Raw genomic sequence first — 122,968 nt, forward strand, 5'->3', positions numbered from 1 at the left:
CCGTGCCTTTAATCATAAATAAGATGTTGTAGAACAGTTTGGTTACGTTTTTTTTCTCCAGTTTTTGAAACTAGCATTTATGGAAAATTTTAAATGTTCCGAAAACTTGAAAAGAATGGTATAGAGTTTTTAACTGTTGCATATTTCTTTTCTATAGGTATTATTTTTATTAATTTTATCCCACCTTGAATTGGCGTAATTTCCTGTCGTTGACCTAGTTTCATTCCGCCTGGAAAAAATCTGACTATAGAAGCATTGTGTCTACCCTCACAGGGATTTCTGTTGTAAAATTTGGTATTTATTTCCGTAATCTTTAGGTAAAACTGCCCAATCAGTAACTTGATTTTTGGCCTGGCTATTATTATTTTTAAATTAAAGGTGTATGAAGTTCTTTTTCATGGAAATTTTTAGAGTTTTTAAATTTTTAAGTTAGCTGCTACATGTGATTGTAGGAAAAAACATGAAGATTTGTTAAATGTTTTACGCCTTCGACTTTTGAACTGGAACTTGAAAATTTTGAATGTTTTTTTAAATATCAAAATTTAAGTTTACTAAAGGGAATGTTTTTTGTTCCTAACACTAGCAAGCGCTGCAAAGTTTTGTACTTTCTATTATATAAGCATACAACAGACCAAAAAACTAGAGCTGCACAATGATCCCGTTAATTAAACGATTAATGTGATCAATACAAATACACAATTAACTTAGTTGAGCCAACTAATCTTCAAATAAAATGCAACTGAGGTGATGATCATGATGTGATTCCTTTTTAATGTTTAATATATTGTGAAGTAATTTGACGGCCTTTACTCAGGCCAAATCTAAATTGTAATAAATGTTGCATAAATTGTAAAAGAACTTAGTATGGTTTTTTGTTTGTTTTATACCGAAGCAATTTCCATTAGTTATGGAGCTGCGACTACTCTGCTCTTTTAATTAGACCACTCATTACATATACATATATAGTTCCTCAAACTGTATAATGGAACCGGGTAAGAATCAGTATAAGAATAAATGATTAGTAGACTCGATTACACTTTGGCTTAATTACGGCCAAACTAACAAAGTATTAGTGATAAGACACATATTAAAGACAGCCACAATATGCAATATATATAAAAGTAACTATATGCAAGTAAAACTCATAATAAAGACAGACGAAACATGCAATATATATGATAGTAATTATATGCGAGTATATAAAATATAAGAATTAAATTCGTAGCCCGGCGGCGCCACAATATAACTTAACATAGCAGGTTACTACCATTTAATTTACTAATACATAAATATTATGACAAGCAACATTTTCTAACCAATTAAATACAACCACAATTATTTTGCACTCAATTTAACTAGGAAAAAATAAAGTGAGTCATTAACATAAAACTTATTTATACCACACAAAGATCCAAGCACAGTGTCGATCTAGTTCTAAGCGGCCATGTCGTTAGTTGTTTGTACATGTTTTTAGGTATTAGCAAAGAAAGTGATTTTAGTATTAATTAATATTTTACAGCCCATTTTTTGTGTATATTTAAAAAGATTTTAAGGTAACTTATACATGTAGGCCTATTCTTATTTTTCAAAATTTGCAATGATACTTCAGCTTTAGAATTATAGTAATATAAGATTGAGACTTAATTAGAACATGAAAGCAGAAAGATGTCTTCAGTACTAGGTAGCGCATTCACATATATGTTGTTGGAAGCATACCAAGGAAGTGAAGAGCAATATATGCCAGAAAGAATTTGCCTACCACCACAACACATCATCATCAAGATACCATTTAACTAATTTTCATCTTAATGCTCAAGAATCATCACCAGATGTCGCAGAAAATAACTACTACTACTGTATGTAGGGAGAGGGCATCTCTTCATTCGGATGAGGTGAATAAACTGTACTGCCTCAACTTTTGGCTGACTTAATTATAGACTTTCATAGACTATTTTCATACTCATAATAATTATTACATTGTAACCTATGTACATTGTACATAACATGTAATCCTGTTGACAATAATTGTCTCAAATATAATTCATTTATATATAGCTGTATAATTTGTTTGCGAATATGCAGGGTTTTGCTAGATTAATTCAAAGGTTAATCAAAGATAAACAGGTTCAGACCAGTTACTAATCGCGATTAAATTTTATAATCGTTGTGCAGCTCTACAACAAACTAACAAACATTGATATTTACTGTGTATCTACATGTATATATATATATAGATATATAAATTAGGTTCAAGTTATTTTGTGGGTATTGTCTTTGTATATAATAGCTTTCAATGAAACAATCTGTTATAAAAAATTGCTTGTGTTTTTTATCGCCATCCAGACTCAAAAATGACTTTTGGTTGCCATCCCAATAGGAAATTATTGAAGCTAAACTAACACGAGTCTAAAGATATTGGACTAAAATTTTTCCAATATGGGGCTTGAGCCCATAACATTCAGCTTATTACAATGACACTCTAACCAACTGAGCTAATCAGTAAACAAAGCCAAACCATAAGCATAACTGTGCCAAAGAGGAATAAAAGTTGCTTAGTTACAGATATATCTTTGTTTTGTTTAGTTAGTTTTTGTAATTTCTAGAAATAACTAAAATAAGAAAACATAAATAAATTAGCAATTCAAGTAGTATTTTTTGCATACAATACTGAGTATGACTGATTGTAGACATTTTGTCATAGCTTTAACAAGAAGATTTGATGTTTTCCTGAACTAGTTTAACTTACTGACTTTCCCAGAAAACCGCTATATTTGCAAAACTTAAATGTAGTTATTGTTAAATTATAATGTATCACATCACATTATGAACAAACAAATATGATTTATACTTGTATGAAATAGTAAGCCTTAGATTACAACTTTTAAATTTTGTTTACCAAATTTTGCTATCCATCATGAAAATTATCAATATGATTTTTTTAAACTGTTGCTTGTAAAATCTAGATCACTAGAGCCATTTTATGTCTCTCATTTTCTTCATCAATCTTGCTGTTACTCTGACATCTATGCAAAAAGCTTATAGAATATGAGAACTTATACATAACATATTAAATTTTTAGCTACAAGTTATTTTGTTTACCATAATAAAACTGTTCAATCTCCATCGTCTGTCTAAAGCCATTTTTATATATGCATAATAATATTAATATGCGTCACATTTTTTATAATGCCATGGGAGGTATACAGGTAAAATATGCAGGAACACCTGTTCTATAAAGTAGATTGATTGCACAGTTCATTGTGCACCTAGATAAAAATGGAATCACCCTGTTCAATTCTTGTACGGTGCAATATTTTGTTCCAATGCTAAGAGCGAGGATTTGGATTTACTGACGGACACAGCCCATATTATAGGAAATGTTGCAGCAGATATTATAGCACAGATTTCTTTGAAGCATGCTTGGTGTGGTCCTGAAAGTATAAAGTCCGCTCAAAGGCTTCATATATTAGTTTCAGAAAAGTTAGTTGCATTTCATCAGCTGGTGTGTTATTTTTTGATAACATTTTGCGCTCCTGGTAAATGACTAAGTTTGTAAGCATTGCTATTGCTGAAACTGTAAGTGTTGGGTATCAAGGCTATTGAGGGTGTATTTACTTTTGATACAGTTTTGTTCAACTACTTTATAAGATCTTTTAACTTGAATCAGTTTAGAAAACATGATCGCAATAAAAAAACTTCATAAAGGTCTATTGTTTATGTAAAGTTTATCCTTAAAAAAAGAGCTTTCTAAAAATTTGAGTTTATAAACTTAGATTGATATGATAAGGAAGTTACATGAATAAATTGACTACAATATTTTGAGTATGTTGCATTAGTTTTACATTCAAATAGTTATAGATCTTTCATGAGCAGTCGTACTATTTTTTTGGCTGTAAATTTACAAATGCAAAACATCAACTCTGATAAAACTAAAATGAGAGGTAGAAAACTTGTGGAATTTAATATAAGTTATTTCCTTGTAAACAAATTTTATTTACATTTAGCCACAACTATTAAAACTAATGGTTTCCTTTTGTGGTGAGTAGCTGAACAACAAATAAATCTGTAGCAATATTTTTCTGTTATTTGTCACTGCAAAAATAGCAAAATATATAATTTATGATCCAATAAAATCAACGATCTCATATCTTATTGGGTAAATGCAAATATGACAAGGAAGAGGTATGAGGAAATAAAGCTACTAAAATCCACTGATCGGAATCAAAAGACCTAGTCATAAATAGCTGTATGAGTTGTACTAAAGGTTCCTGCTATTGCGGGTCACGAGTGTTCACTATCCGAGATGATGACTCATATGAAAAGAGCTATCACCTTCATGCAGTTACAACTCAGTAATAATCATACACTCAATCATTTTGTGTCAAACAACAAAAAACAGCAATTCAAGAGAGTTAGCATAACATAACAAAACTTAGTTTTGGTATATGTCTAGACACAAAAGGCCATCTATGATGAGTTCGGCATATGAGCCTAACAGCTTTGTTGTTTGTACAATTTCTAATTTTATTTAGAAATGCTTGTCAACAACGTATTGTCCTTGATGTTTTCAACATATGAAAGTTGCAGTTTTAAAAATCTAGCTAAAATTTGATACACTCACCTCTTTGTCAAACTGTAGTGATTGGGGGCCAATAAAATACTGAAAAAATACATTAGAATGCTCACAGATAGCAATACATTTTATTATTCAAGAAAAATATTCCTACTCAAGGTTTATCATACCTGCTTCATGTAAATAGAAATAGTTTATTATACATAATGGTGCTATGTTGTGATTACAAGAAAATTAAAAGCAAACTTTAGTTAAAACATCTAGCAATTTCTTTGTAAAAACAATTTGGCTTCGCATAAAAGTTACAATTAATTATGATTTCATGCTTATTTTGCTTTAATACCACTAGCCGTTAGTATTATATCTACTTTCTAATTTCTATCAGGCTGTATTTAGCAACACTGTTACAACTTCCACTGAAATACAGGCGTGACTCCACAGGCACGAAATGTAGAAAAATACTCACAAATTCGTAGCAAATGCTTTCCTTATTGCCTTGAGATTGATCTGACGAATTGACAAACATATTCCAGAGATATGCCAACTTTGCCGCTTTTGAGCTTTTTTCCTCTTTAGCTAGCATCAAAACTCAATGCCAAAAAAGCAAGCCCTTGTGGACAATAAACGGGACGACAAATTCAGCAAAGAGGGTAAAAGTTTGATCAAATCCGCTGAATCTGTGAGCCAATATCTAACTCCAAAATGGTGAGTATGTAACCAGTAAGCTAGAATGCTCATATTACATGTAGATGAAAAAGAGCAGATTTGAACAATTTGCAAAAAATGCTTGTTATTCATATAATAGCGATTGGTATAAACATTGTTAACATCCACACGGTTTTTATAGTTATGCTTTGCTTTCTTTGGAGTTGCTAGATTAGAACTATGGAGTTATTTTTTCTATTCATGTAGCGTTTTGACCAGCAAGCAGGCAATAAACAAAAAATCAAAAGCTTGTTTATTTGCTGTTCCACCAAGCTCAAACATTCTTTTTTTATTTGTACTGTTTAAAAAAAGTTTTTTATGAAGCTTTGAATTTGGGCTGTTGAAACTATATAGCACAGAAACAAAGATTTGGATAAAAAACAAATTCTGAACGAGAAACTTGTGTAAAATTTTTAATACAGCAAAACTTTATAAATCGCGCTTTGAATTCAATATAATTTGCCAGAGACTTTGGTGTAAAACTTTGAATAATTTGAATGCGGTTAATAGTAACTGTTTGTGTATGCAAGATACCAAAATGCCATATTATACATAATAAAATGTATTGCAGTTCACCAAACATAAACATTGTCTCTGAACTGTTTATATTTGAAGCTGCATAACTGGCTAACATCAGTTATCGTTAAAAAAGCCCGAAGTACTGTCGCTACACCAAAGATATTGCGATAAAAATTAGTTACATATATGGTGACTATTTAGCTAATGTCTTCCTAAATAATTTTTGCTGTTTTTGCTAAAAACTCTAAGAATATGAATGATTTGTGTAAAACATTAATTCTCACACATTAGGCCTACTTGGTTTATAGATTCTAAACTAAAACCAATTGTAAATATGTCTTAAGTCTGGTCTGGCATTCGCTGATGTTCCCCTGCAAGTCTACCCGTGCATATTGTTTACTTCAGAGTTACACACAAGGTTTCTTTTAAAATGATTTATCGTAACAGCAAGTTGATGTTGTATATACGTATCATATTGTAGCAAATTGATGCTGTTCACTAACCAGAGCCCAAGCGACTCACTCAACTGCTATAAAATCGTAACCTCATTTTCGCTGCAGCGATTAATTTCATGCTTTTGAGGGATGAAAGTCTATGATTCCAATACATATATAATGGGCACACAAGGATAAGCTGACATGTGCTAATTTTGAGCATTTCTCAGTGCAAGACTTCTAATGTGATAAGACTCAGTTTAAACTATCTGACCACGTAATACGATTTTAAACGCCAATTTTGAGTACAGGAAAGCTATTAATGGTTAGCCCTATAGAGTTCTACGCAGAGCTAATTATCACAAGCGTAGCTACTCCTACTTAAAATGTACTGTCTAAAATTTTAACTTCCAAATTACATAGTTGAGTACTGCAACAATGAGCATAGGCAATATTAGCATTGTTAAGTCAAGTCTCACATCTGATTGCATCACAGATCACTGGATTGCTCATGATTGTTCAATAATTTCCAAAGACTGTGTATTACCAAGTTGTTTCATTGGAATTCCAAAATCATCCAAGGGTGTAAAGAATTACACAAACAACGGAATATGGCGCTATTTATATATCAATAGTAGAGATACATTAACTATTGCTGATTGGTGCTGGGTAAAAGCTTGTTGGCTTACCACAGCATTCTGCTTATGATATCAAAATATAATTGGTTCCTGAATTTGGTATATTAGCTAGAAGGCAAGTAAAAAGTGTTCATTTGGGGTGCACAGCTTTAGAGAAAATACTAACCTTTAGCAACAAAAATAAGAACAAAATTCGTCTCAGAATATATTTTGATTTACCGAAGTGAAGAACTATGGAGAAGTTTGACGAGGCTAGCAAACCTGCCAGTTTGAAAGATAAAAAGACAAACATTTGTAAATTATCTAATGTATGTTGGTCAGTTTTAGTGTTCTGCATTGTTTGCAGCAGTTTTATAGCCTTTGGAATATACATGCTGCAGAGTATGAAATCTACAAAACAGGAAGTGGAATCTTTACAACAAGAAGTTGATAGATTGAAACGTGAATCAACTTATTCCAACCAACAAAAGGTGAGGCAAACATTTTAGTATTTTAATATTGTGAAAGGTTTTTGCAACCTAACTATGAATCACATAATGAAAAAGCTTTAAAAGAAAAACTGCTTATAAAACATTCCAGCTAAACTTTACAGAAATCATGAAAGTTATTATAATAATTATCTTCATGATTGTTTGATTATCACTTATACTATTATGTAAAAGTTTGCCATAGAATTTTTCACTGATGTCCTGAAATTTTAATGCACAAAAATCGTAAACCACAGAACTGTATTCTATTGAGGTTTAGACCATTGAGATATAGACTATCAAAGTACATACTATATATGCTTATATTGATAATTTTTTTGCAGCTTCCAGTAGCAGTATCCAGAGTGAAAAGACAGTTTGGCTCAAGGTCAGTGAGGTTGGTATTAAACTAAAAACTGATATGTAATTGAGGTGAACTACTAGTAGTTTTATCATCTATTACACTGATATAGTCAGTTGAGCTCTTCTCCAACAATCATCCTTTGAGATATCTTTTCAAAGTTTTGAGTTACAATTCAAAATAATGCATACATTCTTTAATGTCGGAAGGCTCTCTGCTGCCATTGATGACTCCAGTTGAGGTTTAATGAATACCAACCAGTCTATCCACTAGGAAGTATGTAAATTTGTTGTAGATACTTAAAATATATAAAGCAAAATAATGGTCAAATAGCATTTTTATTATTTATAATTTTATCAAAGAAAAGAACTGTGAATAAACACATTTGTCAAAATTTCCTTGTTTCAGAGAAAGCCCTCCAAGTGAATCTTCAAGAACAGGACGTAGGGGACAACCAAGAGCCTCAGTTCGAGCAGCAGGGCCAAGACCAACAGGCGTATCCGGACAGCAGCGAGGAACTTCCACGCGTGGTCCTCCAGGACTTCAAGGACCAAAAGGACAGCCAGGACGAGATGGCATGGACGGTACTCCAGGGCAGCCTGGACGAGATGGCATGGATGGTCGTGCAGGACCACCTGGGGAAGATGGCATGATTGGTCCACCTGGACAACGCGGTGCCCCTGGACTAATTGGCGCTCCAGGTCCATCTGGACAAGATGGGGCTCCAGGAAGGCCAGGGTTTGATGGTACACCAGGACTACCAGGACGACCAGGTGACTCTAGTTCTTCAGGTAAGTTATTAATCTTCCTGCCAGCTAGTAAAAACCTACGTTGTAACTATGCCTTTATCACTTTTTTCTGATTTTTAATCGGTTCTTGTACCTATGGTAACAAGCCTTGACAAAGTGAACTACAACTCAACTTTGAACGTAGGTTCCCATGAAACAAAACTTTTCACTTGTGTTTTTGAAAGAAAGCAGTAGTTGCAATGAATATTAAATTAAAAAAATGATATATGTTTGACTGCATAAGAATAAAAAATGATTTGGGAGTTGTTGACCTAATTTATAAAACTTCTATAAAACAATAAAAATACAAAGCAGACCCCTGTCATAAACAAAGCCAATAAATTGCAATACTTTTGGAGCACCTATGTAAACTGATTTAGCTATTGTAAATACTTACTTTAAAGCCAAAGGAACAGTTTATTTACTGACAGTAACATGGACATCACACAGATTTCACCTTGTTTATGTATAAAGCGCAAGCTAATAGTACTAACTATTAGTGTTCAGATAGTTATAGTTGTTAGGTAAAGTTTTAATATACAGTAATGTTAAAGTATCTAGGAGGGTAAAACAAGCTTTAAGAGATTCAACTATTTGAAACCTAAAAACTTGATCTGATACAAACAAGCTGTAATTAACTTTACATAAGTTAAAACTTTGATTTAATAGTTTTGTAAGAAAATGCAATAAATCCGCGCTAATTGTGTTTACTGAAATACATGTAAGTTAATTTTTCAGGGAACTTTAAAACAATATGCAAGTACGATGGTTTTTAAATTAGGGGTAGGACAATCAATGCTTTTTGTACAAGAATATATCTGTGATTGTAAATACTTATCAGATTATAGAAATCAATGAAATTGTGAAATGTGGATTTATGGTTGTGTATTCTCAGTTTTTATTCTTTTTTTATAAAGACGGCTTGTTGCGGGTCAGTGATAAAATGCTTTCAGTATGATGAATTGAAGAAGAACTTGTAGTTCAAAGTTTTTTTGTATCCTAGACTGAACGGTCAGAAAAAAAACAATATTAATTTTTAAAAAGTTTTTGTTTATTTTTTTTTAAGAAACTTTAATCTGTATAACAATAAAGCTAAAAATTAATGTATATAAAATTATAGGTATAGTTTCAAATTTGCTTGATTATAGAATTAAAATTTGTTTAATTATAGCCAAATAGTATGCAGGCTTTTGCTAAAGTTGAACGTTTTAAAAATCTTGCACCAACTTTGACAAAGTTGTTTCAAGCGGCTGTTTAAATCATATTGCATCTGCTGCAGGCAGCACTTTCATAAAATGGGGAAGTCATCAATGCCCACAAGTTGCAGACCGACTCTATCGAGGTAAGATGTTTCACTACACAAGCGGTATTGTTCACTTATGTTATATTTGTACAGAAATAGATGCTGAACAGATTTGCTTCAAAAAAGTTGCACAACAGACCTGAAACAAATATAAAACAGGTTTTAGAACGTTTTCTGTTTCATGATTTAGTTAAATCACATCTTAATTAGTAAATAATGAATAATTACCAAATATTAAATTCCTTAAAATGCTTTAAATATGTAATGTTAGATAATTTCTGGCTGTAGCCTTATTTCTCTGATAACAATACTATTGACAGTGAAAGAGGACAATGTGTTTACAAACTGAGTGTTTTGCATCATCTATGCATTATCGACAATTGATAAGCTAACTTTCTGTAGCCAAATTAAAAAGTGGAAAAACCTGTTTGCTAGTCATAAAATTCAATCAAGCAGTATTAATCCAATTCTTTTTGGTATGCATCAAAAACATTTGTTATGGTTATTAATTATAATTAAAAGTTATACATATATGCAACATGCATATAAGTAAGACACTAGCATAAATACATACATAAATGTATATACATGTATATACATACATGAATACATACATAAGTACATACATACCTGCATACATACCTACTTATATACATACAGATATGCATATTTTAATACGTACATGTATTGACAAATTGTATATATGTACATATGTAAATATATACTTAGGTATACATAACTGCATATACATACATTGACACATACTTAAAGTTTTTGATACAAGCATACATAGTAAAATACATAGATACAGACATGTATACACACATGTGTACATGTACATATGTACATACATGCTTACATACATGCTTACATACATATATACATACATACATACGTAAATACATACATACATAAGTCCATATGTACGTACATACATACTTATGTATTACGTACATACGTACATACATGCATACATACATACGTACATATGTACATACATACGTATGCACATACGTACAAATGTACAAACATACATATGTATGTATGTATGTACATACATCTGTACATACATACATACATGCGTACATGCATACATACATACATACATGCATACATATGTACATGCATACGTACATACATGCATACGTACATACATACATTCATACATACATACATACATGCATGCGTACATACACACTATCGTACATGCATGCATGCGTACATACATACATACATACATGCATGCATGCACATGTACGTATGTACATATGTACATATGTACATACGTACATATGTACATATGTACATACATAGTCCATACGCACATACATACGTATTACGTACTTACGTACATGCGTACTTAAGTACATACGTACTTACATACATGTGTAATTACGTACATATGTATGTACTTACATATGTACATACGTACATATGTACCTACATACATATGTACATTATACATACATGTGTGGACGCATTCATACATCGAAAAATGTGTGAATATATACATACATACATAAATACTTACTTAAAAACATACTTACCTACATCCATATATACAGTCTTACATGTATATACATACATATGTACGTATATACAAAATTGATCATCAACAAGCTGAAATATAATTTCTTTACTCTAGTGGTACATGTAGTTGTTAGGTTTTTAAATTGAAATGAATTGAATCATCTGAATTTGTATAAATCCTCCACATTAATCTGTTCAGGAAAAAGAGAAAATGTAATTTAAAACTAAGCTACATTACATTGAAATAGTACTTTATTTGGTATTGGGTTGTTTTGTTTTATAAAGAAAGTGTAAAAAACAAGCTGAATCTTCTAACTAAACATTAAATAAGGCATGATATGTCCATAAACTCATAATTTTGTAAGCTGCATGGTGCAGAAAAGTTCTCTATCAGTTTTGAAAATATACTTTTGGCATTTTTTTGTCAAGTATTTATTCCTCTGTTTGCTATTTACTTAATTTTCATCTAACATAATTATGATGAAATGCTTAAATCAAAAATACTACTTAATAACAAGTTCATGCAACCACGTAGTATTACAGTATAAGTTTGAATATCCTAGCAGTTCTTTGACTTTTGTCAATAATGGCTGCAAGGAAGTTTTGTATTAGACATATTGAGATGACCATCAACTTCTTTTACTAAAAAATTCACTAAGTGGGACAACTTTAAAGTCTAATGATAGACAGTTTATAATATATATTATACAAGCTACGCATATCATATTATTTTAAACTCCAGTGGTAACTTTTCAACAGGATACGCCGCTGCAGCTAATCCAGGCAGTGGGAGAGGTGGATCCACAGAGTTGGAGTGTCTCAATATTGCTCCATCTTGGCAAGCAGATTCACCGACAGACATCAGCACACAGACCAAGATTTTTGCGGCCAAGTTTGATTTGGGTGAGTTTGTCTTTTTGGGCGCAAACTGCTTTGTTACTTTTATTTAGTAACAGCCATGAATACCACTAATCATTTATCGATCTAATAAAATGCAATGACCAAATATTCAGGCGCATATAAACAAATTTAGACATTTGATTACATCTATGGTTATACTAAAAACCTAGTTTAGCTCTTAGTTTTGTATCTTATGGATAATTTTAAAAATCCTTTTCTTTTTCAGTATGTAATTTTCCTTAGTGCACTTTCAAGATTTGTGTGTACATTGATTGCATTTACTTCAACAACCTAAATAATCACAAGCATGACCGAGCTTAAATAATACGATTACATTAAGTCTAAGATGCTTTACCATTGTTACAGAAATAAACACACAACTAGAAAGTTCCTCTATAAACCATGTTTTAGAAGCATATATTGTGGCTTGCCAAATGTAGAAATCAATATCTATCGATTGCTATGTAAAATACTTTACTGATTAACAGAGGATAAATTTTCTTATAGCTAGAGACGAAACAAATAAAAAATACTTCAATTCTTGTAATTTGTTGGCTCTATTTCAAGCATAGGGATTGAGGAAACAGTTAATAAGCTGGCGGTAACAAAACAGGAAGAGAAGCTATGAATTCAGGCTAGATAGTTTATTGATTTTTGCAGCAAATAGATGCGTATTATATAATAGATATCAAGAAATAACTCAATCGATTGTTTATTTTACCAGGTCCATTTTCTGAAATCATTCCTCGATTTGCTGACAATTCCATCATAGCCTGCGCAGTCTGCTTCACTACTAAAGCTCCAACGGTCAGTATAATGAGTTCAGTCTATGATGTAGTCAAAAATCATTTACTTTATGAATTTCCGTGATATTGTAGTAACGGTACCTCTTATATCGGCAAAACGCACTTACAACGCGCATTCAACGCATGCGCAGAGCGCATACATGGCACTTGCAATGCACATACATTGTGGATACAATGCCGACACAAGTGATTAACAACGCAATAACAACAAACTATCTGTGTTTATAGTCTGTTTTAAAACTGGTCAAAAACATTACAGCTCTTTTGTTTATGGCAACCCTGAGCTTTTTAGTGCGTTTTTTTTGTGGTGATGCTAGTGTATGCGCGTTGTACTGCAATGTTTTTGCGTTGCTAGTGCCTTGAATGTGCATTTCTAGTACCGTGTATGTGCATTGCTAGTGCCTTGAATGTGCATTTCTAGTGCCGTGTATGCACGTTTTACTGACCTAAGATGCACCGTTATCGATATATTTTATGCTTAACCAAGAAAAATGAACAAGTTGATGTAGTTTAGTTTCTATCAAAAACCAACATAACTGTTAGTTTATTAACTAATTTGTATCGCACTAAAAAGAGTTTCACTGTGAAATGTCTCAATGATTCATTAAATAAACTGGAACACCGGTTTCTATGCTATACTAATTATCAAACCATGCAATTGTGTTTTAATTATTTTGCGTCATCAAAGCAGTTTTTCTAATTCAACAATAATGCTAGCTACAATATTAAATAAAACTGCTTAGCTGTTTTGTCAAAACTAATCAATAAAACGCAGTCACTGTTACTTTAGCAGCCCACTCATTGACTGGTTTAAAGCTTTTATGCTGCTCTGGTTGGTTTTGTACATAATTCTGGAACTTATCAAAAATGCCTTCAGACTTTTTGCAAATTTTGCAGTAAAGTGATATTACAAGTAGTTTCACCATCCAAATATCTTAAAAACTTTTTAGGCTGCTGTTTCTGCTATAAGTCATTGAGAAAGATTATGGCGCTAGACCTAATTTGATACAGCCGCCTAACTAATAGTTAATCATGTTCCTATCAATTTAAAAAATACTGTATTTTCTCTCCAAAAGTGTTTTATGTATTGTTAAGCTTCTGATAGGTTATTTTTGCAAACTTTGCAACCATCTGTGAGGCGGATTAAAAATATTTAGGTGAATTTTTGACCCGTAAACATAGCGTTTAACGTATTTTTATTTAATCGCCATTTCATCATTATAGCTGCATATCAAACTTTTACATTAAGTTGAATAATAAAAGGATAACTTTTCAAATGCCAACAATTTTTAAGGCTATTTTGTAAAATCATTGCAAATGAGAAAAAGGAGGCTATTGTAGGCACTTCAGTATTGACTATGAGCAGTCAAACTGGCATAAGAAACTTATTTTTTTATTTCACAGAGCTCGCAATAATAATTCGTTAATTGTATTTTGTTTTACTCTGTTCAGAGAGGAAAATATTGTTATCCTCTATATAGAGGCACATGCTGTATTGCTGTGAATCTGTTTGGCACCAAAACAAGATAGGACACTAAAAGGTTGACTTATAGCTCCAGTTAGCTCATGTTACTCAAATTGCCTCCGGCACAAACGTCATTGCGGCTAACTTTAGTGAGAATTTGTAGAATTTACAGTAGTGTTGTTGAAGTAGTGCAATCTGTTGAAGTTCTGATAAAGTTTTTCTGGCATTTTGGAAAATAATTTTATAGCTTTGATTCAGACGTAGATTCTATAAAGAAATAACCACTTGAGTTTCAAACCCACAATTCAATTACTGGTAGTTGACAGTTAATAGTTAGCCTAATAGGTAACAGTTGCTTGACTACTATTAAGGATCAAGAAGAAAAACATAAATAAGTTAAAAGTTTCATCAAACTTTGTCAGACCGAATATTATTAAATTATCCCACGACCAAACACAAGCGAAGCGATTGTTTGGGAGATTTATGATAAATGCATATGTGCGCACAACTCCCAAAACTTACTCATCAAAGGCCGTCGCAAACCCTTGTACTGAAATCTCATCAACGAATATAACCATTTTTCAATGGAGTCGTTTGAGTGCAATAACGATAAAAAACACATATAATCCTATTTAAGTATGTTACCAAGTATTTATTATTTGTAGAAAATTTCCTAAACTTTACCCATCTGATTGGATTATACATAAATAGACAGATAAATTTGGCCCAAAATCGTTATTAAAGCTTGACAGGCCTTACTTTAATCAAAATTCGGACCGGCAAACGAAACGCCGAGCAACAGAGAATAGAACCATTAAGTCTGGAAAATTTCACAAAAAATTGTGCACATTTCACCAGTCTATAGCATTGTCCAATTGCCAAAGGTTTCTGTAATTAGCGTAGATGGACTGAAAAGTAATCGTTTCTTTTTTGCCGATTTCAAAGTAATTGACATTTTCGACACTTAGAAGTATTTTGGTATTCACACTCATGTCCAAAGCAGTTAAAGTAAAGGAAATGACGATGATATTTTTCTAATGATTCTTTTGAAATTATTACAATAATTAATTATAGGAATAATTATTTGAATTTATAAGATTTAATTATATGAATAATTATTTGATTTTATGAGATTTAATTATAAAAATAAGCATTCAAATTTACAAGATTGAAGTATATAGTGACCGATGTTGGACAATATGTTACTGTTATTATATTTTCTAAATAGTTTTGTTATATAGATGTTTTTAAATCTATATAAATATCCCAACTTCTTGATATTGTTAGCTATGACATTTTGAAATGTAAACATAATTGTTCATTGGTTTTCTATTACTACTGTATTACTATATATTAATAATATTGGTTATTATAACAATATCAGTGCATTTTACTTCTAATATTGCATTTCTCCTATTGCGGGGAGAGATATAATCATATAATCTTTTCCTTTCATTGTTGCTGTTTGTTGTACATAATAACACCCAGTACATTACAGCTACCATTGCAGTTATCCTATTGCACTGCAGTGCCATTTGACTGCTAATATTGCATTTCTCAACCATCAGTCTTCTTTCTTTTTTCCAATAAAACTTTAGTAGTGGGCTGTATGACAGGGGAATTTCTAGTCAAAAACATTAATTATATATGAAGCAGGGGGAAATAGTTTTTGCTTAGATACAAAAACTAATTCATTTTTTATTTAGAAAGCATTCAGCTATGTAGCTATTTTAAAATGTCTTTTTACATGTTAATTATGAAAAAACTTACATCATAGCTTTCACGGGATATGTGTTTTTGACATTTAGCCTGTGTCGTGCAAATAGCTTGTGAGTTTAGTTACATCAGCAAAATAAAAGCAAGTGTTAGGTCTAAAACCATGCATTACGTAACAAGTAGATATTTCTTAAAAGTGTTATGTTCAAACTAGTAAAAATTGCTGTAATTGGCAGACGGTAAGTTTGAGAACTCAGCGTATACCAATACTATATAAGATGACAGCCACAACTATAGCATTTACAAAAACAACCTTATTGTCTTTCTGTCTTCACTTTCAACTATTATTTTATAAAAATCAATGTAAATTGTAGAGCATCATTCGACTGCTTACTGCAGTTTATACATTAATCTTTAAAATAGCTACTAGCGAAGTTTTCAGTGAGTACATCAGTAATTTATGTGAAGTAAATATAACTACATGTATATTTGTTATTTCAGATAACACTGCCAGGTACAGTTAGCTGCTTGGATGGATGGCATAAAGAGTATGACGGGTACCTCATGGCATCTTCACGTAAGTTTGTATCATATAATAACATTTTTAATAACCATTCGTTGCTGGAATCGTTGCTATAACAGGAAACTGGTTCACCAATTTGTTTAACAAAAAGGAATTGAACTCCAATATTCAGGGTTGCAGCTAAGCACGCCAACCACTGCACCATCCCACCACCTTGTCATATTTCGAAATAACTACGGACACACTTTTTGAACGAGATCATCACTCACGGAGGACAGTACTGCCAGCATACTAATGTTAAGTTATAACAGGCAATACATTATAAACATGTTAGTAGTAAACACTTACCAACCAAAATGCGCAATCAAATGAGATAAAAAGTAAAGTTGATCTACATCAGCACAAAATAACTGTCAGGAGCAGTATAAGTTATGACTGGTATAGGTTTAGAAATGCAGCAGCTGTATTAGTGCTTCATTCAGCTAAAGCTCTATAATCTCAACAACAAACTTCTATAATAAAAGAGATTTAATATAAACTCTGAAACAAAAATGTTAAAATGTCCTGCCATCCTAACTCTGCACCTTCAAGATGACACTTTAAACTAATTTTATAACCCAAAGAGTATTTTCAAGTTTATGCAAATAACTTGCGTTTACGTTGCACTACATTTCAGCAAAATGTGCAGAGCTATTTTTTAGCTTTTAGGTTATAAAAACAATTAAAAAATGGCTTGACTTATTTAGAAGATTTTATAAGCTGTGATCAGTTATAGGGACAGGAATTCGTTTCAAGAATAGACAACATCGTCAATTGTAAAATCAAACTATTGTTGTATAATAATATTATGGCAGTATATTGCATATTTTATACAAATTTTTTCAGTGATGAAATAATTAAAAAAAAGTTTATACTTTAAACTTTGTATTAGCTGTAGCTAGCCATCTAATTTAACAATGATTTCTCTGTAACATAACATACATGTATATATTTGCTTATTTGGAGGTAAATGCATTTATAGTGATTTGGTAATCGCCAGACTCCAACAAACTATTGAACTGTTTACAGCAAGAAAGGCTAGGACATTTAAAATTGTGTGTGGAGAATTTATTTTACTATTTTACTAACACCGTTTCAACAACACCACCATATCATGGAGTCTAAAATTACATAGCGTGCTATTACAAATCCCTCTATTTGTAACTAATGCAATAATGCAGGTAAATTTCTTAAAACAATGTTTAGAGCCTGAAAAAATGCAAACAATTGCATGCTTTTAGAAACATAATAAAATGTTAAAAAAACATACTCGGTATTTACATTTTGCCTTCTTCACTATTAAATAGTAATTATCAAACTAACTATTAAAACGAATAGCACTATAAACTGAAACAATAAATTAAATACACTTTCAACAACCTGTTGCTTATTGTCAAGCTGATCACCAAAAGCTACCTGAGCCCACGAATTGAATGGCTCAAGTCAGCAAGAACTTGAAGTTTGTCAGCACACCAGAATTTCGTGCCCCAATGGTCAACAAAAATTGGCCTTCTTAGCCAAGCCGATCACAATCAAACATACACCCACATAATATACATGGATGAGACAGGAATCGCAGAAGCAGTAATTCCGGAAGGCAACCCACAGACAGCTCTGTAGTGAACAACTGCCTAGCTCGTTGCATCATTGCTTTGTTCCAAGCAAATAAGAACACTAGCACAGATGTCTGCAAATTGCAAACCTTTGAAAAATTTACCTCGATATTGCTGAGATCCTTGATTGAAGTGTTATGTTAGATATTTGATTATTTACAGCATTCCAGAACGAAGTTTTCTTCTCTTCAAGAAACTACTGCATAGACAAAAATCCAGACTATTATACTGGTCACAACGATGCCAATGGTCTGAAGTTGACATTTGTACAAGCCGGATCTTGCTTTGGAGGACTTCAGCCTTGTAACCAATACACTGAAAACCACTTGTTGGCGTGCGCTGTCTGCTCAAAACTTCAAAACTAAATGCTTAAAAACACATGGCTTGAGTTTTTGCTAGGCATTTTTGCAAAAATATTTGCATTTACCAAAGAATTTAAAGTATATAGCAATTGTATCTCATCTTCAAAGTTTGATTACCCTATCTATGAAGTATCGGCAATTTATTAGTTTGTTATTGTTAAGCCATTTGGTCAAGAACTCACTCGATATTATCAAGATGGCAATATTGTTCTAATTGTTATTTGGGATAATAACTTTTTTAGCAAGCCTGTGTAAAATCTATCAAACTGAAATACATCTACAAACTGCAAAATGATTTTCACATTTCCAACGATGCAAACATTGATTACCAACTATGTTAGGACAAAAGTAAGTGGCTAAAATGACGGACAGAGGCTGCCAAGTATCGATTGTTTCCATTCAAATGCTCTTCAGATGAAATATACCTATTACATCACCTAAAAAACAGAAAGACCAAATAGTTGCTAGTCATTGAATGCAGCCCACCACATATTTGTACAAAAGAGCAGAGATAGCCTTTGCATTAGTAATTGTTTAATTAGATACATGTAATTAGTATAGGACTAGGTGTGATAGGTAAGATTATGTACAAGGTGAACTTCTAGATAGAAATGTGTAAGCTGCCTATTTAATGTGATTCCCTTCTTCTCGAGCTGTTTTGCCTAGTACATGTAAAAGGAATCCTGAAATACTAGTATGCTTTTTAGGCGTTCCATAAATAACAAATAAATTTCTGCTCAGTCATTTATGGCAACATAAATTATCTCTGTTACTCACATAAGCATTTATAGATATATGTTTTCTGATTAGAGAGCTGAACATGCCAGCATTGCAATCTTCACTGCAAGCCTTATCATAGATGAAGTAAACAGATCAAACTGATAGTACCATAGCTGACAGATCAATGAGTTGTTTAGGTATTGTCCTATTTAGACTTATTTAAATGTTTCCAGTCATAATTAGAGTTATGCCTTTAAACAATTTATTGATAAACTGGACACTGGTCAATAATACTTATTGAAATATAAACCTCAATGCAATTTTGTTGGGCGTTATCTTCTATTTGAACTCTGATAAACTTGTTAGTTTAAAACGCCTGCTAATTAGTAGGTAGCCAGAGGTCCATGTTCAGTTAAAAAGGTTTGATAGCTGAAATCAATTTTTCTGTTTTGTTACCAGGAACTTTTTGTCAAGTATGCCAATTTATGGTCAGATATATAGTAAATACATGTATTTCATTTAAACGACAATGCAGTAGCTGTGCAATGTTGGTATAGGTTTGTTGTGATGTGGGGTACAGCATTGAACTATACCATGTTGTTGATAGACTACATGTAAGTTATAAACTAAATACATGTAGCTATGTCACTAGCTTGGTAGTAATTAAAATAGTTTCACTGGTAAATATGGAATGATTACGTTCGTTCTGGTATTGCAAGTTTAATTTAGCTCAAATAGTAGACACTCGTGGTGAGACAATAAGTATAATAGGTCAAAAGTTCATCAAGTCTTCCAAGGAGGACTTCCAGCGAGGTAGGCTTCTAAATGTATTAGCCTATCTCGCAGCATGATCTTGTGATAAATACATTTACTACTAAATGATTAATCAAAGTCTATATGATTATCGGTGTTTGAGGACACACATCGCAACTTAATAACCACTGACAGGTGCTAAACAAAATGGATTAGTTTTTTTTATGTCGATGTTTGGTTCCTCCCACTCAAGTCTGTTCGTGAGTTGCAATAAACAAGTCTTTCGACACATCAGTGATGAATCAGCACCGTGCAAGAGCTTTCAGCTTCAGTATTTATAGACATGAAGTCTATTACATTACTCAATAAGCACATGTTTCACTTTAAGGTTCAACGATGGAATAATATGAAAGGCTCTAGCAAAGTCTGGTAGCCATCTACCATGACACAAACTGCCATGGAATTTATCATTTTGACGAGTTTTCAGCCAAAGTTTATTGCTACTATATTATATTAAAAAGTATAACAGAAAAGGTTTCACCGCTGTAGAAGAAGATGTGAAAATGAGAACTAAAGTGTAAACTATTGCACAACTTTGGTGGTAGGTTTGGATAACTTCATAACTAAATTCTACTTTTTTGCTGATACAAAGTTACCATCATCAAAGTTTTCTCACAATATGGCCAAAATATGTTTAGCCATGATCACAGAACCATTGTTTCCAAACACATGCCTTTAAAACATGTTGAGCCTCTGCTTGCAATAAGCTCAGCATAATTCATACATTAGGTTTATAGGATTGACTCTCTTTTCTTTATTTCTCTTTCCTCTTTCGTTTTTTCCTCTCTCTCCTCATCTTTTATTCTCTATTTCTCCCGCTCTCATCTCTGTCCACCACCAATATTTTTTACTTATATCTTTGTTATAACCTTTTGTTTTATATCTTTTTATGTTTATATGTTTAAATGAATAGATAAATAAATATAGAAAGTATAACATAAGTAATATTAGGATGTATATAAAGACATATGTTTTTATATACAGATCTTTATAATATTTATGCTATTTTTCCTAGACTTATTTCTAGAATCACTGCTGTAAACATAAAAATGTTTAAAGAAAAAAACAATATATGTATATATGTACATATATTATTATATATTGTCTGTATTGTATATAATACATTTATAATAAAGATATGTACAAGTTTACACCATCTTGTACGTATGTATAAATATATCTGTTTACATATTAATATGTCTAAATGATATGTATTTCCAAATACATAAAAATAGTATTTGTACATGTATTTATGTATATATGTAGAATTATAAGTGTATATATATATACATATGATCAAATATGGTTTTTTCTCAATACAAGCAAAACCTCAATTGAATGTTAGTTTCACAGCTGTTAGTTTTTCTTGATTTCAAATTAAATATGCATGGAACTACCTAATTAAAGATTTTTCAAAGTGATAAGGCTACTGTCTGCCCTCAAGATTACTACTCTCCTTTTTAGCAAATTAACAAATTTCGGAATTTTATAGTCCTTGGAAAGATAGCCAATGACTGCTAGCAGGTATGTGCTAACAAAAAGTCATAAAAGAACAATTCTTTTTTCCTCTCATTCAACCAAAATGGTTATTAATGTCTACTTAAGCTCGGGCATCTTCTAAAGACTTTTGAATTGTTTTAGTAGCCTCAAAAATTCAATGTAAATTTGAATGATTGTGCCAAGCTAATTAAGGAGTTCTCATCCAGACATACAAGCACAACTCAGGAAACCAATATAAAGAACGAGGAGAGAAACCGGGCTACTATAATAGACATGCAGTACAGTCCTATGATTACAACATATCTAGCAAGAAACTTAAACAAGAGGAGAAATGTGTGTATAGTCTCTTAAAGAGGAGATTGGAAAGTGTTGGCACATAAAAGCAACGGTAATTCTATTAGTCATTGAAGCATTCAGAGTAATAGCACCTGCACATCAAATGTGGCTTGCTCAAATACAGGCAATATTCCACACAACTCTGTTACAGAAAATTGCAGTTATGAGAATGGTTAAGATCTAGAGGAAAGTTATCAAACTCCCAGGACTGTGGTAGTAGCCTCAAACTTGAATAGACCTTACTATGTACATGTATTTTGCTTAGTGGGGTTGAAGGAAAAAATATCTAATGACTTTTTTTAGCACACACCTGCAAGCAGTTACTGGTTATTTTTCTAAAAACTACAATTTTTCTGGCAATTAGTGATTTATTGGAAACGAACGCATGGTGATCTCGATAGATCAGCCAACTGTGGTCATAAATTCTTAGATGGTTAATCAGTTAGTATTGCAAATAAACATTTAATTTGAATTCCGAAGAAATTGGCAAACTAGCAAAAATTGGCAATCAAGGTTGTGCTTGTATTGAGAAAAACATCATTTTTAATCATCTAATGGACACAAATTGCTACTTTCACTTGCAAGCTATAAATAGATGCAACAATAGAATATGTAAAAGAATTGACCAAGCAAGTCTCTTTACTTCCCTAAAATCAAACAACTTGATTACAAGGCAACTGAGTAGATGTTTTGCAGCATATTTATAATAATACTTTCAAATACACAATAAATATAAGTAACTGTACAGTGTGAGACTACTGGGTTATCTGCTCTTGACCACTTTTGCAGCATTTTACATAGCTCCAGTCTTTATCTTGGCTCAGCCCCTTTGTTGTTAAACTGAATCGTTAATTGGACCTTGGCTAAGTAGAACATTACCAAGGGTTGTGTTTTCTACCAAGTCGAAGCTCAACCTAGTCTTGGCTTTAGTCACCGTAGCCATCTGCTGTTTGTGTAAATGTATAAAGTACAGCTTTTTTATACAATTACAGATGGACTTACATAAAGTTTTGGTGGTTTTCATCAGAAAGTATTGGTATTTTTATAATTTGTGATTGTATTAATTTTGGAGTTGATTTTATCGGCGGTATATTTAAAGATTGAAATTTAAAAATTTAACCGTTGTTAAGCACCAATTTGTCATCTATTGCTACAAAAAAACTGACAAAATTGAGACGAATAACGCTGTATCTTGAATGCAATGGCCAATATCAACTATCACAAAGATAACAACTAGTCATTTCGCATATGTTTTCCTTTTGAACATTTTAAACGCCATCAAGTTTTGTCAAATTTAATCTGGAACATCCAGGCAGTCAGATCATCTCAAAAATCTAAAAAAACTCGCAAATTATTAAAAGATATCACAATTTTTTAAGAAAATTTGCAAACACTGTGTCTAAGTTCATCCTTGAGTGAGGACTATTACTGTTGTGTTTAAATGTTTGGTGACTCTTAGACTAGTGATAAAGATATTATTATAGCAATTATTTTTGAAATTCATATAAAAATAGGAATTCAAAACAAAGTGACTATATTTGGATAACGCAAACATTGTGCAAACTGTTGCACCTTCAGCAGTTTTGATGCAAACTTTAGTCAAACCTTCGGCCAGGTTTAAATAAATATTTCATTATGACTCCTCATCTTCTAGCCTGCCAAATTGACATCAGTTATATAACCTGTTGTTTAACTGGTAAAATGTGCCAGTTTTAGCTTCAATAACTTTAGGCTCAATAGCCAGAACCAATTTTTAAGCAATTCTCCTTCTTATAGTTTATCTGGCTTGGTATGTTTAAAATAGCTTTTATCCAAAAAGTTGAAATAATTTATCTCTAAGCCGACCACAACAATATTATGTGCTGACAAAGGTTTGGTGATTTTCAAAAGAATAACTGTGTTATCAAGGTCTCCACTATTGGATGTGCGTACAATTTATGGATATCAAAAGAGGTTTACATTGGTAAGTTGATAGTCAGTAAAGATAGTGAAAAAGAACACATGGTGTAGATTGTAGCGTAGGTATAGCGTAGGTTGTAGAAAGGCAATTTCTAAGAAAAAGGGCTCAAGTATTTTGAAGTTGCTTCTGAACAGTAGCTGCACATAATATTATAAGCGAGCTAATTTTAAATGTACATAACTTTAAACGAGCCAAGAAATAATCTTAGTTATTTTTTAGTACTCCAAACATTGTTCATGGAGCTTTAGTATGTGAAAGAACAATATGGTTGCCACTTTTTTAAAATTGAACCATTTTATAATGCTGTGTAAGTTACATGTATAATGATACAATACTTAATGATTAATTTGACTATGGCAAAAAAAAACATGTTTAAATAGTTCCGCGTGGTGACTCTTACTCATCTTTCAAGAGACTTATTTCTACTGAAAGCAGAGAAGCTTTCTATTTAAAGCGATCATTTGATGAGCACCTCAAAAATATATATATGGTATAAAACAAAAATATACACTTTTAATGAAATTGAGTTTATTGAGTTTATTATCACAGTAAAGTAAGCAGAATTAACAATTGTCAAATGTTCATAAGTTTTTAATATCAAATTGGGCTAACTGAAAACAGCTACTTTGTGACTACTGGCTGGTATTGAGCTAGAGCATTAGCTGTGACAAACTCTGTAATCAAAAGAGTTTGAAGTCATTAGTCTACTCATTGCATTTACTGCAATTATAGATTTTACTTTGTGCAAGAAACAATTTTGAATATTACAATATGACTACATCAAAACATGTATGTTGTTATAGGTATTTTAAAGACACACTGAATGTATTACAGAATATATTTATCATAGAAACTGACAGTAACAAACTTTATAGTTAAATAAATGCAGCTGCAAACCACTTCAAGTTAAGAACACACAACTTTTATTTGACCAGATTTTTTGTAGGTGGTTTCATGATAAAGACAAACCATTTTCTTATCACTTCAAATTTGTTTAACTGGTACTAGAATTATTGATTAGAACCTCATTTTAGTCTAAATAACTACAGCTGTAGATGTATCGCAAAAATGCCAACATCTTCCTTTGATGTGAGGTGTTACTTTTGGATATCTTCGTTGAAAGCCTGGGAAAGCCATTAATGATTAAGCAAAAATTTACATTATTTTATTACAAAAATGCTCTATTAAATTGACTAATGCTGTTGTACGTTGCAAAACGTCTCCATCAACTGTTTTTGTACTTCTTATTGGTCTTATATTTATTATTAATGATATAAGTTGTCCATCATACTCAGCTAAGTTGTGTTTCTTACACATTTTCTACTGACCTATTTACAAACCTCAGTTTCTAACTAGCAGCTTTCGGGAAAAAAGCCGTCAGATACTATTGTGTGCACACTATCTTAAAGGACGCTTGCACTAAAAGCTAGACGTTGCCCTCGATTAGACGATTAATTTCAATTGTACTAAAGTGAGTTGTCTGCTCTTTCTGGTGTTATGGAAAAATAAATAAAAAAATTCATAAATTCATGAAGATCGAGTTATAGTGTACAACTTTTCAATTCATATGCATGATGTTCGCTACCTAAAGTTTACCTAAAGTTTACCTAATATTGCTAAATAGACAATTACCAAGAACTTAGCAAGCATTTTATGAACAGTTCATGAACTTTTCTATCAATATCTGCTACTACAATATTTGAAATAAAATAACAATGGGATTCATTATTTGTTATCTTTCCACACAGCAATACTGCCCTGATCTGGCAAAACCCAATAATTGACATTTTTTTCAAAATTGACTTTTCTCTTGATTTGACCTGTTTTCTGGTTGAAAATTCATGTCACAAAATTTTATATGTCAAATCCTACCAGAAGTGTGATTTTCTGGCATGGCATAACCCAATAATTCAATATCACCAATGGTATTCATCTGGCAAAACCCAACAATTAGGCTTGTTTGGTTATGATTGGATGACAGCATGCTGCCCATTGTAATTGTTGGGCTCTACCACAGTATAAAGCAAAATTCTAGCTTCAAACAGGGATTTCAAACATGTAGTTTATTTTGCCGATAACTGTTCAGCACAGGATAAGAATTGGTTTCTGCTGACAACACTTGTTGATATAGTGAACTCGTCAGATATCAGTGCGGAGACAGTGACATTAAAATTCCTAGAAGCAGGACATACGTTTATGTCTGCTGACAGCATTCACGCGGATGTGGAGAAACGCAAGACAAAGATGGGGCAGATACTAGATTTTGAGGATTTAAAATCGTGCATCGCTGCCAAAAGGGTAAACGTGATTCCGATGGGCTGTCAGGACTTCGTATCGGTCAAAAACCTTAAATCAACCACCAAAGTGCAAAAAGCTGGGATTTCGCTAGCAGATATTTGAGTTCTCCCATTCCGCCGTGGTAGCAGAGCAGTCTTTTACAAACTTTATGATAGTGATACTGAGTTCACCGAAGTTGACTTTCTTTTGAAAAAAGCTACACTGCCTTTCGACAGACCCAGCCGCAAGGCAGACTGCAGAATCCCTGCCTCCAAAAAGGACAGCATCATCAAAAACCTGCTGCCAATGATGCCAAAAAGTCGCCGCCAATTCTGGCTGAACATCAGAATTCACGATGAGGCAGTGTGCCTGGCTTGCAACCAGGAGACAGACCTTGAGTAATGAGTTCAATTCGTGCTTTGGTTTTGAGTAATTCACTTTTTATTTTAATAATATCTTGATATCCATCCGAAATTATTCAGTATTAATATCTTTGGCCGAAGGGTTGTTTGTGTTGTTTTTCACTTTCTTAATTTCAAAACGAAAGGTATCAACCAGTTTAATGTCCAACATATTTTATCATTTCCATTCATGCTAATAAAATATACACAATCCCACAAATTCCATCAGGTTGATTCACTATATATCAAATTTTGACTAATAAGTCACATTTCATGGGATTAGCAAGTTTAATCCCTTCAATTAGCAAAATGGGGAATCGATTCATTGAATTGTTTGGTTATTCCTGCCTTTCAGGATGCTAACCACAAACAAGATAGTCATGCAAAACATAACAACTTCAATTGTTGGGTTTTGCCAGATCACTCTCACATGAAGCTAGTAGCATCAATGTTCTGTCAAAACCAAATAACTGACCCAAAATTCATTTTACTGAGCAAAAACAACTGTGATTTTTCAGTGGAGGTGAACAATGATATTTTCAAATATTTGTACCAAATATGAAGTGTTACGTGCAATATTTCCAGGTTGGCACCAATTTAAACTTCAAAAGGCTGTACTGAAAACTTTTTGTTTAGGCAATTATTGGGTTTTGCCAGATCAGGGCAGAATAGTGCAGCAACTTCTGAGTGCGACAGTTTCTAAGGGCTACACTTGTCGGACAAGTAGGTCCTACTTTCCATAACCTGCTAAAGCGGGATGCAGGGTTTGCGACACCTTATGTCAAAGTCTAACAAGACTTATGACCTATGCTCAAGGACAGGTGTGACGCTGTTGGGCACTACATGTCAGCTAGCTAAAGTTCTATTTTTTTAAAGCCAGAAGTGATTCAAAAATTTGCAGACTAGGCACTGTCGACAGTACCGATATTAAAAATGATGATAATAGCATATAAGCATACAAAATGCCTACAGAAAAAGAACATTAGGCATCAGTAGTGCAACAATTACCGACCAATCCTGGTTACTCAAGCTGATGAATAATAATTCATAAATATATCCATGTGTTTTTCGCAGAAAGCTTCTGAAGTACTTTTATAAAATGGTGTTTTAATAAACTCATTATTTACACTTTGGATTAGGAAAATGTACATTGATACAAAGAGAAACATTGAAAGCATTAATCGTTATTGAGGTAACCAAGTAGTTATTATTACTATTTTGTACACACTTCTACTGATCATGTTTTATTATAGGTTTGTCTGGTCAAAAAACACCAAAGTGGCTGTCAAAAAACAGTGGCGCTCAAATGGAGGTTTTACGTTATATGTAGAAGGCTTCTGGAGTAGTTTTTTGCGTGGTGTTTTAATAGAGTCAAAATTTACTCCTTGCATTTAAAGTAGTAATTTTCATATTTTTGCAAAATTCTTGAATAACACACCAATCCGTTAGATTCCAGAAGCCCGTTTACTTAAAGGTTTGACCAAACATGTCAAACTCTTGGCTGAAATCACAAAATATACAAAAATACTTGGAAATACCAAAATATCCAGTCATAGAATTATCAAAACCTTGTATGTCCATCATTTTCGCCAATAAAACATGTCTAATTGGCTGAACAAATTTTTAGCGAGCACAGTTTTGCAGCTTTTGCAATTGGTCGAGTTCAAAACACTTACCGACTTGCAAGAATAATGTCAACGCAGACCGATTAGTAAATAGAATGTGACTGATTAAAAAGGGGTGCCATTTCTAGTGCAATTTATTCAGTTGCGTCGTATTTACTATGTTGAACTGTGTTGTTATTTTTTGTGCATTTTTAAAAGTGTATTGGACTCTACCAATTCTGAAAGCTTCTAAAACCGTCGACCAATTGAAAATGTTTTGTCAAAGGTTTCGATTTGCTCACACCGCTTTGGTAACTTGGTAACGTTTGGTAGCACAATTTTGTGTTTCCAATTCTTTTGTATATTTTAAGTTTTGAGCCAACTTTAGTGTGACCAGAAATAACACCTAAAAATTTTTTATAAATCTGCAAAAAATAATTAGGTACCTTTGAATTTGGGTAGATAAGGGTATTGTTTACAAGTTTATAGAGATAAAAGCTGACTCATAGATCACAATCAACTACTTGCGTGGCAAAAACTTATTACCTCAATAAAAATTTGTCAATGAGTTGCTGAACTTTTGGAGGCTGGTTTTATTGAGGTTTTAGCACTTTAAATCACACATACATAAAGACGCTCCTATTATTTAGCATTACACCTATTTTTGACAGCAACCAAAGCTGGATAATTTTTGAGCACTTTTGAAACAAAGACGATCAGAAAACCTTTGCTTGAACATTAGTTTTAAAGGTAATAAAATCAAAAACACTGCCTTCAAGGCCATGATAAAATAACTTTCAAAATTGACTACTAGCCCAAATAACAGATAATGCGTCTGTTATTAAGAATTGTTGGCTTAATGCCCATCTGATTTACTATGCATTGATTTCATCATTTAGAACATAGATGTTATGTGAACTTAAGTTTCACTTCATGGTTACGTAAAGGCAAATAAGAATTTATTTCAATCAAAAACAAACTTGTTTATTTTTAGGATAAGATTTCAATATCATCATATTTATTTTAACCTCTGCCAAAGGTAGCTGCATACCTACTACCACTACTAAACCACAATTTTCCTTTGCAATATCACATCTGGCGGTACATACGCAATAAGGTACTTCAACAAACACACTCCTACTTTTCTACTTAGAACTTGCAGTCAATGACTAAAATACCTTACTTTAAAGGTTGAGCTGCAACAAAATTTAGATTATGGTTACTTGGTATCAAAAGGATTACTCTATTTTACTCTGCTGTGCTGTTGATTCAAAATATGTAGAATTTTGATTACAAGCTCCTACAATCTCGAAAACGAACAGTTAATCGCAGCCATCACGAAATAGGCTGTAGATTGGAATCCCTCTCAAAACGGCTCAAATAAAATGGAGTTGAACGCGATGTGCTTCTGTTTACACTTTCATGCAACATCATTTGTCAAAATATTTTCAAAAATATACTTGAAGCATTCAATAAACTATGTCTATTGCCTTACGCATATTTTCCTTTATAATCGTAATGCTGTCACTTTGAGCACTAGTATCTCAAAACCTACCGTAAAAATGTGTTTAATTTTTTAACCTTAGTTGGAAGGAGTGCATAATATCCTCTAATAAACATGAGAAGCCTGTTGGTCACCTGTGATAGTCGAAAAATGCTGCAGAAGTTGTTCGCACCGTTTGGCAAGAATTATGGGTCACAGGATCAGATTACGACTAGATGATTAGACCAAACTGAAACAAAACTGTAAAGTAGCGAGCGTCGATATTTGATTGGGGCTTTTCGGTAAGACTCAAAGTGTTTGTTATAATACTAGCGCTACGAGAGGTGTTATATTGGCCTTTTATTTCATGTGATAACATCACACTTAAAAGCAATAACCACATCGAGTTGAATATGTCATCAAAATAAGGGGTTCCTACCTACAGTAATTTTTTTAACTGTTTGTTTTGATCTGTTAGGAGCTTTTAATCACAGTTCTACGTATTTTGAACCTACAACACAGCAGAGTAAGACATGATGAACCTTTTAATACCAAATAACTGTAATATAAATCTTGTTGGAAGTCAACTTTTAAAAAATTTATATGATAAGGTTGAGTCGAAACTTAATCAAATCTTCATTTAGTTAATTTCATAAAATATTTCATAAAATTATTATTTGAAAATATTTGTCTACTTACTAAACTCTAAATTTTGTCGTTGTTAGAGTATAAATAAATTTACTCAAAAATTTTGGCAAAGACCATGCAGTCCATGCAAAGCTATTGTGGAAGTTTCCTGCTCATAGTTTATTAAAAATAACAAGTAAACTTGCTAGGTATTGCAAAGCAATCAGCAGCCTTTCATTAATAAGATTACAACTAAAATTTTTAAGCTATTTTATTGCAAGCTGCAATTAATACTGCAGACATATTTCTTTGTCAACCATTTATTTTTTTTAACGGATCGGTATTTAGAAAAACCTTAAACATTTTGAAAAAAACCGCTTTTATATTTGGCAGAATTGGCTTGTTAATTACAAGAGTAACACTAAAAATGTACAGCAATGCTGCTTGCTGCCCCTTTTAATTGCTTCTATGTGCCTTATAATTGTTTGAGGCTGCCATGCAATTCACTATTACAAGTGCATATGAGCTAAATATATGGTTTAAATGCAACCAATTGTTAACGTTATAAAAGTTCTTTATAACGACATTAAATATTTTAAGGCATCATTAGATGTGCCATATGAGCAAGGCAGAATGAAGTAAAATGCAATGACCCAGAGGGGACTTGAACCCACAATATTCTGATTTAAAATCAGACACTTTATCCATTAGACCACTAGACCATTTACAAATTATGTGATTTGATTGTTGTAAGATCAATTGTTTTTATTCTGTTGATGTAAACGGTAATTATTCTAAGTAGCGGACTGTTTTCCAATGGCTGATAATGCTTAAAATGCTGATATATTTACCTTCTGATCAACTGCATAGCTGACAGCATGATGTGTCTTCTAATACTCTAATACAAATTAAATTAGTAAATTAGTACATTATTAGGTTTCCATGATTCAATTAGATTAAAAGTTTTTTCTGCTCTGAATCATAGATGCTGTGAAATCCAAACATATTTGACATCATTTCACTTTGCTAAATTTGTGTGAAAGCTTTTGCATGCAGGCTACTATTCAACGTCACAGAATCGCTTACTGTGGGTAAATTCAAAATGATAACATTTAGTTAAACCATAACTTCCATGTACAACTTTTGTCGTTGTGTGTAAGTAAATCAGACATGCTGATTTCGATTTTGTACCCAAAACAGAGATTGGCTCAGTAACTTTCAGAGTAATAAAGGCTTTTTACAGCGTTTTAATACCGGTGTCTAAAACAATATGATTGGCACAACAAGTCCCCCCCCCCCCCCCCCCCTATAAATATGTGACGTATGCTAGCTTTTTAGGAATGGAAATTGGGAATGTTTATTCGATTTAGAACAATAGATATGGGTGTTCTAAAACCCACTATTACCTAAATTCAGCCTTCAAATTAATCTCAGTCTTTTCTGAAAAGTAGATAAGCTATTTAAGCTATCCGGTTATCATTAGATGATTGTACTATGTACACTCATCTAATGATAGCTGGAACAACTTCCGTTTGTATGACACTTCTTTACCACTTCTGTTGGACAATCCACCAGCAAGATTTTTCTTTCTGGTGGATTTTCTTAATTCGTCTGAAAGTATGCTGCCATTTTCGTAGCTTTATTTTGTTTAAAGGTTACCAGTGCATTGTTCGGATCACAGGCCATACTGTGTTGATTAAACAAGTGTACATGAATATGTAAACATTCTCCCACAGTTTTCTTTCTTTGAATTAAAAGTTTGAGTAGTCCTCCACCCGTCTCTGATGCTCCAATAAAACAACTTTCATAGGAAACTATTTTATCATGGTCCATAGTTTTTGGAAATCAATAGGCGTATAGTTATTTCCTCAATGCAGAGAAACAGGTGTAGGGTTCACACTTCCGCAAATATATTTATATAGACATTTTACGGTTTTTAACAGGTGTGCAAGCCGCACAATTTTGATGTGAGCTTCATATGCTTACTCTAACCATGTTGTATAAGAAACCATACAGCAAGTATCAGCATGAGCTGTGATTTTCCCAACTGGTGTTACAGTATTAGTCGTGAACCCACTCTGCGCAGGACTTTTATGGGAAAATTTAAGTAAGCATCATTAAGACTGAGGTCTGTAAATTTGAGTCTTTGGGATCGTTCTTGCTGCATTTGCCTTCAAACATTTATAGCAAAATTAGATTATCTCTGTTACACTAAGTGCTGTCTGCCATGTGTTTTGTAAAAAGTAGTATAGATGAGTTTTCAGGTTTAGGAACCCCGACAAAAACAAAACTTATCAGTTCCATGTCAACTTTTATACTGTTTTTCAGGATAAACAAAATAACAATGTAGTAACCTTTTTTGTTATCTATAGTTAACATGTGCGATGGGTTTTCTTAAAACTACATATTTTAAATTAAGTAGTAGTTGTTGCTGTTTTAATTTAAACATTTCTACAATAATACTTGGCCAAGCTGTGGCTGACTGTTAGAAAGTTAATTTGTAAATGTGGGATTTGTGGGGGTTGTGACAGATTTTTACATTTAATAGGTTTGTGCATAAATATTCCAATTTACGGAGAAGTGCTCATGTAGTGTAGTGATCAGTGTGTTTGTCCAAAAAACAGGATACTTGGGCTCAATCCACAGGTATGGCGGTTTTTTTTACAGTCAGTTTTTTAATGACTGTGTGATAATTTAACAGTTTAAATTTGCTGTTATACTTTTTTTTTTCATTCTTTTAAATTGTCTTCTTTGTTTTTCTTAATTTTTTAGCGGGAGTTAAGCCAGACAGAGGGATGAACAAACAGACAAAATATACTAAATATCAAAAACCAATCTAGAAGAGTAATTCAGAAGCTTTTACAAATATTAAAGGCTTGTAAACTATCACCAGTCAGCTTTTTTGCAATGACTCGGTGGTAATTGTGACAATTCTGCCATTTTATGTTTTTTGTAAGTAATATCATTATCTTGTTTATATTCGTTACTCTCCAATATCTTATCAAACATAGGTTGATGATATTCTATCACTGTCAACTGTTCCCCACTGTTTCATTTTGAAACATCAGCTGCTAAAAGTTTACTGGAGAACCGGAATTACAATGTTTATTTCTATTATAAAGGTTAATTGTAAACGTTTTTTAACAGCTAAGTAGTTATTTCAAATACACCTTTATTTAAAATTGTTACGTTGGGTTAACTAATTCTAACTAAGATTATATTATTGTTTGAAATTTATTAAAAAACAATCTTGTTTGTTTTGTATCGTTTTTGTTAATTCCATTCAAACTAGCTAATTTTTTTACAAAATCCAATAATTGCTGCATACGTCACATATTTTTATAGTTCGTAAAGTACCTGTCAATGTGTTATAATTAATTGTATGATTCTCCCCAAAAGTGCTTTAAATTTAAAAAATCGTTGTGCTTTGGCTAGTTTGCATTTCTGTACTTCGACTTTTTAGCAAGAAATATATTCTCCACATATAGTTCAGATATTCGTTTAATTTTGAAGTTCATTAAATCATTGCTGTCAAACCACCCGTAAACAACCCAAGTTTCCCCCGTATCCTTTATTCTTTTGGAATTTTATGCAATATTTTTTCAATTACATTTTAAAGACTGAGTTTTTTTCAGAAAATTAGTTTGCAAAAATATAGGCAAAGTTGGCCTTTTTCAAGTTTTTCGTGGGACAATTCTTTGATCAAATAGCAGTTACTAGTAACATAGCAAAGAAGGTTATTTAAAATTTTACGCAAGTCATAAAATAGCAGAGAAGAGCAGAGCAGCGCGGAGCAGAGCAGAGCAAAATAGCAACTTACCCATTTTTATGTTATTGTAAATTCAAACGTTTAACTTGAATGTGTTGAATCATTTTATCTTATCATTGCACTCATGTATATTAGTGGGTGATATGTTTCTCTTGAAAAAGATAAATTCTACAAAGTCTTTAATCTACATGTATTTATAACCTACTTCATATTTTAATACTCTTCCATGGTCGGTCTATTGTTATCTGCCAAAATATTATCGCTTCATCCAGTCATTCAGCCATTGAGCAACACTTCCCTTGTGTGAAGCCTAATGCTTAAAGCATACCAGCTGTTTCCTGAAAGCATAAGCAGTTACTAAAATAGATTTTTGCCTATTTATTTGCGTTTTGAGGTAGTCCTCAGTTTAATATTAGTGACGCAAGAACTCGAGCAAGACAAGATTTATATGAGAGGCAGACGTGTGCCGGTGAAGTTTGTTGACAAGTTTTTTACATGCATTGTACATGTCCACCATTTTCGTCAACAAAACATGTTCAATTGGCTGAACAATTTGATGTCATATTAATGATAACATTTTTGTTGTTGTTTATTATTGCTTTTACCACCTATGATCTCTAGTTGTTTTCATTTTTATCAATGAGTAAACAACTTATACTGCTGTTATACTGACATTGTACATGTATGTTCAAAATGATTGGTACTCTCATTGACCCGCCATCACCGACCAGGCTTGATTGCTAACTTCCACGCCATTTGATGCTAACTTCAGTAACAAAGCACATTGTTTGCAGCTATGATATTATGCTTGAATTCGTTGATAAACTGCAAATAAACTTACATGTATTTTAGGCACAAAGCCCTTTCGTAAACTGGAGCAACTTTACATCAAAACATTTACTTTAAGTTTTTCTTTGTTGCATTATGTCTTTCTAAATAATTTTACTTTGAAAAAGGAAAAACGAACAAACATATGTCACTTTCATTGCTAAACTTACACGGGAGCATCACTGACTCTTTTTGTCTCAAGATAGTTATCTCTAAAATTAAAAATACTTGCAGCCGTTTTAATCAATTAAGTATGTTTCATTTCAATAATTAGTTAAATAATTTGAAGAAAGTTTTTGGAAAACTAATTATTCAAGAAGTCGATCTCAAATGATATTTATTCGCAAACGATGTTGTTTGGTTCAAATTTGCAACTAATCCACATATAATTATGTTTTACATGCTATTTTTATAATCAGATTTAATTAAATGGATTGTGTCACAATACTAGATTTAAAGAGTGAACTTATTCAATAATAGTTATGCAAAGCTATCTTACTTAAAAACTGATATTGTGATTTTATGATCTGATGAATGCGATTAACTGTTCGTCTTTGAGCTTGTAAACTCTTGTAATCACATTTCTACATATTTTGCGCCTACAACACAGCAGAGTATGACACGGTGAACATTTTTATACCAATAAATGTAATGAGACTTTTGTTGCAAGTCAACCTTTACGCTTATCTTTAAAAAAACAGTTTTCTGACAGGCTTAGCCTAGCTTTAGAATTTTTAACTGTAGGTTAATAAAAAGGAAACAACACAAATAAATTGACTACAAATATTAAGTATGTTGCAATAGTTATGCATTCGAATAGCTGTGAAATACTGAAGTTCTCATGCTTTTTTCTAAAATGATCTGACTGAATTTTAAAACATTTTATGTGGTAAAAAAATAAAACTGTCAGCAGCAATAATTGCAAATGACAGAACATATAGGTGATGAGCTAAGTTTTTTATATTTACAACAACAACCTTTGGAATTTGTATAAATTGCTTTCAGTTAATTGTGATAGTTAGATTTTTCATGTTTTAGCTATTACATCCATTGTTTTAGCTATTACTAAAAAGTACAAAACTTTAAGTTACATGAAATTTGAATCAGAGCTGAAGAAACTTGTGAAATTTGATATAAATTATTTCTTTGTCAAGATATTCCTTTTATATTTAGTCGCAAGTATTAAAATCAACGATTTCCTTATGTGGTGGGTGGTTCAGCAATCAAGAAACACTGAAAAGTTTTTTTTTGATTAGTCACTACAAAAGTTGCAAAAAGACATAATTGATGATCCAATAAAATTGATGAACTCATCTCTTATTGGGCAAATTTAAATATGACAAGGAAGAGATATGGGGAAATGGAGCTATTAAAATCAACTAATCAGAATCGAAAGACCTGGCCATAAATAACTAAATAGCTACGTGTAGGTAAGTCGGGTCTGTATTGAAAGTTTTTGCTATTTCTGGTCAAAGGTTTTTACTATCCGAAAATGATGACTCATCTGAAGAGAGCCTTGCCTTAATGCAGTTTCAGTTCAGTAATAGTCATAGCCTTAATGATTTGGCCTCACAAGCGAGATGGATTTGACAAAAACCGCAAGTCAAGCGAGTTGTGTTACTCACAAATTTTATTGAGTGTTTGGTGCCTGCTGGATGGAAGTAAAAAGTAAAACTTGCAGACATCACAAAAGTTTTCCCATTTAAATTTTTTTCACATTTTAGTCATTTTTATTTTGAAAATGTGCCGCGAAACAAGGTTGGAGAGAACCACTATAACGTCTGGCGTAAAGTGTCCAACCATTTTAACCAAACTCCATGCTTATCTACAACATCCTAATTTATATTAAAAAACTTATTGCAAAGTAACTTCATATGGGCACAATCTAAATCTGCACCATTTGTAAAATGACAACATAGTAATTGTAGTCTGTCCAAATTGGAGGTGTATAACTTACTAAAAACCTACTTTTTTATGGCTAGACACAAAAGGACATATATGATGAGTTCAGTCTTTTTAGTGTAACGGCTTTGCTGTTTCTACAGTTGTGAGCTTTCGTTTCAAATGCTTGTTCTTATATTATTGCTTTTGATGTTTCAAACCTATGAAGGTTGAAGTTTTGACAGACTAGTTTGGTTTCGATACACTCAAGCATTTTCAATACTAAAGCGATTAGTGACTACAAAGAAACAGACGAGACGCATTAGTCCTTAATATTTAGAATGCTTGCAAGTAGCAAGATATGTTATTATTCATATAAACTATTTGTGCCCTATATTTATCATGCCGTTTTATGTAAATTTAGATAATCCATTATACAGTACTATGTTGTAATAATTAAAAATTTCATTAGTTAAATTTTAGTTTAAATATCTTGCATTGTTTGGAAAAAACTATTTGACTTCATATAAAAGTTATAATTGTAATTTCATGGTTGTTGTGACTTAATATCACTGGCCATTAGCATTAGGCCTACTTTCAAAGTTGAAACAAAATGTGTTTAACAACACACTAGTACAACTTTCACTGAATTACAGGTGTCTCATAACAGGCAAAAAAGGCAGAAAAAAACTACTCACTAATCCATAGCCAAGGCTTTCCTAATTGTGGTAAGCTGGGTCTGACGATTTGACAAACATTTTCAAAAGAGGTTCCAAGTTTACCGCTTTCGACGTTTTCTCCTCTTTGGCTAGCTTCAAAACTCAATAGCAAGGGAGCAAGCTGTTGCAAACTATGGAAGGGAAAACATAACAACACCAACAAGAAGTACAAAGTTTGATCATACCCGCTGAATTAGTAAATCAAGATCCAAATTCAAAACACTTTATTACTTAACCAGTAAGCTCTAATCCTAATATTAGATCTTCATGAGCAAATTTGGTCTGTTGACAGAAGATTGTTTATTATTCATATGATAGCGATTGGTATAAATATAGTAAACAATTGCAGGGTTCTTATGGTTACGCTTTATTTTCATCGAAATTGTTAGACAAGACCTATGAAGTTATTTTGCCCCTCATGTAGCATGTTGACTCTCAGGCAGGCAATAATTAAAAAAACCCAAAGCTTGTTTACTTGTTGGACGATCAAACTCAAAAATTTCTTCTAAAAAGTATTCACACTGTTTAAAAAGAAATTTTGTATTAAATGTGAGCTGTCAAAACGATAGCACTGAAACTACAAGAGTTGGCTTAAAACAGTTAATCGTAAATAGTAAACTTGTGTAAATTTTCCCATACAGGAAAATTTTATGAATCTCGCTTTGAGTTTAATAAAGTGTGTCAAAGACGTAAGTAGGGAGGGAACTTCACGTATTTTAAAAGGGGTCAACAGTCACTGCTTGTGTAAGCAATATACCAAAAGGAAGTATTATACATTAGAATATGTATACTACATCAACTAACCAGAAAAGATTATTATTAAATTGTTTAAGTTTGGTTCTGTAAAATTGGCTAACATCATGTAGTTAAAATACGCAGAAAAGTCACAATACCAAATTATTTTAATAAACATAGAGTTAAATTTATAATTTTTTTTGCTAGTTTATTTCCAAATAGTTTTCTTTTGCTTTGTTAGATGTACTAGGCATATTAATGTTTGTGTAAAACATTATTTCTAACACATTTCTTGTTCTAAAGATTATAAAATGTGACCAATTGTCAACATGTTTTAATGATGATTTGGCTTTTACTAATTTACACCTGGATATCCACGTCTGCAAATTGCTTACTTTAGGGTTACAGTCTATGGAACATAAAATTGAAGCTCTACATACGATATAATCTATGTTTGAAAATTATAATGTTCAGTAACCAGAACTTGAAAGATTTGCACTTCTACTAAATTGTAGCATCATTTTGCTGTAACAGTTGCTTTAGGGAGTTTGGGTGATAAAGGTTTATGGCTCAAATACATATATTATTGGCAAGAAAAGATAAGCTGAAAGATGCTAGTTTTGAGCATTTTCTCGTGCAAGATTGCAAGTGTGGTACAAATCAATTTGAAATTGCAAATAACATGATACCATTTTCAAGTGTCAACGGTCATAGTCAAGCTAAGTCAATGCATCAAAATTTAAAAATCATTCAAGGGTGTAATAAAAACACAAACAGAAAAAAGTAAAGGTATTTATATATCAATATGAGAGTTACATTGCCTATTGCTGATTGGTGCAGAGTAAAAGCTGGTTAGCTTATCACAGCATTCTGCTTGTGGTATCAAAATGTAATTGGCTCTTGACCTTGGTATATTAGCTGGAAGGCAATTAAGAAAAGTTCATTTTAAGTGCAACAGTTTTAGAGAAAGCAATTACCTTTATCAACAAAAATAAGAACAAAATTCATTCCAGGATATACTTTTGTCTTACCAGCGTGAAGAAGTATGGAGAAGTTTGATGAGGATAGCAAACCTGTTAGTTGGAGAGCTGAGAAGTCAAACATTTGTAAAATACCTGGAGTTTTTTGGTCAGTTTTAATGTTCTGCATTGTTTGCAGCAGTTTTATAGTTTTTGGAATTTACGTTCTACAGAGAATGCAATCTACAACACAAGAAATGAAATCTTTACAACAAGAATTTGAAAGATTGAAACTCGAGTCAGATTATTTCAACCGCCAAAAGGTAAGAAAAATCTATTGGTATTTCTAATGTTAAGTAAGCTTTGTGTCAGCTAGTAGAGAATCACAGCTTAGAAAAACTTTAAAAACTATACTGCTTTTATAAACATTCTTTTGAAACTTCAAAGCTATCACTTCATGATGGTTTGATTACCACTCAGGCTATTTACATGTGAAAGTATAGTATGAAATTATTTTCTATTGTTCAGAAATGTTAGTTTGCATAGACCATAGAAACATATTCCATAGAGGTATAGACCATAGAGGTATAGACTATAAAAGTACAGGCCTTAGATGCTCACAATGGTATTTATCTTACAGCCTCAAGCAGCAGAATCCAGAGTTAAAAGGCAGTCAGGTTCCAGGTGAGTAGAATTTGCATAAAACTAAGATCTGATCTGCAAGTGAGTTGCACTTAGCCTTGTCAACTATCATGTTGATATATTCAGTCAATTGTTTTTCCACCAATCAAGGTTTCAAATAATTTGTTGATGCTATGTTTCGAGCCAAAATAATGCAAGAATTTTTTGATGCTGGAAGGTTTCCTACTGCCTGTGATGAGTTTAGTTGTGCTTACTAAAAACCATCCAATCGGTCGGCTGGGAGATCTTCAAGATTCGCTTTAAAAATTTAATACAGACAAACCATAAAAATGATTAACTAGCATTTATGTTGTTTAAAAACACATGAAAAAAAGCTATTGTAAACAAAAGCAATAATAAAAACCTGTTGTTTTCAGAGGTCTTACCAATGATTTTTTAAGAATGAGAAGAGGGAGACAACCTTGGAATCCAGGTCAATCAAGAAACTCCGGACTAACAGGCATACCGGGACAGCAACGAGAACATTCTCTGTGTAGTTGTCCAGGACCTCAAGGACCGCCAGGACTGCCAGGACAAGATGGTAACAACGGTATCCCGGGGCAACCCGGACGAGATGGCATGGATGGCGCTCCAGGATCATCTGGGGAAGATGGCATGATTGGTCCACCAGGACAGCCTTGTGTTTCTGGACAGCCTGAGTGTGACGTTGCACCAGGAGCGCGACTAGCACCAGATGACTCTATTTCTTCAGGTAAGTTATAAATCCCTCAATCAGCTACTAAAAACCTACTTTGTAACCATGCATTTATCACGTTTTTATTGGTTGTTTTAATTGGTTCTTGCACCGATAGGAACATATTTGACAAGGTAAACTACAACTCGACTTTCAAAGTAGGTTTGTTGGAGACAAAATTTTCATTTGTGTTTTACGGGCAAAAGCCAATTGCAAAGAACATTAAACAAAATTATGATATACTTCATTTCAAATTAGAGTGAAAAATGTTTTTGCAGTTGATCTAGTTTATGGAAATTCAATCAGGCAATGAAAATGCTAAATAGACTTCTGTCATAAGCAAAAACAACTATTTGTTACACTTTTGAAGCGCCCATTGAAACTGAGTTAGCCATCATACATGCTTACCTTTCAACCCAATGAAATGTTTACGTAGAGGAAACTGGACATCACACAGATTTCACATGGTTCATGAGAAGCACAAGATAATAGTACTTTGTATTATTGCTCAGATAACTGTAGTTGTTAACTGAAATCTGCATATTGAGGTGAAATATCCAGAAAGGTAAAAAACCTCACAGAGATTAAACTTTTAGAAATGTAAATTTTGATTAAAAACAAGCAAGCTGTAATATAAGTTTAAAACTTTGATTTAATGGTTTTGTAAAAAAAACAATTGATGCATGTTAATTGTATTTACTCAATTAAATTACATTTTTTTAGAGGACTATAAGTCGATACGCGGGTATGGTGGTTTCAAAATTAGGGCTTAGACAATCAGCGTTTTTTGTATAAGAACAAATCAAAAGTTTTAAACCCTTACTAGATTGTAAGAATAAATAAAATTGTGAAATGTGGGTTGTATGCCGTGTATTTTCTATTATCATTCGTTATTTCTAAAGACACCTTGTTGCAGGTAAGTGAAAGAAAATGCTCTCAATGTAATGTAAAAATGCTTCTAGATCAAAATCTTATTATTTTCCTCAATAAACAGTAAGAAAAACCATATTACTTTTTAAAAAATCATTATGTTCCGTTTGTTTTTAAAAGGAAACTTTAAACTCAACAAAAGCAGTTTTTCAATTAATTAAAAAATAGTTTACTTGTGGAAAATTATGTGTAAAGTTTCAAATTTTGTCGTACATTGTTTGATTATAGCTAAATAATAAACACATGCTTTGTTCAAGTCGGCACGATTGAGATTATTGTATGAAACTCAGAAAAAAGTAGTTTCAAGCAATTATTTGTATTATATTGAACTTGCAGCAAGCAGCACCTTTGTAAGATGGGGAAGTCATGAATGCCCACAAGTTGCAGAAAGACTTTATCAAGGTAAGATATTTTACTAAACAAGAAATAAGCTTCACATATGTTATACTTATATGTATATATAACATATGTTAAACAGGTTTTGCAAAAAATGCAAAACAAATCTAAAACAGACGGAAAAGAGGTTGCAGAAATTTTTTTTTCGAGTCTTTATTAAATGAAATGGTAGTAAACGATAAATAAACAATTACAAAATACTAAATTTATTCGTTGCTTTAAATAATATTGCTATATATTTCCTTGTTGTAGTGTGATTTCTCTGTATACAACACTGCTAAAAGTGAGAAAGGTTTAGGTGTTTACAGGTATGGTGTTCTTGCATAATCTATGCATTATCCATAATCAATAAAACAGCTTTCTGTTGCCATAGAATTGGAGAATAAACAACGATATGTTTCTGTTTGTCATAAAATACCAATAAACCATCTTAATCCAACTTTATAGGCAGAGAACAAAAATGGTTTATAATGGTTACTAAAGCAAACAAAAAGTCATAAAAGTACACAGAAATACACCCATATGTGCATGCTTGCATAAGTGCGCACTTAAGTAGATACATACAAGTATGCATACCCAAATAATGTATTAAATATATACAGAAATACAAGATCATATTATTAGTTAAGTATGTACATACATACGTACATAAATACATATGTACATAAATACATACGTACACACATACGCGCATACACACACGCATGCATACACACATATGTACGTACATTCATACATATGTACATACATACATATATATGTACGAGCGTGCGTGCGTGCATACATACATACCTACATACATACATACATACATCCATACATACATGAATACATTCATACATGCATACACTCATACATACATACATGCATGCATGCATGCATACATACATACATACATACATTCATACATACATACATACATACATACATACATACATACATACATACATACATACATACATACATACATACATACATACATACATACATACATACATACATACATACATACATACATACATACATACATACATACAAACATACATGCATACATACATCCATACATACATGAATACATTCATACATGCATACACTCATACATACATACATACATGCATGCATGCATGCATGCATGCATACATACATACATACATACATACATACATACATACATACATACATACATACATACATACATACATACATACATACATACATACATACATACATACATACATACATACATACATACATACATACAAACATACATACATACATACATACATACATACATACATACATACATACATACATACATACATACATACATACATACATACATACATACATACATACATACATACATACATACATGCATACATACGTACATACATACATACGTACATACATACATACATACGTACATACATACATACGTACATACATACATACGTACATACATACATACGTACATAAATACATACGTACATACATACATACGTACATACATACATACGTACATACATACGTACGTACATACATACGTACGTACATACATACGTACATACATACGTACATACATACATCCGTACATACATCCGTACATACATACATACATACATACGTACATAAATACATACGTACATACATACATACATATGTACATATGTATGTACATATGTATGTACATACATATGTACATATGTACGTACATACGTACATACGTACATACGTACATACGTACATACATATGTATGTACATACATACATATGTACATACATACGTTTTTACGTTCATTTGTATGTACATATATTTGTACATACATACGTACATACATATGTACATACATACGTACATACATACGTACATGCATATGTACATACATACGTACATACATATGTACATGCATACATACATACATACATGAATAAATGTGTGAATATATACATACATATATGCCCAAAAACATGTATGCAAATACATATTTGAAAACATACATACCTTCATTCATATATACATTCCTATACACATACATATATACGTACGTGCAATATTGTTCATCAACAAATTAAAAAGTAGTTTTTCTACTTTAGTAGGAGTTGCAATGTTCGTAAGTTGAAATGAGTTCTTTTAATTTATATAACTCTTTCTCATTTATATGTTCATAAAAGAGAAAAAATTCAATGTGAAACTAAGCTTTATCAAATTAAAATAATAATTAATTTGGTATAGGGTTGTATCATTTTTGAAAGAGAGTTGTTCAACACAAACTAACAAAACCAATTAACTAAACATTAAATAAATGATAATATTTATGTAAATCCATAATTAGGTAAGCCGCACGTTGCGAAATAGATGTGCACTAATACTGAGAAAATAATCCTTTGGATTTTTGTCTCAAACCTCCTTTTCCTTTTAGCTATTTACTTGATTTTCAAACGCAACATATGATGAACATATGGACATATGCAACATATAATGAAATGTTTCAACCTAATATAATACTTTATATAATCTTGATGCAAAAATGGAGAAAACCAATGCAAACTTTATTCTACTTGTAGTTCTTCGACTCTTGTCTTTCATGGTTGTGAGGAAGTTTTGAATTCGACATTTTGAGGAGACCATAAATTTCTTTTACTGAAATATGCATTAAGTACAGCATCTTTAAAGCTTGATGGGAGGTAGTTTATGATATATATTATAAGCTGTACATGTATGTTTGTATTACTTCAAACTCAAATTGTGGGTTTTCAACAGGATACGCGGCTGCAGCTAATCCAGGGAGTGGGAGAGGTGGATCCACAGAGTTGGAGTGTCTCAATCTTTCTCCATCTTGGCAGGCAAACTCAGTGACAGACATCAACACACTGACCAAACTTTTTGCGGCAAAATTTGCCTTGGGTGAGTTTTCTTTTCACAGACACAAACTGTTTTATGTGTGTTGTTTAGTAGCAACCATGAAAACCATTAAAACGTATTGACAAAATGAGTTACAATAATTGAATATTTAAACACATATGCATAAATTTAGTCAGCTGATTATATCTCTGGTTATACTAAAAAACTACTTAATTAAGCTCTTTGTTCTGTATTTCTTGGTTTTGTGAACTTGTTTGTGTGTTCATTCATTGCATTCAGTTAAACAACCTAAATAATCACAAACATGATCGAGCTTTTATAATATTACACTGTAGCTAGAATATACTACTTTCGTTACAAAAATAGATCTACAACTGAAAAGTTTTTCTATAAAACCATGTTAAAAGCAAGTTTATTGTTTGCGAAGTTTGAAAGTTTATATATATATGTATATATAAAAAGATTGCTGTGAAAACCACTTTACTAAGTATCAAAAGGTAAAATCTCCTATAGCGAGAGCTGAGACAACTACAATATGATTTCAAGTCTTGTAGATTGTTGAGTTTATTTTAAGTATATGGCTCGCAAAAACATTATTTAATTCGCAGGTGGTAACAGAACAGAATGAAAACTGACGTAGCCAGGTTGAATAGTTCATTGATTATTGCCGCTAATAAAATGTCTATTCTTATAGATTTGTCTCAATAACACCATCGTTTGTTTATTTTACCAGGTGATTTTCCTGGAATCTTTGATGAAGCTGCTGACAACTCTATCATAGCCTGTGCAGTATGCATCACTAGTAAAGCTCCAACGGTTAGTATAATGAGTTAGACCTATGATTTAGTCAGGCTACATCACTAACATGCATCGCTGTTGTCTCCAAAAAGTTTTGAGTAGACTCACAAAAAAACAATAAATCACAGTCACTTCTATTTTAGCAGCCCAATCATTTGCTGGTTTAGAGCTGTTTTTCTGCTCTAAATGGTTCTCTAACTAATATTGGCAATTATCAATAATGCCCAGACTTTTAGCATTTCTAATGATGATATAAGACATAGTTTTACTATCCAAATATTTGAAAAACCTATTTAGGCTATATTGTCTACTTTGGGTTATTGAGAAAGATTATGGTGCTATACCTAGTTCGATACAATCACTAAGCCAATAGCTATTTACTTTTCTATAGTTTGTAAAAGAAACTTTGTGTGTTTTCTCAAAAAATCAGTTTACATACTGTTAGGCTTTTGATAGCTTACTTTTTCAAACTCTACAACCATTTGTGTAGCTGGTTGAAAAATCAGATACAATTTTGTCCCGCAACCATAGCATTAAAAGTACTGTTTATCTACATGGCATATCATTATTATAGCTGTGTATCAAGCTTCTACCATACGTTACATGTAAATAGTAAAAGGCTAACTTCTCAAAAACCATATTCAAACAATTTTCTTAAGGTTGTTTTGTGAAATCGTTACATATGAGATACAAGCCAGTACCGTACAAACTTCAGTATTGAATATGAGCAGTCAAGTTGGCCAAAGAAAGCAATTTTTTTTTATTTTACAGAGCCAACTAAAATAATATTTCAATTGTAATTTGTTTTATTCTATTATGAAAAGATAATACGGTTATCCGCGATGAGAGGTGAATGGCGTATTGCTGTGAACCTACGTATTTGGCACCAAAACAGATAAAGGACCAAATGTTGATTCATAACTGGAACTTGCTTGAATCAGTGAAATAACTGACCTTTTGATTGCATCATAAATTTTCTGAAATCTGAAACGCTAAACACTGGGCCACTAAACATTTGCCTGTTGTAGCGTCAATATTTACTAAGTTATTTTTAAAAATTATTTATAGGTTAGAACTTCAAATACCCTCTGCACAATTGTCATTGTGACTGAATTTACTAGGAAGTTGTATAATGTACTGTAGTGTTGTTGAAGTAGTTTGTTCTGTTGAAATGATGATACAATTTTTCAAGTGTTATTTTAGAACATTTATATGACTAAAATTCAGAAGTGGATCCTAAAAGGAAATAATCAATAGATATTCACTCAATTACCGGAAGTTCTTAAATAATAGTTGCTTGGTTAATTCTAATGGTTATGAAAAAACAACAGCAGTTGCAAATTTTATCAAACTTTTTCAAACACAGCATGAAAACAATAATATTAATAGTTAGATATGAGTTGTGAGAAGAAATATTTTTTGACTAGATACAATAGTTAATGTTTCGTTATTTTAAAAAGGGTCAGCAATATCGTTATTTTAAAATTTCTTTGCACATAACAATTATGGAAAAAAGCTAATTTTAGAGGTTTCGTCAGATATAACTTTACCTTGACATCTAGCTGCGTATTTTTACTAGCTGATGAGATTAGTTACATCAGCTGAGTGAATACTGATTTTAGAACCAAGCATTGCATAACATAGCAGGTACTTTGCAAAAGTTGTATAATCAAACCGGTACATATCGCTGAAGTTGGTAGACTGTAAGTTGCAAAACTAAGTGTATGCAAAAACAAAGGTAGACACATTTATGAGCTTTCCAAAAAATTTTTTTTTATGTCTGTCTTTACTTCAAATAATTAATTTAATTATAATTTTCCATGTAAAATGAGAAGCACCAATCCTCAGTGTACTGCAGTTTATACATTGAACTTTTAAGTAACAGCTTTAAATTTTAGTCTAATTGTACTGTTAATTCATTGAATAAACAAAATTATATTTGTTCTCCCATTGTACAAGCAATTTATTGGATAAACACCATTATAATTGTTCACTAATCGTACCAGTGATTTATTGAATAAACATCATTGTATTATTTCATCAGATAACACTACCAGGAACAGTTGACTGCTTAACTGGATGGCATAAAGAATATGATGGGTACCTCATGGCATCTTCACGTAAGTTTTTACCGCATCGTAATGATTTTAAAGAGCATTTTGTAGGACTTCAACTTACATTAATAAATTGGGAAAAAAGAAACGTCTACATAACATATTCACATTAGTAATTCATTTTGCTTGTGCTACTATTAAAACTTTACAAAAGAAGCTTTGCAATCAGATGAGATAAAATATTAATTTAATCTAAATTAGCACATAAAAGTGATCAAAGGTGGTATAAGTTATAACTACTATAAATTTTAAAATGCTGCAGCTGTATTAGTGCTCAGTTTAGCTAAAGACATACAATTTCAACTACAAAAAATTTTGGTGAAAAAGACATGATGTAAGGTTTGAAGTGAAAGTATTGTAAACTTTGACAACGACATTACAACAACGTTTTATAACAGTAAGAGTTTCTTTCAGCTTCTGAAAATAAATCACATTTACTCTTCACTATATTTTTAGCAAAAATATGCAGTGTTAGTAGTTTAGCTTTTCAGTTTACAAAATCAAATATAAAGTCGCCTGATTTCCTTGACATATTTTATAAATTTATTGAAAAAGGTATTCATTTTATAAATAGACAGCACCAAAATTTGTAAAATGGCAGCCCAGAAACAAATCTGCTGCAAATGATCGCAAAGCTCATTGCATTATTCCTATGTTTTAAGCAAGAGACAGAAAATAAGTGCAGTTGTTTTCAAATCAAAAACAATTGAAAAACTTTACCTTACTAATGCTGAAATCCTTGATTTTAGAGTTATGTCGGCTCTGTGATTATTTACAGCATTCCCGAATGAAGTTTTCTTCTCTTCAAGAAACTACTGCGTAGATAAAAATCCGGATTATTTTACTGGTCACAATGATGCCAATGGAATGAAGTTGACGTTTGTACAAGCCGGATCCTGCTTTGGAGGACTTGTGCCTTGTAACCAATACACTGAAAACCACTTGTTGGCTTGCGCTGTCTGCTCAAAGCTCAAAGATTGAATGCTTAAAAGCACATGGAGTTAAGTTTTTGCTAAACATTTATGCAAAAACTAATTATGTTTAAGATGACTGCATTGTTCTACTCGAGATTACATTTTATTTACATGTAGGAACTGTATGTAAGATCTTTGAAGTGTAAATATATCTATATATACAAACTGCCAAAATGAATTTACCTTTCCAACAATATCAAAATTGATTACTCCCCATGTTGTGATAAAAGTAAGTAGTTTACAATTTAGGTAGAGGCTGCCAATTATCATATGTTTTTATTCAATTACTTGTCAGATAACTTATGCTTATTACATCACCAAAAAAACTGAAAAACAGAATGATTACCAACCGCAGAACGCAGTCCACTACACTTTTTTTGCGCTATAGAGCAGAGGTAGCCTTTGTATTAGTAATTGTCTAATTATGAATCCAGTACCTTAAGAGGTATAATAGGTATGATTACGTACAGCGTGAACTTCTAGCTTGAAGAGTGTATTCTGTCTTGGTTAAGAGGTTCACTTCTTGAGCCATTGCGCTTAATATATGTTAGAGCAATCTCAAATAACAATTATGTTTTCTACGCATTCCATAAAAAGAAAATAAATTTCTGCTCAGTCATTTATGGCATCATAAATTATATCTGTTCCTCTAATGAGAATTTATTAATATATGTTTCCTGGTTAAAGAGTTGAACTTTACCAAAATTGAATGAAGCACGACAAGCTTTACCACAAAAGAGGTTAACAGGTGAAACTGATAGTGACATACATGTTGTTGAAACTTTATTAATTTATTTAATTATTGTTCCAGTTCACTCATTCAGATGTTTGTAGTAATAACTAAAGTTATGCTTTTTGATAGAAGAAGTTTTGACAAAAGAAGAACAAAGTTTAAACTATTGCACAATGTTTGGATAACTTGATAGCTAAATTTTACATTCCTGCTGATACAAAAATACCAAATTTGGTTAGTTTAGATCTTGGATTATTTTGGCAGAACAGATCACCTCTAAGATCAAAAGCCCTTGCAACTGATAAAAAAATACAAATATTTTCCGATAAAATCGCGTTTTGTGTTTAAGTGTTTTGTGACTTTGGTTGTAAAAGAATTATCATAGCTAATTGTTTGAACACAGAAAGAAGAAATTGAAAGTTTTGCCATAATACATGTACATGATTATACTTTGATTACATCAACATAGTGCAAACTGCTGCACTTTTAGCAGGTTTAATGCAAACTTTCAGTAATCTTTCAGTCAGGCTGAAAAAGATATTTCATCATGACTAGTCGTCTACTAGTCCGAACTGCTATCAATTTAATATGTGGTGTAACTGGTAAAAGGTTCCAGTTTTAGCTTTACTGACTTCAGACCCAATACCCTGCACCTAATTTTGTAAAAATATTATCTCTCTATTATTTTTTATAGTTTATCTGGCGTAGTTGGTTTTGAAAAGCTTTAATCAAAACATTGAAATATTTCGTCTTTAGGACAACCAAAACAAGTTAATGCACCGTCAGATGTTTTTGATTTCAAAAAGAATATCTGTGTTACCAAAGTCTCCATCCTTTGTGAACCTGCTGATGTGTGCAACTGCTGATGGAAGTACAATTTATGGATATCAGAAAAAGGTTCAGATTAGGTTTTGATTTCACAATGGAATATATGAGTACCAATAATTGTTCAATATTCACCAATGACTATGTAATGCTAAGAAAATGCATAAAAATTTTAAAAATCATTTAAAGGTGTGAAAAATTACACAAACAGACAAAATAACATTATTTATATATAAACATGAGCGTTACATTGCATGTTGCTGATTGGTGCAGAGTAAAAGCCTGTTGGCTTACAAGAGCATTATGTTTATGGTATCAAAATGTTGTGGAATGTGATCCACTGAGACCTGAGCTAAGGGCTGAGCTAAGCCAAGCCGGGCTGTGCTCAGTCAGGCAGAATAATGAGGTCAGAGTTTAGCCAAGCCAACCCAGAGCCGTGCCGAGTCCAGACCGAGCCGAGCCGTGCCGGGTCCAGCCAAGTAGAACGGAGGCGGAGCTTACTAGCTATATAAGCTCGAACATTTGTGTAGAAGAGCAGAGCTGTTCAAGGCCTGTTCGTTGTCTGTTACTTGATCATTCTTGTACAACTTATGAACTAAGCAGAAATATATGTATAAACTCAAGCACCGAGTCTTGTACTAGTGGAGGAAAAGTGAAGGTCGCACAAAACCTTTACAAAAGTATAATTGGCTCTTGAATTTGGTATATTAGCTGGAAGGCAATTCAGAAGAGTTCATTTTAAGTGTAACAGTTTTAGAGAAAGTAATAACCTTTATCAACAGAGATAAAAACAAAACTTGTTTCAGAATATATTTTGTCTTACCAGCGTGAAGAAGTATGGCAAAGTTTGACGAGGGTAGCAACCCATGTACATACATTTATATAGTTACATAAGTTCATACATACTTGTGTACTTACATCCATACATGCATATATACATGTACATAAATTATTACATACTTGAATGCATGTTATATAGATAAATATACCGTAAGACCTCTAATTGAATGCAACCTCTATTTGAACGCCACCTCCAATTGACCGCCACCCGTAAAGAAGCGTTTAAAAATAGATCACCACTCTCCAATTGAACGCCACCTTCATTTGACCTCCACCTTGACATTACTTGATCTTTACGAGCCTATAATCTTAATTGATTAGCAAAAAAGTGTTGACAAAATTGTACTAATATTGAATCGTTTATACCAATATCAGTTAATTCTTCCATTGTCCAATTCCAAAGCTTTTCTTTTTTTTCCGTTAAAACTTTGAAAGCAACGCCGCACCAATAATCAATAACGGTATCAGGCTAGTAGTAGCTCTCTGTTTCTATTTCGAAATAGCCTACGTTTATATAAAAAAACGGCTTAAATTTACGATGGTAGATGAACTTTCACAGCAACACTGTAAAAATAATTACTGTCTTAGGCTAATAGTGGTTCCTTGTTTAACTGTTCAACTGTTCTTGATACCTCGAAGTAACATTATAAAAAGTACCAAAAACATTTTTAAGTTTACGATGGTAGAAGGAACTTTGAAATCAACACCATAGAAATAACTACTACTGTTTAACGCGGTCCTAATACATGTACTTTAAAGGACATGCATATAAAAACCAGCTCCATAGTTTTGGACTAAAGGTTACATTTATTGAGAGTAAAACTTCTATGCATTGCTGAAATGCAGCTCGTGAAAGTTTGCTCTCCCAAAAAATTGTTTGGACACTAATATTGACTAGTCCAGCAATGCAGAAAAAAAGTTACGGCAAGAAAACATTGGGGAAGGTATTGGACAACTATAAGATGTTTGTTTCATTGAAAGCAACAATTAGCACTCAGCTATCCGAGCAAACGATGGAATATTTCTGTTTTAAAAACGCTAATTTTTGTTCCTGTATGAAATTCAAGTATGGTTCGTTTAGGTCACTTGTTCATAAGTATATATTTGTATCATTTGATAGATTATTGCTGTATAACTTAAAACATGCAATTTTACAGCATTTTATTTGATAACGCGCTTGCAGCTATCTTAACGCAGCTTACAATGGATCGAAGCTCATAACTCCACTTCTATTGCACATAAAAAGCTAGTTTTGGCTGCAAACTGTAGAAAACATATTAGTGAGTGCAATGAGCTTTTATTCAACAATGTTTAACAGAACTTAAGAAAAAATAAAAGTGTCTTCACACTTAGACTGAAATAAATTCTGAAAATGCCAACAATTTGCTAAGAAGGACACAGGCTATAATATCATCACAGGTAAATTGCAAGCAATGGATATCATCTGGTAGAGATATTTCTCAGTTTTTGATGCACATTTATTAAAGAGATTTTTGACAAGTTAAAGGTAAGTGAGCAGATTAATTGCATTCGAAATGTTTAATATGTGTCTATTTGAACATCGCCTCCAATTGACGGCAACTATAGAAGAAATGTTGAAAAATATTGCGCCATGGCGTTCAATTAGAGGTTTAAGGGTATACTTACATGTATACCAACATACTTGTATACATACATATATACATATACACATACATATATACCTACCCATGTAAATACATAATACTTACATACACACTTACATATATGCATACAACCATACACCAACAAATACTTAGTTACATACAAACATCGCTACATACATAAATACATACTTAAACACAAGAATATCTACATATATACATGCATGCATACCCACGTACAAACTTACAATGATGTTCATCAACAAATTGAAAGGTAAGCTCTCTACTCTTAGACTATTACTGAATGTTATGTCCATAAATTAAAAAGAATTATCTAAATTTGTATACATCTTCATTATTTCTCTGTTCAAGAAAGTAAAAAAGAATGAATTTAGGCTTTACTGAAGTGACTTGGTACCTCATTTTGTGTTGGTTTGTAACATTTTACGATTTTCTGTATTAACCATTATAAATACAAACATACCTATATAAATATACACAGACAGATACAAGTATAGTACATAAATAGTACATACATACATACATACACACATACATACATACCTACACACATATGCCATATGTACATGCATATGTACATACATACATACACACATATCTACACGCATACATAAATGTATACATACATACATACTTCGTACATATCTGAATACACACTTTATACACATGCGCATATGTCATTCGTACGCACGTATGCACATACGCATGTATGTATGTAAATACGTATGTGCGTACATACGTATGTACATATACATACATACATATGTAGGTACATACATATGTACATACATATGTACATACGTATGTACATACATATGTATGTAATACATACTACATAATTTATTTACAAACATACATGCATGGATTATGTATGTGTCTACATACAAATGAATGTATGTACATATGTATGTATGTATGTGTGTACATGTACGTACATACATCTGTATGTACATATATATGTATGAATATATGTACATACATACATACGTACATACAAACATACATACATACGTACATACTTTTGTACACACGCTTGCATGTATGCGTCTATGCACATACGCACATATGCATGTACGCACGTATGCATGCCTGTACATCTGTATGTATGTACATACGTATGTATTTATGTTCTTACATATGTATGTATGTACATATGTATGTACATACGTATGTGTGTACATATGTACATTCATACTTACGTGCCTACGCATGTACACACATGTGCATGTACACTCTTATGTATGAATGTACATATGTATCATTGTATGTACACATGCATGTAACTACACATGTTTACACATTTGTACATATGTACGTACATACACATGTACACACATTTGTACATATGTACGTACATACATACGTACATATATACATTCATATGCATGCATATACATATGTACATACATGTACATACATTTACATGCATGTATAAACCTATATACATACGTCAGTACAAGCCTGAATATATACATACATAAATACGTAATTAAACACATGCATACCGTGATCCCTATATATATACCTATATAGATAAGTATGTACGTACATACTACATTGCTCATTAGAAAACGAAAAATATTTTCTCTCCTGCTGTAGGGGTTGTTATGTCTGTAACTTGAAATGAATCATCTGAAGTCATATAAATCATTTTAATAATCTGTTCAAAAAAGAAAAAAAGTGAAACTAAGCTTCATTACACTGAAATAGTACTTCATTAAGTACTGGTTTGTTTTGCTTTATACAGAAAGTTGCAGTACACATGCTAAATCAAGTAGCTAAACATGAAATTAAGTACGATATTTTCATATATTCATACTGTGGTAAGCTGTGTGGTGAGCAATAGTTGTGTATTAGTATTGAAAAAATATTTTGGCATTTTAGTGTCAAATGTTTTTCCCTGTTTTCTTTTTATGTAATTTTCATATAATCTATGATGAATTGCTTAAATAAAAAATACTGCTTACTAAAAAGCACACAAACAAAGAGCTGTGTGCAAAAACAAAGAATTACAATATACGCTTTAATTCATTAGCAGCTATTTGGCTTGTGTTAATACCGGCTGCAAGAAAGTTCTGGATTAGGTATCTTGAGATGACCATGAAATTTTTTTAATAAAGTACGCACTAATTGTCACAAGGTTAAAGTTTAATGAGAAACAGTTTCTAATATATTATATAGGGAGCACAGACCATATTTGTTTAAACTCAAATGGTTACCTTTCTACAGGATTTGCAGCTGCAGCAAATCCAGGAAGTGGGAACGGCGGATCAACAAACTTGGAGTGTCTCAATCTTTTTCCAGAATGGCAGGCAAATTCAGTGACAAACATCAACACACCAACAAAGATTTTTGCCGCAAAGTTTGATTTGAGTAAGTTTTTACTTTCAGGATCAAACTGCTCGTGGCTGTTATTTAGTAACCGCCATGAATACCACCAATAATTCACTGATAGAATGATCTACAATAATTGAATATTTGGGCACAAAAACAAACATTTGCTAACCTCACTATCTTTCTGCTTAGAATAGAAACCACCTGCCTGTAGCCTTTGTATCTTTATGGTTATTTAAAATGTATTTATTCTTTCTCTAAAAGTATTTTTAGTATACTTTTATGTTTTAAGTGTGTTTATTTGTACCCCCTAATAATTTACTGATGGAATGAATAGCTATAAATACCAGTATTTAGACACATGTAAATAAATTTAGTTGTTTAATTACATCTCTGGTGATACTGAAAACCTAGTTCAGCTCTCAGTTTTGTATCTTAAGAGTAATTTTAAATGTCTCAAAGTTCTCTCGTAATGTAGTTTTTTTGTACAACGTCAGGTTTTTTGTGAGTTCATTCAGCACATTTACTTTAAGAACCCAAATAATCACAAGCATAATATCACAATAATATCATTACATTAAATCGTCAATGTTTTACTTGTTACCAACATAAACAAAAAGCTGAAAATATATTTTATAAACCATGTCTTCGAAGCATATAATACGGTTTGCTAAATATAGAAGTCAATATAAACTGATTGTTATGTAAAATACTTTACTGATTATTTGAGGATGAATTTTCTTATGGCTAAAAGTTAGAAAAATAAAGATAACACTTAACTTATTTTAATTTGTTAAAATCTCTTTCCAGCATAGGGATTGTGGAAACATTATTTAGTTAGCTGGTGGTAACAGAACAGGAAAGAAAACAATGATATCAGGTTGCATAGTTTAAGAAGCGTATTATTATAAATTTTTCAAAATAACACCATCAGTTTGTTTATTTTACCAGGTGAATTTTCTAGAATATTTGATGAAGCTGCTGATAACTCCATCATAGCCTGTGCAGTATGCATCACTAGTAAAGCTCCAACGGTCAGTGTAGGAGTTCAGATTATGATGTAGTCAGATACCGTTTACTTCTTGAGTTTTGGTTATATTTTTATACAAACACACAAAAAATAGAAAAATTTGATGTAGTTTTATTTCCATCCACCGCCCAAAGTTCCATCCAGTTTCACCATTCAAATGTTTTTTTTATAAATCAAAATAATTTTATGGCTGTGATTCAGAGATAGATGCTACAAGGGAATAACCACTTGAGACTCAAACTCAAAATTCAATTACTGGTATTCAATAGGTAGTAGTCAATTATATGGCTAATATTTAATAGCTGCTTGACTGCATTTGAGAACTATAAAAACATCAGTTACAAGATTCATCAAATTTCATCAGACACAAAAATATTAAATTATAAATAGCAATAATTTATATGAAGAATGGGCAAAATAATTTTTCTGTAAATACAATAATTAACTTTTTGTTTGTTCTTTAAAAAGCGGTCAGCTATGTGGTCAGGCTTTTTTGAAGTGCCTTTTTACATTAAGTATAAATTAATTCATAATTATTTAATAATATTAATAATGAAAAAAACTTACACCAGAGGTTTTATAGGATATGTGGTTTTGACATCTAGCCTGAGTGTAAATAGCTAGCGAATTTAGTTACATCGGCAAAATGAAAGCCCTACATACTCGTATGTTGACAGCCATGTGATGTGTTTATTACTTCAATTTTTGTTCTATTTTCCTATTGATGAAATAAACAAACAAACATAACAAAATTACCACATTTCAAAAATGTTATATTCAAACTGGTACATATTTCTGGAATTGGTAGGCGGTAAGTTTGAGAACTCAGCGTATACCCGACCTATATGATAGTAGCCATAACTATAATATTTGCAAAAAAAACTTATTGTTTTTGTCTTAATTTCAAATTTTTTTATAAACCTCAATGTAAAATGTTGAACAGCGATTGGCTGATTACTGCCATTTATACATTGTTCCTGGAAATAGCTACTAGTAAACTTTCAGTAACTGTATGAGTCATTTCTTGAGTAATATAATTATATTTTTTTATCAGATGATGCTGCCAGGAAAAGTTGACTGCCTAAATGGATGGCATAAAGAGTATGATGGGTAGCTCATGGCATCTTCGCGTAAGTTTTTATAATAAATGTATAATAAGTTTGTTTAATAATCACTTATGAAATGTTACTCTAACATGATGGTTCTTTACCTTTTATGCCCCATTCCCCTTTTCCAAACCTAAAGACAGAAATTCCCTTCTCCCAAATCCTTCAAATAATGCACTGCAACTAGATAGTGAACTTTATTTACATATATAACTTATATACATATATATATATATATATATATATATATATATATATATATATATATATATATATATATATATATATATATATATATATATATATATATATATATATACATGTATACATGCATTTATTACAGTCATATTTACATGGAATATTAAAAATGAATGCACATTGAAACTCAATATATCTATCCTTGTAAGACAGTCAGCAGACTAGTGCGATTTCTGTGTTTGTTTGGAGCTGACCAGAATTTTGATATTATGAGTTGTTGTAGATAGAGCACACCGTAGGTCAGCTTCTACTTCCAGACGATTTCTAGATTTGCTCTTTATGGTTAGCATTGCTAGAAATTCTGACTCGCAAAGATATGTGGAAGCAAATGGTATGAGCATCTTGAAAGCGGCCAGGCTTATGTTGGGATACAATCTTTGGGCCTGAACCCAAAAGTGCTCTATTGAAAGCTCCTTGAAGTCATCTTTTAATGCAAAGTTGTTTGTCAGCTCCAAAAACTCCTCCTGAAGCTGTTCCAGAATCTTGTGGACATTGCGTCTGAAAGGGTATCGGGTCAGGCTCATCAATTGCTCATTCCTAGGATCTAACTTTGGAAAATATCTCTCAAACTCTGCTATCAAGCTGTTCAAGTGATGCTTTATGTCAGTTAGCAAAGAAGCGGAAGGAGCTTTCTTGTCAACTATTGAATGCAGAACTGAAAATTAAACTCTTACATTCCCTGTAGCCAGTCTGTCCACCCAGAGTTTGAGCTTGTCCTTGAATGCATCGATACTATCAGCTACATTCAACACATTTCTGTCTCTACCTTGCATCTTTGTGTTAACTTCATTGATTGAAACAAATATGTCAACCAGGTAAGCAAGACACTGATGGAAGCCTTCCACCTGCATTGAAGCCAGTAGTTTGGGTTTGTTATGAGTTTTCAAGAACTCATTGACCTCTGCTCATAGATTGAAGAAACGCAGAAGCATGTTACCCTTTGATAACCACAAAACTTTGGTGTAGAACAACAGTGATGAGTGCACAGCATCCATATCTCGCATAAATTGTGGAAGAGACGTGTTTGTAAGGCAGAGCCTTTGATAAAGTTTACTACTTTAATCACTGAAGAAAGGTGTTCCTGAAATCCTTTGGAAAAAGCTTTTGCTGCTATCGCTTGTCTGCGAATGAAGCAACGGGTACTCACCACTAAAGGATTTTTGTCTTTTACCAACTGTGCAAATCCAGCACGACAGCCAAGCATGGCTGGAGCACCATCAGTGCAAACTCCAATTAGTTTACCTCAGTCCAGATGTTCTTTGCTGAAAAAGTCGGAAACCAGGTTCATAACATCAGCAGCTGTGGTGGTCTCTGTTAGAGGACTGCAGAGCAGAAATTCTTCCTTAATTGTCTCTCTGTGTACATAGCGTGCAAACACTATCAGCTGCAAAATGCTAGCAACATCATTAGATTCATAAAGTTTAATGGCGAACATGGGAGATGATTTGATCTTTTCAATTACTTGCCTCCTTGTGTCTGCAGACATATCATCGATCATCGATTTCCCTGTGCTGTCTGAGAGGGATAAGTCAGCTATATTTTGAGCGGCTGGGTCTTCAAGAATAATATTAGTACACTCCAGCAGACAAGGTTTAACTAATGTTTCACCAATGGTGTGTGGCTTCTTATCTCTGGCGATATGGTAAAACAAAGCATAGGATGCCTCGGTAATGGCCTGTGCTTGGATATGAAAGCTGCCAGTAGAATCCAGTTTTGCCTGCTTGAGTTCTCTCTCTTTAGCTTCAAAGAACGGCTTTGATTTATCCATGTGTTCTGCATGTTTATTTCTTAAGTCTTGCTTAAGTTGATGTGGTTTCATGGAGTCGTTAGCGAGCACTTTCAAGCACAAAACGCATTGTGGTACTTCGATGCCGCTTTTGATCATACAAGTGAATCCATAGTTATGGTAAGAATCATCATATGTTCGTCTTTTTGTCTTTGACACTTCTAACACCTACAATACGGGATATGTGATCAAAATATTTGAATACGTTCAATATCTACATGAGCAAAACATCATACATATGTTAGCCTACAGAGCAAATTGTCAAAAGTTATACGTTTGTGCAAACCAAATCGGTAACTGAACCATTAATATTGCAGGCATGTGTATGCATGTAATGTAGCAATCCTTACCTTTTCCATAGTTTTAGATCTTGGCTTTGTTGAAACTACCGAAATTCATTCACTCCTCGCTGCCCTTAATATAAGAAAAACTAGTGCCACGGAAATTTTCTTTGGCAGACTGCCAAATTCCCCCCTAAAATCCCAAAATTCCTCCCTGGGGGAATTCCCCCTGGTTAAGAACCACTGCTCTAACGAGAAATAGGTTTATCTATTTCCCTGTCTGAAAAAATGTTTAGACAGTTTGCAAAAATGTACCACAAAAGAAATTTAACTCTAATATTCAGCTTGGTAGCCAAGCACACTAACCACCGCACCATTCCACCACCTTGCCGTATTTCAGAATAACTACGGACATACTTTTTACATGGGATGATTTCTCATGGAGCATGGTACTGCTTGCCATGCTGCCTGCATACTGATATTCCTTTATAACAGACCATACGTTATAAACATGTTAGCAGAAAACACTTGCCCACAAAAATGCTCAACCAGATGAGATAAAAAGTTAATTTGATCTACATCAGCATGGAAAAGCTGTCAGAAGCAGTATAGGTTATGATTGGTATAGGTTTAGAAATGCAGCAACTGTAGTAGTGATCAATTCAGCTAAAGCCCTATAATATCAACTATGAACCTTTATGAGAAAAAATATTTAGTGTAAAGTCTAACGAAAAATTATTAAAAAAACTGCCAACCTCAAGATGACATTTCAAACTAATTTTATAATCTGAAAAGTATCTTTAAATTTATATGAATACCTTGCATTTACTTTGCACTATATTTCAACAAACTATGTGATGCTAATTTTTTTGCTTTTTAGGTTGAAAAGCCAATTAAACATTTGCTTGACTTACTCAAAAGATTTTTCAAACTGTGATCAGTTATTAGAAAATGCATTAGTTTCAAGAATAGACAGCATTGTCAATTGTAAAATCAAACTATTGTTGTATAATAATATTATGTCAGTTTATGACAGAAAACTATTTTTTGAATAAATAGCTAAAATGAAAATTATTAACTTTTACGTTTTGTATTAGGTGTAGCTACCCATTTAGTTTAACATATAGTTTTCTGTAAAGTCACATACATGTATGTGTGCTCATTTGGAAATACATGTACATACATTTATAGTAATTTGGTAGTCGCCAGACTCTAACAAACTATAATTGATCTCTTCAAAGCAAAGAAGACTAGGTCATTCACAAATGAGTATGGTGTTTTACTTTACTAATTTACTAACACCATGTTACTAGTTCACCGACACCACTACCACACCATGAAGTGTAAAATTGCATGTCGCGCCATTACAAATCACTCTGAATAATTCATTAATGCATGTAAAACTGTTCAAACAGAGTTCAATGTAAAAAAAATTCGAACAAATGCATGCATTTAGAAACGTAATACAATTTTAATGAACATAGTCAGTATTTACCTTTTGCCTCCTTTACTATGAAATCTATATTACCAAACTTACTAGCAATATGAATTGCACTATAAACTGAAACTCTAAATTAAATATACTTTCAAAAAACAACCCATTGCTTATTAGCAAGCTGACTACCAAAAAATGGCTGAGACTTCCAGGCAAATGGTTTAAGGCGGCAAGAACTTGAAATTTTTCAGCACACCAGACTTTCAGCCAAGCCAAGTCAGCCAAGCCAATCACAATCAAACATGCACCCAGGATGTGACAGCAATCAAACATGCACCCAGGATGTGACAGCATTCAAACATGCACCCAGGATGTGACAGCAATCAAACATGCACCCAGGATGTGACAGCAATCAAACATGCACCCAGGATGTGACAGCAATCAAACATGCACCCAGGATGTGACAGCAATCAAACATGCACCCAGGATGTGACAGCAATCAAACATGCACCCAGGATGTGACAGCAATCAAACATGCACCCAGGATGTGACAGCAATCAAACATGCACCCAGGATGTGACAGCAATCAAACATGCACCCAGGATGTGACAGCAATCAAACATGCACCCAGGATGTGACAGCAATCAAACATGCACCCAGGATGTGACAGCAATCAAACATGCACCCAGGATGTGACAGCAATCAAACATGCACCCAGGATGTGACAGCAATCGCAGAAGCAATAAGCAAGGCTGACAGCTCGCAGAAATCTCTGCAGTGAAAAATTGCATAGCTTATTGCATCATATCTTCATTCCAAGCTAAAACATAAGTCTAGTGCTTTTGTTGCAAGCTGCAAACTTTTGAAACACTTTACCTCGCTATTGCTGAGATCCTTGATTGAAACGTTACGTTAGATATTTGATTATTTACAGCATTCCGGAATGAAGTTTTCTTCTCTTCAAAAAACTACTGCGTAGATAAAAATCCAAGCTATTCTACTGGTCACAATGATGCCAATGGACTGAAGTTAACATTTGTACAAGCTGGATCTTGCTTTGGAGGACTTCAGCCTTGTGATCAATACACTGAAAACCACTTGTTGGCTTGCGCCGTCTGCTCAAAACTCGAAGATTAAATGCTTAACGACACGTGGCCTAAGTTTCTGCTAGAATTTTCTGCAAAAGCTATGCGTTTACCAAAAAATCTAAAAATATATAAAATTTGTATCTCATCCTCAAAGTTGGATTATATTTATTCATTAAGTATCAACAATTTATTAGTTTTTTATTGTGAAACCATTTGATGAACAACTCACTAAATATTCTGAAGATGGCAGCATTGCTCTAATAGTTATTTGATAATATACATTTTTAGCAAACCATGTAAGATCTACAAAATAAATATATACCTATGCGTTCATATTGCAAAATGAATTTCTCTTTTCCAGCGATGTAAACATTGCCTACCATCTATGTTATGACAAAATTAAGTGGCTTAAAGAATAGACAGATGCTGCCAATTATCGATTATTTCCATCCAAAAGCTTGTCAGATAAAATATATCTATTACATGACCTACATAATATACTTATTACCACAACTAAAAAATGAAAAAACAGAATAGTTACTAGCCACTGAATGCAGTCTACCAGACATTTTGTGCTGAAGAGCAGGAGTAGCCTTTGCATTACTAATTATCTATTTAGGTAGTCAGTATAGGAAAAGGTTTGATAGCTAGAATTATGTACAAGCTGAAATTTTAGTTTGAAATTTGTATTCTGCCTATTTTATGTGATTCCCTTGTACTTGAGCTGTTGTGCCTGGTACACGTTAGACTAATTCTGAAATCATATTATTCATTTTAAACGATCCATATATAGAAAATAGATTTCTGCTCAGTCATTCGTGACAACATAAATTATCTTGGTTGCTCACGTAAGCATTTCTAAATATATGTTTTCTGATTAGAGAACATAACATGCCAGTATTGTAAGAATCAATAGAAGCCTTATCATAAATGAGATGAGCAGATAAAACTGATAGTAATGGAGCTGACAGATCAATGATTTATTTAAGTTTTGATCCATTTAGACTTATTCAAATCTTTTCAGCAATAACTAGAGTTTTGCTTTTAAACACTTTATTGATAAACCTGGCACTGATAAAAAATACCTATTGAAATATAAAGCTCAAAGCAAATCTTGAACAATATTTTGGATTGGAACTCCAAAAAAATCGATAATTCTAACTGCCTACAAACCAGTAAGTAGCCAAATGTCACTTTTTAGTTAGAAATTTTTCATTACTACGATCCATTTTGCTGTTTTGTCACGTAGGACTTTTTGTCAAGTATGCTCATTGTTTGCTGGACATATAGCAAATGTTTCATCTAATTGGCTAAGCAGTAGCTATGCAATATTGGCATGGGTCAGTTTTGATGTGGGCACAATAAATTGAACAACATTGAACCCTTTTGTGTTGTTGATAGACTAAAACATAAACTACATTGCTACGTTAGTAGCTCGGTTCTAATTAAAATAGTTTTTCTGATAAACTTGGAATGATAATGGTGATTCTGGTATTGCAAGTTTAACTTAGCCTGAGTAGGAGATCCTCATGACAATGCAATAGGTAGAATAGAGGGCAAAAGTTCATCAGCTGTAAGTGTATAAACCTACATTGTGACATGATCCTGAGATAAACACACCTAATACTAAAATGAGTAGTTAATGTCTGTATGATTATTAGCATTGGAGGAAACCCATTGCAACATAAAAACCACAGGTGCCAAACAAAATGTTTTGATTTTTCTGTCAGTTTTTTGTTTCTCCCTTTTAAGTTGGTTTGTAAGTCTCCAGACACAAGTCATTAAATACTTTAGCGTTGAACCAGTAGTATGCAAGAGCATTAATTTACACTATTTATAGACATGACGTCTGTCACATCACTCAATAAGCGCATGGTTCAAGGTTCAATAATAGCTTAATCTGGGAGGTTCTAGTGAAGACTGGTCGCCATCTACCATGACACAACCTAGTGTATAAGATTATCAGCCCGGCGGAAACACATTGCAACATAACAACCACAGGTGCTAAACAAAATTGATGGGTTTCCTATGTCAATGATTTGTTCCTCTCGCTTAAGTTGGTTTGTGGGTCGCCAGAAACATGTCTGTCAGTACTTCAGTGTTGAATCACTATTGTGCATGAGCCTTCAGCTACACTCTCATTAGACACGATGTCTGTTACATTACTCAATAAGCACATGGTTCAAGGTTCAATAATGGCTTAATCTGGGAGGGTCTTGTGAAGTCTGGTCGCCATCTACAGTGACTCAAACTGCCATGGAATGTATTGTGTTAACAAAGTTTCCTCCAAAACTGATTGCTACTCAATTATATCGGAAAATATAATGAAAAGGTGCTTATTGCTACAAAAGAAGTTGAGACCAATGAAGAATAGCGGTTAAACTATAATTTGCACAGCTTCTCTGGTACGCTTGGATAACTTAATAACTAAACTCTACAGCTGATGCAACATTGCCATCATCAAAGTTACTTGACCCACTGATATATAGACGGTCCACAAGGATTGGCGACGGCTATCGTATGGGAGGGGTTTAATGATGAAGCACTGTTGGGATTGTCCTAATCTGGGTTTTGGGGCTAACACAGTTTTCGAGAGGCGGTCTCATTGCCTTGTTAGGTTTGGAAAACACGACTCGCTGTTATTGTGTAATTAGCTCATTCAGTCAGTAGACCCCTGCGGTTCACAATAACAAACCTTGAATTTCTATAGTGTAAGGGTAGTGTCTGAGCAAAAAGATAGATCCATAGAAAATAAAACATTTCAAATTACCTATTTTTAACAATTTTGATATTGGTAGGGGTTGTAATATATGCTTAAAGTTAAATATAATTTACCCAAAATCAGCCAAACAACATCATTTTTTTCCTAGTTATTGATTAATATTTTGTCACCCCTAATATAAAATAACAAAGTTTTTTATCATTGTCACATTGTTTGACTTGGCCAATAAGATGGGACAGCAGGCAAAGCTGTGCAGTGTTGTTTTCCTACTCAGAATATAAATATAAAACCTAAGTTGGGCTATTTCACAATGGCGACTATTAATATTGTGAATGGCAACTGACTGATCATGACGGTGACAATATTGGGCAACTATGTTTATTTCACAACAAAATGAAACAAACAAATCAGTAAAATAACTACCATTGTTCATAATATTTGTAAATTTACAAAGGGCTTTATTCAGCATATTTCTTTGTTCTGGTGCTATGTACGAGTTTATCACAACGGAGCTCGATCATTAAACACCGACTATATGATAGCCGTTGTCTATCCGGGGGGGGGGGGGTTTATATCATTGCTTGACCAAAGGGCTAAAATAATTATGTTTAGCCAAAATCACAGAGCAATTGTTTCTGAAAAAATTCATTTTAAACATGCCAAGCTTCTGCTTGCAGTAAGCTAAGCATACATCATACTTGATGTTTGTGGGATTCGTTCTGTTTTCTATATCTCTTTTTTCTCCTTCTTTTTTCTTCTCTCTCCTCGTCTTCCTTTCTCTTTTACTCCCGCTATTAACTCTGCCCACTCATAATCTACAATTGTATCATTGTTGCATTATTTTGTTTTATATTTCCCTATATTTAAGTTTACATGAATTAATATGGAAATAAATATAAAAAATAAAACATAGGTAACCCTTTGGCAGGGGAAATGACCAAAATGTCGTTTACCGGTTGCGTGGGGAAACGACATGTATGTCGGTTTCGGTAGACGTTTATAAAGCTGTCGCCTAGTAACGTTAAACAAAGGATATGAGCACTAGCAAGTATTAAATATTATCAACAAGATATCGGTTGATGATTTCCAACATAAAAAGATTATCTGAGAGTCGTTTCTTTGTGCTAAAAGCTAAACAAATCGCGCCTCCTTGGAAAAAAATAAAAGTTGGAAAACCAGTCAACATCGGCTTGACTTTCAAAACGGTAAAATAAAATATTATTTGATCCTGCTATCGTTATAGTGATTTTTGTCTGATTAGAATAAAAAGAATTCAAATGGTAGAAGTGATGTAAACGTTTTGTACTTTTAATACACTTGGAATATACAGAGAAAACGATCATTATGGTGGCTCGCGCGGCAAGGTTATAGCGTTTGACTCTACCAAGAAAAATGCTTCCATCCATTTCATACAGGGACAACTGCACATTGTTGCATTTTTTTGAGTAGTACATATGTGAATAAATGTTTATGTACAAAAAATTTTGTTCATAGAAATAAATTTAAGATTTGAGCTATGCATGTTCATAAAATATCTTTTTATTGAATTTTCGACAATAAGTTACACAAGTTTCGGTTGTTTTTGGGGGCTTATACCCGGTCAAAAAGGTAATAAAATATTGTATATGAAGACATATATATTTTTATATACATCCTCATAACGTTTATGTTGTATTCCCTACTTTTATATCTAAAATTAGTCTTGTAAACATAAAAATATAGATAAATATATATACCTATATATAAATACATGTGCGTATATATTTATATATAAATAATATATATTTCTGAATACATGAAAATTATACATGTATGAGTACATATATTCAAGTATATACTGTATGTATGATTATGAATGTATATACAAATGATCCAAAATGGCACTTTCTCAATACAACTGAGACCTCAATTGGTTGTGAACTTTGCAGCTGCTGGTTTTTCTTGATTTCAAATTAAATATGCATTGAACTGCTTCTAGATAATTTGCATTAATTTGCATAAGTTGCATTTAATAAATTTATCAAAGTGACACGGCTACTTTTTCTTTCAAGATTACCACATGCTTTTCTAGCAAATCATTAAATTTAAAAAGTTTTAAGTTATTGGAAAAATAGCAAATAACTACTTGCAGGGATGTGCTAGCCAAAAATGGTATAATAACCATTATTGTCTCATCTCAGTTAACCAAATTGTTATTAATGTCCACTTAGGCCCAGTCTTCTATCGGAGTCTTTCGAGTTATAGTAGTGGCTTCACGGCGTTATGGTAAATGACAATGATTGTGTCAAGCTCATCAGGGACTTTTACATCCAAACAGACCAGCACAACTTGGCAAACCGAAATGAAAGCAAGGAGAGATAGAGGGCTACTATAATACATATAGCAGTACAATTTATTACAACATAGCCAGCAAAAGATAGAAAAAAGGGAGAAACACGTGTACAGCCTACTTGAAAAAGAGAATGAAAAATACTGGCATATAAAAGCAACGATAATTCTAGTAGTCAATAGAGCATCTAGTGTAATAACACTTGCGCGTCAAATATTGATGGGTTGCCATAATACAGGTAATATTCAACAGAAGTCTGTTACAGAAAATTGCAATAGTGGGAATGGCTAAGATCTTGAAGCGGGTTATCAAACTCTCAGGTCTGTGGCAGCAGCCCTAAGTGTTAATAAACCTTCTCATGTTCATGTATTCCGGTTATCAGAGTTAAAGAAAAAAAATTATGAATTTTCTTTAGCGCGCACCCGCAAACAGTTACTGATTATTTTTCCAAGAACTACAATTTTCTGGTACTTAGTGACTTTCTAGAAAAAAAACTATGTAGTAATCTTGATAGCAGCCAATTGTGATCTTATTTTTTTTAGAAAGCTAATCTGTTAGTATCACAAATCAATATTTTTTGTCAATCCTAAAAAAATTGGCAAACTAGCAAAATTTAGCAATCAAGGTTTTGCTTTTACTGAGCTAAAAAATCATGTTTTATCATCTAGCGGACATAAATTGCTACTTTGAAGTAAAATTATAAATAGATGCAAACTAATACATGTAGAACATATAAAAAGCCTGCCAAGCTCCTCTTTTTTTCTCCAAAAATCAAACAACTTGAGTGCAAGGCAATTAATTACATATTTCTCAGCAAATTTATAGTGGTGCTGCCAAATATGCAATAAACATAAGTAGCTACACGGTGTGAGACTTCTGGGTTATCTGCTCTTGACCACTTTTTGCGACCTTTTACATAGTTCAGGACTTGGGCTTGGCTCCGCCGCTTTGTTGTTGAGCTGACTTGTTAGTTTGCCCTTGGCCGACCGGAAGCGTTACCAAGGGTCATGTCTTCTACCAAGTAGAAGCTCAGTCTAGTCCTGGCTTTGGTTGCCATGGCACCAGCTGTCCTCTCTAGCTCGGACTTGGTGCCAATGATTGGCCACTGACAGAAAGCTTATAATTCCTCTCCACCTTTAAGAACAGAGATTTGAATTTTAACTTTTCAAGATCACTCCACTATTAGCAAAGGCCTAATATCCAAATTCATCTGTTGTTTCTACACAGTTTGATTGCTACTGTAAAAAATGTGTTGGCTAGTTTAATACTGACTTTGTGAGTTTTTAATGAAAAGCTTAACTTAACCTTTTCATAAAATAGGTAATTTTAGCCAGCGATCCTCTAGCACTGGCCAACTGAACAATCTCACAAAAGAAAGCAAATTAGGTACAGGTTTATTTATACACTTACAGATGGACTTACAGAAAATTTTAGTTGATTTTATCAGAAGGTATGAGTATTTTTTATAATTTGTAACTGTTTTTGATGCTTCAGTTGATCTGTCTGCCAGCATGTTTGAGGACTAAGATTGAAACAATTTAATTGTCTTTATAGCACCAATTTGTCACTTATAGCTGCAAAAAACTGACCAAATTGAGACACATACCCTCACAACTTGAACACAATGGCCAATATCAACTAGCGCAACGATAGCCATGTAATTTTGCACACATTTTCCTTTTGAACATTTAAGAATTTATCAAGTTTTGTCAAATTCATTCTTGAACATTTTGGCAGGCATATCACCTCAAAAATCAAAAAGACTGACAAATTGTTGAAAAATACCAACACTTTACAATGAAGTCTGCAAAAATTGTGTGTAAGTTTATTTTTAAGTAATGGATATAACTATGATGCGTTCAATTGTTTGGTTATTGGTGGTAAAATCATTATTATAACAACTTCTTTTATGTTTATTTAAAAATTAGAAATTTAAAACCACAGTGCATGACTATCTTTAAATTAAATCTAGATTGCGCAAACTATCGCACTGTCAGCAGGCTTGATGCAAACTGTCAGTATCCCTTCAGCCTGGTTTAAAAGATACATGTATTTAATTATGACTCTTCATCTGCTAGTACTCTGACCTGATAATGATACAATATTTTGCAACTGGTAAAGTGTGCAAGTTTAACCTACACTAGCTTTAGACTCAATACCTGTAACCAATTTTTTGAACAACTCTTATTGTTATTTCTTATAGTTTGTTTGGCTTGGTATGTTTTGAAAAGCTTTAATCAAAAACTGAAATAATTTATTTTTAAGACGACTACAGCCAATTTATGTGCTAAATGTTTGGTGATTTCCAAAAGAATATATGCGTTATCACAGCCTCCATCAATTGCAAATCTGGGTACCATTTATGGACATTAGGATAGGTTTAGATTGGTAAGTTGATAGTCAGTAAAAATAGTGACAACGAACACATTATTATTCTTGTCTTATTGTGAGAATTTCCCAGTAGCGTAGGTTGTAGAAAGGCAATTTGTAAGAAACAAGGCCCAGGTATTTTGAAATTGCTATAAAACAGTAGCTTTACATAATATTACAAGACAATTTTTTTTAAATGGACATAACTTTAAATTAATCAAAAAATTACCTCGATTCCTTTTACTGCTCCAAACATTATTCACGGAGCCTTAGCATGTGAAAGATGAATAGGGTTGCCACTTTTTAAAAATTGAACTATTTTATAATTTTGTGTAAGTTACACGTATAATGATACAACATTTAATAAATAATTAGACTATGGCAAGATAAGCACGTTTGAACAGTTCCACATGGTGACTCTTACTATTCTTTCAAAAGATTTGTTTCCTACCGAAAGCAAGGAAGCTTTCTATCTAAAGCGATCTTTTGATGAGCAACTCAAAAATGTGTGGATGGGATACCATAAAATTATACAATTTTAGTGAAATAGAGTTTTCAATTTTTATCATTAGATTAAAGTAAGCAGAGTTGGCAATAATCAAATGTTCATAAGTTTTTAATATTAAATTGAGCTAACTTAAAACAGTTACTTAGGGATTTATAGCTGACGGTGAGCTAAAGTACTAGCTGTGACAAACTCTGTAATCGAAATAACTTGTGGTCACTAGTCAACTCATTAAATTTACAGTAATTATAGGTTTTACTTTGTACAAGAAACAGTTTTGATACTTTAAATATTACTTCATCAAAAATTGTACGTGTATGTCTTTATGGAGGACTTATAGACAGTGAGTATATTACGAAAGTAATTCAACAGTTTTAGTTAAGCAAATCAAATATTTATTTGACCTGAACTTTTGTAAGTGTTCTTATGATTAGAACATGAGCTTTCCATTGTTTTGGTATTTCTTTTGAATGATATAAGAAAGTTTTCCATCATACTCAGCAGATTTAACTTTTGCCACTAACACAGTTTCTTTGGGTGTGCTAAACAAACAACATTTTCTAACTACGCAGTTTTCCTAACAAGCTCATCAGATGCTATTGTGCGCATTGTTTTGAAGGGTACTCACACTAATCACTAAACATTGCCCTCCCTTTGATGATTAATTCAAACTGTACTAAACTGTACTGCAACAATTACCGACCAATCCTGATACTCAATTTGGCTATTGATAATTCATTGTACATATTTAGTATCTGTAGATGGCTTCTGAGGTATTTTTACAAATTAATGTTTTAATAAAAATGTTGTTTATTTTTTAGAGTTTGAAAACAAATCTCTTTGCAGACACTTTTGCTGATCATTGTTTATTGCAGGTTCGTAAATTCTAAAAATTCCAAAAATTCCAAAAGTAGTTGTCAAAGAAGATGGCGCTCAAAGAGAAGTGTATGTTATATGTAGAAAGCTTCGTGATTATTTTTCTAGAATAATATTTTAGTGAAGTTAATATTAACTTTTTGCATTTAGAGTAGTAATGATTTGTTTCCTGCAAAATCTTTTTGATGAACCACAAAAGCCCAATTAATTTAAAGTGGGGCCACACATGCCAAATCTTTTGGCCAAACTCATGAAATATATGAAAATACTGAGAAGCACCGAAATATTCGGCTTACACTCACAGACCATGTATGCGCAACAAACCCGTCGACGAAACAAATTTGATTTGCTGAACCAATTATTTGCGAGTGGGGTTTTAGCAGCTTTTGAGATTGGTATATTTCAAGAAACATATAGCGACTCGCAAGAAAAATACCGACGCAGCTCAACATATTAAATACGGTGTAACTCATTAGAAAGGTGTGCATTTCTAGCACAATTTAATCAGATGCATTGTAGTTACCAAATTGAATAGCGTTCGTATTTTTCTCATGTGTTGTTAAATGTGTATTGGACTATATCAACCCTGGAAGCTGCTAAAGTTTTGCTTTCTAATAATTGGTTTAGCCGAATAAAATTTTTTTGTCAATAACTTGAATGCGCATGCAAATCTTTGATAACTCTGCGAGGTTTAGCCAAATAATCTTTTGTTTTAAGTTTTTTGTATATTTCAAGATTTCGGTCAACTTCAGTATCTGTGACCGCACCTAAAACCTAGAAATGTTTTATAAAATGGCTAAAAACCAATAAGTCACTTTTGAATACAGTTCAAAAAATAAGGTTCACAAATTTAAAGAGATTAATGCTGACTCATACACCACAATCTACTAGTTGTGTGGCGAAAACTTATTAACTCAGGAAAAAATTTTCAATTAGTTGTTCAATTTTTGAGGAATGTTTTATTCAAGTTTTAACGCTTTGAGTCACACATACATGGAGGTGCTCTTACTATTTAAAAATAAAACTATTTTTGACATCAGCAACAGTTTTAAACTTTTAAAGCTTTCTTGAAACAAAAAAATTTGGAAAACCTTGGCTTGTAAATCTCTTTTGAAAAATAATAAAATCTAAGGAATTGCCCTTAGGGCCATGAGAAAGTATCATTTAATTTTTTTAGTAGCTTAACTAGTGGATGCTGTGTTTGTAGCTAAAGATGGTTAGTTGGAGTCTAATCTCTTTTGTTTTGCATTGATTTCATATTTTAGAACATAGAATTTTTTAAAGTTTCAAATTTATCTCATGGATATATAAAGGAAAATAAGATTTTATTTCAATAAAAAAGAAACTGGTTTATTATTAGGATAAGATCTGAATACCACTAACTTAAATTTTTCGCTTTTTCCAAAGATAGCTACGTACTCACTACTACTACCATACCACAGCTTTCCTTAGCAAAATGACATAAAGCAATACATACACAATAACGTGCTTCAACAAAAATACTCTTGCTTTTCCATTTGGAACTTGTCGACAGGAATCAAAATATCTTCCTTATTAAAAATCAAATGACTGCGTGAAGGAAAAACTTAATTGAACCTTCATTTCAGTTTATTTCTTAAAAGTTCAAGTTTGAAACAAGTTTAAAACCTATTTCCACCTGTTAGATTCTAAATTTTATCATTAGTAAAATATAAATTTATTTATATAAAAATTTAGTCAAATAGCAACCCTTGCAAAACTATTATGGAAGTATCATTTTCATAATTTTTTTAAACAATAAGCTAACTTGGTAGATATTGCGAAGCGTGTACCAGCCTTTCATTAATAGCGTTGCAACTAATTTTTTTTAATTTATTCTATTGCATGATGCAATTACCACTGCCAAAATATTTCTTTGTCAACCATTTATTTTCAAACTGATTGAGATTTAAAACTATATTTAACATTCTGAAAAACAGCATTTTTGTTTGGCAGAAGCAGCTTGCTAATTACTCGTCTAGCACTAAAAAGTTACACCAACAGCCGTTTTCTGCCACTTCTACTCGCTTCTACCTACCTTATATTTGTTGGAGGCTGCCATCCAATTTGCTGCTTTAAGTACATATCAACTAGTTATATGGTTTAAATGCAACCAGTTCCTAATGCCCTAAAAGGTCTTTATAGCAACATTAATTTATTTAAGGCACCATTAAATGTGCCAACTGAGCAAGGCCAAAAAAGTGAATAGCAATGACCCAGATAGACTTGAACTCACAATCTTCTGATTCAATATCAGACGCCTTATCCATTAGGCCACTAGGCCGCTTACACCTTTCATAACAAAATGGTTGTAAGATGAATTGTTTTGATTCTATTGTTCAAAAACTTACTTATATATAGAAGTGTGATTAAAAGCTCTTAAAAGGTAAAAAAATAAAATATTTTTTGCAAGCTTCAATTGCTATATCCGGGTTATGGCCGATTCTATTTGCGCGGAGATCTATATTGAAATATCCTGAGACGCAAGTATATGCAGTGTGATGCTTTTTTTTGTTAGGGCAAACTTGTTTGGCCCACAAAATCAACAATAATTTATGTTGAGCTTAAAATTTTGCTATTAGTGTATCAATTATATACATTATTAAAACATACCTGTCACTGAATTTCCCATGGTAAGTCGTCAGTATTCGTTTTCCGGTGTATCCGGTATACATTGTAATAAACATGATTTGCTAACGCAAAGAGTAAAATTTCTGTTAAAAGTTTGAAGTTTGATAATATACATGTATAGTCAAGCGGGGTAAGTGCACCATTGGGGCAAGTGCACCAGCTGTTGATATTTTATCAGCCAATCACTGCATAGCTGTCTCTAAGTTGCAGAAATTTTACCCATGATCCACCAAAGGAAGCTATTGTCCCTGCATGCTTGATTTCAAATTTTTTGTAAAGTGAGCAACAAAAACGTAAATGCACTATTTAAGTAGTTGGCTTTAAATTCAGAGGTGTGTACTGATAATTTTATAACTTTCATTTTAGTGGATATTTGTTTTGGCTAACTATTGAGTGTAACTGGTGTATATCCATAGAAGACTTTTTCTATTGTTTTAATCCACACAAATAATTTTGTATTATTTTAACTGGGGTGGTGCACTTGCCCCGGATAATTTTAGAGACAGGGGCAAGTGCACCTATGTAGTGCACATTAGCATTAACCTATGTGCACCTTAAGATATAACAGGGGTGGGGCAAGTGCACCACCCAGCACACATGTAGTTCCCCATCAAAAGAGACAGTTCAATCTCATTTCAAGTTCTCCCAATCTCTATAGTCTTTCTTGTTATGCTTTTGCGTTAGTCTATGTCAAATTTGTGGTTCAATTGAGTGAAACTGGTCACTTGAATTGCAATGGTATAGAATTGCAAATTTTTAAAATTTTAATGTTCAATACGATCAATATTTCAGTGGTGCGGTTACGAGCTCAAAAAAACTTTTTTTTCCATTTCTATTGAATTTTATATAATTTCAATATCAGCAATTTGGTGCATTTGCCTCTGCTTATCAACCAATGCATAACAATGACAAAGAAGGCTAGGTGGTGCACTTACCCCTGTACATGGGGTAAGTGCACCACCTAGACATACATTTTTTAGCGCTTCATATAAAGCAATGATATTTAATTAACAGTCTTCTAGTGCTGATATTCTTGCTCAGAACATTCTGGAGTTTCACAATGACCAATATTAGACTCAAATGTTTAGTTAAAGCAAAGCAGTAAGACTGCGAAATTGAATTACCCTTTTTCGATGGTGTACTTACCCCACTTGACCCTACATTCTAAAACTTATTTTAAGTGTGTGTTTAGTAAATTAAATAAGTTAAATTTAACAGTTTGTTTGCATGTCTGTCTCAAATGTAAAAACTCTCAACGTAGTACATTGTAATGTTATATCTTACAGATCATAACCCCAAAATGCACTAAAGTCGTTGCAGGTACCTATAGTTACCAAGGTTAACATAGTATTTTTGTACTATTTTTAATGATGATTATTTGTACCAGGAGTTGATTGCATTAGATAATGACTATGGGTTTTTTGCACCTCCATGTCTGCCTATAGTCTACAATATTTTTGCATGCCAACACTGAAAAGAACTGAAAACATATAATTGTATACCAGATAATTTTTATTTTAATCATAGAGGAATAGACAATATTTAGCCATTACTCTTTAATGAGTTCATATTTACATTTAAACACCTTTAACTTTTTTTCCTTCTAGTTTATTTCAATGAAACACTTTTTTCACGTTATGAAACTTAAAACTTACAGCTTTTTGAAAACCTTTACTGCCATTTTATTTATTTTTAATTAGTTGTTCTGCACAAAAAATGTTCCTCATGATATGAAGTTTGAAAGTTACAGTTGTTTGACAAAGTTTGAAAACCTTTAGAAATGTTTTATTTTCTCTCTTAATTTATTGCAAACGCAAAAAAGATTTCTCTAATGATATGTAGTTTGAAAGTTAGAATGGCAAATGTTGTAATAAGTACAAACGTCCATGAAGGTTAAATAATGATCAATTTTCTGCCCAAAGACTTTTTGAATTACTCAGGCGATGCTGGGTAGCACAGCTAGTGTATATATATTTATCAAAGCATGTGTGTAGATCTGTGTGTTATTCCGGCTTTAGCCATAGCGCACGCTGATTATTTTACCAATGTGGCCACAACATTACGATGCCCCTGGTAAAAAATATTTTTCGTAAGGTTCGATTACTATATCTTTGGTCAAAGCCAACTCTTCTCACCCAAACAATTATTTTATCTCTGCAGAAAAAGCCTTGACATTATCTCTTCGTTCGGACACACACAGACCGTACGATTTCTTTTTTACATTAGTACCAGTACCGAGAGATACCAATATTGCTGTATTTGAAATTTTAATGAACTGCTTCTGGTGGAACAGTAACCTTTTTTAAACGCACCCACTTTTATACAGTAGTTGTTATTGTTGATTCAACCTATTCAGGATTTTTATTTGGTTTGCTCAGTTCATATTAATTGTATCATTGCTGAATCATAGTTTTGGTAATCGTACCAAAACAAACTTAATTTAGCTATTACTTGCTAATTATTTCACATTAACTGTAGCCTACATCTAAACCTTTTTACAGTTGTTGTATTTTTTTACCTGCACAAAACACTTTCCTTGTTTGAAAAGTTTGAAAACGTTTACAGATGTTTTAATTTTCTCTTTTAATTTATTTCAATTGAACAGCACACTTTTTCTCATGATGCAGAGTTTGAAAGTTAGAATGGCAAATGTTATATGTTAAATCCAAATCAATTTTCTGACCAAAACATTTTTTTTATTATATTTCTACTATAGCTGTTAACAACATGAACTGTGCTTTTTCAACTCGTATATTAGATTGGAACACAACCTGTGCAAGATTTCTATGGCTATAATTTGAGTAAGCATCACTAAAATTTAGGTCTGTAAATTCTAATCTTTGGGATGCTCTTGCTGCGTTTGCTATCAACCATATATGGCAATTTTTGATTGTTTTATGTTATGTGATTTGTAACAAATGGTATTAATACAGTTATCAAGATTACAAAGCTTGACAGAAACATTTTTATAATTTCCTTCCCAAGTTTTATGGTGTTTTAAGAATGAATAAAAAATGAAATCGAGGTAACCTTTTTTTTTATTCCATACCGTTAACATGGGAAATGAGTTTTTTAAAAACTACATATTTTAAATCCTTTAGTAGTTGTTGCTGCTTTAGTTGAAACATTTTTGATTTAATATTTGGTCAAGCTGTGGTTGTATGGTTATTAGAAAGTTAATTTTTAAATGCGGGATTTGGGTCAGTCATGACATAATGTCACATGTAATAGGTATGTGTACAGTTATTCCAATATATAGTGAAATGTCCGCGTGTTGTAGTGACTAGTGTGGTTGTCTGCAAAACAGGATACTCAAGCTTAATCCATGGGTGAGGCTATTTTTCCTAATGTTTTCAACATGATTTAAAATAAATGAACAAACAGACATATTATAGTAAATATCAAAATACCAAGCTAGAACAGTAACTCAGAAGCCATTTACAGACACTAAGGACATGTAAGTTATGAAAGTCAGTTTTCTTTGTAATGATTGTTTGATAACTGTAACGACTTGGCTGTTTTACGTTTTTTTTGTAAGCACTATCATTACTATATTTTAAAATTTAGTCCTCTCCGATATCTGAAGAAACATGGCTTGAGTATATTATATTATTGTCAGCTGCTCATTCAAGATTTCAGTTTGTACTACCAGCGGCCAAAATCCTTTTGCAGAAATGAAATTTAAATATAATTTTCTATTACAAAATGTAATTCTGTAAATGTTTTAACAGCTAAACAGTTACCTTCAATGCACCTTTATGTAAAGTTAATAAAATTGAATAACTATTGTTACATACAATTATATTAGTAATTAAAATTTAGTAAAACGCTCTTGTTTGGGATTTTTTATTTTGTATTTTACAAAATCTGTGTACAAACATGAACTTTTTTTACATGCAGTACAAAAAATGAGCTAGAAGTTACACACATGGTCAAACTTTGCCTTCTTTAAATTCTTTGTGGGACAACTCTGGTTGAATAACCAGTTACACAGCTTAGAAAGGTATTTAGAATTTTAGCCAAATAATTTGCCTAAAAATAAAAACTTACTGGTTTTAATATTATTGTAATTTCAGACTTTTAACTCGAAAATGTTGAATCTTTTTATTAGAGCAACGCACTCATTTACACTAGCCCAGGATATGTTTCTACTCACAATGATTAATTGCCCAAAGTGTATAATTTATATATAGCCTACATCAAATTTTAACACTCTTTGGTATTCAGTGTCGTTGTATCTGCAAAAGATAATTGATTCATCCAACCAATTAGCTAATGAGCAACACTTTTCTTGCGTGAAGCCCAATGCTTCAAGCAGACCAGCTATATCCTGAAAGCATAAGCAGTTACTAAAACAGTTATTTTGTCCATTCGATGTGTTTTGAAGGTAGCCCTCAGTCTGATACTATTAGCGCATAGCACTTGGGTGAGATGAGAATTATTTGTGAAAATTATTTTTTATGAGCATTTGTACATTGTTTCAGCTGTTACTAAAGAAGTGCAAAATGTCAACTTAAAGGAAATTGGGATGACATGTAAAACAATGATGAAATATTATAAAAAACTGTCTCTGTTGAGAAATTCCTTTTATATTTAGCAACGAGTATTAAAATCAATGATTTCCTTTTGTGGTGGGCGGTTCAACAATCAAGACCCACTGTGGAAATAGTTTTTTTGATTAGTCACGGCAAAAGTTGCTATAAGATATAATTGATGTTCCAATAAAATCGCTAAACACGTGTCTTATTGGTCAAATTCAAATATCATAAGGAACAGATATGGGGAAACGGAGCTATAAAAATCAACCAATCAGAATCGAAAGACCTGGTCATAAATAGCTAGGTCAAAAAGTTTTTGCTGTTTCTGGTCATAAGTATTGACTATCTGAGATGAAGGCTCATCTGAATAGAGCAATTGACTTGAAGCAGTTTAAAATCAGTACTAGTCATATGCTCTATCAGTTTGCCTCATCAGCGAGATGGAAACAGCAAAATATACTGCAAGTTCAGTAAGTTTTATTACTCCCAAATTTTTATTGAATATTTTGATTCTTGCCGGATGAAAGTAGAAAATGACACTCGCAAATGATGCACAAAAAGTGTCATGCCAGCTTTTTCATTTTAAATATTTATTACACTTCAGTCATTCATATTTTGCAAGCAAGCTTCAAAGCAAAATTTGAGGAAGTCACAATAACGCCTGACTTAAAGTTCCCTAATATTCTTAACCAATAGTTTACGCTAATCTGCAACGTGTTCGTTAAAACACTCATCACACAGTGAAGCTATGTGGGTAAAATTCGAAATCTACATCATTATTCATTCAAAAAAACATAGATAATGTAGTTCGCACCCAGTACAGGCAGATAATTCACCAAAAACTTGGTTTTGCAATAGCTAGACACCAAGGACATATATGATGAGTTCAGTCTTTTTAGCGTAGCTGTTTTTGTTTGCACCATAGTGAGTTTTACCTTCAAATGCTGGTCATTATATTTTTTTTTGATGTTTTCAACCTATGAATGTTGGAGTTTTGACAGCCTTACTTGATTTCTATACACACAAACATTGGCAATGCTCCAGTGATTAGTGACCAATAACAAACTTAAAATACTCGTTAGTACTTAATAACTATAAAGCTCCCAAATAACAAGACATCCTAATATTGAAGAAAATTATTCCTGCTCAAAATTTATCATTCCTGCTTTTTGTACATTAAGTATAAATACTTTATTATACATAACAGTACTATGGTGTAGTTATGGAAACACTCCTTAGTGAAGTTTTAGTTTAAATATCTTGCATTTTTTGTAAAAGCTATTGGACTTCATACAAAAGTTATAATTAATTGTTAATTCATGCTAGTTGGGCCTTATTTTCACTAGCAATTAGCCTCAAGCCTACTTTTAAATTTCTAACAACACGTGCTTAACAACACTGGAACGGCTGTCACTGATTTACATGTACAGGTGTCTTGTCTCGGGCACTGAACATAGCAAAACTACTCACAAACCCATAACAAGTCTTTCCTTGTTGTAATAAGCTTAGTCTGAAGAATTGAAAAACAGTTTCCAAAAGTAACAAATTTCAGGTAGGGAGCTTTATGTAAATTAAAGGTGGTTAACAGCCACTATTTGTGTAAGCAAAATACCAAAATGCAATGGGATATGTGAAAACCTGTATACTACATACATTAATCAGAAAAGATTATCTTTAAATGGTTTAAATTGGATCCGATAGTTAAAATACACACAGAAAAGTCACTACACCAAAATTATTGTAATAAAAATGAGTTACCCATATACATTGTAGTTGCCATTTGGCTAATTTATTTCCAAATAGTTTTTTGTTTTGCCGACTGCCCTATATATATTAATGCTTTGTGTAAAACATTATTTCTAATCCATCACCTGTTCTAAAGGTTAAAAAAATGACCATTTGTAAATATGTTTTAATGATTATTCGGTTTTCACTAATTTACTCCTGCATATCTATGTTTGCAAATGTTTGCTTTAAGGTTACACACGAAGACTTTTTGTATACAGTTTATTGTCACAGTGAATTGATACTCTACGTACTGTATACTTTATATTCAAGATTAATGATGTTTTATAACCCAAACCTGAGAGATTCACACGACTTTATAATATCGTAACTTCGTAATGTGGCAACAGATGCTTTAATGATTTTGGGGGATGAAAGTTTATAGTTTCAATACATATGCAATAAGCTAAAAGGAATAAGCTGAAAGTTGTTAGTTTGAGCATTTTTCAGCGCAATTTCTAGTGTGGTAAGATTCAATTTAAAATCGCAGATAGCATAACACCATTTGCAAATGTCAATGTGTCCAGTAAAACTATTGCTGCTTTGTACTATAGAGTTCTATGTAGAGATAATTATAACAAGCATACTTAGTCCTACTTACAATTTCCCACCTAAAGTTTTAACTTGTAAAGTATATAATGGAATATTGTAACAATGATCATAAGGCATATTAACGTCATTCAGTTAAATTCCACATCTGAGTGTATTGCAGATAATTAGATTAGATTGCTGATGGTTGCTTGATATTTTCCCAATGACGCTGTAATACTAAGGCATTGCGTCAAAATTCCAAAATCATTCAATCGTGTAAAGAATTTCACAAACAAGAGAAATATATATTATTTTTATATCAATATTAATGCGCTATGCCAAATTGGTGATTGGTGCAGACTAAAAGGTTGTTGGCTTACCACAGCATTCTGCTTATGGTTCCGCAATATAATTGGTTGTTGAGTTTGGTATATAGCTGGAAGGCAAGTCAAAAGTGTTCATTTTAAGTGTAACTGCTTTAGAGAAACCTTTAGCCACAAAAATAATAACAAAATTTGTTTCTACATATATTTTGTGTTACCAGCCTAACGAATCATGGAAAAATTTAACGAGGGCGGCAACCCTGCTAGTTTGAGAGTTAGGAAGTCAAAAACTTGTGAAATACCTAGTGTTTGTTGGTCAGTTTTAGTGATTTGCATTGCTTGCAGCAGTTTTATAGTTTTTGGAATATACATTCTACAGAGATTTCAATCTACAACACAGAAAATGAAATCTTTACAACAAGAATTAGATAGATTGAAACTCGAGTCAGATTATTTCAACCGACAAAAGGTGAGACAAACATTATGTTATTTCTAATATTAGGAAATGATTTTTGTCAAATTGGGGTGAATCACAGCATAGCAAAATTTAAAATGTCATACTGCTTCTTTAAACATCCCTTTAAAACTTAACGATTGAAATTTCAAGGTTGTTTTGGTTACCACTTTTACTATTATGTAAAATTTTAATATGGAGATGTCCTTTAATTTTCAAAAATGCTAGTGCACATAGACCATAGAAGCATGTTCCATAGAGGTAGATACCATAGAGGTATAAACTATAAAAGTACAGAGCGTAAATGCATACATTAATAATTATCTTACAGCAGCCTGTGGCAGAATCAAGAGTTAAAAGACAGTCACACTCAAGGTAAGTAAATTTTTTACCAAATTAAATTCTGATCTGCAAGTGAGTAGCAACTAGTTTTATTAACTATTCTATTGACATATTCAGTTAAGCTTTTTCTAATATTCATGCTTTTAAATACCTTTTTAGTGCCTAAATTACAAGCCAAAATAATGGATACCTTTTTTGATGTCGGAAGCTTTCCCTGCTGCCTTTGGAGACTTTATTTGTTTGTTAGTAAAGACAGACCACTTTATCTACTAGGAAATATATAAACGTTGTTGTAGAGATTTAGCATATATAAAGAAAAGAATATTTAACTAGTATTTATACTGTTTAAAACTTCATCGAAGAAAAATACTGTGAACGAAAACATTAATAAAAACTTGCTATTTTTTAGAGAAGGCTTTTCCAGTGATTCTTCAAGAATGGGATGGGGGAGGCAACTTAGTGCACCAGGTCAACCAGGGCGGTCCAGATCAACCGGCATGCCAGGACGGCAGCAAGAAAACTCTGTGTGTGGTCCACCAGGACCTCAAGGACCACCAGGCGTGCCAGGACAAAATGGTATTACCGGCATGCCGGGGCAGCCCGGAAGGGATGGCATGGATGGTCTTCCGGGACCACCTGGAGAAGATGGCATGATTGGTCCACCTGGACAGCCTAGTGTTCCTGTACAGTCTGGTGCTCCAGTGGAGGTTGAACTAACTGGGACTCCTAGACTGTCTGCGTCTGATGGTGCACCAGGACGACCGGGTGACTTTAGCTCTTTAGGTAAGTTATTTATCTCTCAATCAGCTAGTTAAAACCTACCTTATAACTCTGCCTTTATGATTTAACATTATGTGTGTTATTTCAAATGTGGCTGTACATTGTTTAATTAGAGCTGAAAAATAAACATTATTTTTGCTCAAGCTGATACGACTTAAAAATAGGGTAAGAAATCCAGCAAAAATGGTTTCAAGGATTTATCTGTATCTTATTGAATTTGCAGCAGGCAGTACTTTTGTAAGATGGGGAAGTCATGAGTGCCCACAAGTTGCAGAAAGACTTTATCAAGGTAAGATGGTTCGATAAACAAGAATTAGGCTTTACAGATATTACACCTATATATAATAAATGTTGAAAAAGTTCCACAAAAAATAGCGCAACATACCTAGAACAAACGCCAAATAGGTGGCAGTAATTGTTCTCAAGAATTTGCTTATTAACATGTTAATAAATATTAAATGAAAAATTACTAAATATAAAATTTATTAGTGACTTTACATAATATATGCTAGATACTTCCTTGCTGTAATCTCATTTTCTGTATACAACACCGCTAAAGGTGAGAAAGGACTAGGTATTTTCAAGTAAAGTGTTTTGATATCATTTATGCATTATCTATAGTACATAAAATAGCTTTGTGTTGCCATAGTAATAGGTTAGAAAACCTTTCTGCTTCCTAAAACCATAAAAATCAGTTAAACGATGTTAATCCAACTTTTTGAAATAGAACAAAAAAAATCTTATTTATGATCACTAATGCCAATAAAAAGTTATAAATGCATACAAATGTGCATACTTGCATATATACACACCTAAGTACATGCATAACTACACTCACATATACATACATAACTATACTCATTTATACATACATAAAAAGATAAATAAATACATACATAAATACATACATATATAAATACATACAAACATGCATACATACATATGTACATACACACATACATACACACGTACACATGTACAAACATACATACGTACAAACATACATACATACTAACATACATACGTAAATACGTATGTACATACATTTACATACATATGTATGTACATACGTATGTATGTACACACATATGTATATGTACATATGTGCGTACATATGTATATGTACACACATACATACATACATACAAATGTATGTACATACATATATACGTATGTATGTACATACGTATGTACATACATATATATGTACATAAATAGGTACGTACATACATACGTACATACAAATATACATATTTACACTTGTACATATGTAGGAGCATACGTACGCACATACATACATATGTATGTACATACATATGTACGTATGTACATACATATGTACAAATGTATGTACATACATACAAACATACATATGTATGTACATACATTCACATACATATGTACGCACATACACATGTAAATACATACGTATGTACATACATTTGTATGTACATATGTACGTACATATACATACATATGTATATACACGTACATATACATACATATGTACATACACACGTATGTAGATACGTACATATGTATGTACATACATCCATACATACTTGCATCAATAAATGCATGAATATATACATACATACATGCATAAATACATTTTTGTATCAAAAAATGCATGAGTATATACATACATTTATACATACATAAATAAATACGTAAAAACTTGCATACATACATCCATTTATACATACCTATACACACACACATATGCACGTACATGTAACATTGCTCATCAACAAGCTGAAAATTAATTTTCCTGCTTTGGTAGTGGTTCCTATGTCCGTAAGTTGCAATGAATTATCTGAATTTATAAAAATTTTCCTCATTAGTCTATTCCAAAAAAGGTAAAAATGAAATGTGAAACTAAGCTGTATTAACTTGAACTAGTACTTAATTTGGTATTGTTCTATGTTTTGATGAGGCATCATGAGATGACCATGAACTAATTTTACTAAAATATGCATTAAATGTGACACCCTTAAAGACCAATGACCGACAGTTTATTATAATATACTATATAAGCTATGCATACCATATTACTTTAAACTCAAATGGTAACCTTTTAACAGGTTATGCGGCTGCGGCTAATCCAGGTAGTGGGAGAGGTGGATCAACAGAGTTGGAGTGTCTCATTCTCTCACCATCTTGGCATGCCAATTCAGCCACAAACATCAACACACCGACCAAGATTTTTGCGGCCAAGTTTGCTTTAGGTGAGTTTTGCCTTTCAGGTGCAAACTGTTTTACTGGGTTTCTTTAGTAACAGCTAAAAAGACCACTAATAATTCACTGATGGAACAAAGAGCGATAATTGAATATCTAGGCAAAAATAAAGAACTTTAGTCATCTGATTATATCTATGGTTACACTGAAAACATAGTTCATCTCTTAGTTGTGTATTTTAAGGGCAATTTTGAATGTCTTTATTTTTCTGAATCTATTTTTTCTTACTACCCTGTCTAGTTTTGTGTGCGTGCATTCATTGCATTTACATGTAATTCAACAACCTAAATAATCACAAACCTGATTGAGCTTGTATAATATCATTATAATGAAGCTGAAATATTTTATCTTTGTTACAAAAATAATGTTTCGACTAGAAAGTTCAACTATAACAGTGTGTTTTTAAATGAAATATTATGATTTGCTAAGGTTAGAAGATAATATTTATTGATCATCGTGTAAACTACTTTACCTAGTATCGAAAGGTAAACTATCCTATAGCTAGAAAAAAGACAACTAATGTATGATTTAAGTCTTGTCAACAATTTTTCGCTCTATATCAATCATGGGGCTCCCAGAAAACAAATACTTAACTAGCTGGTGGTAACAAATCAGAATGAAACTGACACAGTCAGGTGGAATATTTTCTTGATTATTGCACCTAAAACATAAGCTTATTATAATGAATTTGTCAAAATAACCTTAATGGCTTTTTATTTTACCAGGTGAATTTTCTGGAATCTTTGATCGATCTGCTGACAACTCTATAGTAGCCTGTGCAGTTTGCATCACTGCAAAAGCTCTAGCGGTCAGTATAATGAGTTAGGGCTATGATGTAGTCCGGCTGTATCATAAACACGCATCACTGTTTTGCCAAAAAAACTGTGTAAACTCACGCACAACAATAAAACGCAGTTGCTTCTATTTTAGCCGCCCCATCGTTTTCTGGTTTAGAGCTGTTTTGCTGCTCTTAATGGCTCCCTACATAATATTGGCAATTCTCAAAAATGATCACAGACTTTTAGCAACGTTTTTATGGTGATATTAGACGTAGTTTCTCTATCCAAATATCTAAACAATTTACATTTATTTAGGTTATACTGTCTACTTTGGGTTATTGAGAAATATTTTGGTGCTAGACCTATTTTGATACTACCACTATGCAAATAGCTATTTATTTTTCTATATTCTGTAAACAGAAACGTTGTGTGTTCTCTCAAAAAATGTTTTACATATTGTGAAGCTTTTGATAGCTTGCTTTTGCTAACACTACAATCTTTTGTGTAGCTAGTTGAAAAAAATCATGTACACTCTGTACCCGCAAATATAGCTTGAAAAGTATTGTTCATCTAATCGACATATCATTATTGTGGCCGCATAACTAACTTCTACATCGAGATAAATATCAAAGGGTCAACTTCTCACATACCGCATGCAAACAATTTTCTTAAGGTTGTTTTGTGTAAAAATTACAGATGGTATACAGGTGGGTGCTGTTCAAACTTCAGTATTAAATAGAAGCAGACAAGCTGGCAGAAAAGAGCAATTTTTTTATTTTACCGAACTCGCTAGAATAATTTGTTAACTGAATTTGTTTCACTCTATTCAGAGAGGAGAATCCTATTATTCTCTATGAGAAGCGAATGCTGTAGCACTGTGAACCTGTTTGGCAACAACAACAAAAGAGACTAAATCTTGTTTCATGACAGAAAGTTATATGATTCAGTTAATTAACTGTCCTTTTGAACTCATCATGATTTTTCTGAAGTCTCAAGCCTTAAACATTGAGCCATTAAAAATTTACCTGTTGTAGTAATGAAAATATTTACTAAGTTCTTTATAAAAGCTATTTATAAGTTAGTACTCTAAATACCTCCTGTGCAATTGTCGATGTGACTGACTTGATTTGGAAGTCGAATAATGTACTGCAGTGTTGTTGAAGTAGTGTGTTCAGTTGAAGTGTTGATAAAATTGTTCAAGTGTCAAAGGATAATATTTTGGTGACTGATATTCAGAAGATTGTAAAAAGAAATAATCAATTGACAGTTTATACCTGCCACTCAAAACTGGAAGTTAATAAATAAAAGTTGCTTGTCTATTTCTAATGGCTATAAAAAACCACAGCAGTTAAAAAATTTTATCAAACTTCTTTAAACACCAACATGAAATTAATAATATTATTAATTACATATGAAACGTAAGAAAAAAAATTTCTTGCTTAGATACAATAGCTAATGCTCTTTTTTTCAGCAGTATCGCTATTTTAAAATCCCTTTGCAAATAATAATTATGAAAAACAGACAATTTCAGAGGTTTCGGATGGTATAATTTTGTTTTGACAGCTAGCTGTATATTTTCAATAGCTGGTGAGATTAGTTACATCAGTGAAGTAATGGCTGATTTTATAATCAAGCGCTGCATAACATAGCAAATATGTTTCAAAAATTGTATAATCAAACTGGTACATACTGCTGAAATTGTTAGGCTGTAAGTTGAAAAACCTAATGTATACCAAAAAAGTAAGCCATAATTATAAAATTTGCAAAACAAATGTATTGTATTCCTTTCTTCACTTCAAATAATTAATTCACTCATAATTTTAATGTAAAATGAGAAGTACCGATCCAATTCAACAGTTTTTACATCGAACTTTGAAATAGCGACTTTTAATTGTATGCTAATTGTACCACTAATTCATTGAATAAGAACAATTATATTTGTTCACTCATTGTATAAGTAATTCATTAGATAAACACCATTATGTTTGCTTACTAACTATATCAGCAGTTTATTGGATAAACATTTTTGTCTTTGTTTATCAGATAACACTACCAGGAACAGTTGACTGTTTAACTGGATGGCATAAAGAGTACGATGGTTACCTCATGGCATCTTCACGTAAGCTTTCACCACATCATGTTTATTGTAAATACCATTTTGAGGAACATTAAATTACAGCAACAAAATGCTAAAAAAGAAATGCCTACCTAAAATATGCACAATATTAATTTATTATGTGCGTGCTACTAATGAAACCTAACAAAAAGACTTTGCAACCAAATGAGATGAAAGGTTAATTTAATCTAAATCAGCACAGATAAGAGGTCAAATGCAGTATAAGTTATAACTACTACAAATTGGCAAACGCTGCAGCTGTATTAGTGCTCAGTTCAGCCAAAGGCGTATCATTTCAACTACAAAAATGTTGAATGAAAAAACATTATTTGTCAAAAAATTATTGTCAACCGTGATGATGACATTGCAAAATGGGTTTATAACAGGAAGAGTATTTTTCAGTCTATGAAAATAAATCACCTTCACTCTTCACTATCTTTTTAGCAAAAATATTCATGGTTAGTAGTTTAGTTTTTTTGTTTAGAAAAATTAAATAAGAATTTGTCTGACTTTCCTAACACACTATATAAACGGTGACAAATTATAAAAGAAGGCAATCATTTTATAAATTTAAAACGCCAAAATTTGTAAAATGGCAGCCCAGAAACAAATTTGCAGCAAATGATCGCATAGCTCATTACACAGTTTGTTTTTTTAAGAAAGAAACAGAAAGCAAGTGCAGAGATATGCAAATCACAAACATTTAAAACAATTTGTCTCACTATTTCTGAGATTCATGATTGAAGCGTTACAACTGATCTGTGATTATTTACAGCATTCCAGAATGAAGTTTTCTTCTCATCAAGAAACTACTGCGTAGATAAAAATCCAGATTATTTTGCTGGTCACAATGATGCCAATGGACTGAAGTTGACATTTGTGCAAGCTGGATCTTGCTTTGGAGGACTCGAGCCTTGTAATCGATATACTGAAAACCACTTGTTGGCTTGCGCAGTCTGTTCAAAGCTCGAAGATTAAATGCTTAACAACACATGGAGTTAAGTTAGTGCTAGAAATTTATGCAAAAACTAATTATGTTTAAGATGACTGCATTGTTGTACTCGGGATTACACTTTATTTAAGAACTGTATGTAAGATCTGTGAAGTATAAATATATCTATGTATACAAACTGACAAAAGATATTTAGTTTTCCAACAATATCAACATTGATTACTACCCGTGTTGTAGTAAAAATAAGCAGTTTACAATCTAGGCAGAGGCTGCCAATTATCATATGTTTTTATTCAAACAAATACTTTTCAGATCACTTATGTTTATTACATCACCAAAAATACGAAAAAACGGAATGATCAACCACTGGAAGCAGTCCACTACACGTTTTTGCGCTACAGAGTACAGGAAACTTTTGTATTAGTAATTGTATAATTACCTACTTTGTATCTTAATAGGTATAATAAGTAGGATTATGTACAACGTGAACTTCTAGCTTGAAAAGTGTATTCTGTCTTGGTTAAGAGATTCACTTCTTGACCCATTGCGCTTAATATATGTTATAGAGAAATCTCGAATTACAATTATGATTTCTACGCATTCCATAAAAAAGTACATTTCTGCTCAGTCATTTATGGCATCATAAATTATCTCTGTTACTCTAATGAGAATTTATCAATATATGTTTCCTGGTTAAAAAGCTGAACATTGCCAAAATTGAATGAAGCACGATAAGCTTTACCACAAAAGAGGTTAACAGGTGAAACTGATAGTAACATTTATGTTGTTGAAACTTTATTGATTCATTTAAGTATTGTTCCAATTCACTCACTCAAATGTTTGTAGTAATAACTAGAGTTATGCTTTTTGATAAAAGAAGTTTTGACAAAAGAAGGGAAAGTTTAAACTATTGCACAACCTTGGTGGTAGACTTGGATAATTTAATAACTAAATTTTACGTTCCTTTTGTCACAATAATACCAAATTTTGTAAGTTTTAATCTTGGATTATTTTGGCAATCAGATGAGATCACCTCAAAGATCAAAAGCACTTGCAATTGATAAAGAATACAAATAATTTCTGATATAATCCCGTTATGCGTTTAATTGTTTTGTGACTTGAGCTGTAAAACAGTTATCATAGCAAACTGTTTGAACTTCCCTTAGAAAAAATGAATTGAAAGTTTTGCCATAATACATGTATTTGACTATATTTGGATTAAATTAAAATTGTGCAAACTGTTGCTTTTAGTAAGGCTTACAAAGATATTTCATCATGACTAGTTTTCTCCTAACTGTGGTGTAACTGGTGAAATTTCCCAGTTTTAGCTTTACTGACTTTAGACCCAATGCCCTGCACCTATTTTTATAAAAATATTCTCCCCCTGTTATTTTGTATAGTTTATCTGGCTTAGTTGGTTTTGAAAAGCTTTAATCCAAACATTGAAATAATTCGTCTTTAAGAACACCAAAACTAGTTTATGCGCCGCCAGATGTTTGGTGATTTTAAAAAGAATATGTGTTACTAAAGTCCCCATCTTTTGTGAACCTGCTGATGTGTGCAATTTATGGATATCAGAAAAAAGTTTAGATTTGTAAGTTGATAGTCAAAAAACAAAAACACATTATCACTCTTGTTTTTGTTGTTATACATGCTCTATAGCTAAGGATGTAAAAAGTTAACTTGTAAAAAATAAAGGCAGGTTATTTGGATATTGCTATGGAGCAGTAGCTGTACACAATATAAGAAGGCAATATAGCTTAAATTGGCATAAAATTACCTTAATTAATAACCATTATTCACGGAGCCTTAGCATGATAAGAAAGATTCGGGTTGCCTCTTTGTAAAAGTTGAGGTTTTTGTAATTTTGTGTAAGTGACATGTATATTGATGAATATATTCAATGAACAATTGACTATGGATGGAGAAGCATACTGATACAGGTATACACGGTGACTCTTGCAACTCTGTCAAAATATTTACTTCTTGTTGAAGGCAGAAAAGTTTCTATTTCATACATAACTTTGATGAACAACTCAAAAAGGTGTGTGTGGTATACCAAGAAATAATACCCTTTTAGTAAATTTGAGCTGTTAAGTTGATTATCGAATTAAATGCAGTAGAGTTGACAATAATCAGAAGTTCATAAATTTTTAATATTAAATTGAGCTAGTTTAAAACAGCTACTTGGTGATTTCTACTTGGTATTGAGCTAAAGCACCAGCCGTGACAAACTCCGTAATCAAAATAATCCGTAGTCACTAGTTGCCTCATTATATTTACTGTATTTGTATATTTTACTTTGTACAAGCAACTATTTTTATTATTCAAGTATGTCTACATCAAAAATTGTATGTCGTATTGAAGATTTTAATAACAAAGCGAACGTATTACAGAACTAGGTTATTATAGTAACTGACACAAACAACTATAGTTAAAGGTTGACTTGCAACAAAATTCACATTACAGTTTTTTGGGATCAAAAGATTCACCATGTCTTACTCTGTTGCGTTGAAGGTGCCAAATATGTGGAAATGTGATTACAAGCTTTTAAATGCTCAAAAACGAAAAGCCGCCGTAGATTGGAATCTCTTTATTTCGATGACGAAGTCATGAAATTTGGTTATCGTCTTGTCACGTGATGTTCTCACATGAATTGAACGACCAATAAAATCCTAAATGATAAACTTATCGTAGCACTAGTTTATGACAAAACTTTGGGTTTTACTGAAGACCCCGTATCAAGTATAAATGCTCGCTACTTTACAGTTTTGTTTCGGTTTGGTCTAATCGGCAATTCGTAATCTACGTAATAATGTGACCCAATACTTTGCAAATAATTTCTGCAGCGCTTTTCGTCTATCACAAGTGACCAACAGGCTCGTCATGATTATCAGACAATGATATGTACTCCTTCAAGCTGAGGCTAAAAAATTAAACGAATTTTTACGGCAAGTTATGAGATATCATTGCTAAAAGTGACAGCATAACAATGACGATAAAATAGACACGTAAGAACAATAGACATGGTTTTATTGAATGCGTTAAGAATATTTGTGAAAATATTTCGATGAATAAGGTTGCATGAGAGTGTTAACAGAAACCATCTCTCGCAACTACATCACATTTGAGCCGTTTTGGAAAGAGAATACAATCTACGGCGGTCTCGTGTGGCTGCGATTTTCTGTTCGTTTTTGAACTTTTAAGAGCTTTCAATCACCTTTCCCCATTTTTGAACCTACTACACAGCAGAGTAAGAGATGGTGAATTTTTTTTCTATCAAATAACTGTAATGTGAATTTTGTTGCAAGTCGACCTTTAAGGAGATGCAACTACAAACAATGTTAATTAAGGAAATCAACCTTTTATTTGACCTGAATTTCAGTAGGGAGTCTCATGATTAAGACATAAGCTAGTTTATTATTCTTTCATGTCTGGCAGCTGGTACTAAAACTGATTGATTAGAACCTGAATTTTGAGCCATGAATAACTAGATGTATCGCATAAAGATCGACATTTTCATTTAATGTGAGCTGTTATCGTTGAATATCTACATTGAAAGCTTGGGAAAGTCATTAAAAAGTTAACAAAACTTGATGCTACTTTTGTAACAAATCCGCTTTACCAAATTGAAAAATGCAGTTTTACATGGTGAAACATCTCTATCCACTGTTTTGGTATCTTTGATTAATCAAATAAGGAAGTTTTCCTTTGTACTTATCAGAGCTATCTTATGCCACTACCACAGACTACTAAAAGGCTACAATTTCTATCCAGAATTTTTTTAAACAAGTTGAAACTGTACAAAAGTTGTCTGCTCACTCATGTCAAATTAATGAATCCATCCCTGCTAATGAAGGAAATGATTTCCCAACCTGGCATTCATCCAAACATAATCAACTTGCTATACAGCTTTTTAACCAATCAAACACAAACTGTTAAGACCTCTGCAAATACAGCAGCCATAATCAAATCATCAACAGGAACACCTCAGGGGTGGGTCATCAGTCCCTTGATGTTCTCGCTTTACGCCTCAGACATGTCGTGTCAGCACGATAACATCAAATATGCTGATGACACAGTGCTCCTGGAGTTCCTTACAGCAACACAAACATCAAACCTTCAGGATGAAGTAGATAATCTTAGTAACTGGTGCGCTGACAATTACCTTGTGTTAAACTCTAAAAAACTAAAGAGCTAATCTTCAGTAAATGTCGTGATAGCCTGCCCTTCAAAATCTAGTGACAAACAATTTGACTATTGAGCTGGTGTCAGAATTCAAATATGTCGGCACAGTTCTCAACTAGAAACTACACTTTAAAACCAATACTGAAAAGGTTGTATTTAAAGCTCCCAAAAGACTACATAATATGAGTAAACCGCGGCATCTGGGTATTAACGCTAGTCTCATCACAACATGCTATAAATATTATATCGAAAGTGTTGTGACTTACCATCTGGTAGCTGTCTTCTTCCATCTCATCAATGACTCGAAGAAGTTATTAGAAAGGGTAATAAAGTCAGCTACCAAACTTAGTAGCTTTTCAGGGTGCAGTCTGTTTAACAACTATGTGACTGCCACCTAGCCAGTAAAAGCTTAAGGCTAATAACACCAAAAGCCACACTAATCTTAGTTTTGCCAAAACAACCCTCAGAACGTCTGTCTACAATAAAGTTTAGAGTGAACCTACGCAAACACTGTTTTAGATCTAAGTGTATATCGTATTTTAATCACATTTTTACTAAGTAATATGGTTTTTACGGTTAAAGATTTTTATTTTTATCTATGCATTGTTTAGTCAGCACTAGTTTTTAATGAGCATTAATTCAAACATTTTTATTTATCTTACTAAGACCAATACACACACGCTTTAAACTTCAACGTTAAACTGGTTTTATGGAAAAATAAAGAAGAAGAATATTAATAAATTCTGGAAGCTTGAGTTTTAGTGTACAACCTTTTAATGCGCATGCAGATGTTCGTTACCTAAAGTTTACCTAATATTGCTAAGTAAACATTCACTAAAAACTTGCTAAGTATTTTGTGAACAGTTTATGAACTTCTTTATTAATATCTTCCTCTATAACATTTTAAATAAAATAAGATTATGATAAATCATTTACAAGCTTTCCATACAGAGTTAGTCCAGCAACATCTGAGTGCAACAGCGTCTAAAGACTTTGCTTGTCGAACACGCCGATCATATTTCCATAACCTGTTGTAGCCAAGTGCTAAGTACATTATGTGACTACTTGTGTCAAAGTTCAGTAAGACCTATGTCGAAGCGCAGGTACAAGGCTATTGGGCACTACATGCTAGCTAGCTGAGTTTGTTTTATTTAAAGCCAGAAAAGTTAAACAAATACCACACTAGGCACTGTAGACAGTACCGATATTAAAATGATGATAATAGCATATTAGCATACAAACTGCTTGCAGTAAAAGAGCATCAAGCAGCAGAATTACATTACAACAATTACCCATCAATCTCCGCTACTCAATATGAAATTTGATAATTTATACATATATTTTATCTGTAGAAAGCTTCTGAAGTAGGCCTATTTTTCTAAAATGGTACTTTAATAAAGCTGTTATTTACTATTTTGAGTTAGGAAATGGACTTTGATATAAACAGAAACAATAAAAGATTTATTTATTATTGAGGTAACCAATTCATTATTGTTTATATTTTTTAGACAATTCTACTAATCACGTTTTATTATTGTTTTGCAAAATCAAAAATACCAAAATAACAATTAAAGAATGGTGGCGTATATGTAAAAATATTCTGACTTATTTTTTTTACTTTGTTTTCTTACTTTGATGAAGTTGATACTAAATTCTGCAAAATCTTTAGTTAACCTACCAGCCTGTTGGATCCCAGAAGCCCAGTTAACTGAAAGGTGACCAATGAAAAAGAAGGTAAACATGTCGAACATTTTGACTGAGATCACGAGATATACAAAAGTACTCGGAAGCATCCAAATATCTGGTTCATACTCATAGAATTATCAAAACCTTGCATGTGCACCATAATTGTCAACGAAACATGTCCAATTGGCTGAACAAATTATTAGCGAGCGGCGTTATAGCAGATTTCGGCATTGGAATAGTCCAATACACATATAGTGACTCGCAAGAAAAACACAGATGCAGTTCGACATAATAAATACAATGTATCTGATGAGAAAAGTGTGCCATTTCTAGCACAATTGAATAAGTTGCCTTGTGTGTACAATGTTTAACTGCATCGTTTTTACTAAAGGTGTCGTGAACTATACCAATCCTGAAAGCTGCTAAAATCATGCTCAATAATAATTTGTTTAGTCAATTAAAAGCAACTTGTCAACAACTTCGATAGGCATGCACAGTTTTGATAATTCTGTGAGGTATGGCCAAAGTAGTTTTTTTTGTTTCCATTTCTTTTGAATCTTTCAAGATTTTAGCCACTTTCGATGCATGGGACTAAAGCTGAAGAAATACTTCAGAATATGGGTAGGCAAAAATACTGTTCAGAAATTGAAAGTGAATATTGCTGGCTCATACAGCACATACTAGGTCATACTAGTTTAGCACTGAAACAACGTATGCTTTCTGCTCCTTTTAATCGCTTCTACCTATTTTATAATTGTTGGATGCTGCCACACAATTTGCTGCATCGAGCGCATATAAACGAGCTAATATGATTTTAATGCAGCAGTTGCTAAGGCTATAAAAGCTCTTTATAACAACATTTAATAGTTTAAGGCATCATTAAATGTGAATTTTCAACATAATAAAAAAAATTGAAAAAAATTACCCAGATGAGACTCGAACCCACAATTTTCTGATTCAAAATCAAACACCTTATCCATTAGACCACTAGGTCACTTGCAAGTATTTATAACACAATTATTGTAAAATCAATTGTTTGTATTCTGTTGTTGTAAAATATAATTATAATTGTGAAACGTCATACCTATTCTAAATAGCTGACTGTTTTACCTTTTAAACATTTAAAGGGTGACTCGCAACCAAATTTCACGTTACAGTTATTTGGTGTCAAAAGATTCACCATGTCTTACTCTGTTGTGTTGTAGGTGCCAAATATGTGGAAATGTGATTGCAAGCTCTTAAAAGCTCAAAAACGAAACCGCCGTAGGTCGGAATCAGTTTATTTCTCTGACGTTGTGATTACATTTAGTTATTGTTTTGTCACGCGATGTTCTTACGTGAATTGTAAGGCCAATAAAAGCTCAATATAAAACTTTTTGTAGCGTTAGTTTATGACAAACACTTTGGATATTACCGAAGACCCCGTATCAAATATAGACGCTCGCTACTTTACAGTTTTGTTTCAGCTTGATCTAATCGTCTAGTCGTAATCTGATCATGTGACCCAATACTTCGCAAATAATTTCTGCAGCGATTTTCGATTATCACAGGTGACCAACAGGCTGGTTATGATTATCAGACAATGATATGTACTCCTTCGAGCTAAGGTTAATATATTAATCAAAATTTCATGGTAAGTTATAAGATATCAGTGCTAGAAGTGACAACATTACAATGACACTAAAACAAACGCATAAGAACAATAGTCATGGTTTTTTTTAATGCGTGAAGTATATTTTTCAAAATATTTCGGCAAATAAGTTTTCATGAAAGTGTAAACAGAAATGATCTTGTAACAACTTACATCCTATTTTTGCCGTTATGGAAAGAGAATCCAAACTACTGCGGTCTCATGTGGCTGCGATTAACTGTTTGTTTTTTTAGCTTTTAAGAGCTTGTAATCACATTTCCACATATTTTGTACCTACAACACAACAGAGTAAGACCTGGTGAATCTTTTCATATAAAATAACTGTAATGTGAATTCTGTTGCACGTCAACCTTTAAAAGCTGATATATTACGCCTCTGATCAACTGCGTAGTTGACAGCATGATGAGCCTTTTAATACTCTTATACGAGATAGACTGCCAATGATTACTGAATTACTGAGTTTTCATGATTCAAATAGATTTGAGGTTGCTTCTGCGACAAATCATAGAAACGGTAAAATCTAAACATATTCACATCATTTCACTTCGCCAATTTTTAGTGAAGGCTTCTGCAGTCAGGCTACTATTTAGCGCCACAGAAATGTTTACTACGAATGAATTCAAATTTGTAACACCCAGTTAAGCTCTCTTCTTATAGAAGTGAAAACTCAGTGCATTTTATCACCTTACCTTGCCGGTATACTCTAACTTATATTGCCGACAATAGAAAGTTGCTCATACGACAATGATAAAATAATTCATTTTTATTTATTTTATTACCTTTTACAGTAATTAACTAAATCTACCTATAGTACAGCTTTCCACTGCACCGGTGTCAACTTTTTTTTAGCCTTAACTCTTCTAGCATAATTTTTTTTTACTAAAAGCAACCATTGTTCATTTGACTTATGAAGTTATAACTGTATAGCGAAAAGTAAAGTATGCTGCTGTTTTGTAATATAGAGGGATGTTAATATTTTTATTAGTCAAAAAGTTATCATTACAAATTCTGGCTGAGATAGCGCAATCAACATGCAAAGCATGAATCAAAAACCCAAAAAACCCAAAAACAAGCCAACTTTAACAAGTTATGTTTTGAAAGGACATTCGCAGTTTTGGAAAACTAGATAAAGTGCAACTCTAATTCATTTAAACATTAGGATGCGAATTCCTCGGCAGAGGTCAACTTCAAGTTTATTCAAGACATGGAAACCCAGCAAATGAGTCAGTGTAACCCATCTTTGAAAATAACCTAGAAAAAAGTTATTCTACCTCTACTGAAAAATGCATTTTAATATTTTCTGCCATTTTATGAAGATATTTGGCCCTTCTATAAACTATGCTTTTTGCATCCAACTGTTTGGTAGATTTGATAAAGAGGTAGCAAAAAATTAAGCAGTACTATATCCTCAATGCAAAGAGTATACATTTATACTATTTGCATTACGGAATGTCAAATAATGTATATATTTATAGAGTATATTCCATAAAACCTCTAATTGAGTGCCATGGCGCTCTATTTCTCAACCTTTCCGCAGTGATGGCAATAAATTAAAGGCAGCGTTCAAATAGAGGCGGCGATCTATTTTTCAAATGGCTCTTCAGAATTTTTGTAATATTGATTGAGGCCTACTACGGGCAAAGCGAATGTTGCCTATGTTTTGCTCTCTTTTTCCAGTTGACCAATGTGAAACATTTTAAATGCAATAAATCTGCTAGCTTACCTCTATCTTGTCAAATATATTTTAGTAGATTTGCATCAAGTAACTGAGAAATATCTCGACCAGTTATCTTTACCTACCAATATGTCTACCACCTATCTATTGCTTGAAATCGACCTGCAATGATATTATAGCCTGTGTTCTTCTTTACAATTTGTTGGAATTTTCAAATTTTATTGCATTCTAAATTTGAAGGCATATATTCATTTTATGTATAAATATAACATTCTTGAATATAAGTTCATTGCACTCACTGATATGTTTGTTACAGTTTGCAGCCAAAACTAGCTTTTTATGTGCAATAGAAGTGGAGTTATGAGCAGCGATTCATTTTAAACTGTGTTAAGATAGCCGCAAGGATGCTCCTAAATAACACGCTATAAATCTGCATATTTATAAGTTATACAACAACAATTAATCAAATGATGCAAATATGTATTTATGAGCAAGTGAAGGTATCTCAAAGTAGAAAGACCGCCTTAAACAGAGAGCTACAATAGCCTGAGACCATTATTGATTATTGCTAAGGCCTTGCTTTCAAAGTTTTAACAACAAAAAAGTGAAAAGCTTCGGAATTGGATAACGAAGGAATTAACTGATATTGATGTAAATCATTCATTATTATTAAAATTTTGTGGACAGTGTTCTGCTGATCAATTAATATTTTGGGCTAAAAAAAAATGTCAAAGTGGCGGTCAAACAGAGGTGGCGTTCAATTGGGGAGCGGCAGTCAAGTTTTCAACCCCTCTCTCAGGGTGGCGGTCAATTGGAGGTAGCTTTCAATTAGAGGTTTTATGGTATATAGATAGCATTTGTGTATTTAAATATATATATATATAAATAAATATTTAAATACATATATAAATAAATATAAAAAATATATGTAAAAAAAACATGTATATATGTGTATTTATATTCATATATATATAAATATATATATACATATATATAATATATATTATATATATATACACTGTATATATATGTATACATGTATACATATATAATTGACATACTATATTGATTGACACGATTTTGACGCCAGCTTCATATTTACTATAATCATGTGTTATGAGAAGCAATATGGTGGGTATCAACATTAAAAATGCTTTTTCCAACTTGTATATTAGTCATTAACCCGCCATGTGCAGGACTTCTATATATAGCAAAAAATTGGTTAAGCATCCCCAAAACTTAAGTTTATGAAAGGTAGTATTTGTGATAGTTTGTGATGCATCTGCCATCATTCACATGCGGCGAACTTTGGTTATCTTTTTTACACAGACTGCCTGTCCTGTGTTTTGTAATAAACATTATAGATACCTGGTGCATGAGTTATTTGGATTAGGGAGCTGCAATAAAACAACTTTATCAATTCTTCGCCAAATTTATGGTTATTTTATGAAAAACAAAAAATGACAATGAGGCAACCTTTTTTTAAATCTCATAGGTAAGTACTGTATGTTCAATGAGTTTTCCAAAAACCATAGACTATAAATCGTGTAGTATTTGTTGCTTTTTTTAATTTAAACATTCTTGAAGTAATATTAGGCAAAGCTGTGGCTGGCTATTGGAAAGCTAACTTCAAATTTCAGAATTACATGAATCTTGACAGGCTGTCGCATTTATTAGGTATTTGCTCAGTTATTGTAATTTCCAGTGAAGGGCCAGTTTGGTTTACTCATTAGTGAGCTTATTTGCAAAAAAAGAATACTTGAGATTCATCCTCTTGCGAGGCTAGTTTTTTTACCGCTTTTTAGCGTGACTTTAGACAGATAGACAGACAAAGAGACAAACAGACGAACTATAGTAAAGATCAAAACACCAATCTAGAAGAGCAGCTCAGGTGATTTTTGCAGTTGCTAAGAACATGTAAGTTATCACAGCTGGCTTTTTCGCAATGATTGGGTTGAAATTGAAACAGTTATGCTGTTTTTTTGTTTTTTGTAAGCAGTATCACTATAAGTATTTGACATAGCTTGAGTATATCTTATTACTGTCACCTGCGCAACCACTGTTTCAGTTTGTAATATCAGCTGCCAAATTTTTTTTGCAGAACTAGACTTAAAAAAGTAATTTTCTATTTAAAAAGTTAAGTGTATACCCTTTTAACAGCTAAATAGTTATTTTGAATACACAGTGACTATAAATATTTCTATTTAGAATTACATTAATCGTAATAAAACGATCTGGTTTGTTTTGGTATTTTTTTGGTAATTTCATTCAAACTAGCTAGCTTTTTATAAAACTCGGTAATTTTTGCATACCTTATCTATTTATCTAGTATGTGAAGTACCTGCCAATGTGCTAATTAACTGTGTGATGCTCCCCAAAAGTGCTTGATTTTTAAAATAGTGTCTCGTTTTGTTTAGCTCAAATTTCTCTATATCTAGTTTTTAACAAGAAGTTTTTTCTCAACATGAAGTTCAAAGATTTACTTAATCTCAAAGTTCGTAAACACATTACTGTTAAAACCGCTATTGGCTAACCAAATCTTTACAATAATAAGAATATTTTAACAGTCTATTTATTTTTAATAACATTTCAACTATTTCAAATTTTTCTAGGTTGCAAAATTAGTTTGGAAACATTAACTTTTTAAATTGTAATACAGAAAAGTGCATTGAATTTTGCTCATACGGTCCAGTTTTGCTTTTTTTAAATTATTTGTGAGACAAATAACCAGTAGCAGAGCATAGAAAGTTATTAGGAATTTTGACAAAGTCATTCACTAAAAAATAGAAACTTATTAGTTTTTATATTTTTGAAAATCCAGACTTTTTCACTTGAGAGTTTTGAAACCTTTCATCTCAGCATTGACCTCACTGATCCTAACATGTGATATGTTTCTCCTGATAAAGGTAGATTATCCAAAGCCATTAAGATATATATAGGCTCTAACCTACTTCATATTTTAACACTCTTTAGTAGTGAGTCTATCGGTATCTGCCAAAAGATAATTGCTTCATCTAATCATTTAGCCGTTGGGCAACCTTTCATGCGTGAAGCCATAATGCAAATTAACTGTTTCCTGAAAGCATAGGCAATTGCTAAAAATAAGTTTAGTCTTATCGACGTGTTTTCAAAGTAATCCTCAGCCTGATGCTAATGGCGGAAAGCACTTGGGCGAAACGAGAAATGTACGAGAAGTAGACATGAGTCAGAGAACCTTGTTGACAAGTTTTTCTCAAGCATCTTAATGCATCTTTTTTATAACTAATGAGTCTCGAATCAAAAGTGTTTGGTTAGGTTTTTCTTTCAGTTCCTTTTACTAGCATTGTAAGAAAACTTTCAAAGTTTTGCATTTTTACAAATAAAAGTTTTTCAGACTTTAATTGCTGCTTTTTGTCCTTGTTCGATGAGTATTATTTTTATGAATTTTATCACACCGTAAACTGGGTTGTTTGTGTCATTGACCTGGTTTATTCCAGCTGACATGAACCAGACTAGTCTGTTGATCATTCAGTTGACCCAATTGAACAGGGGTGTCTGTTGTACTAATGGGTATGTTTTTATTTTGATATTTCATTAAATATTTTAATGTGGTATTTCTTTTTTTTATCTTTACACAGGTCAGTGATATCTGGTTTCAATTCAAATTATTATTTAACAAAATTAAATTAGAAATCTCTATAACACAAACTAGGGTGTCAGGGTGGCCTAGTAGTAGTGCTTTTGACTGTCAACCATGAAGTTGCTGGTTTGAGTCCTGTTTAATGTCGATCTGACAAAAAGCTGTCAACAAACTTTCAACCCTAAATTGCTGGGTCTTTCAGATCTAGACCATAACTTGGAGGCCCCATGTACCACACTGACACTGTGGGCACACTGAGAATTCACATGTTTCCTTCACACACTAGGCAAGTGAAATGGCTACCTGGCTCTGTCACACTAAACGTGTTGCACTGGTATTCCTTCAGATTAATCTGACAGTTCTGGAAGTGTTAGATACTGACAGCTGGGTCACCTCTTTTCTATCATACTGCTTGACTCAAGCATGCATTGCTAAGTTGCAAGTCAATGTCAAAAGCGACAGACAGCAAGCCTTAACATAAACCGCTAAGTGTTCGTCTAGCGACAGAGATTGTTTTCTATACATGAGAGATCCACGTTGTTTTGGTTTAGAACTCATAAAGACTGCAACCGCAACTTTGTAAACACGGGCACCTAGCCACAAAGCTAAACCCATTCTAATCATGCCATTCACTTATCCCCCCGTTTTTATCAGGCCCATCACTTTATCATACACTCTGTATCTTATTTGCAATTGCAAGTGCTAAATGTGCACTTTTTATAACTAAAATAAGGTTATATTTTGCATTTGTTTAGTTTAAATTTTTAAAAAGCTCTTTTTTCATTACCATTACGAGTTTTCTAATTTGTAATATTCACGTGTGCTGTTTCAATTGTGCTGTTAAACTCTTATTTTTACTTTTTCCTAATGGTTCATTGCTAATCTGTAAAGACTAATTAACTTTCTCACAAACAATTTTATTATCTCGACTAAGAACAGCCTTTAAAATCTTTTTCTGTTCGGTCAGACAACATTTCAGACAAAGAGAGTCTGATAACTCATTTTTATACTTGTACCGGTATCACATGGTACCAGTATTGTTGTATTCAAAGTTTTGGTGGATAGATTCTGCTGCAGCAGTAACCATTTTTACATAAATCTTTACACTCACAAAAACCCTTGTATAATATTCAAAGTGAGACTTTGGACAGATGGAGGAATATAGTTATTATTATAGTAAACAACATTGCAAATACTGTGCTAGATATTTCCTATGGCAGTAAATGAATGCAGTCAATTCAAATGCTTCAAAGATTTATTTCACAAACGCTAGTTGCATTTTATTAGCCGGCATGTGATTTGTCGATCACAGTTTACGCTCCCAGTAAAGGACTAAGTTTGTATGCATTCCTATCGCTAAAACTCTCCCTCAGCGCAGAGCATTTAGTCTATCAATTGGTGTATTTACTTTTGATACAGTTTTGTTCAACTACTTTATAACAATTTTTAATTTAAATCAGTTTAGAAAACCTCATCATTGTTGAGATAGTTTATGAAAGTCTGTTTTTTATTTCAATGTTATTTTTAAAGAATAAATGTTTCAAAAAATTGGTGCTAAAATGCTTTAGTGTTAATAACTATATTTTTTAAATAAGGAAGTTACACAAATAAATTGATTACAAATAATAAGCATGTTGCAACAGTTATAGATTTTAATAGTTGGAAAATACTAGAGTTCTCAGACTTTTTATTTAAACAGTATTGTAGATTTTTAAAATTTTTTAAATGCTGATTATGTTAAATTATCCCTGTCAAGAATTTTGGTACGCTGCATCTTAGGTTGGTACAATGCGTATACAACGCATGCGCAACAGACATTCAAAGCACTTGCAACGCACACACATTGTGGATACAACGTGCATACACTATCATCACAACGCACATACAAAGGTCCATAGAACATAAATATAATACTTTGTGTAATGTTTTAGACCTGTTTTATTAACAGACTCTGAATATAAATAGAATATTAAATAATAATATAATATTATTACTACTAATATTATTACACATTAATATAGGTAATAATATTAATGAGTTAACAGTGTCACGTTGTGGCCCATGCGTTGGTAGTTACTTCTGTTGGCTATGTATCCACAATTTTTGTGTGTTGCAAGAACTTCTTATGCCCGTTACGCATGCGCTATATGCGCGTTTTACCGACCTAAGTTGCACCGTTACTGGAGTTCTAACTGACAAAATATTTATGTGATGAACTCAGCTTTTTATATTTACAAGAACAGTTCTTTACAAAAGTTTTGCTTGATTATTTTTATTGATAGGCTCAGTTAAGTGTGGGACTAAGATTTTTCAAGACAAGCTATACATTCTTTTAGCTGTTACTAAACATCCGCAAATTTTCGACTCATAATTAGAATGAGAATAAAAAATGGGAAAATATGTCGTAATCCTTTTCCTTGTAAAGAGATTACATTTATAATTAACAACAAATATTAATCAATATTTGGCATCAAGTAGTAAGGCCGATGATTTCCTTTCGTGGTGGGCGATTAGAGAGTGAAGGAAATCTGTGGCAACATTTTTTTATGATTAGTCACGGCAGGAGTTGCAAAAATATAATTTATGCTTCAATAAAATCAATGAGCTTGTATCTTATTGGGTACATTTAGATATGACAAGGAAGAGATACGAGGAAACGAAGCTATTAAAATCAACTGGTCCGAATCAAAACCTTTGTTCCTAAATAGCTGTATCAGTTGAACCTGTACCAAAAGTTTAAATAGTCATGTGAGTTTCTATTTTTGCGGGTCAAAAGTTTTGACTATCTGAAATGATGACTCATCTAAAGAGAGCCATATTCTTAATGCAGTGAAAATTCAATAATAATCATACACAGAATCAGTTTGCCTCATCAGCACGATAGAAATGGGAAAAGAAACTGCAAGTTCAGTGATTTTTGTTACTCCCAAATTATTGTCGAATGTTGCATGCGTGCTAAAGATGAAAGGTAGAAATGACAATTGCACACGATTCGCAAAAACATTGTGCAAGTTATTCTATTTCACACATATTTTACACGTCAGCTATTTGTATTTCAAAAGGATGCTGCTATGCAACAATTTAGAGAGCGACTAAGACGTCTGGCGTAGAGTCCTCTATAATGGTTAACAAAACACCTTTGCTAATCTGCAGCAACCAAATTTCCATTAAAACACTTATTACATGGTAACTTAATGTGTGCACAATTCTATATCTGCACCATCAACACTATGGAAACATAGTAACTGTGGTCGGTACAAATTAGAGGTGGTTAGTTTACCCAAAACTTAGTTTTGTGATGGTTAGACACAAAAAATGGCATCTATGATAGGCTCAGTATTTTTAGCGTTACGGATTACTTGTTGGACAGTTGTGGGCTTTGTTTTCCAATACTTGTCATAATAGTCTTTTTGTCGATGTTTTCAACCTATGAAGTTTAGAGTTTTGACAGACTAGCTTGGTTTTAATACACTCAAGCATGTGCAATAGTTTAGTGATTGTTGACCTTTTTCTTGTTTGACAAACAGCAGAACTCAATACCAAGAGATTAATCTGCTGTGAACTTTGAAAGGGAAGACATAACATCAGCAAAGAAGGGTAAAAGTTTGATCAACTCCGCTGAAATAGTGAGAAAATATCTAATTTCAAAATACTTTATTACTTACCCAGTAAAGTGCAATTCAACTATTAGATCAACTGAACAAATTTAGACTGGTAACAGAAAATTGTTTGTTATTCATACAATAGTGGTTGGTATAGCTATTGTTAATATCCACACAGTTTGTATGGTTTTGCTGTTTTTTTGTGGAGTGGTTTGATTAGAATTATAGAGTTGTTTTTTCTCTCATGTAACCTTTTGGCTAGAAAACAGGCAATAAATAAAAGAACCTTAAGCTTGTTTACTCGCTGCAACTCCAAGCTCAAACATTCCTTTTATAAAGTATTTGTACTGTTAAAAAAAGTATCTTAGTCTTGAATGTGTGTTGTTAAAAAGCAGTACAGAAACAAAGATTCTGCTAAGACGAACAAGTTCTAACTGAAAAACTTGTGTAAAAGTTCCAATACAGAAAAATTTTGTAAATTTCTTCTTGAGTTTAATTTACTTTATTTAAAAATTTTGAGATGAGTCTTACGTACACTAAAATTGGTTAATAGTGAATGAGAAGATATATTCTAGCTCACCAATTAAAAAGACTGTCTTTGAACTGTCTTTGATTCAATCCTGCATATTTGGCTACTAAAAGCAAGTTAATATACAGACAGTATTCCGTTACACCAAAAAAGTTGTAATAAGAAAAAGTTAAATATGTGGTTGCCATATGGCTAGTTTGTCTCATTATAGTTTTGTTTGTTTTGCAACAAACTTTAACTATATGAATGCTTTGTGTAAAGCCTTATTTCTCACATAACACTTGGTTTAAAGGTTCTAAAGTAGTAACAATTGTAAATATGTCTAAATGCTGACTTGGCTTTCACTAATTTACACCTGCATATCTATTTATGCAAATCTTTTACTTCGAAGTTACACGCAACTTTTTTAAATGGTCTTTTGTCACAGTGAATTGATGCCTTACATACTGAATACTTCATGCTTGAAATTTATGCTGTTCCGTAACCAAAACCTGGGAGATTCACACAGCTTTATAAAATTGTAACTTCGTTATGCGGCAACAATTGTTTTAATGCCTTTGGGAGATAAAAATTTATAGGTTCAATACATATGGATTAAGCTAAAAAGGATAAGCTGACATACGCTAGCTTTGAGCATTTATCAGGGCAAGATGGCTAGTGTGGTGAGATCCAAACTAAGATAGGTGATAACATAATACCATTTTTAAATGTTAGCATGTCCAGTAAAACTACTGTTGCTTATAACTATAGAGTTTTATGCACAGGTAATTATGACTAACATGGTTACTCCTGTGTACAAATTATAATTTAGAATTATACCTTCAAACGTGGATAATTGAGTAAGGTAACAATGACTATGGGCCATAGCAGCATCGTTAAGTTAAATCCTGCATCACAGATCTTTGAATTGCTCATGATAGTACAATATCTTTCTAATTACTTTGTGTTACCAATTCATTGCATCAGAGTTGTGAAATCATCCAAAGGCGTAACGAATTACACAAACAACTGATATAGCGCTAGTCATATGTCAATATGACAGTTAAATTGCCAGTTGCTGATTGGTGCAGAGTGTAAGCCTGTTGGCTTACCTCAGCATTCTGACTATGGTTCCACGATATAATTGGTTCTTGAATTTGGTATATTACCTGGAAGGCAGTTCAAAATGCTCATTTGAGGTGCAACAGTTTTTTAGAGAATAGTAAGCTGTTGCAACAGAAATAAAAACATAATTCGATTGAGAATTTACTGTTCTTATCAGTGAAGAATCATGGAAAAGTTTGATGATGGTGACAACACTGTTAAAGAAAAGAAGGCAAAACCTTCTAAAATATCAAATACTTGTTGGTCAGTTTTGGTAGTCTGCATTGCTTGCTGCAGTTTGGTAGCTTTTGGGATATACCTTCTACAGAATATGAAATCTACAAAACAGGAAGTAGAATCTTTACAACAAGAATTTGATAGATTTAAACATGGGTCAGACTATTTCAACAAGCCAAAGGTGAGACAAGCATATTAGTATTTTTGATTGTATAAAATGCATTTATTCAGCCTGCTAATAATTGCAGGATAAAAAAGCTTAAAAATATTATCTGCTTCTTAAAAAAGCATTCCATTGAAACTTTAAAGCAATCACTTTATGATGCTTTAATTATTACTTTAACTATTATGAAAAACTTTAGGAATGAACTGTTCTATAATGCTCAAAAGCTTAGTGAATATAGGTCACTATACACCATATAAGCATATTCAATAGAAGTATTTATCATAGTGAGACAGACTTTAAAAGTACAGACCATAGATACATACATTGGTGATTATCTTGCAGCAGCCTGTAGCAGAATCAAGAGTTAAAAGACAGTCAGGCTCAAGGTGAGTAAAATTTGTAACAAATTAAGTTCTGATCTGCCAGTAAGCTACAATTAGTTTTATCAACTATTACGTTGATACATTTATTTAAGCTTTCTCTAACAATCTTGACTTTAAATATTTTTTCATCCCAAGTTACCAGTCAAAAGAATGCATACATTTTTTGATGCTGGAAAGTTTCATGCTGTCTCTGATGACTTTAGTTGTGGTTTACTAAAGAACGACCACTCTATCCACTAAGAAGTACATAAACTTCTTTTAAGAGATTTAGCATATATAAAGAATAAAACAAGATTAACTAGCATTTATTATGTTTAAAACCGCATCAAAAAAAATACTCTGAAAGAAAACGTTCATACAATTTTGCCATTTTTAGAAAAGGCGAATCCTCAAGAATGGGACCGGGAAGACAACCGGGATACCCAGATCGACCCGGAGCGCCCAGGCCAACCGGCATGCCAGGACGCGAGCGCGGACATTTCGTGTGTGGTCCTCCAGGACCTCGAGGACCGCCAGGACTGCCAGGACAAGATGGTATGGACGGTATCCCAGGGCAGCCCGGACGAGATGGCATGGATGGTCTTATCGGACAACCTGGGGAAGATGGCATGATTGGTCCACCTGGACAGCCTGGTCCTCCCGGACTGACTGGTGATAAAGGCGAGCGGGGATTTCCTGGAACTGATGGAGCGCCTGGAGTGCCTGGGCTTAAAGGTGCACCAGGAATGCCAGGACGACCAGGTGACTCTGGTTCTTCGAGTAAGTTATTAATCTCTCAGTCAGCTACTAAAACCCTACTTTGTAACTATGCCTTGATCACGTGTTTACTAATTATTTAAATCGGTTCTTGTACCTATAGTGCCGAAAGTTTGACAAGGTGAACTACAACTCGTCTATGAACATAGTTTTCCTTGAAACAAATGCTTCATTTGTGTTTACAGGCAGATGCCAACAGAAGAAAGTATGAAATTAAATTATGACATACATAGGTTAGCCCAAATAAAAAATGAAAACTGGTTTTGCAGTTGACCTAATTCATAAATTTTAATCAGGTAATGAAAATGCAAAGTATATTTTTGTCATGAGGAAAAGCAAAAACTTGTTGTTTTTTTGAGCACCTATCAAAACTGAACCAGCCATCATACATACCTTGAAACTGAAAAATTAATTTATATAAGGTAACTCTGACATCAAACATATTTACCTGCTTTATGTATGAAATGCAAGTTAATAGTACTAAATATTAGTGGTCAGATAGCTATTGTATTTAGGTAAAGTTTCTATATTACGGTGAAATATCTAAGCGAATAAAAAACTTTCTACCTCTCTCTAATCTGGCAAGTGTTGTCAACAACTATCAGATTAAAGGAATTAATGAAAGTATGAATAATGGATTGACGACTGTATATTTTCCATTTCTATATCTTTATTAGCCGAGACAGTTTGTTGTAGGTCAGTAAAACAAGGCTTTTGGTTTAAGGAATAAAAATATTTTTTCGTGTATAGCTTCATTATATCCCAGATTTAACAATCAGATAAAGATATATTATTATTATCGGATATATTTTTTTTTTAATTTATTTATGAAAATATATTTTACAAACCTAATAAAATCAGGTTCTCAATTAACGGAATTTTTTTTTAGGTAATGATCATTGTGTCTATAGTTTCTAATGAGGCTGTACATTGTTTAATTATAGCCAAATGACTATCGATATTATTGCTAAAGTCGACACTATTTGATAATGTTGTATGAAATTTAGCAAAAGTTGTCTCAAGTAATTATTGGTATCATATTGGATTTGCAGCAGGCAGCTCTTTCGTGCAATGGGGAAGTCATGAATGCCCACAAAATGCAGACAATCTCTATCGAGGTAAGATGCTTTACTAAACAAGAATTAGGCTTCACAGTTGGTATACCTGTACTGTATATGGTAGATGTTGAGAAAGTTTTGCAAAAGATACATACCTAAATAGATATAGGTAAACATACATATATGCATACAAATATACATACACACATGCATACTGACATTCATATATAAAAAGACACCTAAATACATATACATATGCATTGATGGGTGTATGTACATATGTACATACACACATCAATACATACTTAGAAACTTAAATACATGCTTACATACATAAGTACATACCTAAATATATACCAACATCCAAATATACATACATACGTTTGATACATATTTACATACATAAATTTGTGCATATATGCATACATCAATACATAGGCTTACTCAAATATTATGCAATTATACATAAATTGTATGCATAAATGCATGCATACCCACATACATACATACATATATACATACATGCATGTATATTTACAAACGTACCACATTGTTCAAGTAATTGAAAGCTGAATTTTCTACTCAGTAAGTGGTTGTTGAGTCCGTAAGCTGAAATGACTTATCTGAATTTTTATACATTTCTGTCATTATTCTGTTCTATAGATTTATACAAACAATATATAATTAGGTTTATGAATTGAATTAGTACCTAATTTTGTATCAGCTGGCTTTGTTGAAAAAAAAGTTGTTGAACGCAAAATAAACAAACTAAACCATAAATCGGCAGTGATATTTATGCAGGTTCATAGTTTGTTCAGGTGAAGGGTGCAGATTAGTTAGCTATTAGTATCGAGAAGACTATTCTGTATTAAATATATATTCTTCTCTATTCTTGTATTATGAATCGCCTAAATCTAATATAATACTTAATAGAAAGCTCATGCAAAAATATAGAATTCTAAAGAACTACTGGTGAAATATACAAGTTTTAATTTCATGTTGGTTCTTTGACTGTTGTCAATAATGGCTGCCAGGAAGTGTTGGATTAGGCATCTTGAGATGATCATCAACTTCTTTTACTAAAGCATCCACTAATTGTGACACCTTTAAAGTCTAATGACACACAGTTTCTAATATATTATTTAAGCTGTACATCTATGTTCGTACTACTTTAAGCTCAAATGGTAACTTTTCAACAGGATACGCGGCTGCAGCTAATCCAGGAAGTGGGAGAGGCGGATCCACAGAGTTGGAGTGTCTCAATCTTTCTCCTGAATGGTACGCAAGTTCAGTGACAAACATCAACACACAGACCAAGATTGTTGCGGCCAAGTTTGCTTTGGGTGAGTTATTCCTTTTTGGTGCAAACTTTCTTATGAGTGTTAATTATTAACATTATGAATACTACTAATAATTTATTGATGGAAGGCAATGATTGATTATCTAAGCACATGTGAACAAATTTACTAATCTGATTAAGTATTTGCTTATACTAAAACCTACTTATGCCTGTAGTTTTGTATCTTTATGGCTATTTAAATCATCTTTATTTTTTCTCTAAATGTTTTTTCTTTTTTTTTCTAAATGTTTTATTTTTTCTCTCTTATTCCGCTTACCAGGTTTTTGTTTGTTTGCTCATTACATTTACTTCATCAAATTGAATAATCACAAACAGGATTAAAGTTGTATAATACCAATACAAGTTAGTGAGACTATATTACTTTTGTTACAAAAATAATTTTACAATTGCAAAGTTCCACTATAAAACTCTACTAAAACTAAAATTATGGTTTGCAAAAATTAGAAGTCAATATATATTGATTGCTGTGTAAACCACTTTACTGAGTATTAGAAGGTAAATTATCCTATAGCTAGAGATGGAACAACTAAAATATGATTTCAAGTCTTGTAAATTGTTGGCTTTATTTCAAGCATAGGGTTCACAGAAACACTATTTAATTATCTTGTGGCAACAGAACAGAATGAAAAATGATGTGGTCAGGCTGAATATGTTATTGAATATTGAGGCTAATAGCAAGCCTATTCTTATAGATTTTTCAAAATAACTCAATCGGTTGTTTATTTTATCAGGTGAATTTTCTGGAATCTTTGACGAAGCTGCTGACAACTCTGTCATAGCCTGTGCAGTATGCATCACTACTAGAGCTCCAGCGGTTAGTATAACGGGTTCAGATTATGATGTAGTCAGATACCGTTTACTTTATAAATTTTAGTGATATTTTTTACGAAAAGCTAAAGAGCAATGAAGAAAGATTTGTGTAGTTTAATTTTCATTAAAAACCAACACAAATGTTAGTATATTAACTAATAATTTAGCAGCATTTTTTGTTTTGGAAAAACAAACTCTACTAGGTTCGAACTAAGCAATAAAACACAGTTACCACTGTTTTAGCAGCTCACTCATTGGCTGGTCTAGAGCTGTTTTGCTTCACTGGTTTTCTACGTAGTAGTAGTAGTAGTAGTTATTATCAAATTTTTCTACACACATATAGCAACCTTTGCATTATAGCAATACTAGGCATAGTTTCACCATCCAAATATCTGAACAAAAAATTAGGTTGTTTTGTCCCCTTTGGGTTATCAAGAAAAATTATGGTAGGTAGCAGTTGTTATTATTGTTTACAATGCCAAAAATAATTTGATACAGCTACTCAGCCAACACCGTTACAGTAGTTATGTACTTTTCTATTGCTTGTAAAAAAATATTAGGCGTCTTTGCTAAAAGTCTTTCATGTATTGTTGTAGTTTATTTTTGTAAACTTTACAACTCTTTGTGTGGCTGGTCAAAAGTATTCAGGTGAATTCTTGTCCCGCAAACGCAGCGTTAAAATTACTGTTTACCTACTGGGTATATCATTATCATAGCTGCATATCTAGCTATAGTTTTAGCCGCATATCTAGCTTCTACATTAGGTTAAATAGTAAAGGGCCAAATTTCAAAGTTCACATGCAAACAATCTTCTTAAAGTTGTTTTCTAAAATCGTTACGTATGAGATACATGTTGGTACTGTACAAACTTTATTATTGGCTATAAGCAGTCAAACTGGCCAAAAAAGTTTAGTTTTCCATTTCACGAGTCTCACAATAATAATTTGTAGATTGTATTTTGTTTTACTCTATTCAGACAAGAGAATACTGTTAGCCGTTACTTGAGGTGAAGTCGTACTTTTGTAAATCTGCTTGGCACCAAAGCAAGATAGGAGACTGAATGTTGATTCATAGCAGGAGGTTGCATGATTCAATTGAATAACTAACCTTTTGAACGCATTTTAAATTTTGTGAAACTTCATGGTTGAAAAATGAGCCAAAAGGTTTTTCTGGCCATAGTAGGTGCCAATGTTTTTCGAAGTCTTTTTAGGAACTATTTAAATGTTATTACTCCAAAAACCTCTTGTGCAAATGTCATCGCAGCTAAAGTTAGTAAGGAGTTGTATAGCATTTGAAGTAGCGTGTTGAAGTGTTGTATTCTGTTGAAGTGCTGATAAAATGTTCAAGTGTTATTGGAGTGTTAGTGTTATCTTTATGGCTGTGATTCAGACATAGATTCTAAAAGGAAATAATCACTCGAGATTCTAAACCCACAATTCAATTACTGGTAGTTAATAGTTAATAGTTGCTTGACTTCTAAGGACGATGAAGCAAAAACATCAGTTGTTGATTTCATCAAACTTCTTTAAACGCAAAAATCTTAAATTAATAGTAATAATAGTACATGTATATGAAATATGGGGATAAAATAATTTTTGCCTATATATAATTTTTGTTGTGCTTCTGAAGATGGTCAACTATGTGGTGATTATGAAATGTCATTTTACATAGCAGTTTAGTAAAAACGAGTTTCATAAGTTTCAAAGGATACAATTTTATTTTGAGAGCTGGCCTGTGTAGTGCAAACAGCTGGTGAGTTTGGTTAAATCAGCAAAATAATAGCAAGCGTTAGGCTTAAAACAAATCATTACATAACAAAGCAGATACTTTGCAAAAATTGTATAATCAAACTGGTATCTATTGCTGGAATTGGGAGACAACAAGTTTGAGAGCTTTATGCTAATGCTATAAGATAGCAGCCATAACTATAGGATTTACCAAAGCAACTTTACACAGATCATTTTTCTGCCTTTACCTCTCATAATTAATTCCCTATAAGTGTCAATGTAAATTGTAAAGCAGCATTCAGATGCTTACTGAAGTTTAAACATTAAACCTTGAAAAAGTTAGTAGTAAAGTTTTCAGTAAGTACATAAATAATAGTTTGGATAAACATACAATTACATTTTTTCATCAGATAATGCTGCCAGGAAGATTTAACTGCTCAAGTGGATGGCACAAAGAGTATGATGGGTACCTCATGGCATCTTCACGTAAGTCTTTATCATATAATAAATTTTTTTGATAACTGTTATGGAATGTTTACTTTAATAATTAGCAGGTCCATCCATTTGTATGTATCATACAGCATTTGAACACAGATTTTTAGTTTGGTAGCCCAACACGCTAACCATCGCACAATTCCACTGCTTTGCCATATTCTAGAATAGTTGTGCGCAAACTTATAACACATGATGAGCTCTCATGGAGCATGAACCAAAATGTGCGATCAGATGAGATAAAACAGTTAAGCTAATTTACATAGGCGCAATAATATTGTCAGAGACAGTATAAGTTATGATTGCTATATGTATCAAATTGCAGCAGCTGTATTAGTGCTCAGTTCAGCTCAAGACTTATAATCTCAACAACAAAACTATTCCATTAAAAAGATATAGTGTAAAGTCTGAAACAAAACTACTAAAAATATAGCAGTGAAGTAAATTCTAAATTTATCAGAATGACGCTGCGAACTAAATTTATGACCAGCAATATGTTGTATATATTTAAGTTTTTGAAAACACCTCGTGTTAATTTTGCACTTCATTTCGGTAAACTATGCAAAGGTATTAATTTAGTTTTTTAAGTTGCAGTGATTAATTACAACATTGCAAGACTAACTGAAATGATTTCATAGACTTATAAGTTATTGAAAAAGGCCTTTGTTTTAAGAATTGACAACATGATTGATGGTAAAATCAAACATTGTTGTGTATTAATATTGCATCTATCATTTGCACAGAGGATATTATATTTCTCAGTAATGACCTGGCACAAATAGAATTGTAAAATTTGAAGTTCTGTATTAGATGTACCTAGCCATCTAGTTTAACAATCAGTTTTCTGTAACATCACATACAACTATGTCTGCTTATTTTGAAGTAAACACATTTATAATGATTCAGTAGACGCTAGATATTAACAAACTATAAAACTTTTTACAACCAAAAAGGCTTGAACCTTTACAGATGTGTGTAGTACTTAATTTTCCTAGTTCACTAATACCATGTCATCAACACCTCCGCCACACTGTAATGTCTAAAATTACCTAGGTGATATTACTGATCCCTCTAAATAATGCATTAATCTGTGTAACTTAAATGCATGCATTTAGAAACATAATAAGAATGTAAAGGCTAGATTCAGCATTCACCATTTGCCTTCTTTATCATTAACTCTTGCCCATCAGAATAACTATGAAAATGACATATTATAAACGTAAACACTGAATTGAAAAGAATTTCAACAGACAACGGTTTGCTTGTTGTCTAACTAACTACCAAAAACAAGCTGAGTACGCTAAGCAGATGGTTTAAAATAGGAACATCTTAAAATTTGTCAGCACCCCGGAATGGTGTGCTAAAATATTCCCAATGGTCAATAATAAACTGGCACCATCAGCAGGCCAGTCACAATCGAACATGCGCACAAGATGTGACAGCAATCTCAGAAGCAATACTCTAGGTGGGCAGCCCACAAACATATCTGCACCAAACAATAGCATCAATCAATACATCTATTCTTTGTTCCAAGCAAACAACAGAACACTGGTGCAGATGTTTGCATACCACAAACATTTGAAAGATTTTACCTCGCTATTGCTGTGATTCTTGATTTAAGCGCTACAACTGATCTGTGATTATTTACAGCATTACAGGATGAGGTTTTCTTCTCATCAAGAAACTACTGTGTAGATAAAAATCCAGCCTATTTCCCTGGTCACAATGATGCAAATGGACTGAAGTTGACTTTTGTACAAGCCGGATCTTGCTTTGGAGGACTCGAGCCATGTAATGTATACACTGAAAACCATTTGTTGGCGTGCGTTGTCTGCTCACAACTCGCTGATTGAATGCTTAAAAACACATAGCATAAGTTTTTGCTAAACATTTCTGCAAAAACTTTGCATTTACCAGAAAAATCTAAAGTTTTATTCTGATGTTTATGGAGTATCTAATATAAATTGATTTTTTTTCATGATACTGCACTCTGCAAAACACAGTAAATATTTTTAAGAGAACTCCATTGTTCTAATCATTTTTGGGATTACACCTTCTTTAGCAAATTTATGTCAGATCTATGAATTATAAATATATTTATGTATACACGCTGTAAAAATATATTGTCTTTTAACAATATGATCATTAGTTAGTATCCGTGTTATGATAAAAGTAAGAGGCCTAAAATTAGGACAGAAGCTGCCAAACATTAAGTGTTCCCATCCAAATGCTTGTCAGATGACATATACACATACTTAATACATTGCATATAACACAAAAAGACAGAATATTTACTAGCCACTGAATGCAGTCCACTACATACTTTTGCGCTATAAAGTAGAGGTAGCCTTTGTAGTAGTATTTGTCCAATTATGTAATTGGTATCTCAGTCGGTATAATAAGCAAGATTATGTACAAGGTGAAGTTTTGCTTCAAAGGTGTATTCTGTCTTTATTATGTGATATAGTTATGCTCGACCGGTTGTGCCTAATACATGTCAGATTCATCCTAAAATACAATTATCCTTTTTAATCATTCTATATATAGAAAATATTATTTTCTCTTCAGTCATTTATGATGAGATAAATTATCTCTGTTACCACAGAGATAACTCTACGTAAAGATTTTTAAATATAGACTCCTGATAAAAGAGCTAATATGCCAACATTGCAAAAATCACTGAAAGCTTTAGTATAGATAAAATCAGCATATGAAACTGACATTAACATAACCAACATTTCAATGATTTACTAAGTATCGTTACACTTAGACTTATTAAAATGGTTTCAGTAATAACTCGAGTGATCATTTTAAACCCTTCAATTTTTTATTAATAGACTGGACTCTGATAAAGGATGTTTGTTGAGACTTAAAAGTCAATGCTATTTTGTTGGACGTTATTTTGGATTTAAACTATAATACAATTTCAAACCTATGATACCTCTAAACAAGTAGGTAGCCAGATGTCAATATCTCTAAACAAGTAGGTAACTAGAGTTCAATACCTCTAAAAAGTAGGTAGCCAGAGGTCAATTTGCAGTTAGAAGTTGTGTCACTCAAAAAATTTTTGCGGTTTAGTAACATGGAATTTTTGTAAAATATGCTGATTGATTGCAAAATACATGGCAATTTTATATTTAAATGCCTATGCAAGAGCTGTGCAACATTGACATAGGTTTACTGTGATGTGGGGTACAGAATTTGACTATTAACTATTGCTAATAGACAATGTCATAAACTAGATATTTGTCTCTGTAGCTTGGTTATAATTAAAATATTTCCACTTGTAAATAGGAAATGATAATGCTCTTTCTGATATTGGTAATTCAATTTAATCTGAACAGGAGACACTCATAATGATGCTATAAGTAGAATAAAAGTCAAAAGTTCATCAGTTCATCATACATGTATGATTTTGAGATAAACCCACGAAATACTAAAATTAATAGCCTATAAGATTATCAGCGCTGAAGGAAACACGTTGCGACATAACAACCACAGGTGCTAAACAAAATATATGGATTTTTTATGCCAATGTTTGGTTCCTCCCACTCAAGTCTGCCTGTGAGTTACCAGTCTTTCGACACATCAGTGTTGAATCAGTGCTATGCAAAAGCCTTTAGCTACACTATTTATAGACATGAATGAATAATAGCTTAATCTAGGAGGCTCTAGTGAACTCAGGTAGCCATCTACCATGACACCAACAACAGTTATAGAATTCACTAATTTAGCGAGGTTCCATTTAAACTTAATTTCTATTAAATTATATCAAAAACTATTTTAAAAGTGTCCTCATAATCATGGAATAAGCTATGAAAAATGAAGAATAAAGTTTAAACTATTTTGCAGCTTCACTGATAAGCTTGGACAACTCTATAACTAAATTCTACTTTGCTGCTGATACAAAGATACCACCATCAAAGTTTTCTGACCATATAGGGTTCAAACATGTTTAGCTAAGGACACAGAGTCATTGTTTTTGCAAAAATTACCTTTAAAACATGCTGAGCTTCTGCTTGCAGTAAACTAAGCATACTTCTTACTGATCTTTGAGAAATTGCCTCTTTTTTCTCTCTCTTGCTTCACTTATTTTCTTTTCTTCTCTTTCTCTCTCCCTTTTTTTTCCTCTCTCTCTTTTCCTGTTTTGTTCTCTTTTTTTTCCCGCTCTCATCTCTCCCAACTCCCAATCTCCTGGTACTTATATAATTAATATATTTATTTGTTATATATCTTCTTGCATTTTTATGTTTAAAAAAAGAAATAAAAGATTTACAAAAACAACACAAATAATATAAGTAATAGTATGCATCGATACATATAAATATATACAAATATATAAAATAAACTTAAAATAAAGATATATAAGTATAGATACTCATGCACAAATTTACAAAGGCATGTTAATGTATATTTATATATGTAAATAATATATATATTATTGCACACATACACAGAGAGAAATTTTGATTGAATTTTAAATCATTAATAAATCTAAATTCAGGGTGACAAAACTGTACTCAAAATTGATTTAATTTGCATTTAATAATAATTTACCTATGCCAACGTATAGGCCTACTGTGGCTATTAAATCATATTACGATTGATAGCTGAGCTTTTGTACAGCTTTGCTAGTGCCTTTTCAATCATATAATGATTGAAAGTTGAGCTTTTGTACAGGTATGCTAGTGCCTGATCAATCATATAATGATTGAAAGTTGAGCTTTTGTACAGTTTTGCTAGTGCCTGATCAATCATATAATGATTGAAAGTTGAGCTTTTGTACAGCTTTGCTAGTGCCTTTTCAATCCTATTATGATTGATTGTTGAGCTGTGGTACAGGTATAATAGGGCTTGTTCAATCATATTATGATTGATAGTCGAGTTGTTGTACAGGGATGCTTTTTGTAAAAATAACCAAAACTAAATCATTCTGTGATTCAGTGCTGTGCTGCTATGGATGCTCCCTGTTCACTCATGGTACTGTCATTTTTAAATCACAATAAAATTGAAATTTTATACCAGGAGAAGACAATTACACACTTGAGTGAACTGATTACTATGAACTTCTTATTTTTATTTTCATGAAATACTGAGGTTAAATATATGTATAAGCAAAATATATTATGATAACTTTAAAGCTATAATATGAATAAAAAGGTTAAAAATGAACTGTTTTGCAATGAAGTATTTACATGTAAATGTTTACAAATAATTATAAAAGAGGAAATATTTTAATTGAGTACTAGCGACACCAGCCGAGATACCATCAGTTGGAGTTCTAAAGAAGCTGTTACTTGACTATCCCCATCATTTGAAGAAGTCTCATCTGCAATGCAGAGGTTGTTGTCATCAATGATGAGAGCAGCCGTAGCAGACGTTCCACCAAAACCCCAACTGATGACTGGGCTTGGATGTGGTACCTCTGGTTAACCACAAACAAACACTTAACATAGGCCAGACATGCATCTACCTCAGTTGCCATCAGGAACACTGCTCCCATTGGCAAAACCAGGTAGATGCATTCCTGTTCATTTGTCAATACAATGGCTCCTCTGCTGGTTTCATCCAAGGTACTTTGCGAAAGTCTCTCCAAAAACAGGCTGGTGGCTGTCGACTTGCCCCTCAAAACACATTGCTTTTCATCATCAAGCTTTTCACCTATAAAACCACAAAGGTAAATTGGTAATAATTGGTACAAAGGTAAAAATCATAAAGGTAATAACACAGTTCATAACTAATAGCTCATGTAGGATTAATGATTAGGAGTTACCTTACTCTGTGTTAAGGATTGAGTGATAATTATAATACAATTCATAACTAAGAGCTCTGGCTACAACTAGTAATATAGTTATGTGGGTAGGTAGGGTAAATGATTAGGAGTTATCTAGCTCTGCGTTAATGATTAGGAGCTATCTAACTCTGTGTTAAGGTCTGGGTGATGATAATAATACAAGTCATAACTAATAGCTCTGGCTACAACTAGTAATATAGTTATGTAGGTAGGGTAGATGTTTAGGAGTTATCTAACTTTGCGTTAATGATTCGGAGTTATCTAACTCAATGGGGAATATTGATTTACTCAACATACTCTTACAATTTGAATTAATGTTTTTCAACTTACTCGTTTTAACTCCTTCTGTTTCCTAATAAGGAGAGTTTGAGTTCTTGAGATCATGTTAGGCTAAAGGTTGGCCAGCTGGTGTTCCATCAGTTCTATAAAAATATCTTCATCGACGCCTTGGTCTAAAATTGATAGAAAAATTTAAATGATATATTCTGGTTGAATATGTGAGCAATTTCTTCATAGTTGTTCTGTTGTTTCTGTGAGGTTAAATATTCTATATGTTTTAAACAACAGACAATATACATTAAATTATAAAAGATTTGAGATTGTGAATATAGTCTTAAAAATTCCAATACAGCCACCATTACTCTTGCTCCAAGGGGTGCGCGTGTGTTTTATGATTTTTTGTGATATCCAATGATGTAGTTCTCAAGAATTTTACATTGCTTAGTGACAGAAACATTAGTATGACATTTATGATAAATTTTTGGCTAAATAGTGCCATGTTGTATGTTATACAAACTCACCATGGCAGGCTTTCACAATTGATTATCCAAATGACTGCAGAAAGTGTGATGGCACAGATGGCACAAGCTCTTCATGGTTACTTGCTTCAATATTGCCTATGTCGTCACTACGATATATTTTGTAATTATCTGAATAGTTGTCTATTGTGTTGTGTATCCTACTAGGTGATCGCTTTAACAGTATCAAGCGCAAAATGACCATTTCCAGCTTTAATTCTACAAGGATGATTTGAAAATGCCTCCCTTGTTTTCATTGGTCAATGCGATGAATAGGCTGCCCAGCACCTGAGCCGCTTATCATCATCATAGATATTGGGCATTTATAGCTTTAAAGCAAAACATGGCCAATGTGTTGTACATGTATTGAGCAAAAATACTGTGAATAATAGTTAACCGTGGAATGCAATGATTTTAGTTTGTATTTTTAAGCTAGGAATACAGAGAATTTTGAAAACCCCAAGATGTCAACATATGTAAAAAAAGACATAATGAATATGAGTTAGTCTGGATAGGCTCTCTTGGAGAGGGAAAGAGCCGTACCTCTACCCCACCACGCAATATGTGTAGTGTAGCTACTTGAGTTGACTTAAAAACAAATAGCTTATCTTATACTGAATATTGTATTATGGATACATTAATCATTTCAGTTGGGTTGAGTATCAGATAGATGTTGCAACAGTGGCAAAGATGTGCGGTGTTAGGAATGCATTACTATCATGGTTTTTCCTTATTACCACGTAAATCAAATTTTGTGTATATACTGTATAGCACCAATAAACAGGGAAATCGACATCTATATGATACTGTGTATAAATGTCCGCTCATGGCAAACCATGGCCACCCCCTTGGCTCACATATAACCACCTTAACTCCATGTTTTAAGCAACACTTACAAAAGTCAAATAAACATACAGATTACAGATCTTCTGAGCACTACAAATGACGATGCAACTTAATAGGAGAAATCAATCTTCACTCAGTAAAATAAAATACACTAAAGGTTTCTATGTATCAGATTAAGTGAAAACAATTGCCAGATCATTGCTCCCAACCAAATGTTTTGCTGGTAATAAGTGTATTTTATCGATATCAGGCAAGGCAAAACACCCTAAATAAGTGTAATGTAGTAATTTAATCTAGTATTTTATTCTTTTAGCTCTAGTAGAAAGCTTACAGATGGCTCAACTAATACTATACTATTCACTTATATTCGACTCCACAAACTAAATTTTGTTTGTTGAATTAGGAAAGTGGAATTAGGAGATTTGAGTCAGACAATGGCCATCGAATGGGTTGTTTGAAGCCATCATTCAAATAGTAAGGTGATGAAAATTTGTCAATAATACAGCCTCAAGCTTAGATTGCAGCAGTTTGGATACATTAGCTACATGCTACAATTAGAGGCTTTCAGAGTCATGTTTATCCTTGAATTTTAACAAGATGGTAAGTTTTCTTAGCTATTGTATCTCTGGTGAAATACAGTCATACTAGTGACAAACATCAATTGGCCATTAATTATATCCATGAAGCATTGGTTAAACAACTGTGACTGCATTGCACAATAACTTTGTATGATTAGCTGAAACTTTATTTTTGTTTTCATTGATAATGGGAGAATGGCTTCAGTTGCCTCAAAACCTGACATACATTAAGCTCTACCAAAAACCACTTTTTTTAAAAGGCCACCATAATTGAAGTGCCAAGCCATATAGAAATTTACATTTAAATCATACTCATTTCAAGGCATCATGAGTTTCGCTGTCGGTCAAGGGGTGGTTTCAACTACCTGTTTCTACTGCAAAAGCACATTACAGAATACTAGTATTAAGGCTGCTTGGTATCATAGTGTACAGTGCTCAGCAAAACATCCTGATAGCTAAAAGAACAAAGTGACCAACAATAATAACTAAATGCTTGTCTATAAAAATGTTCTTCTCAGCTGTGGTTGTAATATTACCAGGTCGCTCTAGTTGTTGCGCTGGCCCATACTGAAAGCAAGCACTCCCAATAACTCACAGCGTTATTGTTTCATATACAACATAAATCCCATCATTGAATTAAGTTATGTAACTCATAGCATCTGTTAATAATAAGACAAGGTATAACCACGCTATAAATAAGCAATCATAATTATAGTATTAGATAATTGTAGTAGAAGATTGTGGAAGATAGCATTTTATGCACAATCCAACAGAGGTTTTAGGGCATGGCTAGTAGATATTATTGGGCTCGCTGAATTAGGAAGGCTGTAGCATAACAGCCAATGAGTTTACCATCTAGCATGTATATAAAATATATCAACTGCAACTAACCTGAGACAGGCTGAGCTTAGGCTACAATAAAACTAAATAATAAATAAAACAATAAAACCATTAATATTAGATAGAGGGTTTTACCATTGATATCAATTATATCTAAAACTGTCTACAAAAGCAATGTTTGACTGATTGCCCCGTTTTCAACATTCCTTTATTGTAGCTCATTCCAATTTTCTGCAAGTGTGAAAAGGTGTGATGCTATAATTTTACTTGGTTTTACATGTACAACTATTTAGTCAAGAGATTCACAACACAATTCTATGTTTATCAAGAAGAATATATACAAAGCTCTAATTATTAATATGTACCCAACTTAGTCATGCTTGTGAAATTTCAATTGCTTCAAAATGAATTTTTTCAATATCAAAGAAGTCTAATAATAATAATTATACTGTTGACATTCCAGAGTAGACCAATAATATGCAATAAGGCAATTTTTCAATTATTCCAGATTTGAAACTCAACAACATTCTGATCATAGCTATTTCCTTACTACAACAGTCCAAGGTTTAATAAAAAATTTAAAACAACTATTGCAAGTTGATCATGTCAGTCCTTGGCCAGCTATTTCATTGGATTCAT

At 32.6% G+C, this 122,968-nt stretch overlaps 5 protein-coding genes across 8 annotated transcripts; 3 read left to right on the forward strand and 2 right to left on the reverse strand.

Annotated features, from left to right (window-relative positions):
- The first annotated feature begins 7,019 nt into the window (after nucleotides 1-7,019).
- LOC137407329 (short-chain collagen C4-like) lies at nucleotides 7,020-48,893 on the forward strand. 4 transcript variants are annotated; one of them, XM_068093949.1, is made up of 8 exons: nucleotides 7,020-7,339; nucleotides 7,681-7,724; nucleotides 8,106-8,488; nucleotides 9,765-9,827; nucleotides 12,078-12,221; nucleotides 12,943-13,025; nucleotides 16,707-16,782; nucleotides 48,609-48,893. In XM_068093949.1, exons 1-8 carry the CDS (start codon nucleotides 7,103-7,105, stop codon nucleotides 48,809-48,811), a joined length of 1,233 nt encoding a protein of 410 aa, XP_067950050.1. In that variant the 5' UTR covers nucleotides 7,020-7,102; the 3' UTR covers nucleotides 48,812-48,893. The 4 variants fall into 4 exon arrangements, with proteins under 4 accessions (XP_067950050.1, XP_067950051.1, XP_067950052.1 ...); XM_068093950.1 differs by lacking the exons at nucleotides 12,078-12,221; nucleotides 12,943-13,025; nucleotides 16,707-16,782 and adding exons at nucleotides 44,817-44,960; nucleotides 45,652-45,734; nucleotides 47,761-47,836; XM_068093951.1 differs by lacking the exons at nucleotides 12,078-12,221; nucleotides 12,943-13,025; nucleotides 16,707-16,782 and adding exons at nucleotides 44,817-44,960; nucleotides 45,652-45,734; nucleotides 47,761-47,836 and having other exon boundaries at nucleotides 48,580-48,779.
- An 8,841-nt stretch (nucleotides 48,894-57,734) lies between these two features.
- LOC137407138 (protein FAM200A-like) lies at nucleotides 57,735-58,424 on the reverse strand. Its single transcript, XM_068093739.1, has 2 exons — nucleotides 58,340-58,424; nucleotides 57,735-58,213 (listed from the first exon to the last, which is right to left on the reverse strand). The coding sequence occupies exons 1-2, from the start codon at nucleotides 58,422-58,424 to the stop codon at nucleotides 57,735-57,737; spliced, it is 564 nt and encodes a 187-aa protein (XP_067949840.1).
- A 392-nt stretch (nucleotides 58,425-58,816) lies between these two features.
- Nucleotides 58,817-59,718, reverse strand: LOC137407139 (protein FAM200C-like). Its single transcript, XM_068093740.1, has 2 exons — nucleotides 59,710-59,718; nucleotides 58,817-59,527 (listed from the first exon to the last, which is right to left on the reverse strand). Exons 1-2 carry the CDS (start codon nucleotides 59,716-59,718, stop codon nucleotides 58,817-58,819), a joined length of 720 nt encoding a protein of 239 aa, XP_067949841.1.
- A 22,306-nt stretch (nucleotides 59,719-82,024) lies between these two features.
- On the forward strand, nucleotides 82,025-88,478 carry LOC137407141 (short-chain collagen C4-like). Its single transcript, XM_068093741.1, has 6 exons — nucleotides 82,025-82,370; nucleotides 82,591-82,656; nucleotides 84,452-84,595; nucleotides 85,331-85,413; nucleotides 87,428-87,503; nucleotides 88,276-88,478. Exons 1-6 carry the CDS (start codon nucleotides 82,025-82,027, stop codon nucleotides 88,476-88,478), a joined length of 918 nt encoding a protein of 305 aa, XP_067949842.1.
- An 18,123-nt stretch (nucleotides 88,479-106,601) lies between these two features.
- Nucleotides 106,602-115,577, forward strand: LOC137407330 (short-chain collagen C4-like). The gene is made up of 8 exons (XM_068093952.1): nucleotides 106,602-106,903; nucleotides 107,231-107,274; nucleotides 107,648-108,030; nucleotides 109,080-109,145; nucleotides 110,285-110,428; nucleotides 111,177-111,259; nucleotides 113,393-113,468; nucleotides 115,125-115,577. Exons 1-8 carry the CDS (start codon nucleotides 106,673-106,675, stop codon nucleotides 115,325-115,327), a joined length of 1,230 nt encoding a protein of 409 aa, XP_067950053.1. The 5' UTR covers nucleotides 106,602-106,672; the 3' UTR covers nucleotides 115,328-115,577.
- The last annotated feature ends 7,391 nt before the right edge of the window (nucleotides 115,578-122,968 follow it).

The sequence above is a fragment of the Watersipora subatra genome, chromosome 10, assembly GCF_963576615.1.
Source record: "Watersipora subatra chromosome 10, tzWatSuba1.1, whole genome shotgun sequence".
Lineage (NCBI taxonomy): Eukaryota > Metazoa > Bryozoa > Gymnolaemata > Cheilostomatida > Watersiporidae > Watersipora > Watersipora subatra.

What these genes read in the sequence shown, in the direction of transcription:
- LOC137407141 (XM_068093741.1), top strand. Translation starts at nt 82,025, where the DNA reads ATGGGATGGGGGAGGCAACTTAGTGCACCAGGTCAACCAGGGCGGTCC. An exon ending in TGCAGAAAGACTTTATCAAG is followed by an intron (nt 82,657 to 84,451) that starts GTAAGATGGTTC and finishes ACCTTTTAACAG; the next exon opens with GTTATGCGGCTGCGGCTAAT. An exon ending in TGCGGCCAAGTTTGCTTTAG is followed by an intron (nt 84,596 to 85,330) that starts GTGAGTTTTGCC and finishes TTATTTTACCAG; the next exon opens with GTGAATTTTCTGGAATCTTT.
- LOC137407329 (XM_068093949.1), top strand. Translation starts at nt 7,103, where the DNA reads ATGGAGAAGTTTGACGAGGCTAGCAAACCTGCCAGTTTGAAAGATAAA. An exon ending in AAAAGACAGTTTGGCTCAAG is followed by an intron (nt 7,725 to 8,105) that starts GTCAGTGAGGTT and finishes TCCTTGTTTCAG; the next exon opens with AGAAAGCCCTCCAAGTGAAT. An exon ending in GTACCTCATGGCATCTTCAC is followed by an intron (nt 16,783 to 48,608) that starts GTAAGTTTGTAT and finishes GATTATTTACAG; the next exon opens with CATTCCCGAATGAAGTTTTC.
- LOC137407330 (XM_068093952.1), top strand. Translation starts at nt 106,673, where the DNA reads ATGGAAAAGTTTGATGATGGTGACAACACTGTTAAAGAAAAGAAGGCA. An exon ending in ACTATTTCAACAAGCCAAAG is followed by an intron (nt 106,904 to 107,230) that starts GTGAGACAAGCA and finishes ATTATCTTGCAG; the next exon opens with CAGCCTGTAGCAGAATCAAG. An exon ending in TGCGGCCAAGTTTGCTTTGG is followed by an intron (nt 110,429 to 111,176) that starts GTGAGTTATTCC and finishes TTATTTTATCAG; the next exon opens with GTGAATTTTCTGGAATCTTT.
- LOC137407138 (XM_068093739.1), bottom strand. Translation starts at nt 58,424, where the DNA reads ATGCAGGTGGAAGGCTTCCATCAGTGTCTTGCTTACCTGGTTGACATA. An exon ending in AGTTAACACAAAGATGCAAG is followed by an intron (nt 58,214 to 58,339) that starts GTAGAGACAGAA and finishes TGCATTCAATAG; the next exon opens with TTGACAAGAAAGCTCCTTCC.